The sequence below is a fragment of the Cherax quadricarinatus genome, chromosome 53 (assembly GCF_038502225.1).
Source record: "Cherax quadricarinatus isolate ZL_2023a chromosome 53, ASM3850222v1, whole genome shotgun sequence".
NCBI classification, from domain to species: Eukaryota; Metazoa; Arthropoda; class Malacostraca; order Decapoda; family Parastacidae; genus Cherax; species Cherax quadricarinatus.
In genome coordinates this window covers 25,543,855-25,646,099 of record NC_091344.1, presented here as the reverse complement: position 1 = coordinate 25,646,099, position 102,245 = coordinate 25,543,855, and the positions used below count along the sequence as shown (strand labels likewise).

At 41.4% G+C, this 102,245-nt stretch overlaps 1 protein-coding gene across 9 annotated transcripts; it reads left to right on the top strand.

The window, feature by feature from the left end:
* Positions 1-25,412: 25,412 nt before the first annotated feature.
* LOC128692308 (facilitated trehalose transporter Tret1) lies at positions 25,413-97,896 on the top strand. Of its 9 annotated transcripts, none has more exons than XM_053781386.2 (10): positions 25,413-25,565; positions 36,253-36,533; positions 48,055-48,330; positions 55,175-55,303; positions 60,896-61,105; positions 69,132-69,328; positions 87,773-87,923; positions 88,834-88,977; positions 93,082-93,185; positions 97,471-97,896. In XM_053781386.2, the coding sequence occupies exons 2-10, from the start codon at positions 36,389-36,391 to the stop codon at positions 97,612-97,614; spliced, it is 1,500 nt and encodes a 499-aa protein (XP_053637361.1). In that variant the 5' UTR covers positions 25,413-25,565; positions 36,253-36,388; the 3' UTR covers positions 97,615-97,896. The 9 variants fall into 9 exon arrangements, with proteins under 9 accessions (XP_053637361.1, XP_053637362.1, XP_053637365.1 ...); XM_053781387.2 differs by lacking the exon at positions 25,413-25,565 and adding an exon at positions 25,708-25,804; XM_053781390.2 differs by lacking the exon at positions 25,413-25,565 and adding an exon at positions 25,758-25,778.
* Positions 97,897-102,245: the final 4,349 nt, after the last annotated feature.

The window sequence follows — 102,245 nt, the reverse complement described above, 5'->3', positions numbered from 1 at the left end:
CACAAGCCTATCCGATGTTATCCTGACGCCAAATGACTTCGAACAGGCGATAAATGACATGCCCATGCACTCTGCCCCAGGGCCAGACTCATGGAACTCTGTGTTCATCAAGAACTGCAAGAAGCCCCTATCACGAGCCTTTTCCATCCTATGGAGAGGGAGCATGGACACGGGGGTCGTCCCTCAGTTACTAAAAACAACAGACATAGCCCCACTCCACAAAGGGGGCAGTAAAGCAACAGCAAAGAACTACAGACCAATAGCACTAACATCCCATATCATAAAAATCTTTGAAAGGGTCCTAAGAAGCAAGATCACCACCCATCTAGAAACCCATCAGTTACACAACCCAGGGCAACATGGGTTTAGAACAGGTCGCTCCTGTCTGTCTCAACTACTGGATCACTACGACAAGGTCCTAAATGCACTAGAAGACAAAAAGAATGCAGATGTAATATATACAGACTTTGCAAAAGCCTTCGACAAGTGTGACCATGGCGTAATAGCGCACAAAATGCGCGCTAAAGGAATAACAGGAAAAGTTGGTCGATGGATCTATAATTTCCTCACTAACAGAACACAGAGAGTAGTCGTCAACAGAGTAAAGTCCGAGGCAGCTACGGTGAAAAGCTCTGTTCCACAAGGCACAGTACTAGCTCCCATCTTGTTCCTCATCCTCATATCCGACATAGACAAGGATGTCAGCCACAGCACCGTGTCTTCCTTTGCAGATGACACCCGAATCTGCATGACAGTGTCTTCCATTGCAGACACTGCAAGGCTCCAGGCGGACATCAACCAAATCTTTCAGTGGGCTGCAGAAAACAATATGAAGTTCAACGATGAGAAATTTCAATTACTCAGATATGGTAAACATGAGGAAATTAAATCTTCATCAGAGTACAAAACAAATTCTGGCCACAAAATAGAGCGAAACACCAACGTCAAAGACCTGGGAGTGATTATGTCGGAGGATCTCACCTTCAAGGACCATAACATTGTATCAATCGCATCTGCTAGAAAAATGACAGGATGGATAATGAGAACCTTCAAAACTAGGGAGGCCAAGCCCATGATGACACTCTTCAGGTCACTTGTTCTATCTAGGCTGGAATATTGCTGCACTCTAACAGCACCTTTCAAGGCAGGTGAAATTGCCGACCTAGAAAATGTACAGAGAACTTTCACGGCGCGCATAACGGAGATAAAACACCTCAATTACTGGGAGCGCTTGAGGTTTCTAAACCTGTATTCCCTGGAACGCAGGAGGGAGAGATACATGATTATATACACCTGGAAAATCCTAGAGGGACTAGTACCGAACTTGCACACGAAAATCACTCACTACGAAAGCAAAAGACTTGGCAGACGATGCACCATCCCCCCAATGAAAAGCAGGGGTGTCACTAGCACGTTAAGAGACCATACAATAAGTGTCAGGGGACCGAGACTGTTCAACTGCCTCCCAGCACACATAAGGGGGATTACCAACAGACCCCTGGCAGTCTTCAAGCTGGCACTGGACAAGCACCTAAAGTCAGTTCCTGATCAGCCGGGCTGTGGCTCGTACGTTGGTTTGCGTGCAGCCAGCAGCAACAGCCTGGTTGATCAGGCGCTGATCCACCAGGAGGCCTGGTCACAGACCGGGCCGCGGGGGCGTTGACCCCCGAAACTCTCTCCAGGTAAACTCCAGGTAAACACTACACTACACTACACTACACTACACTACTCTAGAGTAAAGCCAGAGGAGACATAAACAGAAAAATATGAAGAATTTTTCAAATTATGACGTTAATCTCCTACAGTTTAATAAAAAACTGACATATTCATCACACTTCAGAGTTTCCAGTTATATATATATATATATATATATATATATATATATATATATATATATATATATATATATATATATATATATATATATATATATATATATATATGCATATATATATATATATATATGCATATATATATATATATATATATATGCATATATATATATATATATATATATGCATATATATATATATATATATATGCCTATATATCTATATATATATATATATATATATGCATATATATATATATATATTCATATATATATATATATATATATATATATATATATATATATATATATATATCCTGGAGTGTTGGTAGGGCAGTAATAGTAGACTGGGAAGTATAATGTTGTTACAGGTGACTGCTATGTACCAGGCAGGTCACACAAAGTAGAAAGAAACATTATATAAACTTTTGTGGAATGCAGACTCATACACTGTAGTGTATTCTTGTACTGTGGATAATTATCTTTTTGCATATGGTTATTAACACAGTTACAGTGATTCACTGCTCTTATACGGAGGCGCTAGTGATTGGCAAGTAAATATATGTGAGTAAAAGAACCTGTAATAATGATAGCCTTGAGGAACTGGGCGTCTACACTGCAAACTGAATTGTTTGCAATCCTAATGGCGCTAAAGCTAACCTATGACACTGAGCTTGACTCTATCATCATTACTGATTCTATGTCATCATTGAAGGCTCTTGGCTCATATAATGACTCCAACAACATGGTCATTGGGGAAGCCAGGTATAGATACTCAAAAATTAGGGACAAAGGAATTAATGTACAATTGCTATGGATCCCATCACACATTGGATTACTCCTTCATGATAAAGTTGATATGTTAGCCAAGAAGAGTATCGAGAAGGAGAATGTAGAATATAACTTTGGTATAACTGTGTCTAGCATTAGGAATAATATTAGGAGAGAAGTAAATAATGAAAATGATTGTTATAGGAATGCAGTTAGAAGCCTGAGTAGATCTATAACCCACTATGATAACACGAACGTAGATAAGTATGTTTATGGAGCAACTTGCAATGTGAACAGTACTGACTGATGTTGTAGTGGCCAGGCTTAGGCTTGGTTACAAGTACTTCTGGCAGTTTGGGAGACACACAGATGATGATCAAACTAAATGTAAATTATGTGATCAGGCATATGGTCACTCTCTTGAACACTATGTGCTTAATTGTCCACTTATTGAGGAATACAGAGACAGACAGTATAATAACCTATGTGACATGTCAAGATATCTTATTAATGAAAATAAGATACCAGATATACTAAGCAAATTTCCTAAATTTGCTTGTAACAGATAAGTGAACTATAGATATGTAGATATAAATCCATATGTATTCCTGTTAACCCTTTGGGGCCTAGTTCCTAGGCCTTTTGTGTATCCATATGCTCTCGCGCTACCGTCCACAGGATGGATATGGGGTGCACAATAAACTAGCCACTTCGGTGGCAAAATCTAATCTGAGGAAAAAGTCAAATCCAGAGTGTAACTCCACTTGTAAGGAGGCGCAGGAGAATGTTAACTCCGCTTGTTAGGAAGTGCCAGGGAGTGAGTGTGGGGAGAGAGGACCACCATCCAGTTGATGGTACTGGAAGAACCAACGGGATGGTTAACGAGTGTAGATGGTTGTTCTGATGGCAAGAGTGCACGAGCAATACTGGTGAGCAGCTTGCATTCTCTTGAAACATGTGCTCAAATGACACATAGAGCTACAAGCAACAGGATGACACAGAGTTACAAGCAACAGGATGACACATAGAGCTACAAGCAACAGGATGACACAAAGTTACAAGCAACAGGATGACACATAGAGCTACAAGCAACAGGATGACACAAAGTTACAAGCAACAGGATGACACATAGAGCTACAAGCAACAAGATATCTTCTCTAAAACACTTCATTTAACAACCAATAAATGCAACTACCATTCTTATGTGTTTCCTTGATTTACTTTGTTGATGTAGAGGTTGATGTGGTGGTCGATGTAGTAGTTAATGTAGTGGTTGATGTTGTAGTTGATGTAATGGTTGATGTAGTGGTTGATACAGTGGTTGATACAGTGGTTGATACAGTGGTTGATACAGTGGTTGATGTAGAGGTTGATGTATTAGTTGATGTAGTGGTTGATGTAGAGGTGGATGTAGTGGCTGATGTAGTGGTTGATGTAGACGTTGATGTAGTTGTTGGTAGTGTTGCTAACACTATACACTCCACTACACTACACACTCCACTACACTACACACTCCACTACACTACACACTCCACTACACTACACACTCCACTACACTACACACTCCATTACACTACACACTCCATTACACTACATACTCCACTACACTACACACTCCACTACACTACGTACTCCACTACGCTACACTTCACACTACATCCCATCTCTACCTCGAAAGGTTCGAGGTTCTGACCTGAGGGTTGGTGAGGATGGGAAGGAAGAGGTATGGGGAGGGCTGGAAAAAATGGGAAAGGTTGGGAGGGTGGAGTAGGAGGTGGGGTAGCAGAGGTGAGTGGCCCGTCCACTCTGGAGCTTGATGTGCAGAGGTACTGCAAGGGGTTGTATTGGAGCGAGATGTGCTGTTGGCAGCAGTGTCGGTAGAGTAGGGACGGAACTCAGGCGCCTGGCAGGAGATGGCTGGGGGTGCCCGGGAAAACAGGGTCGTTTTGGAGCCACACCCCAGCTTTAGCTAAATAGCAAAGTGCTGGGGAACTTTGGTTGCTGGTCGGTGATGATTAGACTGTGCCGCTGTCGGAGCCATTTCTGACTGTGTTGAATTTTGCTCTTGAGAGGTGTTACCGTACCTCCATTTTGAAGTTGATGCGTCTTTTGTCGTTGAGGGTGCCGAATATGGTTTGTAGGGTTGGAAGTGAAGCTCCGTGTACGGTGTACTTTGCAGTGTTGTCTTGGAGTCGTTGGCTGAGTTCTGGGAAGGGCATCGCTTTGCTGTATGGTTTCGTGGTGTAGAACTTGGCAAAGTCGTGTTTGAGAGTCTGATCAGTTGCTGGTGGGGGTTGAGCTGGGCGAATCGGGGTTTCTGATAAGTTAGTGGTTTCAGGGGTGGCAGGTGGTGGTGGGTTCACGTTGGTGGTTTCTTCTGCGGTCTCGGGGGTCTCTGGTTGGATCTCGTTGGTGGTTCTGATGAGGTCTCAGAGGTTTCTTGTTGGGACAGCTCAGTGTCTGGTGGAGGTTGAGGTAGCGGTGGAGCAGTGACAATGTTAGTGATATTTGCAGTGGATTTGAGAATCTCAGTGGAAGGTGGTGATGCGGGGAATGTGAAACCCGGCACGTTGTTGAGCTTGAAGAGTTTGTTGATGGTGGTGTTGAAGGAGCCGGGCTCAGCTGAATTCTGTACATGGGCATACATGATGCAGTAGAGGATTTTGGTGGAGTCGCCAGAGGGGGCTGGCAGGGGAGTGGTGGGGGCTGCTTGAGTGGTTTGAAGCTTGGTGATACTGGCATATGAGGTTGATTGTGGGTTGGGCTTGACTTGTTGATGGTATTGTTTCTTGGCTATGTCTCTTCTGGTAGGGCATCTGGCTGCGAGAGTGTGGTGGTCCTTCTTGCAGTTCGAAAGGCAGAGATGGGATGCTTGGTATCATGTAGTGTGTATGTACTGACTTGTTGCTGAACTGCGATGGTGTATGGTGGTGATGTGTGGTGGGAGTGTGTGGTGACGGTGGTGGTGGTGGTGTGTAGTGGTGGTGGTGTGTAGTGGTGGTGGTGTGTAGTGGTGGTGGTGTGTAGTGGTGGTGGTGTGTAGTGTGTGGTGGTGGTGTGTGGTGGTGGTGTGTAGTGGTGGTGGTTTGTAGTGATGGTGGTGTGTAGTGTGTGGTGGTGGTGTGTGGTGGTGGTGGTGATGGTGTGTAGTGGTGGTGGTTTGAAATGGTGGTAGTGTGTATGGTGGTGGTGTGTAGTGGTGGTAGTGTGTATGGTGGTGTGTAGTGGTGGTGGTGTGTGGTGGTGGCCTTGGATGAGAGGAGGACTAGGCTAAACCGGAGGTATGGGGGTCCCAATGCAAGTAACCTGTTGGGGGCCCCAGCCCAAACAACCTGTGGGGGCCCCAGAGCCAGCATCTTGGGGGTGGGGCCCTACTACTATTAAAGTTCTTTGTGGAATTACATTCTGATGTTATAGAATTTGATCAGACAGTACGTGAAAATAACTTCTGAGATATTATGGTAAGTAGACTTGTGAAGTTAGTGTTGGCAGCGGTGATGTAATAGTTTACCACACCGAAACCCTCTCCAGGTAAACTACAGGTAAACTACAGGTAAACTCCAGGTAAACTCCAGGTAAACTCCAGGTAAACTCCAGGTAAACTCCAGGTAAAGCGACAAGTTGAAAAATAAGACACTTGTTGCAAGTGTCTCATTCTTCAAGGCAGCAGTGCCTCTCATTATTCAAGGCAGCAGTGCCTCTCATTATTCAAGGCAGCAGTGCCTCTCATTATTCAAGGCAGCAGTGCCTCCCATTATTCAAGGCAGCAGTGCCTCCCATTATTCAAGGCAGCAGTGCCTCTCATTATTCAAGGCAGCAGTGCCTCCCATTATTCAAGGCAGCAGTGCCTCTCATTCTTCAAGGCAGCAGTGCCTCTCATTATTCAAGGCAGCAGTGCCTCCCATTATTCAAGGCAGCAGTGCCTCCCATTATTCAAGGCAGCAGTGCCTCTCATTCTTCAAGGCAGCAGTGCCTCTCATTATTCAAGGCAGCAGTACCTGTAATTATTCAAGGCAGCAGTGCCTCTCATTATTCAAGGCAGCAGTGCCTCTCATTATTCAAGGCAGCAGTGCCTCTCATTATTCAAGGCAGCAGTGCCTCCCATTATTCAAGGTAGCAGTACCTCTCATTATTCAAGGCAGCAGTACCTCTCATTATTCAAGGCAGCAGTGCCTCTCATTATTCAAGGCAGCAGTGCCTCTCATTATTCAAGGCAGCAGTACCTCTCATTATTCAAGGTAGCAGTACCTCTCATTATTCAAGGCAGCAGTGCCTCTCATTATTCAAGGCAGCAGTACCTCTCATTATTCAAGGTAGCAGTACCTCTCATTATTCAAGGCAGCAGTGCCTCTCATTATTCAAGGCAGCAGTACCTCTCATTATTCAAGGCAGCAGTGACTCCCATTATTCAAGGCAGCAGTACCTCTCATTATTCAAGGCAGCAGTACCTCTCATTATTCTAGGCAGCAGTGCCTCTCATTATTCTAGGCAGCAGTGCCTCTCATTATTCAAGGCAGCAGTGCCTCTCATTATTCAAGGCAGCAGTGACTCCCATTATTCAAGGCAGCAGTACCTCTCATTATTCAAGGCAGCAGTGACTCCCATTATTCAAGGCAGCAGTACCTCTCATTCTTCAAGGTAGCAGTACCTCTCATTATTCAAGGCAGCAGTACCTCCCATTATTCAAGGCAGCAGTGCCTCCCATTATTCAAGGCAGCAGTGCCTCTCATTCTTCAAGGCAGCAGTGCCTCTCATTATTCAAGGCAGCAGTGCCTCTCATTCTTCAAGGCAGCAGTGCCTCCCATTATTCAAGGCAGCAGTGCCTCCCATTATTCAAGGCAGCAGTACCTCTCATCATTCAAGGCAGCAGTGCCTCTCATTATTCAAGGCAGCAGTGACTCTCATTATTCAAGGCAGCAGTGACTCTCATTATTCAAGGCAGCAGTGACTCTCATTATTCAAGGCAGCAGTACCTCTCATTATTCAAGGCAGCAGTGACTCTCATTATTCAAGGAAGCAGTACCTCTCATTATTCAAGGCAGCAGTGCCTCTCATTATTCAAGGCAGCAGTACCTCTCATTATTCAAGGCAGCAGTACCTCTCATTATTCAAGGCAGCAGTGCCTCTCACTATTCAAGGCAGCAGTACCTCTCATTATTCAAGGTAGCAGTGCCTCTCATTATTCAAGGCAGCAGTACCTCTCATTATTCAAGGTAGCAGTACCTCTCATTATTCAAGGCAGCAGTACCTCTCATTATTCAAGGCAGCAGTGCCTCCCATTATTCAAGGTAGCAGTGTCTCTCATTCTTCAAGGCAGCAGTGCCTCTCATTATTCAAGGCAGCAGTGCCTCTCATTATTCAAGGTAGCAGTGCCTCTCATTATTCAAGGTAGCAGTGCCTCTCATTATTCAAGGCAGCAGTGCCTCTCATTCTTCAAGGCAGCAGTGCCTCTCATTCTTCAAGGTAGCAGTACCTCTCATTCTTCAAGGTAGCAGTACCTCTCATTATTCAAGGCAGCAGTGCCTCTCATTCTTCAAGGCAGCAGTGCCTCTCATTATTCAAGGAAGCAGTACCTCTCATTCTTCAAGGCAGCAGTGCCTCTCATTCTTCAAGGCAGCAGTGCCTCTCATTCTTCAAGGAAGCAGTGCCTCTCATTCTTCAAGGCAGCAGTACCTCTCATTCTTCAAGGCAGCAGTGCCTCTCATTCTTCAAGGCAGCAGTGCCTCTCATTATTCAAGGAAGCAGTACCTCTCATTCTTCAAGGTAGCAGTACCTCTCATTATTCAAGGCAGCAGTGCCTCTCATTCTTCAAGGCAGCAGTACCTCTCATTATTCAAGGCAGCAGTGCCTCTCATTCTTCAAGGAAGCAGTACCTCTCATTCTTCAAGGCAGCAGTGCCTCTCATTCTTCAAGGCAGCAGTGCCTCTCATTCTTCAAGGTAGCAGTACCTCTCATTCTTCAAGGTAGCAGTACCTCTCATTATTCAAGGCAGCAGTGCCTCTCATTCAAGGCAGCAGTGCCTCTCATTATTCAAGGAAGCAGTACCTCTCATTCTTCAAGGTAGCAGTACCTCTCATTATTCAAGGTAGCTGTGCCTCTCATTCTTCAAGGCAGCAGTGCCTCTCATTCTTCAAGGAAGCAGTGCCTCTCATTCTTCAAGGCAGCAGTACCTCTCATTCTTCAAGGCAGCAGTGCCTCTCATTCTTCAAGGCAGCAGTGCCTCTCATTATTCAAGGAAGCAGTACCTCTCATTCTTCAAGGTAGCAGTACCTCTCATTATTCAAGGCAGCAGTGCCTCTCATTCTTCAAGGCAGCAGTACCTCTCATTATTCAAGGCAGCAGTGCCTCTCATTCTTCAAGGAAGCAGTACCTCTCATTCTTCAAGGCAGCAGTGCCTCTCATTCTTCAAGGCAGCAGTGCCTCTCATTATTCAAGGCAGCAGTACCTCTCATTCTTCAAGGTAGCAGTACCTCTCATTATTCAAGGCAGCAGTGTCTCTCATTCTTCAAGGAAGCAGTGCCTCTCATTATTCAAGGAAGCAGTGCCTCTCATTATTCAAGGCAGCAGTGCCTCTCATTATTCAAGGCAGCAGTGCCTCTCATTCTTCAAGGCAGCAGTACCTCTCATTATTCAAGGCAGCAGTGCCTCTCATTCTTCAAGGAAGCAGTACCTCTCATTATTCAAGGCAGCAGTGCCTCTCATTCTTCAAGGCAGCAGTGCCTCCCATTATTCAAGGCAGCAGTGCCTCTCATTCTTCAAGGCAGCAGTGCCTCTCATTATTCAAGGCAGCAGTACCTGTAATTATTCAAGGCAGCAGTGCCTCTCATTATTCAAGGCAGCAGTGCCTCTCATTATTCAAGGCAGCAGTGCCTCTCATTATTCAAGGCAGCAGTGCCTCCCATTATTCAAGGTAGCAGTACCTCTCATTATTCAAGGCAGCAGTACCTCTCATTATTCAAGGCAGCAGTGCCTCTCATTATTCAAGGCAGCAGTGCCTCTCATTATTCAAGGCAGCAGTACCTCTCATTATTCAAGGTAGCAGTACCTCTCATTATTCAAGGCAGCAGTGCCTCTCATTATTCAAGGCAGCAGTACCTCTCATTATTCAAGGTAGCAGTACCTCTCATTATTCAAGGCAGCAGTGCCTCTCATTATTCAAGGCAGCAGTACCTCTCATTATTCAAGGCAGCAGTGACTCCCATTATTCAAGGCAGCAGTACCTCTCATTATTCAAGGCAGCAGTACCTCTCATTATTCAAGGTAGCAGTACCTCTCATTATTCAAGGCAGCAGTGCCTCTCATTATTCAAGGCAGCAGTGCCTCTCATTATTCAAGGCAGCAGTGACTCCCATTATTCAAGGCAGCAGTACCTCTCATTATTCAAGGCAGCAGTGACTCCCATTATTCAAGGCAGCAGTACCTCTCATTCTTCAAGGTAGCAGTACCTCTCATTATTCAAGGCAGCAGTACCTCCCATTATTCAAGGCAGCAGTGCCTCCCATTATTCAAGGCAGCAGTGCCTCTCATTCTTCAAGGCAGCAGTGCCTCTCATTATTCAAGGCAGCAGTGCCTCTCATTCTTCAAGGCAGCAGTGCCTCCCATTATTCAAGGCAGCAGTGCCTCCCATTATTCAAGGCAGCAGTACCTCTCATCATTCAAGGCAGCAGTGCCTCTCATTATTCAAGGCAGCAGTGACTCTCATTATTCAAGGCAGCAGTGACTCTCATTATTCAAGGCAGCAGTGACTCTCATTATTCAAGGCAGCAGTACCTCTCATTATTCAAGGCAGCAGTGACTCTCATTATTCAAGGAAGCAGTACCTCTCATTATTCAAGGCAGCAGTGCCTCTCATTATTCAAGGCAGCAGTACCTCTCATTATTCAAGGCAGCAGTACCTCTCATTATTCAAGGCAGCAGTGCCTCTCACTATTCAAGGCAGCAGTACCTCTCATTATTCAAGGTAGCAGTGCCTCTCATTATTCAAGGCAGCAGTACCTCTCATTATTCAAGGTAGCAGTACCTCTCATTATTCAAGGCAGCAGTACCTCTCATTATTCAAGGCAGCAGTGCCTCCCATTATTCAAGGTAGCAGTGTCTCTCATTCTTCAAGGCAGCAGTGCCTCTCATTATTCAAGGCAGCAGTGCCTCTCATTATTCAAGGTAGCAGTGCCTCTCATTATTCAAGGTACTGTCGGTCTTCTTCCTCAGACCGAACCTAATTACCCCCCATTCTCCCCTCCCCTATCCCATCCTCCCCATCCTCCCCTTTTTCCATTCCTCCTCCTCCTCCTCACCCCTCCCTTTTGCCCTTCCTCTTTTTAGCCTTCGTGATTTCTCCCACAGGCGCGCTAGTTCCTAGGTAGGGGAAAGGACACCGGGGTCCATCCCATTCCGTTGAGGTTTCTTGGCGGTGGCGTAGTTTGCCGTGGAATCTGGATTGCCTAGGGATGTCCCGATCCCTCTCCGGTATCCCGGAGTAGCTTTGGGTGTCTTTTGGGCGACGGGTGTATCTCTGGAAGCCACCTTTCGGATTCCGGGGGTGGTGGCTGAAGGAGGTATGCTTTGTGGCGGATATCCGGCCGCCCTCTCTTTTGTCCACCGAGGTAGCTCGGCAGATGTGAGGTTGCTATCCCAGATTGCTGGTTTACTGGCATGAAGGGTAGGGTATGGCACGGGTTCCATGCTGCATCTGCGCTACTAGCGGTGTCGAGTCCTCTTGGGCGCGGAGGGAGATTTCTGGCCCTTTCATTCCTCCTAGGAACTATCCCTCCCCGGTCCCCCCTTTTTTTTTCTTTTTTTTGTTTTTATTTTCTTTTCTTCTTTCTTTTTTTTTCTTAAAAACAAAAAGAAAGACGTAACCTAACCATGGCAGCCCTAGTCCATGAACCTAGTACCCCCGGGCCCCTTCTTGATACCGCACCCCGTTCTGACCCCGCCTCGTCTTTGGACCACTCTTCAGACATTCCTCATGCCTCTGTACCTATTGCCGGTGCTGTTTCCTCACCCGCTTCAGGTACTGAGGCCTCGACTGACTCCTTCGATTTATCAGACCTTCGCTCTCCTCTGACTATGCTTCCGGCCTCTCCCTCTACGGTGCGGCAATTTTCAAATCGCCGACCCGTTCCACGTCGGACCAACTCTGGTCCCACGCCTAAACGTCAACGACAATTACCTGCTGATGATACTTCTCCACCTTCACCTTCTCGTTCTTCTCAGAAACGATTGACACGTCCTTCACTACCTTTCCACGCTCAGTTTCAGACTGAACAGTGGACTAAATTCTTCACTTTACGACCAACTTCCTCTACTGCCTATCTTTCTGACCATAGTATTGGCAAGGCACTCCTACGCCATGTTGGTAAAGATATTTCTTTTCATGCTCTTAAGAGCGGTACGCGCATCATTACCGTACAGAATGCTACCCAGGCTCGTGAGCTCTCTCGTCTTTCCCATATAGATACTGTTCCTGTCACCCTTGAAAAACATCATTCCCTCAATTCTTGTAGTGGTACCGTTATTCTGCCCCATACCATAGTTCAACAAAATTTCCAGACATGTGGCACCGACATTCTAGAACAGCTGGAACTCCAAGATCTCCCAATCCTCAAGGTAGACACTTACGTTCTTCCTGCCCGTGGGCGGAGACGATACCCTAGCAATGTGGCTCGTTTAACTTTTGACAGCCGAGAACTCCCATCCTCCGTTTATATAGCAGGACATCGGTTACAAGTTCGAAAGGTGATCCCTACACCACAACAGTGTAGAAATTGCTGGCGATTTGGCCATCCAGCGAAATATTGCAGATCTATCGCCGAATGCCCAGTCTGTGGTGCCGATGACCATTCTAATACGTCTTGCAATCGATCTCCCTCTTGCCTTAACTGTCATGAGGCTCACCCTTCGTACTCTCGCCGTTGTCAGGTCTATTTAAACGAGCGGGAAATCCGTTACCTCAAAGAGACAGAAGGTCTCCCTTATGCCATGGCAGTTTCTCATCTCCGCCTCCAAGGGAGACTCCCACGTGTTTCTTATTCCCGTGTTTCAAAACGTCCCCCCACTTCTGGTATCCCATCTTCTACACCCACCTCTGTGGTTACCTCTCCCATAATCACTCCTGTATCTAATCCTTTTGCTGTCCTCGGCTCAGACGTCCCTACTTCAACGCCTCAGTCTAATCTCGCTTCTTCGAGTTCTCTCTTACAAGCCTCAGTATCGACGAGACCTCGTACGACACCTCTTCCCAATCGTCCCTCTACTTCTCAAAAGTCAAAAAAAGGTCCGGTAACACCTCCTACCCATCTTCCACCTCCTCATTTTACCCTCCCTGTCTCTGTCCCTAGTTCTTCCCCTCTCACTGGCTCGGTTACAAGTGCAGAGGTTCACCCTCCTCCTCGTAATGTACCTTCCTCCCCTGTTCCCTCCCAAGTTTCTTCCTCTTCTGCCACCTCCCAGGTTCCTGTCTCTTCTGTCCCCTGCCACGCTTCTCCAGTTCCCTCCACCCTTTCGCCCCCCCCTACCTTGGTACAGTCCAATACAGTTCCAATCTTTACTCATCCTCCCCCTACCATTCCCAATATTGTCTCCCATACGACATCTCTGAATTCCGAAACACTTGAAGCAATCTCTGAATATATTGCAGAGACCAAACCATCAATGGACACTGATCCACCTTCCGCTCTTTCTCTCTCCTCTGCTCCATCTGCGCAACTCCTTTCTTCACAGCGCACCGTTCCTTCGCTGCTTGAACATTTTCCACTGCCTCCGCATGTGGACTTTTCTAACCCTTCTAGTCCATAGGAACCCTTACCTGCGGATTTCAAGTATCTTTATCATTGCCAATCATGGCCTTTTTACAGTGGAATATACGCGGCCTCAGGGGTAATCGGGGTGAGCTTCAGATGTTACTCTCCCAGTTTGCCCCTGTTGGTGTTTGCTTACAGGAACCAAAATTACACTCTGCTGTTATTTCTCACATCTCAGGCTATAATTTATTGTATTCTTCAGATCCTTTTCCTGATGGGACCTTTAATGAAAGTGCCCTTCTTCTCCGCACTGATATTCCGTACCATCAACTATTTATTCGTACTTCGCTGCATTACACAGCAGCCCGTATCCACTTACATAGGTGGTATACGCTCTGTTCTTTATATCTCTCTCCTTCTCGGGCATTATCTATTCCGGATTTTGCCTTCCTTGTTTCGTCATTACCGCCACCGATTCTGTTACTTGGTGATTTTAATGCCCACCATTTCCTCTGGGGAGGGTCTCACTGTGATTCCCGTGGAACTCAGTTAGAGGCTTTTCTTGCCACCCACCCCCTCCATGTTTTAAATACAGGTACTCACACCCATTTTGATCCTCGGACTCATACTCTCTCTTGCATCGATCTCTCAGTTTGCTCTTCCTCCGCCGCATTAGACTTTACTTGGTCTGTTCTCCCGGACTTACATGACAGTGATCATTTCCCAATCATTCTTTCTTCCCCTTCATATTCGCCACCTCTTCGCACCCCACGCTGGCAATTTAATCGGGCAAATTGGAACCTTTACTCACACCTGACTGTTTTTAAAGAGGTTCCTTCTTCGTCCTCCATCGATGAGCTTTTACACCTCTTCTCGTCCTCCGTTTTCACCGCAGCTTCTCATTCTATACCCCAAACTTCGGGCAGGCATTCTCAGAAATGCGTGCCTTGGTGGTCTCCTGCTTGTGCTCGTGCAGTACGTTTGAAACGCGCTGCATGGGGCAGGTACCGGTACAATAGAACCACAGAGCGACTCCTTGATTTTAAACAGAAGCGTGCGATCGCTCGCCGTGTCATCCGTGACGCTAAACGCACTTGCTGGCGAGATTATGTCTCCACCATCACCTCTGCTTCCTCTATGAGTGCAGTCTGGAAAAAAGTACGAAAACTGAGTGGTAAATATTCTCCTGACCCGGCTCCTGTTCTGCGAGTTGCCGGTGTTGATATAGCAAACCCACTAGATGTTGCCAATGAAATTGGCAATCATCTGGTCCGTATTTCTCAGGGACTCCATCTATGCCCCTCATTTCTTTCCTCAAAGTCTGCCAGAGAGTTAGCACCCTTGGACTTTTCTTCTCTCAGAGAAGAACAGTATAATGTGCCTTTTACACTTCAAGAACTGGAGGCAACACTCTCAGCTTGTCGATCATCGGCAGCTGGGCCCGACGACATTCATATTCGTATGCTACAACATTTACATCAGTCAGCCCTTGCAGTCCTATTACGCCTTTACAATCTTATTTGGTCACAAGGAGTTCTTCCACAGCTGTGGAAATCCGCCATTGTTCTCCCTTTCCGCAAACCAGGCACTACGGGACATGAAACCTCCCACTATCGTCCCATTGCTCTTACCAGTGCAGTTTGCAAAGTAATGGAACGTCTAGTAAATAGACGTTTAGTGTGGTATTTAGAGACACACAACAGTCTCTCCACTCGTCAATATGGCTTTCGTAAGGGACGTTCTACCATAGACCCCTTACTGCGCTTGGATACGTATGTTCGTAATGCCTTTGCGAATAACCACTCAGTTATTGCCATATTTTTTGACCTTGAGAAGGCATATGACACAACTTGGAGGTATAATATTTTAGCCCAAGTCCACTCCTTAGGCCTTCGAGGCAATCTACCATCCTTCCTTAAGAACTTTTTAACTGACAGGCATTTCCGTGTTCGGGTTAATAATGTGCTCTCCCCGGACTTTGTCCAAGCTGAAGGTGTCCCCCAGGGATGTGTTCTGAGCACAACACTTTTTCTCCTTGCTATTAATGATTTGGCCTCTAGTCTTCCATCAAATATTTGGTCATCACTCTATGTTGATGACTTCGCTATTGCCTGTGCAGGCGCTGACTGTCACCTCCTTACAGTTTCTCTCCAGCATGCAGTCGACCGTGTTTCCAATTGGGCCACCACACATGGGTTTAAATTTTCCAGCACTAAAACCCACCAAATCACTTTCACTAGACGCTCTGTCATCTCTGATCATCCTTTGTACCTCTATGGCTCACGTATCCCTGAACGTGATACAGTCAAGTTTCTGGGCCTCCTCTTTGATCGTAGGTTATCCTGGAAACCTCACATTACCTCTCTGAAGGCAACTTGTCACAGCCGGCTGAACCTTCTTAAAACCCTTGCTCATCTTTCGTGGGGAGCTGATCGTCGAACCCTCCTTCACCTACATTCCACCCTTATTTTATCGAAACTTGATTATGGTGACCAGATCTATTCAGCGGCATCTCCTGCTACTCTCTCTAGCCTTAACCCCATTCATCACCAAGGATTACGTTTATGCCTTGGTGCTTTTCGCTCTTCCCCTGTCGAAAGCCTCTATGCAGAAGCGAACGTTCCATCCTTATCCGATCGCCGTGATGCCCATTGCCTGCGCTACTATGTACGCTCTCATGATCTCCGCAATCCTTCCATTTATAGAATGGTCACTGATATTAGTAGACATTCTTTATTTGTTCGCCGCCCCTGCTTACTCCGTCCCTTCTCTCTTCGCCTTCATTCGCTCTTGTCTTCTCTTCAACTACCACCTTTCTATGTACATGTAGCATCTCACTTTTCCCTACCCCCCTGGGAAGTTCCAGCTGTTCGAGTCTGTTCTTTCTCCCTCCCTTGCTCGAAAGCCCAACTGTCTACGGTCGCTTCCCGCTCTCTTTTTCTTGACCACTTTCACTCTCATTCTCATGCCATTGCTGTGTACACAGATGGCTCTAAGTCTTCTGACGGCGTAGGATTCGCAGCAGTGTTTCCGGACAGCGTCGTACAAGGGCATTTACTATCTTCAGCTAGTATTTTTACTGCTGAATTATATGCCATCCTTACAGCACTTATCCGTATTGCATCTATGCCTGTGTCATCATTTGTGGTTGTCTCAGACTCCCTTAGTGCTTTACAGGCTATACAAAAATTTGATACACCTCACCCCTTAGTCCTCCGTATCCAACTTTGGCTACGCCGCATCTTTACTAAGCATAAAGATATTGTTTTTTGTTGGGTCCCTGGTCATGTTGACGTACAGGGCAATGAACAGGCAGACACTGCTGCGCGGTCAGCAGTACATGACCTACCAGTTTCTTATAGAGGTATTCCATGTACGGACTATTTTGCTGTAATATCTTCCCACCTTCACACCCGTTGGCAACAACGTTGGTCTACTATGCTCGGCAACAAACTTCAGTCTATTAAACCGAGTATAGGTTACTGGCCGTCTTCTTATCACCAGTGTCGAGGTTGGGAGACTACTCTCTCCCGTCTTCGCATTGGCCATACTCGTCTTACTCATGGATATCTCATGGAGAGGCGTCTTGCTCCTCTCTGTGAGAATTGCCAAGCTCCATTATCAGTCAGCCACATTCTGTTGGACTGCCCACTTTATCAACGAGCACGCAGAATTTACCTCTGTCGTCGTCTTCGCCCCGCTGCTCTCTCTTTACCTTCCCTTCTCGCTGATGGACCCACCTTTCATCCGGACTCTCTCATTGACTTTTTGACAACGACTGACTTACTTCACAAATTCTGATACTTTCAGCCCTTTCTACTTGTATCTCTTGCTACCCTCTACCCCCGTACTATCCCCTGCCCCGCTGTTTTCTGTAACCTGCTGATCATCCCCCCTCCCTTCTGCCATCCAGTTCCCTTGCTTCCTTCCCTACCCTGCAGCGCTGTATAGCCCTTGTGGCTTAGCGCTTCTTTTTGATTATAATAATAATAATAATTATTCAAGGTAGCAGTGCCTCTCATTATTCAAGGCAGCAGTGCCTCTCATTCTTCAAGGCAGCAGTGCCTCTCATTCTTCAAGGTAGCAGTACCTCTCATTCTTCAAGGTAGCAGTACCTCTCATTATTCAAGGCAGCAGTGCCTCTCATTCTTCAAGGCAGCAGTGCCTCTCATTATTCAAGGAAGCAGTACCTCTCATTCTTCAAGGTAGCAGTACCTCTCATTATTCAAGGTAGCTGTGCCTCTCATTCTTCAAGGCAGCAGTGCCTCTCATTCTTCAAGGAAGCAGTGCCTCTCATTCTTCAAGGCAGCAGTACCTCTCATTCTTCAAGGCAGCAGTGCCTCTCATTCTTCAAGGCAGCAGTGCCTCTCATTATTCAAGGAAGCAGTACCTCTCATTCTTCAAGGTAGCAGTACCTCTCATTATTCAAGGCAGCAGTGCCTCTCATTCTTCAAGGCAGCAGTACCTCTCATTATTCAAGGCAGCAGTGCCTCTCATTCTTCAAGGAAGCAGTACCTCTCATTCTTCAAGGCAGCAGTGCCTCTCATTCTTCAAGGCAGCAGTGCCTCTCATTCTTCAAGGTAGCAGTACCTCTCATTCTTCAAGGTAGCAGTACCTCTCATTATTCAAGGCAGCAGTGCCTCTCATTCAAGGCAGCAGTGCCTCTCATTATTCAAGGAAGCAGTACCTCTCATTCTTCAAGGTAGCAGTACCTCTCATTATTCAAGGTAGCTGTGCCTCTCATTCTTCAAGGCAGCAGTGCCTCTCATTCTTCAAGGAAGCAGTGCCTCTCATTCTTCAAGGCAGCAGTACCTCTCATTCTTCAAGGCAGCAGTGCCTCTCATTCTTCAAGGCAGCAGTGCCTCTCATTATTCAAGGAAGCAGTACCTCTCATTCTTCAAGGTAGCAGTACCTCTCATTATTCAAGGCAGCAGTGCCTCTCATTCTTCAAGGTAGCAGTACCTCTCATTATTCAAGGCAGCAGTGCCTCTCATTCTTCAAGGAAGCAGTACCTCTCATTCTTCAAGGCAGCAGTGCCTCTCATTCTTCAAGGCAGCAGTGCCTCTCATTATTCAAGGCAGCAGTACCTCTCATTCTTCAAGGTAGCAGTACCTCTCATTATTCAAGGCAGCAGTGTCTCTCATTCTTCAAGGAAGCAGTGCCTCTCATTATTCAAGGAAGCAGTGCCTCTCATTATTCAAGGCAGCAGTGCCTCTCATTATTCAAGGAAGCAGTGCCTCTCATTCTTCAAGGCAGCAGTGCCTCTCATTATTCAAGGCAGCAGTGCCTCTCATTCTTCAAGGTAGCAGTGTCTCTCATTCTTCAAGGAAGCAGTGCCTCTCATTCTTCAAGGCAGCAGTGCCTCTCATTCTTCAAGGCAGCAGTACCTCTCATTCTTCAAGGAAGCAGTGCCTCTCATTCTTCAAGGAAGCAGTGCCTCTCATTCTTCAAGGAAGCAGTGCCTCTCATTCTTCAAGGAAGCAGTGCCTCTCATTCTTCAAGGCAGCAGTGCCTCTCATTCTTCAAGGCAGCAGTACCTCTCATTCTTCAAGGAAGCAGTGCCTCTCATTCTTCAAGGAAGCAGTGCCTCTCATTCTTCAAGGAAGCAGTGCCTCTCATTCTTCAAGGAAGCAGTGCCTCTCATTCTTAAAGGAAGCAGTGCCTCTCATTCTTCAAGGCAGCAGTGCCTCTCATTCTTCAAGGCAGCAGTGCCTCTCATTCTTCAAGGCAGCAGTACCTCTCATTCTTCAAGGAAGCAGTGCCTCTCATTCTTCAAGGAAGCAGTGCCTCTCATTCTTCAAGGAAGCAGTGCCTCTCATTCTTCAAGGAAGCAGTGCCTCTCATTCTTCAAGGCAGCAGTGCCTCTCATTCTTCAAGGAAGCAGTACCTCTCATTCTTCAAGGAAGCAGTGCCTCTCATTCTTCAAGGAAGCAGTGCCTCTCATTCTTCAAGGAAGCAGTGCCTCTCATTCTTCAAGGAAGCAGTGCCTCTCATTCTTCAAGGAAGCAGTGCCTCTCATTCTTCAAGGCAGCAGTACCTCTCATTATTCAAGGCAGCAGTGACTCCCATTATTCAAGGCAGCAGTACCTCTCATTATTCAAGGCAGCAGTACCTCTCATTATTCAAGGTAGCAGTACCTCTCATTATTCAAGGCAGCAGTGCCTCTCATTATTCAAGGCAGCAGTGCCTCTCATTATTCAAGGCAGCAGTGACTCCCATTATTCAAGGCAGCAGTACCTCTCATTATTCAAGGCAGCAGTGACTCCCATTATTCAAGGCAGCAGTACCTCTCATTCTTCAAGGTAGCAGTGCCTCTCATTATTCAAGGCAGCAGTGTCTCTCATTATTCAAGGCAGCAGTACCTCTCATTATTCAAGGCAGCAGTGACTCCCATTATTCAAGGCAGCAGTACCTCTCATTCTTCAAGGCAGCAGTACCTCTCATTATTCAAGGTAGCAGTACCTCTCATTATTCAAGGCAGCAGTACCTCTCATTATTCAAGGCAGCAGTATCTCCCATTATTCAAGGCAGCAGTGCCTCCCATTATTCAAGGCAGCAGTGCCTCTCATTCTTCAAGGCAGCAGTGCCTCTCATTATTCAAGGCAGCAGTGCCTCTCATTCTTCAAGGCAGCAGTGCCTCCCATTATTCAAGGCAGCAGTGCCTCCCATTATTCAAGGCAGCAGTACCTCTCATCATTCAAGGCAGCAGTGCCTCCCATTATTCAAGGCAGCAGTACCTCTCATTATTCAAGGCAGCAGTGCCTCTCATTATTCAAGGCAGCAGTGACTCTCATTATTCAAGGCAGCAGTGACTCTCATTATTCAAGGCAGCAGTGACTCTCATTATTCAAGGCAGCAGTACCTCTCATTATTCAAGGCAGCAGTGACTCTCATTATTCAAGGAAGCAGTACCTCTCATTATTCAAGGCAGCAGTGCCTCTCATTATTCAAGGCAGCAGTACCTCTCATTATTCAAGGCAGCAGTACCTCTCATTATTCAAGGCAGCAGTGCCTCTCACTATTCAAGGCAGCAGTACCTCTCATTATTCAAGGTAGCAGTGCCTTTCATTATTCAAGGCAGCAGTACCTCTCATTATTCAAGGTAGCAGTACCTCTCATTATTCAAGGCAGCAGTACCTCTCATTATTCAAGGCAGCAGTGCCTCCCATTATTCAAGGTAGCAGTGTCTCTCATTCTTCAAGGCAGCAGTGCCTCTCATTATTCAAGGCAGCAGTGCCTCTCATTATTCAAGGTAGCAGTGCCTCTCATTATTCAAGGTAGCAGTGCCTCTCATTATTCAAGGCAGCAGTGCCTCTCATTCTTCAAGGCAGCAGTGCCTCTCATTCTTCAAGGTAGCAGTACCTCTCATTATTCAAGGCAGCAGTGCCTCTCATTCAAGGCAGCAGTGCCTCTCATTATTCAAGGAAGCAGTACCTCTCATTCTTCAAGGTAGCAGTACCTCTCATTATTCAAGGTAGCTGTGCCTCTCATTCTTCAAGGCAGCAGTGCCTCTCATTCTTCAAGGAAGCAGTGCCTCTCATTCTTCAAGGCAGCAGTACCTCTCATTCTTCAAGGCAGCAGTGCCTCTCATTCTTCAAGGCAGCAGTGCCTCTCATTATTCAAGGAAGCAGTACCTCTCATTCTTCAAGGTAGCAGTACCTCTCATTATTCAAGGCAGCAGTGCCTCTCATTCTTCAAGGCAGCAGTACCTCTCATTATTCAAGGCAGCAGTGCCTCTCATTCTTCAAGGAAGCAGTACCTCTCATTCTTCAAGGCAGCAGTGCCTCTCATTCTTCAAGGCAGCAGTGCCTCTCATTCTTCAAGGTAGCAGTACCTCTCATTATTCAAGGCAGCAGTGCCTCTCATTCAAGGCAGCAGTGCCTCTCATTATTCAAGGAAGCAGTACCTCTCATTCTTCAAGGTAGCAGTACCTCTCATTATTCAAGGTAGCTGTGCCTCTCATTCTTCAAGGCAGCAGTGCCTCTCATTCTTCAAGGAAGCAGTGCCTCTCATTCTTCAAGGCAGCAGTACCTCTCATTCTTCAAGGCAGCAGTGCCTCTCATTCTTCAAGGCAGCAGTGCCTCTCATTATTCAAGGAAGCAGTACCTCTCATTCTTCAAGGTAGCAGTACCTCTCATTATTCAAGGCAGCAGTGCCTCTCATTCTTCAAGGCAGCAGTACCTCTCATTATTCAAGGCAGCAGTGCCTCTCATTCTTCAAGGAAGCAGTACCTCTCATTCTTCAAGGCAGCAGTGCCTCTCATTCTTCAAGGCAGCAGTGCCTCTCATTATTCAAGGCAGCAGTACCTCTCATTCTTCAAGGTAGCAGTACCTCTCATTATTCAAGGCAGCAGTGTCTCTCATTCTTCAAGGAAGCAGTGCCTCTCATTATTCAAGGAAGCAGTGCCTCTCATTATTCAAGGCAGCAGTGCCTCTCATTATTCAAGGAAGCAGTGCCTCTCATTCTTCAAGGCAGCAGTGCCTCTCATTATTCAAGGCAGCAGTGCCTCTCATTCTTCAAGGTAGCAGTGTCTCTCATTCTTCAAGGAAGCAGTGCCTCTCATTCTTCAAGGCAGCAGTGCCTCTCATTCTTCAAGGCAGCAGTACCTCTCATTCTTCAAGGAAGCAGTGCCTCTCATTCTTCAAGGAAGCAGTGCCTCTCATTCTTCAAGGAAGCAGTGCCTCTCATTCTTCAAGGAAGCAGTGCCTCTCATTCTTCAAGGCAGCAGTGCCTCTCATTCTTCAAGGCAGCAGTACCTCTCATTCTTCAAGGAAGCAGTGCCTCTCATTCTTCAAGGAAGCAGTGCCTCTCATTCTTCAAGGAAGCAGTGCCTCTCATTCTTCAAGGAAGCAGTGCCTCTCATTCTTAAAGGAAGCAGTGCCTCTCATTCTTCAAGGCAGCAGTGCCTCTCATTCTTCAAGGCAGCAGTGCCTCTCATTCTTCAAGGCAGCAGTACCTCTCATTCTTCAAGGAAGCAGTGCCTCTCATTCTTCAAGGAAGCAGTGCCTCTCATTCTTCAAGGAAGCAGTGCCTCTCATTCTTCAAGGAAGCAGTGCCTCTCATTCTTCAAGGCAGCAGTGCCTCTCATTCTTCAAGGAAGCAGTACCTCTCATTCTTCAAGGAAGCAGTGCCTCTCATTCTTCAAGGAAGCAGTGCCTCTCATTCTTCAAGGAAGCAGTGCCTCTCATTCTTCAAGGAAGCAGTGCCTCTCATTCTTCAAGGAAGCAGTGCCTCTCATTCTTCAAGGCAGCAGTGCCTCAGCGTCCGTAGTAAGGTGAAGAGCTTGCTTAGATTTATATCAAGAAGTATAAGCAACGAGTTAGTTTATCTTTATTAAATATATCATAGCCATGGTGTGGGGGTAGTCAAAATATTACAGGTACATAATGGGTCCATGGACTGTACCTCAACATTACAGAGGTACATAATGGGTCCAGGGACTGTACCTCAACATTACAGAGGTACATAATGGGTCCAGGGACTGTACCTCAACATTACAGAGGTACATAATGGGTCCAGGGACTGTACCTCAACATTACAGAGGTACATAATGGGTCCAGGGACTGTACCTCAACATTACAGAGGTACATAATGGGTCCAGGGACTGTACCTCAACATTACAGAGGTACATAATGGGTCCAGGGACTGTACCTCAACATTACAGAGGTACATAATGGGTCCAGGGACTGTACCTCAACATTACAGAGGTACATAATGGGTCCAGGGACTGTACCTCAACATTACAGAGGTACATAATGGGTCCAGGGACTGTACCTCAACATTACAGAGGTACATAATGGGTCCAGGGACTGTACCTCAACATTACAGAGGTACATAATGGGTCCAGGGACTGTACCTCAACATTACAGAGGTACATAATGGGTTCAGGGACTGTACCTCAACATTACAGAGGTACATAATGGGTCCAGGGACTGTACCTCAACATTACAGAGGTACATAATGGGTCCAGGGACTGTACCTCAACATTACAGAGGTACATAATGGGTCCAGGGACTGTACCTCAACATTACAGAGGTACATAATGGGTCCAGGGACTGTACCTCAACATTACAGAGGTACATAATGGGTCCAGGGACTGTACCTCAACATTACAGAGGTACATAATGGGTCCAAGGACAGTACCTCAACATTACAGAGGTACATAATGGGTCCAGGGACTGTACCTCAATATTACATAGGTACATAATGGGTCCAGGGACTGTACCTCAATATTACAGAGGTACATAATGGGTCCAGGGGCTGTACCTCAACATTACAGAGGTACATAATGGGTCCAGGGACTGTACCTCAATATTACAGAGGTACATAATGGGTCCAGGGACTGTACCTCAATATTACAGAGGTACATAATGGGTCCAGGGGCTGTACCTCAACATTACAGAGGTACATAATGGGTTCAGGGACTGTACCTCAATATTACAGAGGTACATAATGTGTCCAGGGACTGTACCTCAACATTACAGAGGTACATAATGGGTCCAGGGACTGTACCTCAATATTACAGAGGTACATAATGGGTCCAGGGACTGTACCTCAATATTACAGAGGTACATAATGGGTCCAGGGACTGTACCTCAATATTACAGAGGTACATAATGGGTCCAGGGACTGTACCTCAACATTACAGAGGTACATAATGGGTCCAGGGACTGTACCTCAACATTACAGAGGTACATAATGGGTCCAGGGACTGTACCTCAACATTACAGAGGTACATAATGGGTCCAGGGACTGTACCTCAACATTACAGAGGTACATAATGGGTCCAGGGACTGTACCTCAACATTACAGAGGTACATAATGGGTCCAGGGACTGTACCTCAACATTACAGAGGTACATAATGGGTCCAGGGACTGTACCTCAACATTACAGAGGTACATAATGGGTCCAGGGACTGTACCTCAACATTACAGAGGTACATAATGGGTCCAGGGACTGTACCTCAACATTACAGAGGTACATAATGGGTCCAGGGACTGTACCTCAACATTACAGAGGTACATAATGGGTCCAGGGACTGTACCTCAACATTACAGAGGTACATAATGGGTCGCAAAGTTTTGATAGCTGAAAAAGTTACAGTTGTGATGGACTATTTGTATATATTTATTTCTGGATATTTTGTTACAATCGTAATGAGTTTTTTATGCAGACATGAACTGGGTCACACACACACACACACACACACACACACACACACACACACACACACACACACACACACACACACACACACACACACACACACACAAAAGGCCTCATTGGTAATGCGTTATTTACAGTGGGCAAAGTCAGGGTATTTTTCCAGAATGGTTGGTAATACACCGCTATGGATATTGAACAACTGTTCCATTTAGCAAAGTTTACCTTTAGTATGGAAGCAAAGAGAGTCCGCATTTTAAGACGGCGCAGTTTTGCTTGCGAAACCACTGCCAGGTTGTAAATGCGTTGTAAAACAAACAGGGAAAGATGGCAAAACTGATGTACTGTATAAAGGAATCTTTTGTACGAAGACAGACTGAGATGCCAGAAACTTCTCTCATGAAAGACTTCGGTGAATGTTGAAGAGACATAACAAGTTTACAAGTGGAAGACAAGTTTCAATAAAGGAGATATTAATTGGGTGCTGAGGATATCTAGCCAAGAAGTAAGTCGAATTAGTGAAAACAAGATGGGTAAATTCATAATTAGAGAGGATATAAGACAATACTGGTTTGGAAAAACCTAAAAAGTTGTAGATGATTGGAATAATGCGTCTAGTAGGGTGATCAGTGCCAGCATCTTGCGTAACTTCTAAAATAGTTTGGCCTAACACATGAATTAGAAGGTTGTAAAAGTATATGGTACTGAAATGCCGACAAGTAGTTGGTAAGGACACACAAGCAGTAACTGGTAACTATTGAAGATGAAAGAAATTTGTTGACAACGCAGATGTAAATGCGAAGACAAGACTAAGAATTGCTGGGACGTGGCACTGAGCCAATCTTGACCTCCGCAATGCTAAATTAGAGTGTGTAAACACATAGAGCTGAGAATGAGTCTTGCCAAGAACTACAGAACTTTTGTGGTGTGCGAAGGTCACCACAACAACATGAGGCAACCCTCCCACAACATACTAGTTGCAAGCTTGTTGAGCACCAGTGAATCCCTCTCTTTGCTTTGCATTTTTCTGAAGCCTCTCTGAAGACTGGAGTTCGAAGTGAGTGTACGTTTGTGTTCTAGTGATGTAGATGCTTACAATTCTGCCGCTGGAACAGCTAGCTTCTTGAATTTATTACGTGTAAGTCAAGACGATGCTGGTACCAGTCACTTGGAAGTCACTCCATAAACTGCACCAGTGTTTTCCTAGTGACTTCAGCGCTGACAGTCTGCTCCAGCAAATGCATTTGTTCAATACTTCTAGGCTCTGCTTGTGAGCAAATCCAGTTTTCGTTGTTCGTGAGTTTCTTACTTATAATGTTTGTGAGTCCATATATTGTAACTTCATTGTGGGCGTTGAAGCCATTGTTAATCTGTATTGTATTATCTTATAAAGAAGAAAATGAATCTATCGTAATAATAATAATAATAATACCTGTGTTTGAAGGTTGTGTATTTAAATGTTTTGTGCCTGAAATGGTTACCGTCTATGGCTACCTGTGCACTCTGCATCAAAATAGAGTATTGTAGCGCTCAGTCAGACCTTACATAACCATGGGCGCCTAGTTGACACTAGTGTCTACACCTTACAGTCACCAAAAAGTTTAGTAATTTAAGATGAATCCTATGATAATACTTTCCAAAAATTTAGGTTTAACAGCTGACACATTCTCGGTTATATAACACACACACACACACACACACACACACACACACACACACACACACACACACACACACACACACACACACACACAGACGGAGTACAGTCTAGGGGGTCAGAGACTACAAACCTCACTCAAGGAAAAAGATCTTGGGGTGAGTATAACACCAGGCACATCTCCTGAAGCGCACATCAACCAAATAACTGCTGCACCATATGGGCGCCTAGCAAACCTCAGAACAGCATTCCGACATCTTAATAAGGAAACATTCAGGACCCTGTACACCGTGTATGTTAGGCCCATATTGGAGTATGCGGCACCAGTTTGGAACCCACACCTAGCCAAGCACGTGAAGAAACTAGAGAAAGTGCAAAGGTTTGCAACAAGACTAGTCCCAGAGCTAAGAGGTATGTCCTACGAGGAGAGGTTAAGGGAAATCAACCTGACGACACTGGAGGACAGGAGAGATAGGGGGGACATGATAACGACATACAAAATACTGAGAGGAATTGACAAGGTGGACAAAGACAGGATGTTCCAGAGATTGGACACAGTAACAAGGGGACACAGTTGGAAGCTGAAGACACAGATGAATCACAGGGATGTTAGGAAGTATTTCTTCAGCCACAGAGTAGTCAGTAAGTGGAATAGTTTGGGAAGCGATGTAGTGGAGGCAGGATCCATACATAACTTTAAGCAGAGGTATGATAAAGCTCACGGCTCAGGGAGAGTGACCTAGTAGCGATCAGTGAAGAGGCGGGGCCAGGAGCTCGGACTCGACCCCCGCAACCTCAACTAGGTGAGTACAACTAGGTGAGTACACACACACACACACACACACACACGCGCGCGCGCGCGCGCGCGCACGCACACGGCAACAAGGGGTCACAGTTGGAAGTTGAAGACTCAGATGAATCACAGGGATGTTAGGAAGTATTTCTTCAGTCACAGAGTTGTCAGGAAGTGGAATAGTCTTGGAAGTGATGTAGTGGAGGCAGGATCCATACAAAGCTTTAAGAAGAGGTAAGATAAAGCTCATGGAGCAGGAAAAGTGACTTAGTAGCAGCCAGTGAAGAGGTGGGGCCAGGAACTGTGACTCGATCCCTGCAACCACAACTAGGTGAATACAACTGGGTGAGTGCACACACACACACACACACACACACACACACACACACACACACACACACACACACAGATACATGGAGAAACATAACTTGGTTTAGCCTCAGAATAAAAAGTTGGATACCTGTTTATGTGAAGGACAGGTGCATAGCAGGTGTACAGCTCCACATGTATACACATGCACTCTTTTTACCTGTGCATGTTCTCAGTAGTGTATTGTAAGCTGAATTGTGGTGCGTGTTGCTGTAATTTGAACTGTAATGTGTGTTGTTAGTGGTGGTATATGATATTAGTAGTTCTGGTAATGGCTGTGTTAGTGGCAAGAGTACGGTGGTGTGGCTAGTAGACAGTGACGGTGGTAATGGTAGTAATGGTGATGGTGGTGGCAGTTTTACTAATGGTAGTGGCGCCGCTACCAGGGAAGAAGGGAAGGTAGTATAATAATAATAATAATAATAATAATAATAATAATAATAATAATAATAATAATAATAATAATAATAATAATAATAATAATAATAATAATAATAATCTTTATTTCTACAAGTTCAAGTACAAGGTGGTTTAGAAAGACACGTAAGCAAACACTATAACAGTGATCAAGGTCCCAGGACCGAAACGTTTTCTAATAAATATGTTACAGTGTTTGCTTACGTGTCGTTCTAAACCAACTTGTCGGTATTTATTACCAAGGTTTATACCATGTACAAGGTATACAGATCATAGTTGACATCAGTGGCATACTACTGTATAGAAAGCTCCGTGTTATGCAGAGCATTTTGGGAAAATTAGGTAAATTTTGTCCCCCAGGATGCGACCCACACCAGTTCACTAATACCCAGGTACCTAATTTTACTGCTAGGTGAACATGGACAGCAGGTGTCTTAAGGAAACACATCCTCATGTTTCCAGCCGTACCGGGGGTTGATCCCCGGTACGGATCGGACGTAGCAGTGTTGTGTGAATAGGCACAGTGAAGCTACTCTAACTCATTCTCTTTCTGATTCACTACAAATAACAACTCAACCATCAAAATGAAAATAGCATGTCATAAGAATATAAAGACGGAACACTGCAGAAGGCCTACTGGCCCATGCGAGGCAGGTACAAGTCGCCTACCGGCTTAAGCCACTGACCCAGGTCACATCCACGGCATCAGACCTGCTAGCACGAGCTAGTCAGGTCCAACTCCAATTTACATGTCTAAGATGAATGTTGTCTGTTGTCCTTGAAGAATCAGTTTAGTGTTGTTTGCGCGCATAAATTAGTGCCTTAACTCGAGGTCATCCATCCATAGCACCAGAGCTGTAAATACATCAGTCAGTGTCTGCCAACACCCTCTTAAAGTGGCCTTGGCTCTCTGTACCAGCAGCTGCTATCTTATGCGACACTGATATTGCCAATAAAATCCGAGTAAAATTGTACAGGTTACAATCCATGGCGCCACACGGTGTATTTTAGGGTTTATGTAATCCACATTATGTGTTGAATCATGAACACTTATTTACAAGGGTCTACAACACCCGGTCATGCTATGAACCAGCTTCTAGTGGAGTCAAAGAGCAATAAAAACGAGGAGTAAAGTATACACATTAGAAAAGTTTTGATTATATATATATATATATATATATATATATATATATATATATATATATATATATATATATATATATATATATATATTCTCATCACCAGAATGTATGTACATTTATATACATCTTGGTACAGATGCTTGGGGTACATAATAGAGCAATTAAACTTTAAATAGAGTTTGTGGACAAGTCAAAGCTAATGGTGAATAGTTTTGTGGAGCGAGTGTGAGAATATTCCTGGGAGCAAGACAAGAGGCACGAGAGGGCAACCTCCCCAAGGCCACCTACCCTCCATCTGAAACATCAGAGGGCCCCAGCACCTAGTTAGCCACACCGCTACTAGGAAAGTTCACTCACTTTAGAAGGCTATGGCTAACTATGCTTCTAGCTTGCTAAGATGCTTCGCAGGATAGTGGTTCTGTATAGCCTAGAACACTAATCTGTTACAATTTGTGCACGATACGAGGTGTACATCAGGTTTATGTAAACTACATGAGTTGTACATCAGGTTTATGTAAACTACATGAGTTGTACATCATATTTATGTAATTCACATCATGTAATCAACGTCATGAGATATAAATCAGGTTTATGTAATCGACGTCATGAGCTGCACATTAGGCTTATGTAATGAGCGTCATGACATATACGTCAGATTTATGTAATTTTCACATCTTTATCATTAGACAATATTGGGCACTTTAGGTTTTCATCTTCTTGAGAACTGTGAATATCTGGAGTCCAGAATTCAAAGACGAAATAATGAATATATATGAGACAGCATTTAACCTACCGTATACCTGGAGTATACCTGGAGAGTGTTTCGGGAGTCAGCGCCCCCGCGGCCCGGTCGGTGACCAGACCTCATGGTGGATCAGGCCCTGATCAACCAGGCTGTTACTGCTGGCCGCACGCAACCCGACATACGAACCACAGCCCGGCTGGTCAGGTACTGACTTTAGGTGCCTGTCCAGTGCCTTCTTGAAGACAGCCAGGGGTAGCTGGTATAAGGAAGCACGCCCAACGTTTCTACCCTTGCCGGGGATTAAACCACGGACACTCAGTACAGTTAAGTACAATAACAAATCCTTGTGGAAAGGCCAAAATCTAATGATCTACAGTTTATAAAGTGTATTGCCACAAAGCCGTCTGCAGCAGAGTCTGGGGATTTCGACATGAAAATTGCTAGCAAGACGGCACACAAATAGAGTAGACACCTATGACGAGTGTTCTCTGACCCTACCCCAATGTAAACAGCTGTGCTAGAAGCCAAGATATTAACAAAGATAGCTGGCCAAGCAACAACTTCATCTACAGTTTATGTACAAATGTATCGTGTGGGTCTCGGTGAAGAGTGCGACAACCTGCCGTGAGTACTTCATCTTTCCACTTGAAGAATGCATTTACTTATGATCACTGCTGGTGCTGTCGAGATCTTAAATGCCTGGCAGTAGACTGAAGGAGGTAATGAAGTCTACCTTTATCTCAAGTTCAGTATGAACCAGTAGTAGTCCTGAGCTTGATTCAGAGTAGCTGCAGCAGTGATCCTCCTTGCTTATCTGGACAGCTGCAGCAGTGATCAGCCTTGCTTATTAATACAACTGCAGCAGTGATCCTCCTTGCTTATCAGTACAACTGCAGCAGTGATCAGCTTTGTTTATCAGTACAACTGCAGCAGTGATCAGCCTTGTTTATCTCTTAATGAACCTGCAGATATGATCCTCACTGTTTATCTCTCAGTGCAGCTGCATCAGTAATCCTCCCTGGATGTGCATCTGCCTAAGTTTCTTGTTTTGTATTTCGTTACTCTGACACTTGTTTAAACCATAAGACAAAAGACAATCAAGAAGATGATGGAGGGAATGATACACATGATAATAATGGTGATGATTGAGATGATGATATTATGGAGGTTTTAGTTTATTAGTATCTTAGTTATTTGTTAAGTATTAGGGAAAAGGACTCAAATTAAATTGTAATAAGCAAATGTTAATGTATAAACAAAAGAGTAGACGAGGGGATCGAACCGCGGTCGAAGGTAGAACGTCGGACTGTTAATTTACGGACCACAGTTCGAGCCCCTCCTCCACCCTTCTGTTTATTCATTAAGGAAAAAGTTTAATGACAGAGTGTCAGAAGAAGGTCTACAGCTTGCAGTTTAGAGCCTCGTTCTCATGACATTGTTGTTGAACTGAAAGAAAAAGTTTTATGTGCCAGTGGAGATATTATCTGTGTTATTATAGACAGAAATTGTTAGGCAATGATGATCAGTATTGTTCTGGCAATAATCAACCGAGTGTAACATTTACTGCCATATTTACAAATGAATAATATATATTGTTGATCATATTTCCTTATCCGTTCGAGTGGCATCTGTCGATACATGATCTAATGTTTGGTTAAATCTCCGAATCTGACCCAAAATTAATGCTCTTTTGGGGGTGGAAAGTTTGAATGTTGTCTAGTTCACTTTTCTTTCTCTGCCTAATGTAAAGGACGTTGAGAAGGCGATTGTCTCCGTGCCTATAATAACCAGTTGATGGTGAACGTGGGTTGGTAACGTGGTTCAATCCCTGGCACGGGTGGAAACATTGGACATGTTTCCTTACACCTGCTGCCCTTGTTCACCTAGTAGTAAGTAGGTACCTGGTTGTTAGTCGACTTTTGTGGGTGGCATCCTAGGGGACAAGACTGACGAACCACACTGGAAGTAAGATACACAGTTCCCGGTGACACACTGTCTTGGATTATCCTGGGTGGCTAACCCTCCCCGGGTTAAAAATCCGAACAAATTTTATTGTATCTTATCTTAATATGGCAGTCATCTTGGAATTTCAAGTACTCTGATATGGAAAACTTGAGGAAATTAAAACTGTATCAGGGTATACAACAAATTCTAAACATACAATAGAGCGAAAAAGTAATGCAAAGGACCTGGGAGTGATAATGTCAGAGGATGTCGCTCTCAAAGACTACAACAATGTATCTATCGCATCTGCTAGAAAAATGATAGGATGGATAATGAGAACCTTCAAAACTAGAGATGCCAAGCCCATGATAACTCTCTTCAAATCGTTTGTTCTCTCTAGGCTGTAATTCTGCTGTACACTAACTACCCCCTTCAAGGCAGGCGAAATTGCTGACCTGGAGAATGTACAAAGATCTTTCACGGCACACATAAGTACAATAAGCCACCTAAATTACTAGGAACGGTTGACGTCCCTTAATTTGTATTCCCTGGAATGCAGGCGAAAGAGATACATGATAATATACACTTAGAAAATCCTAGAGGGATTAGTACCAAATTTGCACACGAAAATCACTCTCTGAGAAAGCATAAAAGCTCGGCAGGAGATGCAACATTCCCTCAATGAAAAGCAGGGGCGCCACGAGTACACTGAGAGACAACACAGTGTCAGGGGCCCAAGACTGTTCAACTGCCTCCCAGCATACATAAGGGGGATTACCAATAGACCCCTGGCTGTCTTCAAGAAGGCACTGGACAGGCACCTAAAGTCAGTACCTGACCAGCTGGACTGTGGCTCGTACGTCAGTTTGCGTGCGGCCAGTAGTAACAGCCTGGTTGATCAGACCCTGGTCCACCAGGTCTCAGACCGGGGCGCGGGGGCATTGACCCCTGAAACCCTCTCCAGGTATACTCCAGGTATTCGATTTATATGGAATCATTCTCCCAGCATCCCAGTCAGCATGAAGCACAAAACATTACTACTTTGACCTGAAAAAATGTTAACAATAAATTTCATAAGCGTTCTTAATATTCATGTTGACCTATATATTGATGTATCATCCAGGGATGATCAGCTACCACCTTAGTACCCATTTTAGGCTCCTCAGGGGCGAGGGAGGCACAGCCTCTGAATTATATCATTCTAGAGACTTCAGAGACTCAGTGTCAGTTAAGAACAGTTATACACCATAAAATTCCAGGTTTATCCAGATTTCCACTAAAATATAAGTGTTCCTTTCTGATGGTCATATATATATATGACCAGTGCAGCAATAATTTCTTAGAACAATAATCATTTGCCTACACGGAAGGCAGCTATTATAAACACTACTTGAGCAGGTACATTGACCTAATGACACGGGATGTCTGGTGGCGTAGATGGGATGATTGATACACTTGACTATCACCACTTAAGATAGTCTCTCTACTTGAAGAGATAACTAGGCGAGATACGAACTTCGTAAGGTAAAAAAAAAAAAAAGCCTTATGGACTGCGCTTTAGGCGTGATCCCCAACACCATCGTTGACACAGTAGAATACAGTCGAGTACTGCAAGTCACCTTCTGAACCTGCAGCTCTCTCTTGGTGGGAGCTGAATCAAGAGAAGGATATAACAAGTGGACAAGTGTTAAGCACAGGATTGGTAAGGAGGGAAGGTGAGCTGCAAGATACGTCACATTATTTATTAGTGGTGAAAGAGACACAGAAGCAGTTTAATGCGATCCTTTATTGACAACTATTACCATACAAAAGTTTAGAAAACCGACAGGTTAATTAATGAGACACTTTTACAACACTTGGGTATCTTTATAGCGGAAACGTTTCGCAAGTGGCTTCAGTCCAACACAGACAAGAGCGGAAGATGAGGAGTTTGAGGTAATCAATCTCTCAGCGTAGAGATGATGTGTTCGGTCCAGTTTTAATCAAAGTGACAACGTTGACAACGTTTCGCCCACACAATGGGCTTTATTAAGACATAAACAGACCTACCTGGGAAGAGAGGATGTGAGTATAAATAGTGTGGTGACAAAGTCAGGTGACATATGTTGCAGTGTACCTCATGGTGAGACAAGCTAATAACTGCTTGGACAAATACATGCCTGAGAAGAAACCTCCCTATATATAAAATATAGGGAGGTACCACCTCTGGAACTGTCCTGGGGACTCTCATCCTCAGAGAAAAGAATAAACTTACTCCAGGGAAAACTCAAGGTTCTCCCTGAAGCTGTTTGAAAATTGTTTTCTCCTACCACCCCCTATATTTTATAGATACTTTATTTAAAGACAAAATACATTGACAAAATACACTGACAAAAATACAATAGGGAGTAAAAGACATAGATAACAACTCGGAGCTACATCTCGAATACTTCATCTAGCTCCCCGGCGGTGGGCCGCGTGCCCAGAATGCTGCAGGCATTTACCCTCTGGATCGCAACACTGAGTCTGTGAAAGAGGAAGCTGGTCGCCCTGTGGTCCTTGGTTTTTATGATGAGTTTTTCACCCAGCTCTTTCAGGAACTTTTAAGCACCCTCGCCCCATGCTCCATGGGTCTCCGACCCTATTGGGATGAAGTTATAGCAAGGGGTGAGGTCTTCATATCTGCGGGTCTTCTGGGTCTCCATGTGGCTGGCAGCTCCACCCTCTTCAGCTAAGGAGTATGTCAGGTAGGTGTCTGCCAATGTGGCGGCACAGGTGTAGTTCCAGGCAATCTGCTTTCCATCCTTCCAAAGTAGCATAGTGGTCCCATCAGGACGCTTTTGACTTCCGTCAGAAGTCTGCACTTGGGGTTCCCGTTGAGCTGGGCAACGGGCTGTGGCGAGGCTTCTCTTTATGATGTCGTTGACTTCCTCATGTCCGGCGTACTTCCCTTCTGATGTGTGACACACCAAACCATGAAGTCCGAATTGATCATCCGTCGCCCTGCCGCAAATATACCTATGTTCTGTGAGGATGGGGGCGGCTAGGCGAAGAGCAACACCAATCCGAATGGCCTATGGGTCGAGTCGAGTGCCCAGGGAGGAACTGGGAGCAGCTAGAAGGAAATCTGAGTGTGGTGCCTTCACCGATAGGAGACGAGCTTTGTCCTTTCCTGAAACGTTGGCGAGCAATGTTTTAGCGATTTTTTCCATGATCGGTTTGTCCCGGTGGGACTGTTTGTACTCTTTGGGAGAAGCTGGTCTACTGGAGGAGTCTGCAAGGGTGTCCCACCGCCTGGCTGCTTAAGTGAACATGGGGTCTTGAGCTACCACGTCTCTCAAGCGTTCGGGAACAGTTTTCTTGACTAATCCACTGGAAGCCAAACACGAACACAGAAATGCAGGTAAAGCTACCTGCGTTGCTTTGCGCACCCCTATACCTCCCAGTCGCACTGGGAGGGTTGCCTGATCCAATTGTTGATCTACTAGCGACAGATTCAGTGCCTTCTTAAAGGTTGATCTCAGGAGTGCGTCATATTCATCGAGTGTTGGGTTGTCAAAAGAGGGTGCACACCTCAGGAAGTAAGTGAGTCTTGGCGTAGTAAGACACCTTGTGAGGAGATACAGGGCATCATGGGCATCAATATCGCTTATTCTCTCCTCCATTCTCTTCAGGTCATTCAATTTGTTCTTGAGGACTGTGCTGATGGCCTGGTGATCCACCGGTGCTCACAAGAGGGTACTGTTCTATAGCGGTAGTAGAGACTTCCGGGAGAATTGTTCGCACAGCATTGATTATTTCCTGGTTTGCTTATATATATATATATATATATATATATATATATATATATATATATATATATATATATATATATATATATATATCTATATATATATATATATATGCAGGTAGTAGGTTGGTAGACAGCAACCGCCCAGGGAGGTACTACCGTCCTGCCAAGTGAGTGTAAAACGAAAGCCTGTAATTGTTTTACATGATGGTAGGATTGCTGGTGTCCATTTTTCTGTCTCGTAAACATGCAAGATTTCAGGTACGTCTTGCTACTTCTTACACTTAGGTCACACTACACATACATGTACAAGCATATATATATGTACACACCCCTCTGCGTTTTCTTCTATTTTCTTACTAGTTCTTGTTCTTGTTTATTTCCTGTTCTCTCCGTGGGGAAGTGGAACAGAATTCTTCCTCCGTAAGTCATGCGTGTTGTACGAGGCAACTAAAATGCCGGGAGCAAGGGGCTAGTAACCCCTTCTCCTGTATATATTACTAAATGTAAAAGGAGAAGCTTTCGTTTTTCCTTTTGTGCCACCCCGCCTCGGTGGGATACGGCCGGTGTGTTGAAAGAAAGAAGAATAATATATATATATATATATATATATATATATATATATATATATATATATATATATATATATATATATATATATATATATATATACTGAACACAGTCATAATAATGTTTAAAATAAAAATTATAGGAAAAGTATCAGTATCGGCAGAATATTTGGTATCGGTATCAGTATCGTCCGAAAATTGAGTATCGGTATCGGTAAAAATTTTGGTCTGGTCTCATCACTATTATATATTTCATTACATTTTGCGCTTAACATTTTATGAAGTGTTACTGAATTCTTAGTTATTGAGTGCAAGGTTAATGTGAATTTTTACCTTCAGATGTGTGCACGAGTGAGGCTGTAACAGCAACTGGAACAGCAGTAACAGCACAAGTCTGAAACAGCAGAGACATCAGCAGTAACAACACGAGTCTGAAACTTCAGTGAGAACAATAGTAGCAGCGCATGAAACATCAATGACTAACTTAAGCAACAAAATCAGTGGGCAAAACAACGCTAGCAACAACAGCATGCTGGAGTCAGAGAGGTCTGCTGCTCAGTTAGTCATAGAAGAATGGAAGAGGCCGGCCCATGGAACACAGTACTTTGCTGCTCTCTCAGGTCAGGACACAAGCATACAAATTTCTGTCATGGCAAAATGTCCATATTATATTCATGTAGAAATCAGGCAGAACGTTGGCACTAGGAGGTAATAAGGAGGCAGTACCAGATCCTTGAATCAAGAGCCCTTCATTAACATCAAGGCACTCTCCTTCCCCCCCCCCTCTCTCCGAAATGGTAATAATATTTTAACAACGAAGTAAGATTTTGTTTCAGCAGGAAATCACTGCAGTAGTTTGTGTCGTCGCATGTAGATACTGAGATAAGATATTTATGTTTATATAAGAAGTTCAGATAAGCTGCATTTTCAGCCTTGTGTCCTTATGTTGAGGTGAAGGTTACTATTAATGTTCGTGGTTACATATTCTTTATTGCCTGTTGGTGCTTACCTGCTCGTCATTACCTGTCATTAACTATCTGTTGGTGTTAAGTTTAAGTTTAATATGTTTATTATGCACCCCATACCCATCCTATGGGCGGTAGTCAAAAGATTACAGAGGTACATAATTGGTCCAGGGACTGGACTCCAAAGTTTTGATAGCTGAGCAAGTTACAGAGGTAATGAACTCACAATTTACAAAGGTAATGAACTCACAATTTACAAAGGTAGGTCTGGTCACAATCATGACAAGTTACAAAGGTATTTACAGATTACAGAGGTACGTAATGGGTCCAGGGGTCTGTTGGTAATTACTTAGTACCTACAGGAGCAAGGTTAATCTCATGGTGTTCCGTCTTCAGTATTTAGTTTATGCAAATGTTTTTGGGTTTCCAATTGTTGTAGCACTTGCCACCTCCTGTTAAAAGCCATTACATTATTCCATCACTCCGTGTACCACCCACTAACCCCTCCACACACACACACACACACACACACACACACACACACACACACACACACACACACACACACACACACACACACACACACACACACACACACACACACACACACACACACACACACTCACTCACACACACACACACAAGTGGAGAAGGTAACAGGAACTGAAGGGGACAGGCCAAACTATAAAAGGGGGGACTACACAGGTATGAGTAACTTCCTGCAGGAGGTTCAGTGGAACAGAGAAATGGTAGGAAAATCAGTAAACGAGATGATGGAATATGTGGCAACAAAGTGCAAGGAGGCAGAGGAAAGGTTTGTTCCCAAGGGAAACAGAAATAATAGGAAGACCAAAACGAGTCCTTGGTTTACCCGAAGGTGTAGGGAGGCAAAAACTAAGTGCAACAGAGAATGGAAAAGGTACAGGAGGCATAGGACCCAGGAAAACAAGGAGATTAGTAGAAGAGCCAGAAACGAGTATGCACAGATAAGGAGGGAGGCCCAGCGACAGTATGAAAACGACATAGGATCGAAAGTCAAATCTGACCCGAAACTGCTGTATAGCAGGCACACCATCTAAAGGGGACAAAAAGATACAAAACATCCAGAAAATGGGAAAACCTGGGTAGCCACAGCCACTCAAGAGGGAGAGGTTTTTTAGTGCCAGGAAGGAAAAAAAACTGGCAGGAAATGGCAGAAATCGTACACCAAATCCAGTCATTCCTGGAGTGGAACCACAGTCGATGGCCTCCACTCCAAACCAACAGATACAGATACTAATGCCGGAAAAAAAAATCCCCCCCAGTACCAACAATACCACCAGTCCGAAGACATTCTTCTTTGCAAATATACAGGGTCTAAAGCCAGCAACAAACAACAAAATACCTTTCATCCGTGGACACTCTTCAGGTCACTTGTTCTATCTAGGCTGGAATATTGCTGCACACTAACAGCACCTTTCAAGGCAGGTGAAATTGCCGACCTAGAAAATGTACAGAGAACTTTCACGGTGCGCATAACAGAGATAAAACACCTCAATTACTGGGAGCGCTTGAGGTTCCTAAACCTGTATTCCCTGGAACGCAGGAGGGAGAGATACATGATTATATACACCTGGAAAATCCTAGAGGGACTAGTACCGAACTTGCACACGAAAATCACTCATTACGAAAGCAAAAGACTTGGCAGACGATGCACCATCCCCCCAATGAAAAGCAGGGGTGTCACTAGCACGTTAAGAGACCATACAATAAGTGTCAGGGGCCCGAGACTGTTCAACTGCCTCCCAGCACACATAAGGGGGATTACCAACAGACCCCTGGCAGTCTTCAAGCTGGCACTGGACAAGCACCTAAAGTCAGTTCCTGATCAGCCGGGCTGTGGCTCGTACGTTGGTTTGCGTGCAGCCAGCAGCAACAGCCTGGTTGATCAGGCTCTGATCCACCAGGAGGCCTGGTCACAGACCGGGCCGCGGGGGCGTTGACCCCCGGAACTCTCTCCAGGTAAACTCCAGGTAGCCACATTAGGAGGAAGACAACAGTCAAGGACCAGGTGATAAGGCTGAGGAAAGAAGGTGGAGAACTCACAAGAAACGATCAAGAGGTATGTGAGGAGCTCAACACGAGATTTAAGGAAGTATTTACAGTAGAGACAGGAAGGACTCTGGGGGGACAGACCAGATGGGGACACCAGCAAGGAATACACCAACAAGTGTTGGACGACATACATACAGATGAGGAGGAGGTGAAGAAACTGCTAAGGGACATCGATACCTCAAAGGCAATGGGACCGGACATCTCCCCGTGGCTCCTTAGAGAGGGAGCAGATATGTTGTGCGTGCCACTTGCCACAATCTTCAACACGTCCCTGGAAACTGGCCAACTACCTGAGGTATGGAAGACGGCAAATGTAGTTCCCATTTTTAAAAAAGGAGACAGAAAAGAGGCACTAAACTATAGACCTGTGTCATTGACGTGTATAGTATGCAAAGTTATGGAGAAAATTATCAGGAGGAGAGTGGTGGAGCACCTGGAACGGAACAAGAGTATAAATGCCAACCAGCACGGATTCATGGAAGGCAAATCCTGTGTCACAAACCTTCTGGAGTTTTATGATAAAATAACAGAAGTAAGACACGAGAGAGATGGGTGGGTTGATTGCATCTTCTTGGACTGCAAGAAGGCCTTTGACACAGTTCCTCACAAGAGATTAGTGCAGAAGCTAGAGCATCAGGTGCATATAACAGGAAGGGCACTGCAATGGATCAGAGAGTACCTGACAGGGAGGCAACAACGAGTCATGGTACATAATGATGTATCACAGTGGGCACCTGTGACAAGCGGGGTCCCACAGGGGTCGGTCCTAGGACCAGTGCTATTTTTGGTATATGTGAACGACATGATGGAAGGGTTAGACTCAGAAGTGTCCCTGTTTGCAGATGATGTGAAGTTAATGAGGAGAATTAAATCAGATAAGGACCAGGCAGGACTTCAAAGAGACCTGGACAGACTGGACACCTGGTCCAGCAAATGGCTTCTCGAATTTAATCCTGCCAAATGCAAAGTCATGAAGATAGGGGAAGGGCACAGAAGACCACAGACAGAGTATAGGCTAGGTGGCCAAAGACTGCAAACTTCACTCAAGGAGAAAGATCTTGGGGTGAGTATAACACCGAGCATGTCTCCGGAAGCACACATCAATCAGATAACTGCTGCAGCATATGGGCGCCTGGCAAACCTGAGAACAGCATTCCGATACCTTAGTAAGGAATCGTTCAAGACACTGTACACCGTGTATGTCAGGCCCATACTGGAGTATGCAGCACCTGTTTGGAACCCGCACTTGATAAAGCACGTCAAGAAACTAGAGAAAGTACAAAGGTTTGCGACAAGGTTAGTTCCAGAGCTAAGGGGAATGTCCTATGAAGAAAGATTAAGGGAAATCGGCCTGACGACACTGGAGGACAGGAGGGTCAGGGAAGACATGATAACGACATATAAAATGCTGCGTGGAATAGACAAGGTGGATAAAGACAGGATGTTCCAGGGAGGGGACACAGAAACAAGAGGCCACAATTGGAAGTTGAAGACACAAATGAGTCAGAGAGATATTAGGAAGTATTTCTTCAGTCATAGAGTTGTAAGGCAGTGGAATAGCCTAGAAAATGACGTAGTGGAGGCAGGAACCATACACAGTTTTAAGACGAGGTTTGATAAAGCTCATGGAGCGGGGAGAGAGAGGGCCCAGTAGCAACCGGTGAAGAGGCGGGGCCAGGAGCTAAGACTCGACCCCTGCAACCACAAATAGGTGAGTACACACACACACACACACACACACACACACACACACACACACACACAACTATGAATCGACCCCTGCAACCACAATTAGGTGAGTACACACACATTTAAGGTAAGGATAGTAAAGGAAAAAGTTCTCATCCCTCCCTCCACTCACCCCGACCGCTGCCTGCAGGAAGCAGAGGGAAAAATAACACACCATATTTGAAAAATGACAGTTCTCAAGCGTTGATACACAGTTGGGTTACAATTGAAGTTTATGTAAACCTAAATTGCATTGAAACCGTTGCTTACGGTAAGTAGTTTACAACATATGTTGCACCATTGAAGTGTAAATGGATGTTTGTCATTGACAGATGGATACAACACACATAAATACAGAAATGCCAGTAATATGTTGCCTGCAAATTTCGACCCCCAACTGAGGTCCTTTTCAACAAATCATCTGAAGAGGACACCTTTTACAGTTCGAAATATTCAAACTTATTACTCTTGTTTCTGATTTTATAACATATGCTGAACATAGTCAACTAATTTAGCCTGGTGGTTCTCAAGTAAAGCGCTTTACCCGCAGGATTTTTGCAGCGTTGTCTTAACAGTAAGTTATTACAAGGACCCCAATATAAATAAGTCACTTTGTCTGACTTTTATGGCTTATCCTAGGTAATCTACACCTATGCTGCTATGTACGTATGATAATTTATGTAACTTTACTTATGTGTACTTGTACCTGAATAAACTTACCTGCAGTCGACTGACACACAGGTACCTACTTGCTTGCTAGGTGAATGGGACGACAGGTGTAAGGAAATACACCCAATGAAATTAAGACACATGTGCAACATCTGGGTATCTTTATTGTAGACGTTTCGCCATCCAGATTAGATTTTAGATTTTGCCACCGAAGTGGCTAGTTTATTGTGCACCACACATCCATCCTGTGGACGGTAGCGCGAGAGCATATGGATACACAAAAGGCCTAGGAACTAGGCCCCAAAGGGTTAACAGGAATACATATGGATTTATATCTACATATCTATAGTTCACTTATCTGTTACAAGCAAATTTAGGAAATTTGCTTAGTATATCTGGTATCTTATTTTCATTAATAAGATATCTTGACATGTCACATAGGTTATTATACTGTCTCTGTATTCCTCAATAAGTGGACAATTAAGCACATAGTGTTCAAGAGAGTGACCATATGCCTGATCACATAATTTACATTTAGTTTGATCATCATGTGTGTGTCTCCCAAACTGCCAGAAGTACTTGTAACCAAGCCTAAGCCTGGCCACTACAACATCAGTCAGTCTGTTCACATTGCAAGTTGCTCCATAAACATACTTATCTACGTTCATGTTATCATAGATTAACACTGTACTCGGTATTAGAATGTTGAGAAACGAACCAGACACTGTCACAATGAACCTTACCAAGTGTCTAGAGGTAAATACACACAGATCTAAATGGATTGTGAAAACGTGCAATTACATCAAGTTTTATAACCTGCATGAACTGTATCGCTGTAGGCAACAAGAGCATTTCACCCCCCCTCCCCATGGAAGATGTGTTCATTTAATATCACATACCTACAAGTCCCTCCAAAGAAGCTCATTGCTAGTAATCCCTTCCTTAAATCTCTTGTTAGAGCAACTGCTCAAGAAGAAATTTCTCACCTAGCTGGTAGTAATAAGTTATCACAAGTTATATACACTGATGGATCTAAACAGGAGTCTTCTGGCAGGGCTGCATCTGCTCTTGTTGCCACCTCCCTTGTTAAAAACGATAATAAATTTGTTGAGTTAGGCATAAGAATTAACAACTGGGCGTCTACACTGCAAACTGAATTGTTTGCAATCCTAATGGCGCTAAAGCTAACCTATGACACTGAGCTTGACTCTATCATCATTACTGATTCTATGTCATCATTGAAGGCTCTTGACTCATATAATGACTCCAACAACATGCTCATTGGAGAAGCCAGGTATAGATACTCAAAAATTAGGGACAAAGGAATTAATGTACACTTGCTATGGATCCCATCACACATTGGATTACTCCTTCATGATAAAGTTGATATGTTAGCCAAGAAGAGTACCCAGAAGGAGAATGTAGAATACAACTTTGGTATAACTGTGCCTAGCATTAGGAACAATATTAGGAGAGAAGTAAATAATGAAAATGATTGTTATAGGAATGCAGTTAGAAGCCTGAGTAGATCTATAACCCACTATGATAACATGAACGTAGATAAGTATGTTTATGGAGCAACTTGCAATGTGAACAGACTGACTGATGTTGTAGTGGCCAGGCTTAGGCTTGGTTACAAGTACTTCTGGCAGTTTGGGAGACACACACATGATGATCAAACTAAATGTAAATTATGTGATCAGGCATATGGTCACTCTCTTGAACACTATGTGCTTAATTGTCCACTTATTGAAGAATACAGAGACATACAGTATAATAACCTATGTGACATGTCAAGATATCTTATTAATGAAAATAAGATACCAGATATACTAAGCAAATTTCCTAAATTTGCTTGTAACAGATAAGTGAACTATAGATATGTAGATATAAATCCATGGGTATTCTTGTTAACCCTTTGGGGCCTAGTTCCTGGGCCTTTTGTGTATCCATATGCTCTTGCGCTACCGTCCACAGGATGGATATGGGGTGCACAATAAACTAGCCACTTCGGTGGCAAAATCTAAATCTAAAAATGTTATCATAGTGGGTTATAGATCTACTCAGGCTTCTAACTGCATTCCTATAACAATCATTTTCATTATTTCCTTCTCTCCTAATATTATTCCTAATGCTAGACACAGTTATACCAAAGTTATATTCTACATTCTCCTTCTGGGTACTCTTCTTGGCTAACATATCAACTTTATCATGAAGGAGTAATCCAGTGTGTGATGGGATCCATAGCAATTGTACATTAATTCCTTTGTCCCTAATTTTTGAGTATCTATACCTGGCTTCTCCAATGAGCATGTTGTTGGAGTCATTATATGAGTCAAGAACCTTCAATGATGACAGAATCAGTAATGATGATTGCCTGGAGTTTACCTGGAGAGAGTTCCGGGGGTCAACGCTCCCGCGGCCCGGTCTGTGACCAGGCCTCCTGGTGGATCAGAGGCTGATCAACCAGGCTGTTGCTGCTGCCTGCACGCAAACCAACGTACGAGCCACAGCCCGGCTGGAATCGACTTTAGGTGCTTGTCCAGTGCCAGCTTGAAGACTGCCAGGGGTCTGTTGGTAATCCCCCTTATGTATGCTGGGAGGCAGTTGAACAGTCTCGGGCCCCTGACACTTATTGTATGGTCTCTTAACGTGCTAGTGACACCCCTGCTTTTCATTGGGGGGATGTTGCATCGTCTGCCAAGTCTTTTGCTTTCGTAGTGAGTGATTTTCGTGTGCAAGTTCGGTACTAGTCCCTCTAGGATTTTCCAGGTGTATATAATCATGTATCTCTCCCGCCTGCGTTCCAGGGAATACAGGTTTAGGAACCTCAAGCGCTCCCAGTAATTGAGGTGTTTTATCTCCGTTATGCACGCCGTGAAGGTTCTCTGTACATTTTCTAGGTCAGCAATTTCACCTGCCTTGAAAGGTGCTGTTAGTGTGCAGCAATATTCCAGCCTAGATAGAACAAGTGACCTGAAGAGTGTCATCATGGGCTTGGCCTCCCTAGTTTTGAAGGTTCTCATTATCCATCCTGTCCATCCTGAGTCAAGCTCAGTGTCATAGGTTAGCTTTAGCGCCATTAGGATTACAAATAATTCAGTTTGCAGTGTAGACGCCCAGTTGTTAATTCTCATGCCTAACTCAACAAATTTATTATCGTTTTTAACTAGGGAGGTGGCAACAAGAGCAGATGCAGCCCTGCCAGAAGACTCCTGTTTAGATCCATCAGTGTATATAACTTGTGATAACTTATTACTTCCAGCTAGGTGAGAAATTTCTTCTTGAGCAGTTGCTCTAACAAGAGTTTTATCAATACAAATTCCAGGACATAACTTGAAGACATAACTTGAAGCCCTAACTTGAAGACCTAACTTGAAGACCTAACTTGAAGACATAACTTGAAGACCTACTCCTAGGTTAAGGGACTGATTACCTCATCTTCTGTATATAGTTCTACTGTCTTCAAGTTGTCTTGGAATTTGTATTGATAAAGCCACTGGATGGCGAAACGTCTACAATAAAGATACCCAGATGTTGCACATGTGTCTTAATTTCATCTTGTACAAATACACCCAATGTTTTCACCCTTGCCGGGGATCAAACCACGGACGCTTAAGCGTGTGAAGAGTGAGAGTTGCCTACCAGGCCACTGGCCACCATCAGTTCTTATATATAAGTATAAGTATGTCATAGCAGACATAAACAAAAACACCCGGCACACTTTTGTATCATTTACAGATGACACTAAAATAAGCATGAAAGTCAGTACGGTAGAGGACACTGAAAGAGTACAGGAAGACATAAAACAGGGTTTTCCAGTGGGCAGTGGAAAACATGACGTTCAATGGTGATAAGTTCCAGCTGCTTAGGTATGGAAAGAATGAAGAACTCAACATGAGCATTATATACAAAACTCAAGAGGGTCACCAAATAGAACGTAAGGAACACGTAAAAGACCTGGGAATAATTATGTCAGCGGACCTTTCTTTTAAAGACCATAACAAGACAAAGATCACGACAGCCAGGAAGATGACAGGGTGGGTATTGAGAACTTTCAAAACAAGGGAAATAATGCCAATGGTGACACTCTTCAAATTGCTAGTGCTCCCTCACTTAGAATATTGCTCAGTGCTGACGGCCCCGTTCAGGGCAGGAGAAATATCTGAGCTGGAACAAATACAGAGATCGTTTACGGCTCACATTGAGCCAGTAAAGCACCTCTAACTACTGGGGACCCCTGCAAATCTTGAACATGTATTCACTGGAGCGGAGGAGAGAGAGGTACATGATAATATATACTTGGAAGGTGCTTGAGGGCTTAGTCAAAAATCTGCACACTGCCATAACAACATACTGGAGTGAGAGATATGGGAGGAAGTGTAAAATAAACCCAGTGAGGAGCAGGGGTGCAGTGGGGACAATAAGGGAACACTGTATCAGCATCCGGGGTCCCAGACTATTCCACATCTTGCCAGAAGATATCAGAAACACGGCTGGAACCAGTGTAGAAGCCTTCAAGAGGAAACTCGACAAGTATCTTCACTAGGTGCCAGATCAACCAGGCTGTGATGGATATGTGGGGCAGCAGGCCTCCAGCAGCAACAGCCTGGTTGACCAGGCAAGCACCAGACGAGCCTGGCCCATCAGAGTAGGTAAACTAGAAACTATTCAAAGGCAAGGTAAAGGTATGAGTCCTTGTACTAGCTTACTATCAGCAGCTTATCTGTTACAGTAGAAATTTGTCATGATTATAACCATACAAGTAAAATAATCTAAATAAATCAACTACATGGAATCACAATAAAAAGAGATACAACGGGGATAAAATAAACAAGAGTAGTTTGCAGTTTGCACCAACATTAAATAGAGAAAATCAACTTAATACTTTAAGTTTTATCATGGCAGCAGACACCAATATGTTTCCATCATTAACTAATGCTCATCATAAGTATGGGCTTTCTGCATGCACAGCCAGATGTCACCCATTTCTCTGTTAGCTTAATATGTTTATTATGCACCCCATACCCATCCTGTGGGCGGTAGTCAAAAGATTACAGAGGTACATAATTGGTCCAGGGACTGGACTCCAAAGTTTTGATAGCTGAGCAAGTTACAGAGGTAATGAGCTCACAATTTACAAAGGTAATGAACTCCAGGTAGGTCTGGTCACAATCATGACAAGTTACAAAGGTATTTACAGATTACAGAGGTACGTAATGGGTCCAGGGACTGGGCCCCCCAAAGTTTTGATAGCTGAACTAAGTACAAAGGTGATGAGCTCACAAGTTACAAAGGTAATGAATTCTGTAAGAATGGTTACTTACGTTTATACATGGCAACAATCATGAACAAATTATAGTGTCATTTCTGTATAAACATTTTATCATGTGAAAATAAATTATTGCATCATGTGGAAATAAATCTTTGACTTTGATCAAAGTCAAAGATTTATTTTGTAGCTTTGTCAACTTGGCCTGTCAACGTAGGTGTGCCTCAGGGTAGTGTCCTAGGCCCTGCTCTTCCTCATATACATCAGTGGTGTTCCCAATGCTTCTCAGTTACTTTGCTTATTGTTGTATAACTCTTGTGGGTTTAGTGCTTAGTTCTAATTGTAATAATAATAATTCCTCTCAGTAACTTGAATTTGTTCTCTTTGAAGATGACACAATTTTTGTCATTTCCCATTCAGATTCTGTTTCCAGTACTAATGTGTTCCCTTTCAGGCAGTGAAATTAGTAATTTCTCAGTGTTACTTTAATCATTTTTAGGTTCAAGAATATGACTTCCAATTATATCATAGTGTCTATAGAAAACAGTGTTTCACATTAGGAAGTTTTGCTTACAAATATGATCTCAAGGAAAATAACTGTTTGTAAGAGTGGGTATTATTTATGTTGTTATTGCTATTATTATTATTTTTTATTACAAAAAGCGATACATGCTAATGGTTTAATATTATGGTAGGGCAAGTGATTTGCAGTTTGTAGTTCATAATATTTTAGAAAAATCAGTATTAGTATAGTGGTCCTTTGATTTATGATGTTAATCCATTTCCAAAGACATGATTTTATGGTAATTCATTTCAAGATGCCAGAACACATCCATCATGCCCTTCGATACTTTTTGTTGTTTAAACACTTGGGGTTTTCTGAATGGTAAACAAGCATAGACTTCAGTTTGAAATTTTCAGAGGTATTGGCAACCAACAGTAGAGTAAGCCTATCTTTTATAGGCTTATGCACAGGCAGAGTGGCAGGGTAAGGGAGGGTAGGCAGGCCAGGGCAGAGGAAGCAGGGCAGACATGCCAGGGCAGGGAAGGCAGGACAGAGCAGAGGAGGCAGGACAGGGCAGAGGAGGCAAGAAAGGCCAGGGAAAGATGGGCTGGCTAGAGCTGTTGAGGCAGGGCAGGCTGGGATATGTAGAGCAAGGCAGAACAGGCAGGGCAGGACAGGGTTGGGCAGGTAGTGCAAGTTAGGATTGGGCAGGGCAAGGCAGAAATTACTGACTTCTCTTCTAATTTGAGATCTTTGAGCATCTTCATAAATGTTGTTTTCACTTGTTTTTCATTGAGAAACACTTATAATTTATATGTCATGAGTTATTAGTTATATATTATGTTAGTAACAGTATAAATTAGTTTAGTAATTTGTCACCATTATTAATTTTCTATTCTTCTAAACAGCCTCGATGGGTGCCATGGCTGTGGGTGCAGCCATTGGTTATTCCTCTCCTGCCAGTGCAGCTTTCCGTTACGACAATACCACAGAAGTGATCACAGATAATTCCACTTTCGGTAACCTGTACTTGTCAAAGGAAGCACGAGGGTGGTTTGCTGGATCCCTTAGTATTGGTGCACTCCTTGGATGTATGCTTGCTGGTCTCTGCATCAACAACATTGGCAGGAAAGGCACCATGCTGGTCTCCGTTGTCCCTCTCCTGAGTGGCTGGATACTTATCGGTGCGGGCTTGTCTTATTATTACTATATTCATATTGTATTTGAATTACATATACATACATGTATTCATATCACAGGTAGGCCCCTCTTTACAGCGCTTCACTCTGTGGCTATTCGCTAATATGGACATTTCAAATTTTGACCAAAAATTCATTTATACTGCTCCCTGATTCACTATTTTGGCGTCCATGCACCACTCTGTTTACATCCTCCATGAGCTTTAGCGTCTCTTGATTATGTTTAGAAACTTTCCAAAATTTCTAGTGTTTTAAAGTTATTGTGTATTTTATATACGTATACTCTGATAATTGTACAGTGGACCCCCAGTTATCGGCTGCTTCTGTTATCGGCCAACTTGGTGATCGGCCGATTTTTCGGTGCCTGGTTATCGGCCGGTTTTTCGGCGCCCGGTTATCGGCCGTTAATTTGGTGATCGGCCATTAATTTGGTGATCGGCCGTTTAGGACGCGTTCATCTGCTGGCTGGGGCCCCTTGCTCGTCAGTTAGGCTGTGTCTTTCAGTGCGTGAGGAAGCTTCTGCTCATACATCCAAACATTTCGCTTGTTTTCCATTGTTTTTTTGTGGGTTTTTTGCAGTGCAACTGCGAAATAAGTAACCATGGCTCCAAAGAAAGTTCCTAGTAAATTCCTGTGGTAAAGAAAGTGAGAAGCACCATGGAATTTAAGCGTGAAGTGTAGCAGGCATGCATGAAGTGTAGCAGGAATGCAGGAAGTGTAGCAGGCATGCAGGGAGTGCAGCAGACATGCAGGGAGTGTAGCAGGCATGCAGTGAGTGTAACAGGCATGCAGGGAATGTAACAGGCATGCAGGGAGTGTAGCAGACATGCAGGGACTGTAATAGGCATGCAGGGAGTGTAGCAGGCATGCAGGGGGTGTAGCAGGCATGCATGAAGTGTAGCAGGCATGCAGGGAGTGTAACAGGCATGCAGGGAGTGTAGCAGGCATGCAGTGAGTGTAACAGGCATGCAGGTAGTGTAGCAGGCATGCAGGTAGTGTAGCAGGCATGCAGGGAGTGTAGCAGGCATGCAGGGAGTGTAGCAGACATGCAGGAAGTGTAGCAGACATGCAGGAAGTGTAGCAGGCATGCAGGTAGTGTAGCAGGCATGCAGGTAGTGTAGCAGGCATGCAGGTAGTGTAGCAGGCATGCAGGGAGTGTAGCAGGCATGCAGTGAGTGTAGCAGACATGCAGGGACTGTAGCAGACATGCAGGGACTGTAGCAGACATGCAGGGACTGTAACAGGCATGCAGGGACTGTAACAGGCATGCAGGGAGTGTAGCAGGCATGCAGGGAGTGTAGCAGGCATGCAGGGAGTGTAGCAGGCATGTGGGAAGTGTAGCAGGCATGCAGGGAGTGTAGCAAACATGCAGGGAGTGTAGCAAGCATGCAGGGAGTGTAGCAGGCATGCAGGGAGTGTAGCAGACATGCAGGAAGTGTAGCAGACATACAGGAAGTGTAACAGGCATGCAGGGAGTATAACAGGCATGCAGGGAGTGTAACAGGCATGCAGGGATTGTAGCGGGCATGTAGGAAGTGTAGCAGGCATTCCAGAAGCCAGCATTAGTCTTCAATACAGGTATGTAATACCGATTTAATTGTTAAAAAAATGATTTTTTGGTGAATATTTTTGTCGGGAATGGGTTAATTGTAATTACATTCATTCTTATGGTAAATATTATTTTGGTTTTAGGTCGAGCTTCTGGAACGGATTACAGCCGATAACCGAGGGTCCACTGTACGATATCTATAGGAAATTATTATATTCATAGAAATGTGCTAAACCTGTAAGGGTGGGTTTTACAACCCCTGGGGAATGGAAAGCAATCAGGTTGGATACAAGGAAAGGAAAGGTAGTTCCAATTACTTGAATCAAGAGCTTTAACCAAAATCAAGGCACCATCTCTAAAGGGTAGGGATGTAGTTAAGGATACATATACTATATGGCACAAAATATATCTTTAATTTATAAATTTAATTTATATTTGGGCCTCTCTTTAGGCATTCTTTATTATTTATAATAGATTCACAAAAATGAGCCAAAGCCATGTGGGTTATACAGTGCCATAAGCTGGAGGAGAGCTGTAAGTGTGCTCAAATTATAAATAAATAAATAAATAAATAAATAAATAGCAGGGGAAAAGAAATTTTAAGGTTCAGAGTCAAAGTTAGCACAATAACTGGAGAGTACTAGTACCATCCGACTTACGACCGTCAAACGTCAAAGTTAGCACAATAACTGGAGAGTACTAGTACCATCCGACTTACGACCGAGCTTGGTTCTGACCAGTTGGTCATAAGTCAAAATGGACGCAAGTCGAATCTTAGAAAATTGCCAACATATTGGGTAGGGCGTAATGTCAAACCTTTGCTATATAAAGTACCTATATAGTATGTTACTTTTTACTAAATATTTTACTACTATATATCAGCATCACAATTATTGTAACGATTTTATTTTATTGTTTTGTTTTTGTATTTCATTTTTTACTTTGCTTTTTATGCCTTTAGTACTATATTTTACAATGTAAGGTTTAAGAGAAACACTGTGTACAACACAAACAGTTGTTTATTTCCAAGAACATTTGCATGCAAAACAATGTGTTCGAATTCACTTAGAATGCAAGAACAGAAAAGTACAAAATAACTTAAGCTAAACTGTAAACAGTGTAAATCAAAATTACATAAATTCAAAAAATAGAAAAAAAGGAAACTCGAGGAAATTTTAATGAAATGTAAACGAAATAAAAATAAGGATTCAGACACATTCACAGCCCACTTGTGCTTGGTTGGGGATCGTCTACACTTTCTTGCTCTGAAGGGGTAGGGGTGAGGGGAGGTGGGGGAGCACTCTTCTTGATAAGCATACTGAGATTTGTTTGAATTTAACTTTTTTTCTTTTCTTCGTAAATTTCTCTGCATGGACGCATTGTGTTCTGTACCATTCTCTCAATCTTGACAAATCATTCAATGTTAGAGTCCATATTCTCTAGTTTTTGTAGGCCTTGGTTTATCAATGAAAAACACTGTGATAATTCCTTCACCGAGAACTTTCTGGCCCCTCTTCTTTTTTTTCTTCTTCTCTCTGTCTTTGTTCTGCTTTTCTTTCTCCTTCTATTATCAGTTCTTCATTCTTTATCTCTTGAACTTCTTCTGTCAAAAGTTCTTCACTATCATCCACATCACATTCAAGTTTGAGTTCGTTAGCCAATTTTAAAATCTCACCTCTCACCATGCTTAACTCTTCTTCGTTGTTGAAGCCATGAATTTCTTGATGCTGCTTGAGTGATGTGAGAGTTTTCCCAAGATGGCGTGTTGCCGCAAGTAGCGGTCAACTGCCACATGGCGGTGTGCATCAGCCCACCCAGCCCTGCTGCCAGATGTACGGATGTAAGTACGAGTGGTCATATGTCGAGCAGGTCATGAGTAGGATAGTACTAGTACTAGAAAATAATCTGGAAAAGGCATATTCCTGTAGGAGATTAGAAGGTCCCATCCCATGGAACATCCAGAATAGTCTTCACATTCATTATTTTGATCATCAGAATGTTCAAAATGCAGAATAAAGCAATGTCATGTGCTTGTTGAAAAGGCAATGCAGCTTTGAATTTGAAAGACATTGGGATGTGAGGAGTCAGAGCTATGAAGAGCTGGTGATGCACTTTGGGAATCCAAGACAACAACAGAGGAGGAGGTAATAATGGTAGAATTACCAACATGATAAAGCTCCTGGAGAGTAAACGTTCCCACAAAATATCACATTATTGGCATCTGTGCTAAAAGCACAAGGGATTACACATCTATATACAGTAGGGCCCCACTTATATGGCAGGTAAGGTTCCAGGCTACTGCCCTAAAGCTTATAAATGCATATAAATACTAGATAGCAAGTTTACACTAACATATATTAAGTTAGCAATAGAACTAGGCATTAAAAAACAAAAAAGTAAAATACACATATAGTACACTCATTATTTAAAATATTTGTAGTCTTCATGTAGGGTGAGATGAGTAGTATTTATTATAAGAAATCAAGTGTGGTATATATAGTAGCCAGCCAGGCTACCATACCAGGCCACCCCACCCACACATAATATCCAACATTTAAAGCATCCCAGAGTGATAAAATGCATATACAGTTCACTCATTAATTACCTTAAAATATTTGTAGTCTAAATGTAGGGTCACAGGTGAGTAAATGAGATAAAACGAATAAACGAGAGAGAGAGAGAGAGAATGAGTACATGAGAGAGGACAGACACTAGTTATGTAAACAAACCAGGCGAACGTGCCTGGTTTGTGTACAAGTTGTCTCCACGTTGATACAGTAGAATAAATAAAGAGCAACACTCCCATTCTCATGCAACACCATTTTTAGAAGAAATGATGCTCTGAGTGAAGGCATATGAAAGGAATAATTTTCTAGTTACCCCCAGTAATATTATAGAGTACACACTTTCTCTGATGTTGGACTAGAGAAAACGCTATTCTTGCTGTCACTTCTACAAGTCACCTGGTACCACATTTCATATTTATGTTAATTTATTCTACTGTGGGGTGTATTTATCATGTTTATATGTTACATAGTATGTTTATTATATAATTTTGAAAAAATATATTAATGTAATATATGACATTTAATGTGCCTCAGTGATTATTATTGAGTATTATTGTCATTATTAATATGGTGTCTCGAGACATAAAACACACTTACTGATTTTAATGTGTACCTGCATGCCAGCACAGTGTGTAAGTTTATTTAGGTACAGGTATACATAAGTATAATTATCAGAGTATATATAAAATATTCTAGGTAGTAGGTTGGTAGACAGCAACCGCCCAGGGAGGTACTACCATCCTGCCAAGTGAGTGTAAAACGAAAGCCTGTAATTGTTTTACATGATGGTAGGATTGCTGGTGTCCTTTTTTTCTGTCTCATAAACATGCAAGATTTCAGGTACGTCTTGCTACTTCTACTTACACTTAGGTCACACTACACATACATGTACAAGCATATATATACACACCCCTCTGGGTTTTCTTCTATTTTCTTTCTAATTCTTGTTCTTGTTTATTTCCTCTTATCTCCATGGGGAAGTGGAACAGAATTCTTCCTCCGTAACCCATGCGTGTTATAAGAGGCGACTAAAATGCCGGGAGCAAGGGACTAGTGACCCCTTCTCCCGTATAAATTACTAAATTTAAAAAGAGAAACTTTTGTTTTTCTTTTTGGGCCACCCTTCCTTGGTGGGATACGGCCGGTTTGTTGAAAAAAGAAATGTATAAAATATGAAATAAATTTAGAAAACAGTTGAAATTTTGGGAAGTTTCCAGACATAATGGAGAGATGCAGTGCTTACGGAGCTCATGGAGAATGTAAACAAACCTGGTGGGGCGCGGTGACCATATTAGAAAGTCAGGTGGGGGGAGCTGTATAGCGAGTTTTGGTCATAATTTAAAATGTCTGTATTAGTGGAACGCCATAAAGCGAAATGCTGTAAAGTGGGGCCCTACTGTATCCTAGAACAAACAATGTTTTTGGATAGCTGCTTATTATGTAAAGCATTTCAGACAGACAAAAACTAATACAGCCTCTCCTTGCTTAACGATGGAGTTCCATTACTAAGATCATGTCGGTAAATGAATTCATCACTAAGTGAGGAGCATACTATAATGGTAGTGGGTTTGTGTCAATAAATGTTTATACAGTAGTGTACTGTATACTGTAATAAATAGAATAAAGGAAATCAGCTTTAATATACATTTAGGTATGCATACTGGTCAGAGAGCCTGTCGTAAGTCCGAGTCGTCGGTAAATGAGTGTGTCACTAAGTGAGGAGAGGCTGTCCTAAAAATTATTGAATACTATTTTAGGTATAGAGATAAAATCTGTTAATGAAATAAAGTTTAAGTTGCAGTTCAACATACATACAGTTTCTGTATTTAAGCTAAATGCAGTAGTTATGATTAAATGGTGAGGTAACATTTACTAAGAAAGTGATATAAGATATACACCTACCATCCGACTTACGACCTGCTCGACTTACGACTACTCGACTTACGACCATGTTTATTATGCCAAATATCTGGGAAATAAACAACTATTTGTGTTGTACACAGTGCTTATCCTAAACCTTACAGCATAAAATACAGTACTAACAGCATAAGAAGTAAAGTAAAACATGAAATACCAAAATAAAACAATAAAATAAAGTCATTACAAAAATGTTTTGTTGATATTCAGTAGTAAAGTTCAACTTGCGACCATTTCGACTTACGACCGGTTTCTCGGAACCGAACTCGGTCGTAAGTCGGATGGTAAGTGTATTAGTCCAACATTTATGGTCATTATATATAAAATTATATCAAATCAAATCAAATCAAATTTCATTCCAAGAATGACAGGGTGTTGAATCAGCTTCAGGATTATATCTTTTTTAGTGTATTCTGTGAGCAAAGTATTTTGGGAATAAGTGAGACTTTGGAAAGGGAAAGGAAGAGGGACGTTCTCTGATAAATGTAACCTCCCTAGCTGGGACAAGACCCTCTTCTGTAGACTGAAGGGCTCAGAGTGAGACTCTGATAGAGTACTCATCTTCTCTTTCATTATCTCCATTTGGCTTTAATAGTACCACTGGCCAGTGATTATTACACTTTGTGTTTAGATGCTTTTATATATAAAGGTTATCTAAATTGTGATGTCCACATACTTCTGGCATTACTATAATAATTAAATAATAAGTGAATATGTTTCCTTTTTTAGGTCACTCTACCTTCGTGGAAAACAGCCAGTGCAGTTAAAATATTTAATTTAACTTTCATTTCCTCAGGATTGGCACAGAACCTGTCTATGCTCGTCATTGGTCGTATCTTGTGTGGGCTGTGTACGGGCATCAGTTCCTTGGTGGTACCTACTTACACTACTGAGTTTGCCTCCAAGGATATCAGAGGAGCACTGGGTAATTATTGTGTATTAAACTATTACAATCATGGGAAAGTGCTAGGTCTATAGAGGTCATGCAGCACCTAGGAATGTGAGGTAATCAGGTTTGACTCAAGGAAGGGGAGGGTAGCTCCATTTCTTTGGATTACCAGCTTCATGGCTTTTCTCTTGAAGGGAGCACTTGGTAAGTTTTCTTATTTAACAGAATTGGGTATATGGGCATTGTGCAGCCCTATGCTATATGATAGTTACATTGTAGGGTAAGAAAAACAGTTGTTTATATATCATAGTCCACACTGTTGAGGTAATGATTGTTTGTCGACTTGATCAGGAGACGTCAGTTTAATAACTATTGAACTTGAAAGGTTTTGTTCCAACAGAACTGGCATTACTATTAGGTGGAAATTGCATCTCTCCGGAGAGTAATCCCATGGCTGTGTAAGCATACTGTCATATGATTTATCCCCACACATTATCCACATATGTTACTTATGCAATTTTTTTTTCTATATACTGTATGTATTTTATTTGCACGCATTTTTCAAGTCATAAAAAATGAGTTTTCAACATCATTTTGCTACCTTATATACATCAATTTTTATATATATTATCGAGTTACACACTGTTGTCAGTGCAGTTACTGAATGAAGCTCTGAGTGAAGGCAATGGAAATAAGTCACACTGACTTTTTTTTTTTTGGGTTATCCTAGGTACTTTACACATATGCTGCTATGTAGGATAATCTATGTAACTGTATTTGTGTATACCTGAATAAACTTACATACGAAAGGAATAATTTTCTACAGTTACCCATCATAGATGGATTAATGAAAATATGTATATTAACGTAATATACAACATTTAATGAGACTTGGTGATTATTATTATCATCATCATCATCATTACTAATATGGTGTTTCGAGACATAAGACACTCTTACTGATTGTAATGTGTACCTGCACACCAGCACAGTGTGTAAGTTTATTTAGGTACAGGCATGCATAAGTATTATAATTATCAGAGTATATATAAAATATGAAATAACTTTTAAAAACACTTGAAATTTTGGAGTTTCCAGATATAATGTAGAGACTTAGTGCTTACAGATCTCATATAGAATGTAAACAAACCGGGTGGGGCACGGTGACCGTATTAGAAAGTCAGGTGAGGGGAGCCATATAGAGAGTTTTGGTCATAATTTGAAATGACCGTATTAGCGGAATGCTGTAAAGTGAAGTGCTGTAAAGTGGGGCCCCACTGTGTGTGTGTGTGTGTGTGTGTGTGTGTGTATATGTATGTTTATATCGGGCAAGATATAAGCGACTATTGGCAGAAAGGTGGGCTAGTGCAAAGATGAGTAGTGGGGGGTTGAAGAGGGTTGGAATAGTTTTAAAAATGCAGTATTAGAATGTGGGGCAGAAGTTTGTGGTTATAGGAGAGTGGGGGCAGGAGGAAAGAGGAGTGATTGGTGGAATGATGAAGTAAAGGGTGTGATAAAAGAGAAAAAGGTAGCTTACGAGAGGTTTTTACAAAGCAGAGTATATGGAGAGTAAAAGAAAGGTGAAGAGAGTGGTGAGAGAGTGCAAAAGGAGAGCAGATGAAAGAGTGGGAGAGGCACTGTCAAGAAATTTTAATGAAAATAAGAAAAAATTTTGGAGTGAGTTAAACAAGTTAAGAAAGCCTAGGGAAAGTATGGATTTGTCAGTTAAAAACAGAGACTGAGGAAAATTAAAGCACATGGAATAGGAGGAGAAATTTTTTCCTGGATAGAGGCATGGTTGACAAATAGGCAGCAGAGAGTTTGCATAAATGGGGAGAAATCAGAGTGGGGAAGTGTCACGAGCGGTGTTCCACAGGGGTCAGTGTTGGGCCCCCTGCTGTTCACAATCTACATAAACGACATAGATGAGGGCATAAAGAGCGACATCGGCAAGTTTGCCGATGACACCAAAATAGGCCGTCGAATTCATTCTGACGAGGACATTCGAGCACTCCAGGAAGATTTGAATAGACTGATGCAGTGGTCGGAGAAGTGGCAGATGCAGTTTAATATAGACAAATGCAAAGTTCTAAATGTTGGACAGAACAATAACCATGCCACATATAAACTAAATAATGTAGATCTTAATATTACGGATTGCGAAAAAGATTTAGGAGTTCTGGTTAGCAGTAATCTGAAACCAAGACAACAGTGCATAAGTGTTCGCAATAAAGCTAATAGAATCCTTGGCTTCATATCAAGAAGCATAAATAATAGGAGTCCTCAGGTTGTTCTTCAACTCTATACATCCTTGGTTAGGCCTCATTTAGATTATGCTGCACAGTTTTGGTCACCTTATTACAGAATGGATATAAATTCTCTGGAAAATGTACAAAGGAGGATGACAAAGTTGATCCCATGTATCAGAAACCTTCCCTATGAGGATAGACTAAGGGCCCTGAATCTGCACTCTCTAGAAAGACGTAAAATTAGGGGGGATATGATTGAGGTGTATAAATGGAAGACAGGAATAAATAAAGGGGATGTAAATAGTGTGCTGAAAATATCTAGCCTAGACAGGACTCGCAGCAATGGTTTTAAGTTGGAAAAATTCAGATTCAGGAAGGATATAGGAAAGTACTGGTTTGGTAATAGAGTTGTGGATGAGTGGAACAAACTCCCAAGTACCGTTATAGAGGCCAGAACGTTGTGTAGCTTTAAAAATAGGTTGGATAAATACATGAGTGGATGTGGGTGGGTGTGAGTTAGACCTGATAGCTTGTGCTACCAGGTCGGTTGCCGTGTTCCTCCCTTAAGTCAATGTGACCTGACCTGACTAGGTTGGGTGCATTGGCTTAAGCCGGTAGGAGACTTGGACCTGCCTCGCATGGGCCAGTAGGCCTTCTGCAGTGTTCCTTCGTTCTTATGTTCTTATGTTCTTATGTAGATGGGGAGAGGGAGGTATTAGGTAGATGGCGAGAATATTTTGAGGAACTTTTAAATGTTGAGGAAGAAAGGGAGGCGGTAATTTCATGCACTGGCCAGGGAGGTATACCATCTTTTAGGAGTGAAGAAGAGCAGAATGTAAGTGTGGTGGAGGTACGTGAGGCATTACGTAGAATGAAAGGGGGTAAAGCAGCTGGAACTGATGGGATCATGACAGAAATGTTAAAAGCAGGGGGGGATATAGTGTTGGAGTGGTTGGTACTTTTGTTTAATAAATGTATGAAAGAGGGGAAGGTACCTAGGGATTGGCGGAGAGCATGTATAGTCCCTTTATATAAAGGGAAAGGGGACAAAAGAGATTGTAAAAATTATAGAGGAATAAGTTTACTGAGTATACCAGGAAAAGTATACGGTAGGGTTATAATTGAAAGAATTAGAGGTAAGACAGAATGTAGAATTGTGGATGAGCAAGGAGGCTTCAGAGTGGGTAGGGTATGTGTAGATCAAGTGTTTACATTGAAGCATATATGTGAACAGTATTTAGAAAAAGGTAGGGAAGTTTTTATTGCATTTATGGATTTAGAAAAGGCATATGATAGAGTGGATAGAGGAGCAATGTGGCAGATGTTGCAAGTTTATGGAATAGGTGGTAAGTTACTAAATGCTGTAAAGAGCTTTTATGAGGATAGTGAGGCTCAGGTTAGGGTGTGTAGAAGAGAGGGAGAATGCTTCCCGGTAAAAGTAGGTCTTAGACAGGGATGTGTAATGTCACCATGGTTGTTTAATATATTTATAGATGGGGTTGTAAAAGAAGTAAATGCTAGGGTGTTCGGGAGAGGGGTGGGATTAAATTATGGGGAATCAAATTCAAAATGGGAATTGACACAGTTACTTTTTGCTGATGATACTGTGCTTATGGGAGATTCTAAAGAAAAATTGCAAAGTTTAGTGGATGAGTTTGAGAATGTGTGTAAAGGTAGAAAGTTGAAAGTGAACATAGAAAAGAGTAAGGTGATGAGGGTATCAAATGATTTAGATAAAGAAAAATTGGATATCAAATTGGGGAGGAGGAGTATGGAAGAAGTGAATGTTTTCAGATACTTGGGAGTTGACATGTCGGCGGATGGATTTATGAAGGATGAGGTTAATCATCGAATTGATGAGGGAAAAAAGGTGAGTGGTGCGTTGAGGAATATGTGGAGTCAAAAAACGTTATCTATGGAGGCAAAGAAGGGAATGTATGAAAGTATAGTAGTACCAACACTCTTATATGGATGTGAAGCTTGGGTGGTAAATGCAGCAGCGAGGAGACGGTTGGAGGCAGTGGAGATGTCCTGTCTAAGGGCAATGTGTGGTGTAAATATTATGCAGAAAATTCGGAGTGTGGAAATTAAGAGAAGGTGTGGAGTTAATAAAAGCATTAGTCAGAGGGCAGAAGAGGGGTTGATAAATTAGACATGTGCAACTCTTGGGTATCTTATTGAGGAAACGTTTCACCACACAGTGGCTTCATCAGTCCATACAAAGGAGAATCTTGAAGAACAAGAAGAAGAGGGGTTGTTGAGGTGGTTTGGTCGTTTAGAGAGAATGGATCAAAGTAGAATGACATGGAAAGCATATAAATCTATAGGGGAAGGAAGGAGGGGTAGGGGTCGTCCTCGAAAGGGTTGGAAAGAGGGGGTAAAGGAGGTTTTGTGGGCTAGGGGCTTGGATTTCCAGCAAGCGTGCATGAGCGTGTTAGATAGGAGTGAATGGAGACAAATGATACTTGGGACCTGACGATCTGTTGGAGTGTGAGCAGGGTAATATTTAGTGAAGGGATTCAGGGAAACCAGTTATTTTCATATAGTCGGACTTGAGTCCTGGAAATGGGAAGTACAATGCCTGCACTTTAAAGGAGGGGTTTTGGGATATTGGCAGTTTGGAGGGATATGTTGTGTATCTTTATACGTATATGCTTCTAAACTGTTGTATTCTGAGCACCTCTGCAAAAACAGTGATAATGTGTGAGTGTGCTGAAAGTGTTGAATGATAATGAAAGTATTTTCTTTTTGGGGATTTTCTTCCTTTTTTGGGTCACCCTGCCTCGGTGGGAGACGGCCGACTTGTTGAAAAAAAAAAATGTATATATAATATATATATATATATATATATATATATATATATATATATATATATATATATATATATATATATATATATATATATATATATATATATATGTATGTATGTATGTGTGTATATATATATATACACATACATACATACATACATGCATGCATGCATACATACATACATACATGCATGCATGCATGCATACATACATACATACATACATACATACATACATACATACATACATGTACATACATACATACATACATACATACATAGTTTACTGTACTTCATGATATTAGTGTGCCTATGACTTGTAGTCTTGATGATCAATTAGCATTTGACTAGAAACATATTAACTAAGTTATCCTTGTCATCTTCTTCCCTCTAGGTATACAGATTGGGATACTTGCATTGATTCCTTTTTTTTGTTTCTACATTCCAGATTTTGTGTACAGATATGGAAGAAGCAGGAAGGGAAAAGCCAGTCACTGACATAGATTAGGTGTGAGTGTTCACTCTGCTAGGTCTTAGGCTGAGGAACTCATGTCTCCTACTATATTTCAGGTACAGGGTTCCAGTTATTCATTACAGTGGGCATCTTGTATGCTTATATCTTCGGGTGGGCGATGGATTCTTGGAGGTTACTGACTGTGGTGTGTGGTGCTCTTGGCTTTGTGTTTCTTCTGATGGCTGCCTTCCTTAAGGAGTCACCCCACTACCTTTTGTCTAAGGGCAAGGAGATGCAAGCAAGGCAGTCTATGCAATACTTCCGAGGTTAGGAAACACTTTTATGTTATCTGTTAATGGTTTTAATAATAATAATAATAAGTTTATTTCTTTGTAAATGTTACAATGTGCTATTACAATTTTGATTTGCCAAGCACAAAGATAAGAGAATAGTACATAGTAATTATACTTAAAACTTAACATGGAATAGTGGTTAGCTGTTTTACAATCTTATTTGGACTTAATAAATCTTATGTATACTTGATGAGGGAAAAAGAGTGAGTGGTGCACTTAGGAGTCTGTGGAGACAGAGAACTTTGTCCTTGGAGGCAAAGAGGGGAATGTATGAGAGTATAGTTTTACCAACGCTCTTATATGGGTGTGAAGCGTGGGTGATGAATGTTGCAGCGAGGAGAAGGCTGGAGGCAGTGGAGATGTCATGTCTGAGGGCAATGTGTGGTGTGAATATAATGCAGAGAATTCGTAGTTTGGAAGTTAGGAGGAGGTGCGGGATTACCAAAACTGTTGTCCAGAGGGCTGAGGAAGGGTTGTTGAGGTGGTTCGGACATGTAGAGAGAATGGAGCGAAATAGAATGACTTCAAGAGTGTATCAGTCTGTAGTGGAAGGAAGGCGGGGTAGGGGTCGGCCTAGGAAGGGTTGGAGGGAGGGGGTAAAGGAGGTTTTGTGTGCGAGGGGCTTGGACTTCCAGCAGGCATGCGTGAGCGTGTTTGATAGGAGTGAATGGAGACAAATGGTTTTTAATACTTGACGTGCTGTTGGAGTGTGAGCAAAGTAACATTTATGAAGGGATTCAGGGAAACCGGCAGGCCGGACTTGAGTCCTGGAGATGGGAAGTACAGTGCCTGCACTCTGAAGGAGGGGTGTTAATGTTGCAGTTTAAAAACTGTAGTGTAAAGCACCCTTCTGGCAAGACAGTGATGGAGTGAATGATGGTGAAAGTTTTTCTTTTTCGGGCCACCCTGCCTTGGTGGGAATCGGCCGGTGTGATAATAAAAAAAAAAATAATAAAAATATACTTAGTACAAAATCTAATTTACAAGGAATGGTGTAGGTGGTAATATTTTATGGAATGGCAGAATTAAAAGCCAGGTATTACCTGGAGTTTACCTGGAGAGAGTTCCGGGGGTCAACGCCCCCACGGCCCGGTCTGTGACCAGGCCTCCTGGTGGATCAGAGCTTGATCAACCAGGCTGTTACTGCTGGCTGCACGCAATCCAACATACGAGCCACAGCCTGGCTGGTCAGGTACCAACTTTAGGTGCTTGTCCAGTGCCTGCTTGAAGACAGCCAGGGATCTATTGGTAATCCCCCTTATGTATGCTGGGAGGCAGTTGAACAGTCTCGGGCCCCTGACACTTATTGTATTGTCTCTTAACATGCTAGTGACACCCCTGCTTTTCATTGGGGGGATGTTGCATCGTCTGCCGAGTCTTTTGCTTTCATTGTGAGTGATTTTTGTGTGCAAGTTCGGTACTAGTCCCTCTAGGATTTTCCAGGTGTATATAATCATGTATCTCTCTCGCCTGTGTTCCAGGGAGTACAGGTTCAGGAACTTCAAGCGCTCCCAGTAATTGAGGTGTTTTATTTCCGTTATGCGTGCCGTGAAGGTTCTCTGTACATTTTCTAGGTCAGCAATTTCACCTGCCTTGAAAGGTGCTGTTAGTTTTTTTTTTTTTTTTTTTTTATCACACTGGCCGATTCCCACCAAGGCAGGGTGGCTGTTAGTGTGCAGCAATATTCCAGCCTAGATAGAACAAGCGACCTGAAGAGTGTCATCATGGGCTTGGCATCCCTAGTTTTGAAGGTTCTCATTATCCATCCTGTCATTTTTCTAGCAGATGCGATTAATACAATGTTATGGTCACATGATAAAACTAGTCAGTAGATGTTTGGTTGATTTGGTTAATATTTTGAGATAAGATGATTTTTTAGCAGAGTCCTAAATTTATAAGCTCTCTGGGGATCCTTGACCTGTTCCGGTAGCGAGTTCCAGATCATGGGCATGCAGTTATGTATGACTGTGTAACCAGATATGGTAAATATGTCTGTCAGATCTTGTCTTAGCCAGGTTTCAGTAAGTATAATGAGAGTTATAGTAGCATTTAGAGACTTAAGTAGTGCAGTGAGGTCATCATAGTGTTTACTCAATGATCTAACATTGTAGTTGAAGACTGTAATGTTCTTGCTGACACTGAGAAGGGTATTAGCCTGACTAGCAGTGTAGTAATGGCAATTACTGTTAGGATTGTGTGTGCTGTTCAATAAGAGGTTGATATCAGGATCGATAATTGCATTCATAAGGGGTACGTAGAGAAATAGCTGTTACAATTATTAAAGAACAAAAATAGACAAAAGCAATTATGTTAAGCCACTAACAATTATGAACTTATGAACTAAGATAGTTAATTTAAATCTAAAAAATAATGGAGCTACCGAATATTAAAATAAAACACTTTAGCACCTTGATTATTTCAAAGTTAAAAGTAATGGTTTCAAGTATAGAATAAGACAGAGAATAAAACACTTAAGTACCTAGATTAGCACCTTGAATAGCACCTTAGGTGTCTTGAGTAGCTGGGAATTAATTACCGTTATTCACTAACAGTCATGAAAATATGGATTAGAATAAGGGTAAATTCTACTATACTACAGCACTGAACATGGTTGATAATGTGTTGAGATATGGCTTAACAAGGTTCAGTCAAACCAGTGAATGAGAGGAAACATGCTAGTTCATGATCATTTGTTATTTCAAATCTACGACCCATGTCTGATAATTTTACCACGATAATGCCATCATGAGTAAAGCACTGTTTTATTGATGCATTATCATGCTTAAGTTTTTGAAGTCTCTATAATAGGTTCTGACATTTATTAGTTAGGCACTCATTTATATACACATTACTCCATTTCTTGATGGAGGAACTTATTAGATCATTTTTTACATCAATGGAATTGAATTTTAACCTGACACTTTGTTGTTGACCCGACTTGCCTAGCAGTCGGGCCTCCTTGATATCACTGGTTTTAATGTTAACTTTTATCTCATCTTTTATTAGTTGGAGTGTTTTGATGGTGCAATTCTCATTGTTTGTATCTAGTGGTAAGGTAGAGCTGGTTAAAATGACAGAGTCTATGAGCTTGTCTTGTTCAGTCATATCCCTTTGATACTGGAAGCATGCATTCCACTGGGATTCCATGTTTAACTTCCAGTCTTGTGTAGCTTCTGACAGCTTGGTGGTGAGGGAATTTATTTGTTCAGTATGTGTGTCTATAGTTGAATGTAGGTTTGCTTGTTCTTATTAATGATATCAGTTTGTTTTCTAGTTCACTAATCTTTGAGTTTTGTGTCGTAAGATGACATTCGAGGTCTTTAATTCTCGTGTTTTGGGTATCTAGAGAGCACTCTAGGTCCCCAGTGAGTTTTTCATAGGTTTTGTTTTGCCGTCTTAGCATACTATTTTCCTGTAGAATTTTATCAATGGAGTCGGGTCGTTGTTGAGGACTGAATTCCTGGGCTATACCTTTGGGTGTTGACCAGTCGTAATCCATGTTGCCATTTGCGGTGAAGAGGTCTCGAGTATTATCCCTAGTTGTAGACAAGTCACCCTGTTCTCAGACCAGGCCTCATACATTGAAAAATTATATATATATATATTTTTTTTTTTATTAACACATTTGCCACTTCCCACCAAGGCAGAGTGACTTGAAAATGAAGAAGCATTTTCACTATCATTCACTATCAAAGATCGTGTTGCTGTTACTGAAAGAAATATCCTCATTGGGGTCAATATGCTTAGGCTAACCCATTCAAACCCCTGCACAGAAGCCCTCCAAACTTTCCTCGGCACTGGTGAACATCCTTCTAGATGGATCAAAAAAACTGGAACTGATCTCCGCATGAACCAGCTACATGATCTATGTCAAGTTAGGCAACAGAAGCACTTCCTTGCTCCATGGGATATTAACCCATTCCAAACTGCCATTCCTCCATTTCCCCCAAAACTCTTCTTAAATCACAACCAAAGCTTCGTCTTGGAGCCAAACAGGATGCCTTAAGCTGTATTGATAACTTTGTTACACAGAACACTCTCATAAATTATTTATATTAATGGTTCTGTTCACTAATCCACTGGTGCAGCTGGTAGCATTGCTGTTGTCATACAGAGTGATGGCTCTCATAAAGAAATTGGAGCACGCATCAATAACTGGGCCTCTACCCTTCAAACAGAACTGGTTGCCATACTCATTGCACTTAAATGCATCCATGTATCCAATGTTTACACTTTAATTATAACAGATTCTCTGTCATCCATAAATGCTCTCAACACATTAAATATAAATTGTGGCATGCTTGTGTCAGAAGCCAGACATGGGTATGGTAAGCTTCTCTCTTTTATGTGCGGGTTATTTGTGTATCGTTCCAGTCACGGTATTGTGCCTTTTTTTGTTATTCAGCTATCATAATTTTGGGGCCCAGTCCCTGAACCCATTATGTACCTCTGTAATTGTTTGACTACCGCCCACAGAGAATGGGTATGGGGTGCATAATAAACATATTAAACTTTCATTCACTCCATCACTGTCTTGCCAGAGGCACACCTACATTACAATTAAAAAACTGCAACATATCAACACCCTTCCAGAGTGCAGGCAATGTACCCCCCACCTCCAGGACTGAAGTCCGGCTACCGGTTTCCCTGAACCCCCTCATAAATGTTGCTTTTTTCACACTCCAACAGCACGTCAAATCAAAAACCATTTGTCTCCACTCACTCCTATCCAACATCCTCATGCATGCATGCTAGAAGTACAAGTACTTCACATGCAAAACCTCCTTTACACAGTGGGATCACTTTGTCCAATACAATCACAGTATGTCCTAGCCTAAGGATAGTAGCAGTAGAGAAAAGAAAGACAGTTTACCATGAGAGTAGGCAGAGTTCATGAAATTAGAAGGATGGGCAAGATGATAGAACAAGCTGCAAAGAGTAGAAATTCAACTACTTTTCTTACCATGTTCCTATTGTCAAGAAAAGTGCTCTTGTTTCACACATTCTTCTTGCCCTATGGAGAGCAGCAGACCTACATTTTTAGGACCCTGAAGCTTGAACTGTTATGTGGGTCCCTTCACAACCCCCTTCTCATAGAATAGACGCAAAATTTTTAAGCAATGTGAACTAAAGTCGCTTCTGGGGCCCCTGTGGGATTAGGGTCCCTGAATTTTATACTTCATCAGTTTCATAGCAGATCTTCCCTCTGCCTACATATCTTTGACCCTCAATTTCTCAATTCTGAAAGTTCTACTCTTCACAACTGCTCTCACCTTGGCTGTCCTCCCAATTTCATAAACTTTGGCTACTCTCATGCCTACCCTATATTTCCAATCTTCAGAATCTTGACAACATTCTACATCCTCTAGATATCAGACATTTTGTTTTTTTGTCAAACAAATGCTCTTCATAATAATTTAGTTCATACTTCTTTTCTTGTCACTGATGTTTCTGGTGTCTGCTCCATTTCCTGTTCTTCTTTTCCTCTCCAGTACCAACAATGTTTTTTTTTGTCATGTTAAAAGATCACAGCCATCCTATTAACCGATCCTCCGGTAAAGCTATCTACCCATCTTGTAGCCCTCACAGATGCCGTCTTGCTGAATCAGCCCTCAAATATAACTTTCATAACAGGAATCTTAGTTCTGGCTTTATTTCTGTAAATGTTTTTATTCCTTAATACATTGTCAGATGCTCTAATCTTCAGGACACTCATGACTTGAAATAACCTTTACTGCCCCTTCCACTTTCCTCTTGATGTGTTTTCTGCAGTATTTCTTTTGCCTTTCCTGTCTTCTGGCTTTTCTCTGTCTTGCTTCCTTTTCTTTTCTAACTTGTGTGAGTAGACCATCTACAGTTCTCTGCTCTTCCTTGAGGACAGGTATTAGTGTTCATATACTGTGCTTTATCTCCACTGCCTTGAGATGTGCTGTAATTCATTGTCACAGTTCTTGCCCAGCATGGCTCAGTAGATCTCCTGCAGTAGATCTCCTGCAGTAGATCTCCTGTTCTTGCACTTTTATGTACTACTGCTACTTCTACTACTACTACTAATTCTTTCACTAATACCACACTTCCTATTATTTCCACAATTAGTACTGTAGTTCCAGTACTACTTCTACTACCTCATTACTACAAATACTACTACTGCTGCTGCCGCCACTGCTGCTGCTGCTGCTGCTTTTTCTTGCTGCCACTGCCTCCAACTGCTTCTGCTTCAGTTACTACTACTACCACCTCCACTGCTGCTTCCATTACTACTACTACCACTGCTGCTTCCATTACTATTTATTACTACTACTGCTGTGAAAGCTGTTGCTGCCACTGCTGTCTCTTCTGTCTACAATATTTTGTTGATGCTGCTTTGCTTTGCCTTTTTTTTGGTCACTGCTGATGCTTGTCTTTTTGTTTTTTTTTGGGCTCTTCGTCTTTTCTTTTTCTTCTTTTCCTTTACAGTACTGTTACATTTTTATTCTTTTTATTATTATCAGTATTTCATTATTTGTATCAAATTTGCAAAATAGGGCTAAATCTATAATGGTCACTCAGCACTCCTCTCTTGGGAAAGGTGATCTAGTTTGGCAGTGTACAGGCAGGCCCTGCTTATACAGCAGGTTAAGTTCCAAGCTACTGCTGTAAAGCAAAAATCATTGTAAAGTGAAACAGCCTTTTTTTCACTTTCAAATGCATATAAAAGCCTTATAACATATTTGGACTATCATATATTAACCCTTAAACTGTCCAAACATAAATCTGTGTTGTTACTGCTAGTGCTCCAAACGTTGATCAATGTTTTGTTTTCCTGCCTTCAAATTTGGCATGATTGTCCTGAGATGCCTGGTCAGTATAGAATGGGTCTTAACACTCGGTGTGCGCAGTCTTAAAAAAATCTGGGACCACTTAGTACCTAGCGGGAGCACCAGTTCAATTCAGCCCCAGCTAGAGCAAACAGCGTGGCAAACACCAGGGATTCACTGATGCCATGACGTATTAACACTCCTCTTTTAAGTGAGCAATAGAGCTAGGCCTAAAAAATGCATGTACAGTATGCACATTATTTATTTATTGTTATTATTAACACACTGGCCGTTTCCCACTTAGGCAGGGTGGCCCGAAAGAGAAAAACTTTCATCATCATTCACTCCATCGCTGTCTTGCAAGAGGCATGCTTACATTACAGTTATAAAACTGCAATATTAACACCCCTCCTTCAGAGTGCAGACACTGTACTTCCCATCTCCAGGACTCAAGTCCGGCCTTCCGGTTTCCCTGAATCCCTTCAGAAATGTTATCCTGCTCACACTCCAACAACACGTCAAGTCCTAAAAGCCATTTGTCTCCATTCACTCCTCTCAAATATGCTCATGCATGCTTGCTGGAAGTCCAAGCCCCTTACACACAAAACTTCCTTTACCTCCTCCCTCCAACTTTTCCTAGGCCGACCCCTACCCTGCATTCTCTCCACTACAGATTTATACGCTCTTGAAGTCATTCTATTTTGTTCCATCCTCTATTCATGTCCGAACCACCTCAATAACCCTTCCTCAGCCCTCTGGATAATAGTTTTGGTAATCCCGCACCTCCTCCTAGTTTCCAAACTACGAATTCTTTGCATTATATTCACACCATACATTGGCCTCAGACATGACATCTCCACTGCCTCCAACCATCTCCTTGTTGCAACATTCATTGCCCATGCTTCACACCCATATAAGAGTGTTGGTATAACTATACTCTCATACATTCCCCTCTTTATTTCCACAGACAAAGTTCTTTGTCTCCACGCATTACTTACCTTAAAATATTTTCATCCCTAGCTTATAGTGAGTAGTGAATATATTTATTGTAGGAAGTCTTGAATAAGTAAAGAATGGATATAATTGAAAACCTCTGCATTAGCAAAACACTGTAAAGCGAAGTGCTGTAAAGTGGTATTCTCTTGTATTTGAGGCTGTCCCCAGTAAGACTGTATCACCTGACACATTTCACTTCTTTTTAGGTAAGTCATATGATATCCAGCAGGAGATGGAGGAGCTGAAGAAGTCTTTAAAAGATTCTTCAGATGTGAAGGTAACACTGAGTGACCTGTCTACCCCTTACATTCTCAAGCCACTCTTGATCACCTTGGCCCTCATGGTCTTTCAGCAGTTGGCTGGTGTCAATGCTGTCATCTATAACATCAATATAATCTTCCAGGTGACTCCTCTGCCAAGTTCCTATATTAATACCTCTATATCTCTTTTTTAACCCTTTCACTATCCTGACCCTCAAAATTAAAATTGCTCTCAATGTCCAAATTTAAAAAAAAAATGTTTATCTTATAAATTAAGAGTTAATTTTCCTAGTGGTAATAAAACAAAAAGAAAAAATTTCCCATCAGTACTTATCAAGATATAGAAGCATGAAGTTGAAGGTCAGTGATTGGCATGCATTCCACATGTTTCTACTTAATTATTTTGTACTTTTTTCCTGGGGATTTATCATATTTTTACATTTTCCAGTAACTTTTGTGGCCCGTGAGACCAATATCATGCATAATGAACATACATCTACCTGTTGTATGCAATGCAATAACTGTACTAATAATGCCATTGATGCATTGTTTACAAAACATGTTTGCACAGCAAGATAAACACACAGGTACAAATGTTTCACATTACTACTGTTCAGACATGTACAGTTGTGGAAAAAAGTTCCTGGACAGTCTCCTGGGCATAAATAATATCAGGCAAGTCAGACATAGTGAACAGAGGAGTAAAGAATATTTTCATGAATGAATTTGCTCAGCTTGAAACAATGATGGTGATTGATTGACAAAATTTATTGACTGTACTTTCTGTGTATCTATATAAAAGGAGATTTATGAATGCAGATATGAATTGGTTTCAGGACTGCAAGTAGTAGTGGAAATATTTTATTTTTGCCTCCTATATCCACAAATTTTTGCTACAAACACTAACAATACATTCTTAAACCAATCACATACCTCTTAACCACCTCATTACCTATACTTTCACTAGCCCATCTATCTCCCAACAGTTGCACCTTACCCTAATTTTTTTTTTTAACAAGTCGGCCATCTCCCACCGAGGCAGGGTGACCCAAAAAGAAAGAAAATCCCCAAAAAGAAAATACTTTCATCATTCAACACTTTCACCTTACTCACACATAATCACTGCTTTTGCAGAGGTGCTCAGAATACAACAGTTTAGAAGCATATACATATAAAGATACACAACATATCTCTCCAAACTGCCAATATCCCAAACCCCTCCTTTAAAGTGCGGGCATTGTATTTCCCATTTCCAGGACTCGAGTCCAGCTATGTAAAAATAACCGGTTTCCCTGAATCCCTTCACTAAATATTACCCTGCTCACACTCCAACAACTCGTCTCCATTCTCTCCTATCTAACATGCTCACGCACACTTGCTGGAATTCCAAGCCCCTCGCCCACAAAACCTCCTTTACCCCCTCCCTCCAACCTTTTCGAGGACGACCCCTACCCCGCCTTCCTTCCCCTACAGATTTATACTCTCTCCATGTCATTCTACTTTGATCCATTCTCTCTAAATGAACAAACCACCTCAACAACCCCTCTTCAGCCCTCTGATTAATACTTTTATTAACTCCACACCTCCTAATTTCCACACTCCAAATTTTCTGCATAATATTTACACCATGCATTGCTCTTAGACAGGACATCTCCACTGCCTCCAACCCAAGCTTCACACCCATATAAGAGTGTTGGTACCACTATACTTTCATACATTCCCTTCTTTGCCTCCATAGATAATGTTTTTTGTCCCCACATATACCTCAATGCACCACTCACCTTTTTTCCTTCATCAATTCTATGATGAACCTCATCCTTCATAAATCCATCCACTGACACATCAACTCCCAAATATCTGAAAACATTCACTTCTTCCATACTCCTCTCCAATTTGATATCCAATTTTTCTTTATCTAAATCATTGATACCCTCATCACCTTACTCTTTTCTGTGTTCACTTTCAACTTTCTACCTTTACACACATTCTCAAACTCATCCACTAACCTTTACAATTTTCCTTTAGAATCTCCCATAAGCACAGTATCATCAACAAAAAGTAACTGTCAATTCCCATTTTGTATTTGATTCCCCATAATTTAATCCCACCCCTCTCCCGAACACCCTAGCATTTACTTCTTTTACAACCCCATCTATAAATATATTAACCATGGTGACATTACACATCCCTGTCTAAGACCTACTTTTACCAGGAAGTAGTCTCTCTCTCTTCTACACACCCTAACCTGAGCCTCACTATCCTCATAAAAACTCTTTACAGCATTTAGTAACTTACTACCTATTGCATATACTTGTACCATCTGCCACATTGCTCCTCTATCCACTCTATCATATGCCTTGTCTAAATCCATAAATGCAATGAAAACTTCCCTTCCTTTATCTAAATACTGTTCACATATATGCTTCATTGTAAACACTTGATCTACACATCCTCTACCCACTCTAAAACCTCCTTGCTCACCCGCAATCCTACATTTTGTCTTACTTCTAATTCTTTCAATAATAACCCTACCGTACACTTTTCCTGTTATACTCAGTATACTAATTCCTCTATAATTTTTACAATCTCTCTTGTCCCCCTTCCCTTTATATAAAGGAACTATACATGATCTCTGCCAATCCCTAGGTACCTTCCCCTCCTTCATACATTTTTTTTTTTTTTTTTTTTTTTAACAAGTCGGCCGTCTCCCACCGAGGCAGGGTGACCCAAAAAAGAAAGAAAATCCCCAAAAAGAAAATACTTTCATCATCATTCAACACTTTCACCACACTCACACATTATCACTGCTTTTGCAGAGGTGCTCAGAATACAACAGCTTAGAAGCATATACGTATAAAGATACACAACATATCCCTCCAAACTGCCAATATCCCAAACCCCTCCTTTAAAGTGCAGGCATTGTACTTCCCATTTCCAGGACTCAAGTCCAATACCAACCAATCTAACACTATATCCTCCCCGCTTTTAACATTTCTGTCATGATCCTGTCAGTTCCAGCTGCTTTACCCACTTTCATTCTATGTTATGCCTCACGCACCTCCCCCACACTCACATCCTCCTCTTCTTCGCTCCTAAAAGATGGTATACCTCCCTGGCCAACACATGAAATTACTGCCTCCCTTTCTTCAGCGACATTTAAAAGTTCCTCAAAATATTCCCACCATCTACCCAATACCTCCATCTTCCCATCTACTAACTCCCCTACTCTGTTTTTAACTGACAAATCCATTTGTTCCCTAGGCTTTCTTACCTTGTTTAGCTCCAAAAATTTTTCTTATTTTCATTAAAATTTCTTAACAGTGCATCTGCCACTCTATCATCTGCTCTCCTTTTGCACTCTCTCACCATTCTCTTCACCTTTCTTTTACTCTCCATATACTCTGCTCTTGATGGTAGGGTTGCTGGTGTCTTTTGTCTGTCTCATAAACATGCAAGATTTCAGGTATGTCTTGCTACTTCTACTTGCACTTAGGTCACACTACACATACATGTACAAGCATATATATACACACCCCTCTGGGTTTTCTTCTATTTTCTTTCTAGTTCTTGTTCTTGTTTATTTCCTCTTATCTTCATGGGGAAGTGGAACAGAATTCTTCCTCCGTAAGCCATGCGTGTTGTAAGAGGCGACTAAAATGCCGGGAGCAAGGGGCTAGTAACCCCTTCTCCCGTATAAATTACTAAATTTAAGAGAAACTTTTGTTTTTCTTTTTGGGCCACCCTGCCTTGGTGGGATACGGCTGGTGTGTTGAAAGAAAGAAAATACTCTGCTCTTCTTATAACACTTCTGCTTTGTAAAAACTTCTCATAAGCTACCTTTTTCTCTTTTATCACATCCTTTACTTCATCATTCCACCAATCACTCCTCTTTCCTCCTGCACCCACCCTCCTATAACCACAAACTTTTGCCCCATGTTCTAATACTGCATTTTTAAAACTATTCCAAACCTCTTCAACCCCCCCCCCCCCCCACTACTCATAATTGCACTAGCCCACCTTTCAGCCAATAGTTGCTTTTATCTCACCCAAACTTCCTCCTCCCTTAGTTTATACACTTTCACCTCTCTCTTACTTGTTGTTGCCATTTTCCTCTTGTTCCATCTACCTCTTACTCTAACTGTAGCTACAACTAAATAATGATCCGATATATCAGCTGCCCCTCTATAAACATGTACATCCTGGAGCCTACCCATCAACCTTTCATCCACCAATACATAATCTAACAAACTACTTTCATTACATTCTATATCATACCTTGTAAATTTATTTATCCTCTTTTTCATAAAATATGTATTACTTATTACCAAACCTCTTTCTACTCATAGCTCAATTAAAGGCTCCCCATTTTCATTTACCCCTGGCACCCCAAATTTACCTACTACTCCCTCCACTAATTATCTCCTTTAATTTATAAGCTTTCACTTCTCTCTTACTGATCTCCAGCATGGGTAAAAAAACTTTGGGCACGTTTTGTTACACTTGCTTCCTCTGTTCGCCTAGCAGTTAGTAGGTACCTCTGTGTTAGTTGATTGTTGTTGGTTGTATCGCAGGGAATGGTAGAATGCCTTAGATAGGGCTGTGCTTTGAAATGAGCTGAGGTCAGGTAACAACTCTTAGCCTGTAAAATTGATGCGTAAAAAGAAAAATAAGTTGGTAGCACTGTGTACTTGCATAAATGCAAAATCTGTGAGCATCTGGGCAAGTCACTTAGGACTGGGGCTCAGCTTTCCACAATGAATCTGTCAGTGATTTGTGATCATGCTTAAGTAGAGGACCATCCATTCATTCAGATGCCAGAGTACTGACTTCTGCCCTCATACAGGCTTGATCTTATAGTCTCTGATTTGCCTTGTATATTGAGGATGAGACCACAGTTGCAACACCTGTAGCACTTCAACTGTATGCAATCTAATATTATTATAATCAAAACCAAGTGCTAACCCACAAGGGTCATACAGCATCACAGTCTTATAGCTTTCTTTCTTTCAACACACCGGCCGTATCCCACCGAGGCGGGGTGGCCCAAAAGGAAAAACGAAAGTTTCTCCTTTCAAATTTAGTAATATATACAGGAGAAGGGGTTACTAGCCCCTTGCTCCCAGCATTTTAGTCGCCTCTTACGACACGCATGGCTTACGGAGGAAGAATTCTGTTCCACTTCCCCATGGAGGAGTCTAATAGCTATACTCATTAAATTTTACTTTGTTGTACAATGTAAGATGACATACTGCATTTGTCTAAAATATTTTTCATTATTTTCAATAAAAATTAATTGCTTCAAGCATCTCTTTATTTTAAATACAGATTTATTAATGTAACAAAAATAGTTGTTTGTAGCTTATTTGAACAATGTTTTACATTATATCTGATCTTCATTGCTTTCATGCTTGAATTTTGATACGAACACATCTTATACTCACACTTTGTAAGGCTAAACCACCTGATCCATACAGTGTTTTGTCTTTTTATAGCCCTGATAATGAATAAAGAATAAAGATTTTATTTCTTTGCAAAGTTTACAGTGTGTAATTACAATTTTGGTTTGTTAAGTACAAAGAAAATCACCATCATGCTGGGGCATTTTGGGCAGACTACTCCTAGTACAGGGGTGGGCAAACTTCTGGAGCCATCATCTGGGAGCTGTACTTGTCTGATAATGCTTGTGTAACAACTCGTTTCAACAGAGGAAAATGAGCAGAGTTTTGCTCATTCTGCTGCATATACGTAAATATATGACTTGATCTTGGCAGACCGCACGAAAACCTTTGGCCCGCAGCGGGCCGCAGTTTGCCCACCCCTGTCCTAGTACATAATAACTACTTAAATCTAGACAAGGTAAGTGGTTAACTTTTATTAAAATCTTTATTGAATCTTAATACTAATGTGAGGTAGTCAAGGTGGAGGTTTATAAGAATAATATTCTTGAAGTTTCACATAATAAAAACAGTATTACAATTAATGGTTCAAGCAGTAATATTTCATGGATTGGCAGATGTTTAATAGACTTGAGGTCACATAATATAATATAATAACTGATTAGAAGTTGTATTGGTTGATTTGGTTACTATTGAGAGATTTTTAAGCAAAGTCCTAAATTTATAAATAGTCAGGGGATCCTTTACCGGTTCAGGTAGTGAATTCTAGATCTTCGGGCCCTTTATGTGCATTGCATTTTTCCATAGTGTGAGACTGACATGAGGGATGTTGAAGAGTGCCTTGTATTGTGACTGTGCGTTCTGTTGTAGCTATCAAGGAGAAGTTTAAGTTCAATGCTCTGTGTATGTAGTAGGCACAATAATTCAAGTGTATGTCTGGTATATTTAGCAAGTTCAGGCTTTTGAAAAGTGGTGGGGTGTGCTGTCTAGTACAGAAGCTGGTAATCATCTGCACAGCAGCTTTTTGTTGGGTTATTAAAGGTTTAAGGTGGTTGACTGTAGTTGATCGCCAGGCACAAATACAGTACCACAGGTGAGGTATAGGGTAAGGAGTGTCGTTTGGGGTACATAGTATTGTATCTTGGAAAGGATGCCTATGGATATGGAAATTTTCTTGGATATATGCTGGATGTGGAAATGAAATTTAAGATTACAGTCAAGGAGAAGACCTAGAAATTTACCCTCGGTGTGTCTTGAAATAGGGGAACCATTTATTGATATATGAAGTTGGATATTTAAGGCTCTGCTTCCAAACAGAATGAACAGGGCTGGATTACTGCATAGGCAAACTAGGCATTTGCCTAGGGCCCTGCGCATTTGGGGGCCCCTCGGTCCAAGGGGTTCAGGGGCTCATCCAAGACTGCGCACATGGTGCAAGTGCAAAGGGGTCCCTACCTAAAAAGTTCAAGTGTTTGGAGAGTAAAATTGATTTTTAAAAATTAATCAAAACAAAAATAAATAATGAAATAAAATAAAATAAAAATAAATAAACCTAACCATAGATGGCAACACTCAACACGCCTTTGTTTACATCAGAACAGCTGTGTTTTCCCGCTAATGGGTGAGTATGGGAGATTCCTCTCCAATTTTCTGTAGTAATTACATGTTATCTAGACTTGTACTGTGACAAATTAACTGAAGTGTTGTTGATAGACATTGATGTGTATGGATAAATGTTTGTTTTCGCCTCTAAATGTTAAGGGAGGTACCTGATGGGGTTACTTGACCAGTAAAGACGTATGGACCAGTAAAGACGCATTTTTTGGTAAAAATACTATAAAGAAAAACCAAAAAACGCAAACTGACTTCCGTTTGTAGGTTTTAAAAGCACTTTGTCCTGTCTTTAAGTCTTTATCATTTCAATAACAGATCTCAATTGATTGATGTTCTACATCACTTCCGTCGCAAGTGCTTAGTTTTCAAGTTGCGACGGAAGTGATGTAGAACGTCAATTAATTTACTACATATTTCCCCAGAAACATATAAGCCACATCAGAAAATCGTTGGTTGGGTGAAACTGAAAATTGTCCCTGCATTCTTTAATTCTCATGTCCTTATCTATGGAGGTAGGCCATATATCATGCAAAACATAATGATTAGTTTAGTTATGAAAATGGTAATATAAATACAATTGTGCATTGTTCTTGGACTCGGTATGATTTCTGTTTACGTAAATTGGAGATCAAGGAGGATGAATTAGTAAAATATTCGTAGCCCAAATCACTAACCTAATCTATGGTAGAAGTTCTGTATATGACTCCTTTCTGGTAACGTTTTGAATTTTTAGATGCGCAGCCAGAGGAAAGGGGGCTACAAGGGCCATATCCCCCCAATTGACAGAAAAAAGTTTTTAATAATAATTAAAAAATTAATAATAATTGATAATGAAGAATTTGTATTTGCATGCTTACAGACAGTGATACATCCTCATTATGGCATCTCGTGAACATGATGTTGGACGTTCTTATGCGAGTGGGTCACAGAAAAGAAAAAGAAAATTCAAGAAGAACAGAAAAAGAAAGATGTAGGAAGCTGCAGAAAGATCACAGACATGCTCACGAAAACAGTTTCTGATGTTACCAGTACAATTGAATCTGCAGATACGTCAGATCATTCAGGAAGCCCTCCCTCCATTATTTCTCAGCCAGCATCTACTTCTTTTGTGTCTCCTCTCAATGTCTCAACGGACATTTCATCCACAGGATTTGTCTTAAAAGATCCTGCCTCATGGCCAAATGTAATCCCAGATTCTCTACGTAATGCTTTCATTGCAGAAAACTTCAGTCAAACTCTGAACATTGACTTTAGGAAATCAGCAAGGATTTATGATGATGGAAGTCGTCATTGTTTAAAGTCATCTATGTTTTACAGGAAGCTTGCAAATTCAGAAACTGTGAAAAGATCATGGATGGTATACTCTGAAAGCTCAGGAAAAGTGTACTGTTCAGCATGCAAGCTATTTTCTACCAAAGAAAATACCTTCACACAGGGGTTCAATGACTGGAAAAATTCCAAGCGTTTCGAGGAACATGAAAACAGCACCACTCACAGGAACTGCATTTTAACCAGTGCATTTCGTGCACAGAAAAAAGGCTTATTGGATTCTCATTTGGAAAATCAAACTGAAAAAGAGCGCACTTATTGGAGAAAAGTTTTAGAAAGAGTTGTTGCTGTTGTAAAATTCTTATCTCTAAGAGGACTTGCTTTCCGTGGAGAAAATGAGGTTTTTGGTTCGGAAAACAATGGCAATTTCCTAGGGATCATAGAACTGTTAGCACAATTCGATCCATTCTTAGCAAATCATGTGTCACGCCTTGGGAATGCAGGAAGAGGCACTGTATCTTACATGTCATCTACTATATGCAATGAATTTATTGAACTGATGACTAAGAAGGTCCTCAATAACATCATAACAGCTGTGAAAACTGCAAAATACTTTGCAATAAGTGTAGATTCAACACTAGATATTTCACATACAGATCAATTGACATTCATTGTTCGCTTTGTCGACTCCAGTGGTAAGCCTGTAGAGCGCTTTATAAAATTCATTCCTCTTTCAGGCCATGATGGAGAAACAATGATGAATGTAGTACTGGATACTCTGCTTGAACATGATCTCTCTATTATGGATTGCCGTGGCCAGAGCTACAATGCAAGTAACGTGTCGGGTAAATATCAAGCAAATCAAGTATCAAGCAAATCAACCCACTTGCTGAATATGTGCCCTGCTCAGCACATTCTCTTAATCTTCTTGGGTCATGTGCTGCGGAGTGTTGTGTCGCTGCAGTTTCATTTTTTGGACTTTTACAAGCACTCTTTAATTTTTTCTCTGCTTCAACGCATCGGTGGAGTATACTCAAGTCAACCATTCATGGAGATGTCATCAAATCATTATCAACAACAAGGTGGTCAGCGCAGCATGATGCAACACATGCTTTGAAAGACAGCTTTGCTGAAATACGTTCTGCTTTGATCCAAATAGCAGAGGATGAAGACCAGACAGCAACTACAAGAAGCGAAGCAGCCAGCTTAGCATCAAAATTGGAAGATTTTGAATTGGCCTTACTCTGTGTGCTTTGGGACTGTATACTGGAACGGTTAAATGCCACGAACAAGACACTTCAGAAAATTGAAATTGAAATGGCTACTTGTGCTAACCTCTATGCAGGCTTAGTGGAATTTGTAAGCTCACTTCACAGTGATGAAGCTTTTGAAATGTTTGAAGAGAAAGCTAAACTGCTGGTGAAAGACGACAGTTAACGGGCTGATCATCAGCGGTCAAGGAAGAGGAAACGCAATTTTGAAGAGCCAGACAATGAAATTGTGTTGCTACCAAGGCAGAAATGTAAGACAGCTACATACTTCGTCATTCTGGATTCACTGATTACAGAATTGGTGAAAAGAAAAGAAATCTACCAGAATCTCAATGACAAGTTTGGATTTCTGTTCAAAATTACTACTATGCCAGATGCAGAATTGAGAGAAGCTGCATTGAAGTTGCAGCAACACCTTTCAGCAGATGTTCAGGACACATTTGTTGAAGAAATAGTTCATTTTTCTGGGTATATGAATCAGATTAAAGCTCCACCTGAAAAATATGTGCCCTCAGCTGCTTTGAAACATTTAAGAAATGCAGGTATCTCAGAAACCTTCCCTAATGTTGACATAGTGTATCGCCTTTACCTAACACTTCCAGCTACTAACTGTGAAGGAGAACGTTCATTTTCTGTTTTGAAAAGAGTGAAAAACCAGCTCCGTTCAACAATGAGCCAAGACAAATTGTGTAACCTAGCCTTGTTGACCATTGAGTCTGATCTAACAAGAAATATTGATTTTCAGAATATAATTGATGATTTTGCCAATATGAAATCCAGAAAAAAGTTTATTTAAGAAGTGCCTGTAAATATAAACAATTCTTTACTTTCTTGAGTTTATATGATTTGATAGTCTTATGCATGATGCAATGATAACAATAATGGTCAGTGATTTATAAAGGGAATAATAGTGCTGTAGTGGTTATGCTGAATATAATAGGTACATGATGTCACTACTTTAATAGCCTAATCTAGTAATACTATGCAGTTAGGAAACAGCCCACTGGGAAGAGATACTTCATCTCTACAGAACATGACCTTAAAACATTCCTAAGTGAGGCTGGACTAACAGAATCAGAGTAAAGTGCAGATAATACCCACAGTCCACCGTTAGTGTTATATTCCCATAAATTTGTGCCTCCCTAAAATTCTAATACCCCAACTACTTTTGATTGTCATTGTTGTATTCAACGACCATTCTACCTCATAGTCTTAATTGTGTTTAATATCTACAGAATCTATCTCCTTTTTTACAACTTACCGCATCACTGTTCCATCTTATTTTATTATAAACTAACCATAACTTGTCCTCAATAATTCTACCTCACTTTAAGAAATACTCAATTGCCCAATTTTATTCTAAAATCCCTATTATTGCCCAATTTTGCTTTAAACTATATTGATCAAACTTATTGTAAACTTCTTTTATTGACCATTTTTATTCTATACTTTTTTAAACTAGTATTTTCAACTACAACTTTTATATTATCCTGTCTACCATCTTACTAGCATATTATAACCAGGTCATTGCCATTTTTATTTTTATCATTTTTTTTTTATTATTCTTTTGCTACCTTAACTTGTGTATTTTATCCTGTCAATTTAAATCTAGTTATACTCTAATTCTTGTAAACAACTTATGTAAGACCTTAGTGCAATTACAATTGAGAGTCTTGTGCCTTTTTTATATTATTAGATTAAACTCAGTTGTACTATAGCTCATTGTAGCTCAATACATAGTCAATACCAAATTCATTATATTAGACCATAGTGCAATTACTAGTGAGAGACTGGTGCTATTTTTAATTTGTATTTTTATATTATTAGATTAAACCTAGTTGTACTATAGCTCATTCTAGCTCAAAACATAGACTACACAAAAGTCATTATATTAGACCTTAGTGCAATTACAAGTGAGAGTCTTGTTCTATTTTTAATTTGTATTTTTATATTACTAGTTTATACCTAGTTGTACTTTAGTTCATTCCAGCACAACACATAGACAACATCAACTTCATTATGTGTAGTAGTGACTATACTCTATATGACCCAAATACTCTAGCTATATACATGTCCAAACTTCCCACCACTACAGATATCAGTACTAGAACTCAACACACAACTCAGGATATAAATAACCATAATTTAAACCTAGAAGATGATTGATCACATTGACCCTGATCTAAACCTCCATAATCTGACACCCAATCAAAACCTATTGGAAAGTAACTGCCTTTATTACACAGCATCACAAGCCAGCACTATCCTAAACAATGCTAAAAGTCTATCAGTACTTAACTACAACATCAGGTCCTTAAGCAAACACTATGATGACCTCCTGGCACTCCTTGAATCACTAAAGACACCCTTCTCCTGCATTATTCTTACTGAGACCTGGCTTAAGCAGGACACAATAGATATCTACCCTCTACCAGGATACACAGCAATTCACAACTGCAGACCAAACCAAGTTGGGAGTGGTATTGCAATCTATTACTCTAACCAATTATCTTGTATTAGCACCACTTGCTTTAGTGATGAATATGGGGAATACATTTTTGCTAATTTTACTGTAGAAAACCTTAAGACACCTATAACAATCGGTGCCATTTACCGGATACCTCACACAAACATCCCAAATTTCAGTGAGAAATTTAAGTCACTAATAACAAACAGACAGATGAATAAGCACCACCTTCTCTTAGCTGGAGACTTCAACATCAACCTTGGCTTACTAGATGATCAGCCTGTAACTGATTTCATCAACAATATGAACAACACACTTCTCATACCAACAATAACTAAACCAACCAGGCTCACTGAGACAAGTGCAACCATAATAGACCACATATGGACCAATATACTAGCCCCCCTTAAATCAGGGATAATCACAGATAGCACTACAGATCACTACCCTACCTTCTTCCTGACAAACATTAGTAAACCACCACTTGAATACAACAAAGTCTCATTTAGACCCCATGACGAGGCCTTAATAAGGAAGTTCACAGCTGACCTAGAGACTGTTGACTGGCCTACAGAATTCTCCAAGGCCAATGGTATTGATGACTGGACAGACATTTTTCTTAACAAATTACTTAGACTATACAACAAACACTGGCCTATAAAAACGAAACAGATCACAAACAAACGGCTTGGTTGCCCATGGCTAACCAGCACCATTCTGAAATCCATTGACAAGAAACACCAATATGAAAAGCAATATAGACAGGGCTTAATACACAAAGATATTCTTAAACACTATTCATCAGTTCTCACCAAAGTAATAAAGAAAGCCAAACAACTACAATGGACCCCCGGTTAACGATATTTTTTCACTTCAGAAGTATGTTCAGGTGCCAGTACTGACCGAATTTGTTCCCATAAGGAATATTGTGAAGTAGATTAGTCCATTTCAGACCACCAAACATAAACGTACAAACGCATTTACATAAATACACTTACATAATTGGTCGCATTCGGAGGTGATCGTTATGCGGGGGTCCACTGTATACTACTCCAGTAGATTCACAGACACTAGAGGAGATATAAAAAAGACCTGGAAAACACTCTCTCAGATTCTAGGGACCCACAAACTGAAAAAAACAAGAATATTGTCCTAACTAAACCTAATGAAACACCACTACATCCCACTGACACAGCTAACAAGATAAACGACTTCTTCTCAACCATAGGATCTAATCTCGCCAATAAAATCCCACATACCAATGCCAATGCCGGGGACTACCTAGATGGGAATTTCCCAAATTCCTTCTATCTTGCACTAACTGAGCTGACGGAAGTCACCGAGATTATAAAGTCACTTAAAAATAACTCAGGGAATCTGTCTCATGTCCCACCATTACTGTACAAGCGAGCGGCCCATATCCTTTCGCATGCTATTTCATTACTTTTTAACAAGTCACTAGAAACTAGCACCTTCCCGAAACTACTCAAGATGGCAAGGGTTACACCAATACATAAAGGTGGTGACCCTACAGACTTAAACAACTATAGGCCAATATCAAACTTACCATTGCTATCCAAAATCTTTGAGAAACTCATGCACAGGAGACTATATTCATTTATAACGGCACAAAACATACTCAACCCCTGCCAATTTGGATTCAGGAAAAATAAAAGCACTAATGATGCAATCATAAAAATGCTAGATCTGCTTTACACAGCATTGGAAAATAGGGAATATCCACTAGGAATTTTTATTGACCTAAGAAAAGCTTTTGACACAGTAGACCACGACATCCTACTCCACAAACTTGACCATTATGGTATAAGAGGCCATGCGCTTGCTTATTTCAAATCTTACCTTACTAATAGGTATCAGTATGTCACCATTAAAGACACAGCATCAACAACACGGCCACTTGATACTGGAGTTCCGCAGGGAAGTGTCCTTGGTCCCCTGCTCTTCCTCATATACATCAATGATCTTCCAAACGTATCCCAACACCTGAAACCCATTCTCTTTGCTGACGACATGACTTATGTCATCTCTCACCCTAATCTTGCCACCCTCAACACCATTGTTAACGAGGAGCTGATCAAAATATCGACTTGGATGACAGCCAATAAACTTACGCTTAACACTGACAAAACCTACTATATTATGTTTGGTAGCAGAGCAGGAGATGCACAAATTAACATTAAGATTGACAACACTCTAATTACCAGACATAATGAGGGCAAATTCCTAGGCCTATACCTTGACAACAACCTGAATTTCAGCACCCATATCCAACACATAACCAAAAAAGTATCCAAAACGGTTGGGATCCTCTCCAAGATACGATACTACGTGCCGCAAAATGCCCTTCTCACACTATACCACTCACTTATTTATCCATACCTCACCTATGCTATTTGTGCTTGGGGATCAACTGCAGCAACACACCTAAAGCCAATAATAACTCAACAAAAAGCTGTAGTAAGAATAATCACTAAATCCCATCCCTGGCAACACACCCCCCCACTCTTCATAGATCTAAACTTACTCCCTGTTCAGTATATCCACACTTACTACTGTGCAATCTACATCTACAGGACCTTAAACTCCAATATCAACCTTGACCTAAAATGCTTTCTTGATAGTTGTGACAGAACCCACAGGCATAACACCAGACACAAACATCTCTACGACATTCCCCGTGTCCGACTAAACCTTTACAAAAATTCAACGTATGTCAAAGGCCCTAAAATCTGGAACACCCTACCTGAGAACTCTAGAACTGCAGACACATTCATCACCTTCAAAACTACCATTAGAAAACATCTTATCTCCCTGATACACCCCATGAACTAACTACACGAATACCACCTGGTGGTTCACACTTACACTCACCCATTTGACCATAAACAGAAATATTAATCTCAATCTTAAGATAATGAATCCTGTGATACTCCAATACTGAAACTATGTACTGTGCCAAAACAAAAGCATTCACATTGCTAAACTCACAAACTAGTATTTAGTCACTTAGTCATAATACCAACTTACCTCATAATTTGTAATATTTTAAAATTAAGAATAAACTAAGTCTGCCCGAAATGCCTAGCCATGCTAGGTGTTCTAGTGGTACACTCTGTAATCATTATTTTACTACATGTAAACCACACAATAACCAAATTCTGTAAACTCAGCATTGTAATCCTTATAGAGAATAAACTTCGAATTTGAATTTAAATTTGAAAATGCATGATTTAACAAGATAGTTATAATGGCTGTTGGTAAATGGTTTTGGTTGTCTTGATGTACTTTCCCTATTAAATTTGATCTAAATAGCCAGAATGTATTTAATTAGACCTTAAACAGGCTCACACCGCCCCCCCCCCCACCCCCAAGCTGGAAGGAGTCTCTTCGCTTACCCGTAACTCAAAGGGGCCCCGCCAATCTGAATAGCCTAGGGCCCGGAGACTTCTTAATCCAGTCCTGAGAATGAAGTATGTTTTGTCTATGTTGAGAGTGAGTTTATTGGTCATTATCCAAGTACAGTGGACCCCCGCTTAACGATCACCTCCCAATGCGACCAATTATGTAAGTGTATTTGTGTAAGTGCGTTTGTACGTGTATGTTTGGGGGTCTGAAATGGACTAATCTACTTCACAATATTCCTTATGGGAACAAATTCGGTCAGTACTGGCACCTGAACATACTTCTGGAATGAAAAAATATCGTTAACCGGGGATCCACTGTATGTAATTTTAGCAGCTCATTGATTTACAGTGCTGCTCAGTATAGCTGGGTTTGAGTGGGAGTAGACATAAGTAGTGTCATCTGCAAATAGAACTGGTTTAAGGAGTTGGGATGCATTGGAGAGATCATTATTGTAGATGAGAAAGAGGAGTGGGCCTAGGACACTACCCTGGGGCACTCTGACAGCTACAGGCTGGATAGCAGAGTTGACTCCACTTGCAAACACATACTGGTGTCTATCGTTAAGATAAGATTTCAGTTAATCGAAGGAATGTCCTTTGATGCCATATTGATTTAGTTTTAGGTGCAGGAGATTGTAGTCCACTGTATCAAATGCTTTTGTAGGTCAATGAAGAACCCCAGAGGATATTCATATTTATTGAGGGCTGTATATATTAGTTCAAGCATTTGTATAATAGCATCATTCATACTTTTTATTGGTCTAAACCCAAACTGGCAGGGGGTTAAATATGTTGTTGGATGTATGGTAGGAATAAAATTGCTTGTGTATTATTTTTTTTTAATATTTTAGAAAGTAAGGGCAAGTTTGATATAGGTCTATAGTTGTTCAGTTCAGTTGGATCACCTTCTTTGAGGATTGGAGTAACCCTTGTTGTCTTGAATATGGATGGGAAGGTTGAGCACTCTACAGATATGTTAAAAAGTGTTGCAATGGTGGGTGACAGCTTATGAGCAGCTTTTTTATATATGAATGGTGGCAAATTATCTAGATCTCCTGCTTTGTTTTTTAATGATTTAACAATGAGTGAGACTTCACTAGAATTAGTTGGAGCTAGATATAGAGTACAGTGGACCCCCGCTTAACGATCACCTCCCAATGCGACCAATTATGTAAGTGTATTTATGTAAGTGCGTTTGTACGTGTATGTTTGGGGGTCTGAAATGGACTAATCTACTTCACAATATTCCTCATGGGAACAAATTCGGTCAGTACTGGCACCTGAACATACTTCTGGAATGAAAAAATATCGTTAACCGGGGGTCCACTGTATTTGGGTAGTTGCCAGTGAGGTAGTCTTTTGGCTGGGTATTTGAACTAGGAATTTTGCTTGCCAGCTTTGATCCTACAGTAGAGAAGAAGACATTAAATTTGTTGGCCATGTCTATAGGCTGTATGTGAGGTTCATCTGGTTTAGTTAAGTTTATCTCTCTGTTTCTAGACAGTTTTCTAGAGCCCAAAATTTTGGAAAGGGTTTGCCAGATCCTCTTCATATCACATCTTATTTCAGTAAATCTATTTTTGTAATACATTTTTACTAATGGATTTGAGGATACTATTTGTTAGCCATGGGCTGTTTAGTCTCTTTGTTGTGATCTGCTTTGTTTTGATTGGACAATGCATGTTATAGAGGCTTTGGGTTTTAGGTAAAAATGTTTTGACATCTTTGTCAGTATTATTGCTGTCAGCTAGCTCTTTCTGCCAACCAATGTCACCTAGTGCTAATATTAAATTATTTATTGATGGCTCATCATGCAGGCAAAATGAGATCTTTCTTGAGTCTTGAGGCAATTTACATAAGTTGGTTATGATAAAGGTGGGGTAGTGGTCTGTAGTGTTGTCTGAGATTTTACCTGCATACAGTGGAGATATGTTGGTCCAGATATGGTCAAGCAATGAGGCACTTGTTTTAAGAGATTCTTGTTGGCTTAGTTATAGAAGGTAGTAACAAGCTAACACTAATCTTGGTGTAACTGTTCCTGACAATTTAAATATTTGTATTTTTTATATACAGCAGACCTAGGTAGTAGGTTGGTAGACAGCAACCACCCAGGGAGGTACTACCGTCCTGCCAAGTGAGTGTAAAACGAAAGCCTGTAATTGTTTTACATGATGGTAGGATTGCTGGTGTCCATTTTTCTGTCTCATGAACATGCAAGATTTCAGGTATGTCTTGCTACTTCTACTTACACTTAGGTAACACTACACATACATGTACAAGCATATATATACACACCCCTCTGGGTTTTCTTCTATTTTGTTTCTAGTTCTTGTTCTTGTTTATTTCTTCTTATCTCCATGGGGAAGTGGAACATAATTCTTCCTCCGTAAGAGGCGACTAAAATGCCGGGAGCAAGGGGCTAGTAACCCCTTCTGCTGTATATATTACTAAATGTAAAAGGAGAAACTTTTGTTTTTCCTTTTGGGCCACCCCGCCTCGGTGGGATACGGCCGGTGTGTTGAAAGAAAGAAATATACAGCAGAACCCCCGTATCCATGGATTCAGTTTCCACAGGCTTCAGTTATCCACGGTTTACTGTGACACAAAAATAACCCTTAATTTTTCTTAATAATGGCCCCCAAAGCATAAAAGTAGTGGTACTGTCAGTTTTTTAAAACTTAAGAGAAGCATGAAGTGATTTAGACTTGTTGTGCATAATTTATCAAATAAACTTTATCATATGTATGTAAAAAAAATGACTTATATATAGGGTTCATTACTATCCATGGTTTTGGGCATCTGCGGTAGGTTTTGGAATGTATCCCCTGCAGATATGGGGGAATTGCTGTATAATACTTAACCCTTAAACTGTCCAAACGTAGATCTATGTTTGCTCACATAGTGCTCCGAATGTAGATCTACATTTTTTTACATGCTTTCTCAAGGAAAAAATCAAGGTCAGAGCACTACACACGCATACGTAGATCTTCGTTTGGACAGTTTAAGGGTTAAAATTTCTTGATATATATTTTTTTTTTTAAGTATTGTCTGATTAGAATGTTCAACAGATTCTACATTCTTTCAGTACAGTAGTTAAGGAAATATTGTTTGATGACAGATTTTATAAAAAAAAGTATTTTGTCAGGATTCTGGGAGCCAGTTATCAGATGACATGAGCACCATAGTAGTGGGAGTCGTGCAGGTTTTAGCAACTGCTGCCTCCACACTACTCATTGACCGTGCTGGGAGGAAGCTCCTCCTCTCCCTCTCTGCTGGTGTTATGTCCTTTTCCATAAGTGAGTACAACGTGCGCACACACACACACACACACATTCTTAGTTATGTGAATGTACAAATTGTTTTATGTTATGTTGTGGTCAGTTTTTTCAAAAAAGTAAACTAGTGTCCAGTTAAAATGCATGAGTATACATGTAGCATTATTTCTGAGTGCTATTCATGTAGCAAATAACATTTAGAAAGGATGGACCCAAATAGAATGACTTTGAGGACATATAAACCTGTAGTGGAAGGAAGATGGGGTAGGGGTCATCCTAGGAAAGATTGGAAGGAGGGGGTTAAGGAGGTTTTGTGTGCAAGGGGCTTGGACTTCCAGCAAGTATGTTAGATAGGAGTGAGTGGAGATAAGTGGTTTTTATGACGATGTGCAGTTGAGGCGTGAACAAAGTAACATGAAGGGATTCAGGGAAACTGGTTAGTTGGACTCAAGTCCTGGAGGTGGGAGGTACATTGCCTGCACTCTGAAGGAGGGGTGGAAATATGTTGCAGTTTTTGAACTAATATTGGCACACCTCTGGCAAAACAGTGATGGAATGATTGATGATGAAAGCAATTCTTTTTTTAAGTTGCCCTGCCTCAGTGGAAAATGGCTAATGTGTTAAAAAAAATTATGTAACAATATTTCATGATTTTATAAAAAAATTTACTCAAATAATTTATCAAGTTAAAATTAGTTGCAAAAGCTATCTTCTACTCTTCTCAATGTTATCTTTTCTTTCACATTTGAATAGCAGTAACCTGTTAATGCCATAATTTGGACATGCTTGTATGACTGGTTCTATATTATATTCTACACTGTACCTTGGTAGGAGACAACAGATGTGGTATAAACTGAAATAATGTGTTAGGAACTATTATTTAAATTTTTGTGATGTAGTAACCTTTGCTTGTCTCTTCCTGTGAATGCAGTTTGCCTAGGTGTGTTTTTCTATGTGAAAACTCATGATGAGGAGTGGGTAGTAAATAATCTGAGCTGGATGCCACTTACCTCCCTCATAGTGTTCATAACTGCTTTCTCCATCGGGTATGGCCCCATCCCTTGGATTATGATGGGTTAGTATAAATAAAAATATTTTTGTTTAATTTTAATTTGAGGAAAGTGCTAAACCTATAGAGGTCATACACCACCTTGGGGATGGGAAGCAATTAGGTTTGATCCATGGGAGGATAATTCAAGTTTCTAGGCTCAAGACCCTCTCACCAGCATCATGGCACCTCTCTTGAGAGAAGTATAGAAAACACAATCCTGTTTATGGATAATTATTACATTCATAGGAATATGCTTAACCTGCAGAGGTGATACAGCACACGGAGAATGGGAAGTAATCAAGTCTGATGTACTGGAGGGAAGGGTAGGGCCAATTCCTTGAGCCAGTAGCCCTTCATGTTGTTTAAAGTAAGACAGGTAATAGATAAGAGCAAAATTGACAATTACATACTTGTAATCATGTAACTGTGTGAAGAGAGTGGTGAGGGAGTGCCAAATGAGAGCAAATGATAGAGTGGGTGAGGCACTCTCAACAAATTTTGCTGAGAATAAGAAAAAAATTTGGAGTGAGATAAATAGGTAAAGAAAGCCTAAGAAACAAAAAGATTTGACAGTTAAAAACAGAATAGGGGAGTTGGAGGTATTGGGAAGATGGCAGGAATATTTTGAGGAGCTGTTAAATGTTGATGAAGAGAGGGAGTCATTAATTTCATGCATTGGTCAGGGAGGTATAACATCTTTTAGGAGTGAAGAAGAGCTGGATGTGAGTGTGGGGGAGGGGGGAGGTGTGTGAGGCATTAGGTAGAATGAAAGGGGGTAAAGCAGCTGGAACTGATAGGATCATGACAGAAATGTTTAAAGTAGCAGGAGATAGTGTTGGAGTGGTTGGTATTTTTGTTTAATAAATGTATGAAAGAGGGGAAGATACCTAAGCATTGGCAGAGAGCATGTATAGTTCCTTTATATAAAGGGAAGGGGGACAAAAGAGATTGTAAAAATTATAGAGGAATTAGTGTACTGAGTATACCAGGAAAAGTGTATGGTAAGGTTATTATTGAAAGAATTAGAGGTAAGACAGAATGTAGGATTGCGGATGAGCAAGGAGGTTTTAGAGTGGGTAGGGGATGTGTAGATCAAGTGTTTAAATTGAAGCATATATGTGAACAGTATTTAGATAAAGGTAGGGAAGTTTTCATTGCATCTATGGATTTAGAAAAGGCATATGATAGAGTGGATAGGGGAGCAATGTGGCAGATGTTGCAAGTACATATATGGAATAGGTAGTAAGTTACTAAATGCTGTAAAGAGTTTTTATGAGGATAGTGAGGCTCAGGTTAGGGTGTGTAGAAGAGAGGGAGATTACTTTCCAGTAAAAGTAGGCCTTAGACAGGGATGTGTAATGTCACCATGGTTGTTTAACATATTTTTAGATGGAGTTGTAAAAGAAGTAAATGCTAGGGTGTTGGGGAGAGGGGTGGGATTAAATTATGGGGAATCGAATACAAAATGGGAGTCGACACATTTACTTTTTGCTGATGATACTGTGCTTTTGAGAGATTCTAAAGAGAAGTTGAAAGGTTAGTGGACAAGTTTGGGAGGGTGTGTAAAGAAAGTTGAAAGTGAACATATATAAGAGTAAGGTGATGAGAGTATCAAACGAGTTAGGTAAAGAAAAATTGGATATCACATTGGAGGGAGTATGGAAGAAGTGAATGCATTCAGATATTTGGGAGTAGATATGTCAGCAGAGGGGTTTATGAAGGACGAAGTTAACCATAGAATTGAAGGAAAAAAGGCGAGTGGTGCATTGAGGTGTCTGTGGAGACAAAAAACATTATTCATGGAGGCAAAGAAGAGAATGTATGAGAGTATAGTGGTACGAACACTTATATGGGTGTGAAGCATGCACTGTGAATGTTGCAGCGAGGAGGAGGCTGAAGGCAGTGGAGATGTTGTGTCTAAGGGCAATGTGTGGTGTAAATATTATGCAGAGAATTCGTAGTGTGGAAATTAGGTGTGGAGTTACAAGTATTATTCAGAGGGCTGTATTACTGTAGTAGGTTTGCTGGTATAATTGCCTGGCCCAGGCCTTTTCCAAGTGGTGGCCCAGCCTTGGCTCCCTGTCAAGGGAGTGTCTCAGACCAGTGTCTGCCATGGGAGGAGGTACAAGTACCTCCTCGTCTTATGGGACTAGCTGTCCCCAGGCCTAGTCCCATTCCCCACCCCCACAGGGCTCAGAGGGCAAAGCTAGGCACCTTGTGCTTCCACACACCCCTCCCACACTGGGCTCGAAGGGTGTGGCAGCTGCATAGCAGCAGACAGTGTCCGGAGGTGCAAAGGCAGCAAGCACTACAGGATCCTTTTGGAGTCGCCCCCAGCTGTGGACACGACATCCAAGCGCTCAGGAGGCTGAAGAACGTCTCTTGCTGTAGGTGTTGCTGCTGCTATTACTTCACTTGTCCGTTGCACTCTGTTCAGAGGGGTTATTGAAGTGGTTTGGTCATTTAGAGAGGATGGAGCAAAATAGAATGACTTGGAGGGTGTTTAAAACTGTAGTGGAGGGGTAGGGGTTGTCCTAGGAAAGGATGGAGGGGGTAAAAGAGGTTTGTGTGCCAGGGACCTGGACATACAGCAGGCATGTGTGTGTGTGTGTGTGTGTGTGTATGTGTGTTAAATAGGAGTAAATGGAGACCAATGGTTTTTGGAACCTGACTAGCTGGGAGTGTGAGCAGGGTAATATTTTGTGAAAGGATTCAGGGAAATCAGTTAGCTGGACTCGAGTCCTGGAGGTGGAAAATACAATGCCTGCACTTTAAAGGAGAGGTTTGGGGTATTAACTGTTTGGAGTAACACCTAAACTGTCATATCTGAGTGCCTCTGCAAAGACAGTGATTATGTGTGAATGATGGTGAAAGTGTTTTTCTTTTTTGGGTTACCCTGCCTTGGTGGGATATGGCCATTTTGTTGAAAGATGTACAGTAGAACCCCCATATCGACTGAGTCAGTATGCACGGTTTCAGTTATCCATGGTTTACTGTGGCCCAAAAATACCTCTTAATTTTGCTTAATAATGGCCCCAAAGCACAAAAGTAGAAAAGCTGGCAGTTCTTCAAAGCCTAAGAGAAGCCGTGAAGTGCTTCCTATCAGTGCAAAATTTATTAAACTTTATAATAGGTATGTATAGGACTTGACTTACATATAGAGTTTGCTACTATCCATGGTTTTGGTATCCATGGCAGGTCCTTGGAACGTATCCCCCGCAGATACACGGTCCTACTTTACACACACATGTACATACCTGCCAGAACCAAGATTCAAACAGTTTCTGACCATGCTAGAAATCCTAATACGTACATGGTACCATGCAGTAGGAAATCTTGGCTTGGAAGTTCAGTGCATGTTTGGGCTTTAATTAAAAAAGAACTACAGTATGCCTATGAACCCAGCTATTTTTGTCCTGTGTGCATTATTTTGTTCATATTTTAATAAATGTATGTAAACCGGGGGTTCTTCAGGACATCTTCAGATTTTTATGTACATTTATGTGATTTGTACATCCTATTGTAAATTTAATGTGCATTAGTTTCATTAAAGCTCTTCTGTATTATTATTACATTCAAGAGGAGAGCCCTAAACCCATAGGGGTCATACAGTGCCAGGAGAATGAGCAGCAATTGAGTTCAGTCCAAGGAAGGGGAAGTCATCTGATTCCTTGGATCAAGAGACCCCACTGGCATCAAGGAATTTTCCTTAAGGGGGCCTTTGCAGTAGACCCATATGCCTTGTTTTTAAGGTTTAGGTAATTACATAGTTAACTAAATAGAGAATACTGGCCCTTGTCAGGGCCATCCTTGCTAATTTTCATTCAAGCATTTAATCTGTTTACAGTGTGGTTCTCTTTCCAGTTCTGAAGATGTGTATGAACACTCAAGAGATTTCCTTCTTTATTTTTCACTGTTTTTATGTGCATATTATATTTAAATAATAATATACTGGAGAAGATATACATACCATAGATTATTTAAAACAGATATACTTTTTTGGTATTTAAAAATTGGCAGCTTTGCTTAAGACAGTTTTCATTTCTGTAATAATTATTATGGTAGGTATGCCATGAGTATACTTCATTGTTAAGTGTATATTGGTTCTGAGCGTTTATTGCTACCCAGGCGAGCTGTTCTACCCCAACGTGAAGGAGGCCGCTGGCAGCCTAGCTACCACTATCAACTGGACCTGTGTCTTCATCGTCACCTTCACTTTTGAACCACTTCAGGTGAAATTACAGTACATTTATCTTAAGGGCTTACAGTACAGTTATTTTTACCATATTTCGCGGCTTATGAGACACTTTTTTTTTTCCATAAAATGTCTCCAAATGCCACCCTGCGTCCTATAAACTGAAGGTCAGTGACAGGAGCTATAAGTTTGGGGTGGGCTGTAGCTCTCCCAATTACGTTCAATGCCGAGCCATTGAAACTAAAACAAGTCTTAAAAGCCACAAAATATGGTAATGAAAACTTAGTGCTAAACCTCCAAGGGTCATACAACACTGCACAGTACAGTTAAACTTCAAAGAAATTAATGATCACGACAATTAGGTTATGGTACACTTGCATACAAACATTTGTAATTTTTTTTACTTCAAAGGACATCTCCAACCAAGGCAAGGTGACCCAAAGAAATACATTCAACATCATTCATTCAATCACTGTCTTGCCAGAAGTATGTTGATATCACAGTTCAGATTACCCTCTTGATTGCAACATTGCCACTCCTCCAGAGTGCAAGCACTACTCTTCCCACCTCCAGGATTCAAGTCCATTTAACTGGCTTCCCCTGAATCCTGTCATGCTATTATGCTCCATCAGCATGTCTGCTAAAAACTGTGTATCTCCATTCATTCTTAACCCTTTCAGTGTCAAGATCCCCTGCTCTCAAACTTTCTCTCAGGGTTGAAGAATTAAAAAAAAATTATTTTATCTTATGAAATTATTAGAGAATCTTTTTCCGAAGGTAATGAAACCAAAAGTATGAAATTTGATGGAAAACTTATGAAGTTATGCTATGCTATCGCAAAGTTAGTGGTTCTTGGTGATATTTGTGCATCAATGATTTCGGCCACTTTGTGCTCTATTTTTGACAGTTCCATTGTTCCGGTCCACCAAAGTCATAGTTGTTTCACTAGTATTCCTTCCATTCTATCAGTTGAATACGAGAAACCGGTAATTTGGCCAGTTTCATACAAAATTCAGCAACTGCCAATTTGAGAATAGTCCAGAATAAACAATGTAGACATTCATGGCACTAAAACATTTCCTCTGTTCCTTAGTCACATCTTCAGGCCCCTCTTGAATTTTTATTCACACAAAAAATAGAAGATTTACTGTTGTGCAGACTACTGCATTATTGTAGTAATTGTATAATGTCAGTGCATTCCTAAATGTGTATTAGACTGGCCAGTCGGGCGTGTATTGGAAAAGTGACATCATTTATGTACTCTGGAATATCTGCAGAAATCGAACATTTATGCTACTTTGAGCATTTTTCAAACCACTTTTAGTCCTGAAACTAATCAAAATCATCTCTATTTCTGTAATATATCTTCCATTCTATCAATTGAGACCAAGAAACTGAGAATACAACCATAGAAACCATGTGAAAATACACCCCAAATTCGCTGTTTTAGACCAAAAACACGGTTCCAGTTTTTTTCATTATGTACGGCGTGCTGCAGGATTTTTTTTTTATATGGTGTACATTTACTGCATAGGCCCAGATTTATCACTCATAGCTTACCTGAGCGAGCTGAGCTCATGGTGTCATACTATGGGACCGACACTGGCTTCTAAGCAGTGATGTAACGGGACTGACACCGAAAGGGTTAACACATTCACACAAGCCTACTGGATACTCAAACTACTAACACTCAGAAACCTCCTTTACCCATCTCCCTCTGACCATTCATGGGATGACCCCTACCCACCCTACCTTACACTCCTGATTTATAACACTATGTTTGTCATTACTATCTCTCATTCTTGCTACAGGTTCAGGCTACCTCAACAACCCCTCAAAATTGTACCCTTGGTGACCCCATATCACTTTAATTTCTACAATCCAAATTCTTTGCACAATGTTCATAACACACATTGCTCTCAAACATGACATCTCCACTGCCTCTAGCTTCCCCCTCACTGCATTAAAAACCCATGACTTACACCCATGTAGAAGTATTAGAACCACCATACTCTGGTCCATTCTCTTTTCAGGGATGCTTTGACAGACCACCCACCTTTTTATTTCCCTTCATTCAGTCTCATCTTTCATAGACCCATGTCCACTCCCAAATATCTAACGAGCATCCCCTTCATCCAGTCTGATATTTAATCCATCATTTCCTAGACTTTTTGTTGCCCTCATTGCCTTGCTATTTTTCTATGTTCACTTTCAATTTTTTCTTTTATGTACCCTCCCAAATTCATCCACCAACATTTTGCAGTTTGGCTCTAGAATCTCCCAAGGTATTAATAATATGAAATTAAGCAGTAAACCTGTAAGGGCAAATCCTCAAAAAGAAATGTCATCAGCAAAGAGCAACTGTAATAACTCCCAATTTGTACAAGATCCAACATCCTTTAATGCCACACCTCTTCCCAATGCCCTAGCATTCACTTCTTTATAATCCCATCTATAAATTATGTTAATCATAGTAACATCATACATCCCTACTACATACTTTAACCTGAGCCTCACTCTGCATAAACTTGTAACTGCTTTTATTAACCCTTTGACTGTCGCGGCCGTATACTATATACGTCTTACGAGGTACCGTGTTTGACGTATATATACTCATAAATTCTAGTGGCTTCAAATCAAGCAGGAGAAAGCTGGTAGGCCCACATGTGACAGAATGGGTCTGTGTGCACCATATAAAAAAAATCCTGGAGCACGCAGTGCATAATGAGAAAAAAAAACTCTGACCGTTTTTTTTAATTAAAATGCCGGCTTTGTGGTCTATTTTCGTATAGTATTTATGGTTGTATTCTCGTTTTCTTGGTCTCCTTTGATAGAATGGAAAACATATTATAGAAATGGAGGTGATTTTGATTGATTTTACTATAAAAAGAACCTAGAAATGGAGCTCAAAGTAGGGGAAATGTTTGATTTTTGCCAATGTTCAAAAGTAAACAAATGATGCCATTGTCCAATAAATGTTCAACTAGCCATTCTAATATGCAGTCATGAATGGGTTGATGTTATTTATACAATTATTACAGTATTGCGCTGTATAGCCCTTGTGGCTTAGCGCTTCTTTTTGATTATAATAATAATAATTACAGTATTGCAGTAGTCTGCATAATAGTAAGTCTTCTATTTTTTGTTTGAATAAAAATTCAAAATAGAAAGCAAGAGTAATATCAGAGGGGCCTGGAGACATGACTGATGAGCAAAGAAAATGTTATTTTAGAGCCAGGAATGTCTGCATTGTTCATTCTGGACCTTATTTTGAAATTGTCATATTTTTTAGTTTTCGTGAAATTGGCCAAATTGCAAATTTCTGACCACATTATTAGGTAGTTGAAATCGGTAAATGGGCAGTTTCTTGTACTCATTCGATAGAAAAAATGGAGTTCTAAAGAAATAGCTATGAGTTTGGGCGACTGGAACAATGGAATTAGCCGAAAGTGGGCGAAATTGCCGATTTGTAAACAGCGCCGAGGTCGCTAACTTCGCGAGAGCATAATTCCGTCAGTTTTCCATCAAATTTCGTTTTTTGGTGTCATTACAATCGGGAAAAGATTCTCTATCATTTCATAAGAAAAAATAATTTTTTTTTTTTTTTAAATTTTGCGACACCAGGAGACACCTCAGGATTGGGGGTTGCGACAGTCAAAGGGTTAACCTGCCTATTCCATAGATATGAAAGATCTGCCACATGGCTTCTCTCTCCACTCTATAATATGCCTTTTGTAAATCCACAAATGTGACGCCTCTTTACCCTTAAGTACTGCTCACTTACATGCTTCAATGTAAACACTTATTCTACACATCCTTAACCTTCCCTAAATCCTCTCTGCAATCCTACTTTATCTTACCCATAATTCTACTGTAAACTTTACCTGGTAAACTCCACAGGCTTATTTCTTATAGATTTGTATTGCATGAAATAATCTTACCAGTACAAAATACAGTATATACTACTTCCCTTTCACCCTTGTCTTCCCCTCCCCAGGTCACCCTACCTTAGTGAGAAATGGCTAGTGTTAGAAAAATTGTTAGCCTGCAGTGGAGACGAGTAATTTTTAAAATTTGGCAAGCTCTTAAAGTACGAGCAAGGGAACATCTGGGAATGGCCTCAAGAAAACCAGTTAATAGGTATGGTGCTTGCATTGTAAAGGATGGCTAGAGATGTTGCAGTACCAGCAATCATGATATCAGTGTGCTTTTAAAAGGACAACTAGGGATCAGTAAGTCTGTTTCAGAGAACTGAGTATTTTGATAATGCTAGGTATATAATCATATTTCAATTCTTTAAGCTCAGAATTTAACTTCCTCAGGGTGCCATCCATGACTATGGTGTCTACTGGCTCTTTGGCAGCATTAGCGCTCTCAACTTCATATTTTGTCTGGCGTTTGTTCCAGAGACTAAAGGCAAGACACTACAAGAAACAACTGCCTATTTTGGTGGCCCACCTTCCTAAATTAATTTCATTGGAGGAGCACTAAACCCACAGGGGTCATACAGTACCTGGAGGAATAGGAGGCATTTAGGTTCAGTCCAAGGAAAAGGAGGACAAGCTTAATTTCTTGGGCCAAGAACCCCTCACCATCATCCAGGCACCTCCCTTGAGGGGATTGTACAGTATAGTATATGTGATGTATGTTATCAAAACAAACCACATAAATTAGATAAGGAAAATCTTTAATACATTTTGTAAATGTTTAATGCTTTTTACTTAAACTGAAATAAAAAGTATAACCTCTTTATTATTTTATTTATGGGGAAGTGTTAAACCCACTGGGGTCATACATCACCTGAGGAATGGGAGGTAACCAGATTTAATCCAAGGAAGTGGGGAGGAGGAGGTTAGTTTAAATTCCCATGATCAAGAGCCCTTCACTGGCATCAAGGCACCTTCCCTGACTTAAACCTTGTAATACCACCAGTATAGTATACTACTATGCTTTACTACAAGACAATAAATTTTTAATATCAATCCTACCTTGAAACACTTTCTTGATGGTTGCAACAGAACTCATAGGCATAGTACTAGACACAAAAATCTCAGTGGCATTGGAGATGCCGTGTCTGAGGGCAATGTGTGGCATGAACATAATGCAGAGAATTCAAAGTCTAGAAATTAGGAGGGGGTGCAGGATTACCAAAACTATTATCCAGAGAGCTGAGGAGGGGTTGTTGAGGTGGTTTGGACATGTAGAGACGAAGGAACAAAATAGAATGACTTCGAGAGAGTATAAATCTGTAGTGGATTATTTATTATTATTATTATAATCAAGGGGGAAGCGCTAAACCCGGAGGATTATACAGCAATCTGTAGTGGAGGGAAGGCGGGGTAGAGGTCAGCCTGGGAAAGGTTAGAGGGAGGGGGGTAAAGGAGGTTTCCTGTGCAACTGTAGTGTAAATGCAGTGATGGAGTGAATGATGGTAAAAGTTTTTCTTTTTCAGGCCACCCTACCTTGGTGGGAAATGGCCAATGTGTTAATAAAAAATAAAATAAGGTTGAAATAATTGTAATAGATGTCAATTATTGCATAAAAAGATTGAGTGGCTGAGCCCTCCTGTATTTTAAAAACTATGTAATATTATTCTCATATACAGTAGGGCCCCACTTATACTGCAGGTTAGGTTCCAGGCTACTGCCATAAAGCAGAAATTGCTGTAAAGTGGAACACCCTTTTTTTTCTACTTATAAATGCATATAAATACTAGAAACAAATTTACACTAACATATATTGAGTTAGCAACAGAGATAGGCTCTAAAAAAAAATAAAAAAGTAAAACACACATATAGTACACTCATTACTTACCGTAAAATATTTGTAGCCTTAATCTAGGGTGAGATGAGTAGTATTTATTGTAAAAAATCAAGTGTGGTATGTATGGTAGCCAGCCAGGCTACCATACCAGACCATCCCACTCAAACATAATATTCTACGACATTTAACCCTTAAACTGCCCAAATGTAGATTACGTTCGCTCGCGTAGCACTCCAAACGTAGATCTGCATTTTTTTACATTCTTTCTTATAGAGAAAATCAAGGTCGGAGCGCTATGCGTGCAAACGCAGATCTATGTTTGGACAGTTTAAGGGTTAAGCGTCCTAGAGTGATAAATGCACATACAGTTCACTCATTACTTACCTTAAAATATTTGTAGTCTTGATGTAGGGTCAGAGGCGAGTAAATGAGATAAAACGGATAAATGGGAGAGAGGGAATGAGGACAGGTGTGGAGTTATGTAAACAAACCAGGCATACGCGAGTTTTGTAAACAAACCAGGTGAACACGTCTGGTTTGTGTACAAGTTACATTGTGTACAAGTTATCTCTACATTGATAAAGTAAAATAAATAAAGAGGAACACTCCCATTCTCATGTACATGTACTTGTAATCATAATTTAGTTTTAGGGTCACCCAAAATGCTTTGCATAATAAGGGGGCTTTCTATACATACGTCAGTCACCTTAATTGTATAATATACTGTATTCCACTTCATAGAAATAAAGTTGATATAACAGACTAGTAGGTGATTGTCCAAGTGTCAGTTAAATCAACGTTAAAAAAGTGCAAGACATATAGTGTTTTGCTCCCTATCTAATATAGTACTGTACACTTTTTTTTTTTTTAACATAGTGGCTGTCTCTCACTTAGCTAAGGCAGGGTGACCCAAAAAAAGAAACACACTCACCATCATTCACTCCATCAATGTCTTGCCAGAGGTGCAGACACCTCCAGGATTCAAGTCCAGCTAACCAGTTTTCCTAAATCTCTTCACAAAACTGTTAACTTGCTCACACTCCAACAGCTTGTCAAGTCCTAAAACCCATTTAGCCAGAGGATTTTGCCCATAATTTTAAGTATTATATCAAGGGTTTATTTGTATTCTTAAATTCTGAGGTATGAAATGTTTTGAAGCCTCTCATTTTAATCGGAGGGAATAATTATTAAACTAGTAGGGGTCACAGTGCCTGAGAGACAATCATTCTAGGTTCTATCTGCTGCTGCTGCTGTGCAGGTTGAAGGTACAAGCCTTCAGCATTTTACAGTAGACCACTACCTTTTACACAGGTGGTTTCATTCCTGACATCTCACAAAAAAAAAAAAAAAAAGCCAAACAGGTATTTTGTAAATTCTTAATTTGGCTGAAATAAAATAATTTGTATGATCAGTATATTACATTCAAGTTATTAACCTACAATAACCCAGTGAAGTCGATAGTTGTTGACGCATGATGAATTTGACATCAGTGAAAAAGGTTGCTATGGCCCTACCAGGCCAAAGTGAATGGCAGTGGTTCTTGGGATAAGGTGGATGGCTGGGGTCAATACAGAGTTATTCCTGGAGCCCTCAGGTATTGTCATGAGTCTCGGCTGTGTTTTATCTTGCAGTATTTTATACAGCTGACATTAATGCATAATCAGTTCCTCCAGACTCACTGCACAGCAATGCTTTTAGAAGCATCAGGGGTTCAGTGAAGCAGTCTGCCAGCTGACCAGGGGTATTCAACACCTCACATATGTCTTGGAGTATCAACTGCTTAAGTTTTGGTTCATCTTTCACAACTCTTCTGTTATCTGTCTCCCTACTATTTGGGAAGTGAGTGCATCCATTTCTTATGGAGTTTTATCTTGTCATTTAAGAGTTCGAGCATGTTTTCTGGCTGTACATTTTCAAGCCCCTTCACCTAGCACTCTCCTTGTCAGATTAACAAATTCCTCAACCTAACTCTGAGAGAAAGTCTCTGAAATTATTCATCACAGTAGGCAAGACTGCATTTACTGTTGAATGGGGCACCTCATTCCATGCAGCTTTGATGTGGGGTATTCAATCAGCAATACTGAATTGACACCAGAACTGTGGCACTTCAATGTCTGGGTCTGCATCTATTGCTGCGAGGAGTTTCTGCACCACCTTTCGTGTATAGATGCGCTTAAATGCCTGACTAACTCCTTGATCTAGTCATTGTATCAGTGATGTCACAAGAGCCAAGGATGACTAAAGAAAATGCCAAGAATAAGGAAAATCTTGAATACAAAGTTCCTTCTCTGCAGATACCTGACTTGGGGAATAAAATGGTGCTTGAGCCACTTGGTAAACAAGGCCTCACTCATCCATACTTTTGGGTTAGACTGCCAAATGACAGGAAGTGCTTTTGTGTTTGCTTCAAAGTATCGGGATTCTTGGAACAATAAACAAACATGGGCCTGCACTGAAATTCAGCTGATGCATTAGTGCATAGAAGCAAGCGGAAATGATCCCTCACTGCCTTAAATCTAAATGCATTTCTCTTACTGATATAATTTCTAAAAGTTATCATACAATATAATCCTGTCTTGTCAGCATTAAACACTTGCTCAGTCTTGTAGTAACACTCAAAAATAATTTACTACAACTCAGTACAAAAATTCTCTAAAGCCACGTGGTCACCTGAGGCACTCTCCCTGCTAAACTTTATATTGTGCAACAGAGTTTGCACTGTTTTGCAGGCCTTCTGTCATGCTGGACTTTCTCTCATGATAAAGAAATAAAATGGAACACTTTGTTCTCTGCTGAATCCACTTGTTAAAAAAAAATTTCAGGCTGATTTAGCTATAATGACTTTTTTTTTTTTTTTTTTCAACAGGTTACAGTTAGAGTTACTCATTACAAAAGCTTTTTTTTTCCCTCATTGTCTCAAATTGTTAATTCTCTTACACCAAGCACATATTAAGTAATGGTTATAACTATGACCATAATTTTTAAAATTGTGGACCAGTAAGCCAGCGGAAGGCCTCAGTCAGATGACCAAAAGCTCCAATGGTGGGTCATCATCTGACTAAAACCCGCGTCAGGAGACACTTGTCCTGTTTCCTGACAAACCTTAGCTAACCTACCCTAACCAAGCACATGCACTGTCTCCATACATGCAACACCTCTGAACATCTTAATCACATGAAATTTCTTCAATAGAGGCATAGATTCACACAAACTGTTTCTTGGCACCTTCACCAACACTAAGACTTTTTTTTTTGATGCCATGATTAATATCCAGAAATGAAACAGGGTGATGAAAAGATCAGAAATTGAATGATAAATGTGAATTGCAGTGTGT

What these genes read in the sequence shown, in the direction of transcription:
- LOC128692308 (XM_053781386.2), top strand. Translation starts at nt 36,389, where the DNA reads ATGACTAACTTAAGCAACAAAATCAGTGGGCAAAACAACGCTAGCAAC. An exon ending in ACATCAATATAATCTTCCAG is followed by an intron (nt 69,329 to 87,772) that starts GTGACTCCTCTG and finishes GTATTTTGTCAG; the next exon opens with GATTCTGGGAGCCAGTTATC. An exon ending in CATCCCTTGGATTATGATGG is followed by an intron (nt 88,978 to 93,081) that starts GTTAGTATAAAT and finishes ATTGCTACCCAG; the next exon opens with GCGAGCTGTTCTACCCCAAC.